The sequence below is a fragment of the Salvelinus fontinalis genome, chromosome 19, assembly GCF_029448725.1.
Source record: "Salvelinus fontinalis isolate EN_2023a chromosome 19, ASM2944872v1, whole genome shotgun sequence".
Taxonomy (NCBI): Eukaryota; Metazoa; Chordata; class Actinopteri; order Salmoniformes; family Salmonidae; genus Salvelinus; species Salvelinus fontinalis.
Window position 1 is genome coordinate 18,100,932 of NC_074683.1, and position 144,179 is coordinate 18,245,110.

The 144,179-nt window shown below is 43.3% G+C and overlaps 2 protein-coding genes across 8 annotated transcripts; both read left to right on the plus strand.

Annotated features, from left to right (window-relative positions):
* Positions 1 to 10,727: 10,727 nt before the first annotated feature.
* Positions 10,728 to 40,090, plus strand: LOC129816452 (cell division cycle protein 16 homolog). Of its 2 annotated transcripts, none has more exons than XM_055870957.1 (18): positions 10,728 to 11,068; positions 13,144 to 13,198; positions 13,293 to 13,390; positions 18,737 to 18,775; positions 19,454 to 19,594; positions 20,075 to 20,234; positions 22,459 to 22,553; positions 24,652 to 24,785; positions 25,652 to 25,731; positions 25,863 to 25,912; positions 26,215 to 26,288; positions 27,942 to 28,067; positions 28,573 to 28,725; positions 30,676 to 30,739; positions 33,876 to 33,937; positions 34,966 to 35,101; positions 35,263 to 35,371; positions 35,511 to 39,285. In XM_055870957.1, exons 1-18 carry the CDS (start codon positions 10,991 to 10,993, stop codon positions 35,513 to 35,515), a joined length of 1,659 nt encoding a protein of 552 aa, XP_055726932.1. In that variant the 5' UTR covers positions 10,728 to 10,990; the 3' UTR covers positions 35,516 to 39,285. The 2 variants fall into 2 exon arrangements, with proteins under 2 accessions (XP_055726932.1, XP_055726931.1); XM_055870956.1 differs by having other exon boundaries at positions 10,732 to 11,068; positions 39,208 to 40,090.
* An 870-nt stretch (positions 40,091 to 40,960) lies between these two features.
* upf3a (UPF3A regulator of nonsense mediated mRNA decay) lies at positions 40,961 to 87,890 on the plus strand. Of its 6 annotated transcripts, none has more exons than XM_055870961.1 (12): positions 40,961 to 41,428; positions 41,796 to 43,580; positions 50,776 to 50,882; positions 51,593 to 51,699; positions 52,905 to 52,967; positions 73,661 to 73,771; positions 73,866 to 73,921; positions 74,027 to 74,185; positions 76,616 to 76,749; positions 78,681 to 78,975; positions 79,539 to 79,631; positions 83,341 to 87,890. In XM_055870961.1, exons 2-12 carry the CDS (start codon positions 43,440 to 43,442, stop codon positions 83,512 to 83,514), a joined length of 1,440 nt encoding a protein of 479 aa, XP_055726936.1. In that variant the 5' UTR covers positions 40,961 to 41,428; positions 41,796 to 43,439; the 3' UTR covers positions 83,515 to 87,890. The 6 variants fall into 6 exon arrangements, with proteins under 6 accessions (XP_055726936.1, XP_055726933.1, XP_055726934.1 ...); XM_055870958.1 differs by lacking the exon at positions 52,905 to 52,967 and adding an exon at positions 53,034 to 53,132 and having other exon boundaries at positions 40,973 to 41,428; XM_055870959.1 differs by lacking the exon at positions 52,905 to 52,967 and adding an exon at positions 53,034 to 53,132 and having other exon boundaries at positions 40,973 to 41,428; positions 78,681 to 78,963.
* The last annotated feature ends 56,289 nt before the right edge of the window (positions 87,891 to 144,179 follow it).

Here is a 144,179-nt window from a genome sequence, read left to right on the forward strand (position 1 = left end):
CCCCCATAGAGACTGCCAGAGGTCCGGACAACAGGCCCTCCGATTTGACACACTGAACTCTATCAAAGAAGTAGTTGGTAAACCAGGCGAGGCAATCGTTTGAGAAACCAAGGCTGTCGAGTCTACCAATAAGAATGTGGTGATTGACAGAGTCGAAAGCCTTGGCCAGGTCGATGAATACAGCTGTGCAGTAATGTCTCTTTTCGATGGCGGTTATGATGTCGTTTAGGACATTGAGCGTGGCTGAGGTGCACCCGTGACCAGCTCTGAAACCAGATTGCATAGTGGAGAAGGTATGGTGGGATTCGAAATGGTCGGTAATCTGTTTTTAACTTGGCTTTCGAAGACCTTAGAAAGACAGGGTAGGATAGATGCTACGATGCTACGGAGCCCTGTACAGCTTATATTTAATATATTCTGTCAATTCATAAAGTTGGACAACTTTCGAAGAGTACCATGGCATAAGTAATTGATTGACATTGTGTATCCAAAAGATATCCAGCTAGCTATATGATTTAGATGATGGCTTTCAGAGTTCAATACAGGACTGTACCGTTAGCTAGCTAGCTAGCTAACTTGCCTAGTCCAACTAGGCTAGCTAATGTTACGTTACCTCCAATGAAAATCTTAGTGTCTCATCACTTCTCAGCTGATGTCGAAATGGATGCTCCATCAGTTCAGCCTGAAAATCCCTCTGATTATCTTTTGTTGGCTTAAGCATCATTCTTGATTGCTGCAAGCCACTGACAGCATCATAGTAAATCTCTCGTAGGAAGAACGGTGAAAGAAAATCTAACTTTCACGCTTGTTTGTTATTATCACAGCCAGACACAGAATACCGCACGGGCATGATGACAAAATTTTGTGAAAAACATTTTTTGAAATTTGCCTAAATTCTGAGAACTGTGTGTTGGTCGATCAAAGTAAACTACCTAGAGGTGCAGTATCAGCATTCGTTATGAACGCCGGACTGTGTGGGTCACTATGAGCAGCCGAATACACTGTAAGTCAAAACAACAGCCAACTTGACAGAGCTTGAAGAATAAAAAAAATCCAGGTGTGCAAAACACTAAGAGACTCAGCTGTAATCGCTGCCAAAAGGGATTCTAACATGTATTGATTCAGGGGTGTGAATACTTATGTATATGAGATATTTCTGTATTTAATTTTCAATAAATTAGCAAAAATGTCTAAAAACATGTTTTCACTTTTTCATTATGAGGTATTGTGTGTAGTAATTGATGAGAAAATAAATATATTTAATCTATTTTGTATTTAGACTGTTACACAACATTTGGAATAAGTCAAGGGGTATGAATACTTTCTGAAGACACTGTTAATCCCTGTCAATTGGTTAGGTTAATTTCTGTATTTATTACAGTCATTTAGCATTCTTATTTTCGGACTGAAAACGTTTTTTGCAGAGTTCAAACTGCTACACTTGTGAGAAATAAGTTTTGGTTTATTTCATAACCATTTTTTATGAGTTTTTTTCATTGTCATTTGTTTGGAGTGCTCCATGTGAGCAATCAGCATGTGTTTCTTTGTCCTGATAATGTTGAAGATGTGCGCATGCACGTCTGAGCACGCTTTAAAAGTAGGCCTACCTGGCTTTAGGAAAGTGCCTATTTGAGGATGTCTGATTTCCAGAGACGACCCGTCATATCAGTTTGCAAACAATATAAAAAATATATATACTGTGGCTAGCGTAAGTATTCACCCCCTTGGCATTTTTCCTATTTTGTTGCCTTACAACCTGGAATTAAACTAGATTTTTGGGGGGGTTGTATCATTTGATTTACACAACATGCCTACCACTTTGAAGATGCAAAATATTTTTTCTTGTGAAGCAAACAAGAAATAAGACTAAAAAACAACTTGAGCGTGCATAACTATTCAACCCCCCCCCCCCAAAGTCAATACTTTGTAGAGCCACCTTTTGCAGCAATTACAGCTGCAAGTCTCTTGGGGTATGTCTCTATAAGCTTGCCACATCTAGCCACTGGGATTTTTGCCCATTCTTTAAGGCAAAACTGCTCAAGCTCCTTCAAGTTGGATGGCTTCCGCTGGTGTACAGCAATCTTTAAGTCATACCACAGATTCTCAATTGGATTGAGGACTGGGCTTTGACTAGGCCATTCCAAGACATTTAAATGTTTCCCCTTAAACCACTCAAGTGTTACTTTAGCAGTATGCTTAGGGTCATTGTCCTGCTGGAAGGTGAACCTCCGTCACAGTCTCAAATCTCCGGAAGACTGAAACAGGTTTCCCTCAAGAATTTCCCTGTATTTAGCGCCATCCATCATTCCTTTAATTCTGACCAGTTTCCCAGTCCCTGCCAATTAAAAAAATCAACACAGCATGATGCTGCCACCATCATGCTTCACTGTGGGGATTGGGTTCTCGGGGTGATGAGATGTGTTAGGTTTGCGCCAGACATAGAGTATTCCTTGATGGCCAAAAAGCTCAATTTTAGTCTCATCTGACCCGAGTACCTTCTTCCACATGTTTGGGCAGTCTCCCACATGCCTTTTGGGGAACACCAAACGTGTTTGATTATTTTTTTCTTTAAGCGATGTTATTTTTTTCTGGACACTTTTCTGGCCTCTCGTAAAGCCCAGCTCCGTGGAGTGTACAGCTTAAAGTGGTCTTATGGACAGATACTCCAATCTCCACGGTGGAGCTTTACAGCTCCTTCAGGGTTATCTTTGGTCTCTTTGTTGCCTCTCTGATAAATGCCCTCCTTGCCTGGTTCGTGAGCTTTGGTGGGCGGCCCTCTCTTGGCAGGTTTGTTGTGGTGCCGTATTCTTTCCATTTTTTATAATGGATTTAATGGTGCTCTGTGGGATGTTCAAAGTTTTGGATATTTTTGTTAACCCAACCCAACTCTGTCCCTGACCTGTTTGGAGAGCTGCTTGGTCTTCATGGTGCCGCTTGCTTGGTTGTGCCCCTTGCTTAGTGGTGTTGCAGACTCTGGGGCATTTCAGAACTGGTGAAAATATACTGAGAACATGTGACAGATCATGTGACACTTAGATTGCACACAGGGGGCTTTATTTAACTAATTATGTGACTTCTGAAGGTAATTGGTTGCACCAGATCTTATTTAGGGGCTTCATAGGAAAGAGGGTGAATACATATGCATGCACCACTTTTCTGTTTTTTTTCATTTTTTTTTTTTAAACAAGTAATTTCTTTAATTTCACCAATTTGGACTATTTTGTGTATTTCCATTACATGAAATCCAAATAAAAATCTATTTAAATTACAGTTTGTAATGCAACAAAATAGGAAAAAGGGGATGAATACTTTTGCAAGGCACTGTATAATTGAGGTAATAAAGCCGCATACAAACATGGTCTCTTTTTTTTGTTTTATTGAGTAAGGCAGCTCCAAAATGCAGGTTTTTCAGCCTAGCTCAGTGCTTTCTATGGTGGTGGCAGCAGAAAATACGGAGCGTTGCACCATGATTGGCTCAGTGTTCTGTCAGTCATGGGGACACTACATCACCGCCAATTCTAAGGGTAGAGCTAGAGAATCCAAGACCCTTGGGTGCTGCCATAGACTTACATTAGAAGTGCCCATCGAAGAAGGCTCAAGGTCATTGGCCACAGATAAAATTGTCAAATCACATTATATCTACAGTAACTTTGATTGGACTCATGTCAACATATTTTCAAAATCTTAGCTAGCAGTCATCATTATGAATCAAGTCAAAAATCTTCAGTCAAATCCTTATTAATCCTTGTCATATGAAAAGAAATTATAGATAAAACGTATTGGTGCTCATCGGCCATTGGACATAAACATTATACAACAAGTTGGAAATCGGAAATACAAGAATGAGTGGTTTGGAAAGAATCAGAGGCTAACTGCAAGCATTGCAAAGCAATCATTAGCCTGCTATTTAGTGGTGTGGCTGTGTGGTCCCAAGTATAAGATTAAGGGTCTCTTTTCCTAGTTTAAAATTATAAACATTCAACATTGGCCATGCTGTCAATGAAGCACTCAAAACAACTTAACTCTGAACTGCAAAATCTGACTTTAGTGAATTCAAGACAACTGGGAACTCGGGGGAAAACGAGCTACGACTGGGAAAATACATTTTGAACTTTCATTCTACTTGGAATTATAAACCCGGAACTCAGGCCCCTTTCTACACTGCGACCTGAAGATCACTGACATCATGATTCAACCCCCCCCCCCCCCCCCCCCCGAGTTTCCAGTTGTCTTGAAAGCACCATAAATCCAGAGAATGCCAGACCTTGATGACAAAATTTGCCCAAAAGGACCGCCATGCCACCTTCCTGTTCAAGTGAGCACAACAAGGTGACTCCAAAACTGTCTTGTATGCTACTGCATATATGATGTAATATGCCAGGGAGATATGTACGGTTGTGGCCAAAAGTTTGGAGAATGACACAAATATTAATTTCCACAAAGTTTGCTGCTTCAGTGTCTTTAGATATTTTTGTCAGATGTTACTATGGAATACTGAAGTATAATTACAAGCATTTCATAAGTGTCAAAGGCTTTTGACAATTACATGAAGTTGATGCAAAGAGTCAATATTTTCAGTGTTGATCCTTCTTTTTTTTTAAGACCTCTGCAATCCGACCTGGCATGCTGTCAATTAACTTCTGGGCCACATCCTGACTGATGGCAGCCCATTCTTGCATAATCAATGCTTGGAGTTTGTCAGAATTTGTGGGTTTTTGTTTGTCCACCCGCCTCTTGAGGATTGACCACAAGTTCTCAATGGGATTAAGGTCTGGGGAGTTTCCTGGCCATGGACCCAAAATATGGATTTTTTGTTCCCCGCACCACATAGTTATCACTTTTGCCTTATGGCAAGGTGCTCCATCATGCTGGAAAAGGCATTGTTCATCACCAAACTGTTCATGGATGAGAAGAGAAGTTGCTCTCGGAGGATGTGCTGGTACCATTCTTTATTCATGGCTGTGTTCTTAGGCAACATTGTGAGTGAGCCCACTCCCTTGGCTGAGAAGCAACCCCACACATGAATGGTCTCAGGATGCTTTACTGTTGGCATGACACAGGACTGATGGTAGCGCTCACCTTGTCTTCTCCGGACAAGCTGTTTTTCCGGATTCCCCAAACAATCAGAAAAGTTCATCATAGAAAATGGCCATCCTCCAAAAGTCTTTGGCTCACTGTGCGTGCAGATGCCTGCTGCCATTCCTTATCCATCTCTGTACTAGTGGTGCCCTGATCCAGCAGCTGAATAAACTTTATGAGACGGTCCTGGCACTGGCTGGACTTTCTTGGGTGCCCTGAAGCCTTCTTCACAACAATTGAACCGCTCTCCTTGAAGTTCTTGATGATCTGATAAATGATCTGATAAAAGAGTTCCTCTGTCCCGTATCTGTGTTCTTTTGCCCATCTTAATCTTTTCTTTTTATTGGCCAGTCTGAAATGGCTTTGTCTTTGCAACTCTGCCTAGAAGGCGAGCATCCCGGGGTCGCCTCTTCACTGTTGACGTTGAGACTGGTGTTTTGCGGGTTCAATTTAATAAAGCTGCCAGGTGAGGACTTGTGAGGAGTCTGTTTCTCAAACTAGACACTCTAATGTACTTTTCTTATTGCTCTGTTGTGCACTGGGGCCTCCCACTCTTTCTATTCTGGTTAGAGACCGTTTGCGTTGTACTGTGAAGGGAGTAATATACAGCGTTGTACCAGATCTTCAGTTTCTTGGCAATTTCTCGCATGGAATAGCCTTCATTTCTCAGAACAAGAATAGATGGACAAGTTTCAGAAGAAAGTTATTTGTTTCTGGACATTTTGAGCCTGTAATCGAAACCACAAATGCTTACGCTCCAGATACTCAACTAGTCTAAAGAAGGGCAGTTTTATTGCTTTTTTAATCAGAGCAACAGTTTTCAGCTGTGCTAACATAATTGCAAAAGGGTTTTCTAATGAACAATTAGCATTTTAAAATTAGAAACTTGGATTAGCTAACACAACGTGCCATTGGAACACAGGAGTGATGGTTGCTGATAATGGGCCTCTGTATGCCAATGTAGATATTCCATAAAAAAATCTGCCGTCTCCAGCTACAGTAGTCATTTATAACATTAACAATGTCTACACTGTATTTCTGATCAATTTGATGTTATTTTAATGGACATTTTTTTTTGCTTTTCTTTCAAAAACAAGGACATTTTTAAGTGACCCCAAACTTTTGAACGGTAGTGTATATACATATATGTTGGGAGGGGGCGGCTTGCATGTTATTTTGGTATTAATACGTGTCACATATCAGTTTGCAAACAATGTAAAAAAATAAAATATATATATATATATTTGAGTTAATAAAGCCGCATACAACCATGGTCTCTTTTGTTTTCTTGAGTAAGGCAGCTACAAAATGCAGTGTTTCAGCCTAGCTCAGTGCTTCTCTGGTGGTGGAGCGGGCCAGCAGAAAGTAGGAGCGTTGCGCAGTGACTGGCTCAGTATTCTGTTACTCATGGGGACATTGCGCAGCTTCCGTCCTTGAGTAAGTGTAGACATCCCAAATTTCAGCCCTTTGGGTCCTATCATGGAGTTATATTACAAGTACCCTTCCAAGAAGGCTCAAGGTCATTGGCCACAGAAAGGACGTTAAATCACGTATATATGTACAGTAGCTTTGATTGGGCTGACCATGGGGCTCCCGAGTGGCGCAGTAGTCTAAGGCAATGCATCTCAGTGCTTGAGGCGTCACTGTGGACACCCTGGTTCGAATCCAGGCTGTAACATACCTGGCCGGTTTGGGAGTCCCATAGGGCGCACACAATTGGCCCAGCGTCGTCTGGGTTTGGCCGGTGTAGGCTGTCATTGTAGATAAGAATTTGTTTTTAACTGACTTGCCTAGTTAAATAAAAGTCTACATCTTACTTTCACAATCTCAGCTAGCAGTCATCATTGTGAATCAAGTCCACTAGTCCTTGTCATATGAAGAGAAAATATAGATTAAACTTTGGTGCAAATTGGCCATTGGACAAACAGTACACAACAAGTTGGAAATCGCAAATTCAACAATTAGTTGTTTGGAAGGAATCGGTGACTGTGGCTAACCGCAAGCACTGCAACTGGGAAGTCAGACTGGGAAAATAAGTTTTGAAAGGTCATCCAACTCGGAATTGTATATCTTTTTCTTTGCCAAAATTTGCCAACAAAGGATCGCCGCACACAACAAGTCCAAAAATGTCTTATATGCTGCTGCATAAATGATGTAATATGCCAGGGAGATATGGTCAGCCATATCAGCTATGTTTAAAAAAAAGGCAATAAATGAGGCTGAATTAACTGTTTCACTGCCAGACAAGGCTCCATTGATAGCTATTGTGAATTTTCCAATACAGATGTGGCAATTATTTATTTCAGAAGGAGCCAACTAAACTAGTGCACTCTATATGTGCTCTGGGTCATTAGACACCATTAGACATGAACCCGTCTGGGGTGTGGACACGACGGGTTATACCTGTAACTGTGTTATGGCCAACTATGTACTGTTGCTATGGTTACATGTCTTGGGTCTTTTCCAGAACATGGGTGTCCCTTTCAGAGGAGTTAGCAGGATGACATGTATGGTTATTTCTGTAAAGTGCCAAGGACTGTTACTATGGTCCTACATGCATGAACCTGGCTTAAGGCAAGTACAGGTCTATTTTTGAACTATTTCTGTGGCTCTACGGGTTCCATGCCCTAATATGAAACTAAACTTAGCGCAAGGTAATAAGATAAAGGTGGCTAAATGACAGAGGGGATGAGTCATTAAGAGGAGTTACTATGAGTGAGACGTATGGTGGAATAATGTATAAAACGTGTGTTCCAAGACTGGAAGGGAGTTGCTTCATGAATCAGCTCGGGTTTTTGTTACTGTAATAAAAGTCTTATTTGAACGTAGATGCTCCAGAATTTGTAAAATATGATTGACTGAATATTTCCATGACATAGCCAGGTGTAGCGGTGGTAAAGATTCACTCCATTGTGCTGAAAAGAAAACTCTGCTGTTGGGACAGCTTTATGTAGGCTCTAAACATTTGTGGGCATGTAACGTCCTGACCAGAGTTCTTATGTGTTTTGCTTGTTTAGTGTTGGTCAGGACGTGAGCTGGGTGGGAATTCTATGTTGTGTGTCTAGTTCGTCTGTTTCTGTGTTCAGCCTAATATGGTTCTCAATCAGAGACAGCTGTCAATCGTTGTCCCTGATTGAGAATCATATATAGGTGGCTTGTTTTGTGTCGGGTATTGTGGGTGGTTGTTTCCTGTCTCTGTGTTTGTGTTCTGCACCAGATAGGACTGTCTCGGCTTTCACTTTTGTTATTTGTTAATGTTCATCGTTTATTGTTTAATTAAACATGTTGAACACTAACTGCGCTGCATTTTGGTCCTCTCCTTCATCCCAGGAAGAAAGCCGTTACAGGGCACCGCTTGTCAATGTTATAGGGCAATTAATGTATTGTTTAATGTTGTGGTGATTTTTGGCTTTTTTTGAGTTTGCCCCACCAAGAATTACATGCTAAAATCACCACTGGGTCTATCTATTTTACTTAGGTGATGATGGAAGTTATAGGCCTACTGCTGCATTGCCCTATAGGCTGAGTTCCAGGCTCTCATTTCTTTCTACACACAATATGCCGTAATGACAAAACAAAAACACATTTTTACAAATGTTTGTTAAAAATGTATTTAAAAAGAACTGATATCCCATTTACATAAGTATTCCGACCCTTTACTCTGTAGTTTGTTGAAGCGTCTTGAACAGCGATTACAGCATTGAGTGTTCTCAGGTATGACTGTACAAGCTTGGCACACCTGTATTTGGGGAGTTTCTCCCATTCTTCTCTGTAGATCCTCTCAAGCTCTGTCAGGTTGGATGGGGAGCGTTGATGCACAGCTATTTTCAGGTCTCTCCAGTGATGTTTGATCGGGCTTAGGTCCGGTCTCTGGCTGGGCCATTCAAGGACATTGAGACTTGACCCGAAGCCACTCCTGTGTTGTCTTGGCTGTGTGCTTAGGGTTATTGTCCTGTTGGAAGATGAACTTTCGCCTCAGTCTGAGGTACTGAGTGCTCTGGAGCAGGTTTTCATCATGGATCTCTCTGTACTTCGCTCCTCTCTGTACTTCGCTTTGCCTCGATTCGGACTAGTCTCCCAGTCCCTGCCGCTGAAAAACATCCCCACAGCATGATGCTGCCATCACCATGCTTCACCGTAGGGATGGTGCCAGATTTCCTCCATACGCTTGGCATTCAGCCCAAAGAGTTCAATCTTGGTTTTATCAGGCCATAGAATCTTGTTTCTCATGGTCTGAGAGTCTTTAGGTGCCTTTTGGCAAACTCCAAGTGAGCTGTCATGTGCCTTTTACTGAGGAGTGTCTTCCGTCTGGCTACTCTACCATAAAGGCCTGATTGGTGGAGTGCTGCAGAGATGGTTGTCCTTCTGGAAGGTTCTCCCATCTCCAGAGAGGAACTCTGGAACTCTGTCAGAGTGACCATTGGGTTCTTGGTCACCTCCCTGACCAAGGCCCTTCTCCCTCGATTGCTCAGTTTGGCCAGGCGGATAGCTCTAGGAAGAGTCTTGGTGGTTCCAAACTTCTTCCATTTAAGAATGATGGCGGTCACTGTGTTCTTGGGGACCTTCAATGCTGCAGACATTGTTTGGTACCCTTCCCCAGATCTGTGCCTCGTTACAATCCTGTTTCGGAGCTCTACAGACAATTCCTTCAACCTTATGGCTTGTTTTTTTTCTCTGTCAACTGTGGGACCTTACCTAGACAGGTGTGTGCTTTTCCAAATCATGTCCAATCAATTGAATTTACCACAGGTGGACTCCAAACAAAGTTGTAGAATGATCTCAAGGATGATCAATGGAAACAGGATGTACCTGAGCTCAATTTCGAGTCTCATAGCAAAGGGTCTGAATACTTATGTAAATAAGGTATCTATTTTTTTTTTTTCTATACATTTGCAAACATTTCTCGACTTGTTTTCGCTTTGTCATTATGGGGGTCTTGTGTGTCGATTGCTGTTAATTTGTATTTTTTAAATCCATTTTAGAATAAGGCTGCAATGTAACAAAATGTGGAAAAAGCCAAGGACTCTGAATATTTTCCGAAGGCACTGTACATGGCAACCTCAATTACCTCGTACACCTGCATAACGACTTGGTACTGGTACTCCCTGTATGTAGCTATGTTTTGCTTGTTATTGTTATTCACTGTAGCCATGTTATTTTTACTCATTCTTATCTGTTATTCACTGTATTTATTCCATGTGTCACTATTTCAATGTTTGATTTGATATTTAACTCTGCATTTTTGGAAAAGTCTACAGCTGTTGTTTACAAAGTATGTCACCAATATAATTTGATCAGCGATATTAAATTATTATTTTTTAAATGGTGTGTAATAATTTAACATTTCATCGGGTTGTTCCCACATGGCCATATCTCCATGATACATTCATTTTTTAAATATATATTTTTTTATGGAAGACATGCTCCTAATACCTGTGTGTAAGCATAAAAGGGGCGGAAGTGTAGTTTGTCAACTGGAGGCAAACACAGCCTATGAATCTGTGTTGAATGGCTAGTGTGTCGTTTGTATTTCAAAGATGAATTCTCGCTGATTTGAAAGATATGGGGCATATCAACATATGTTTCAAAAACAGTTTCGCAAGCAATGATTATTTACTTTTCTAAACGTGTAAACACACCGTTTCAATTGTGGTACACGCGAAGCTAAACGCTGAAATGTTCTCTGCTGTAATAAAATAAAATATTGTGGGATTTTTTCTTCTCTAAAATGACCGGAACCGTGATTAAAGGATCGAGTTGCTTGCGGAGTTGTTTAAGTGACACTCCCGCTGCAAGAAGACCGCGTATTTTTTTTTTGGTTTCCTTGCGTAGCTAGTTTACGCGTTTCTACTAGCGATCTTATTTTCACACGATAGTTTTATTTGTCGCTGAATGAAAATGTTACGCTTTGATGTATAAAGGGAGCATTAGAACAATCACAATGAATCTCGACAGACTTCGAAAACGTGTACGACACTACATTGATCAGGTAAGAAACGTAGACTAGATGGGCTAAATTGGTAGTTGGCTAGCTTGCCGCTGTCAGATTGTCGTAATTTATTGTACCGGCTAGCTAGCTAAATGAATGGACTACTGTTCATAATGACAAGTCTACAGTTTCCAGATGTGTAACACACACTTGCGTTAACTAGCTCCTTAGATATCAACATTATGCTAACCTTAGTGCCTAGTTAGCTTCCCTGCTACCTAAGTTAATGACCTGAGTTAGTTAACGTTGTTGGCTACTACTGTAATGTTATGTACTTGGACTACGGTAGTTAGTTACTCCATTCATAGCTCTTAAACTATAGGCGGCATTCTGCCTTCTCCCCACAGTTCTCAGCCGTTAACTTCGCCCACGACTGCCTTATCTGAACTCCAATCCCGACGCTATGTGTTAACGTTTAGAAACGTCAACCTTCGCCTGCGTCTGGATTTCAAAACATATGGCCCTTATAATTCATTAGTGAGGGAGAATCATTCAATTAAGTTACACTTGTAGCAGTTTTGCACAGATCCATACAGCTATGGGTGCCGACACTACACTTCCTGAGTTACGCTTACACATGTGTTGCGAACATACTAGATGGATCATTAGCGCAGGTGGTCGCCTCTTGTTTTCCGTAAACAAGTACTGTAACATGGAGATAAAGGCCATTTGGGAAAACTAACCCTATTTAAGGTGTGTAGGACTTTGTGACATCCGATTTAAAAAGGGCTTTAAATACATTTGATTTATTGTATCAATTTAACCTTTTTAATTATCTCTCGCTGATATGAAAGATGAGGTCTTTGTGCTTACGAAACCATTCAACTTGGCATTCATCAGCTTTTCAAGCTTAATGTCAAAATGCGATTGGTACTTACCAAAGAATGGAGTTTTGCTGATCGACTGTAGTCATTACTTGCGTCATGGCTGGTATGTACTTCCAAAAAAGGTCTAAATAAAATGTTATACGCAACCCTAAAAAGGCATTGGTATTGTTTTTCACCAGGTGTGCATGCATCAAATCCACCTCTTCTGCACCACCTAAAACATATGTAATTAATGCCGGGTCAGCTGATCCAACAGCAGGGAAGATTAATTATTTTATCCAGAGAGGAAACGGTGAAACGAGAGGTTTCACTTTGATCAAAATCTGTCCCCCCAAAAAAGCACACTACGTTTCAATGGGCTTATTTTGGACCTAAGTTTGTCGCCTGCCTTCGCATCTGGGACAATGACTCCCATTGTTAGGGCAGAGATATGAGCATCTCCTCGTTAGATACAGATCTGTTCTTATCACCTACAACAGTGGATCCATGTCATATCAATCTGTTTCACCTGTACTACACAGAATGCAATAATATTTCATACAAGTGGATTAAGTAGACAATATATGGTATGTTTACAGTGATTGTATATTTAAGCAATAAGGCACGAGGGGGTGTGGTATATGACCAATATACCACGGCTAAGAACTGTTCTTAGGCACATAAGAGCCTTATTGATATTATAAACTGGTTACCAACGTAATTAGAGCAGTAAAATAAATGTTTTGTCATACCCGTGGTATACGGTCTGATATACCATATGAACTGTCAGCCAATCAGCATTCAGTGCTCAAACCACCCAGTTTATAATTCTATTTTCTATATTTTAATTCCATTCCTAATATTGCAGGAGGTGCTGAAGAGGTGGATTTGGTGCATGCATACTAAGTCAAAAACAATACTTCGATTATTTCCAGACGAGGCGTTTTTTTGGTTGCATGTAACTTTTTTTATTTCAATTTTTTTTGGGAAGTACATATCGGCGTGACGGCAGTAATGACGGTAGTTGCTTGAAAAGCTGGTGAATGGCAAGTTAAATGGCTGCTTCCTGGGCTTAAAGGAGAATCGCCATATTCGACGTCTCCTGTAAACCCAGATTGTGGTTCAGTTCTTGGGCTACTTGGAGGGTGGCTAGATAACTGCTATCATTGAGTATTGACAGCTCCTGACAGCATCCGTTTCATACTTCTAGTTAATACATTCAGAATGTTTGCGTTCATGCTGCCTTTTCCTGTCTTTCTTTGTTTGCAGCAACAGTATCAAAGCGCTTTATTTTGGGCAGATAAGATTGCATCCCTGTCTCATGGTGAGTAAATCTTCTTGATTTGATGAGATCATCTGGCTAGTTACTATAGAAGGCAAGTTAGCAGTCTATTTAACTGAAGTTGTTCCTTTCACAGAAGAACCCCAGGATATCTACTGGCTATCACAGTGCCTGTACCTCACCTCCCAGTACCACAGAGCCTCCCATGCCCTCCGCTCACGCAAACTAGATCAGGTAAGACCACCTGATTGGGTACCTGCGTATTTCTGTATGTTGACTCCGCACTCACTGTGGGGCACTCGGGCTTGCATGCAACCTGACTAATGACATGTTGATGATATTTAGGCCTATATAATGAGTCCGGCCAGTCTACACGTCGCATTCTTCTCTGTAGCTTTCAATATTTGTGCTATCCAGATTGTGCCCTTGTTCTTTAAAAAAATGCAATAATATTGTACCTGGTTAGCTCTCGAGAATCGAAGGGGTTATACAGCCATCCCTAGGGTTTTCGGGTTGAACCTATGGACCACAGCTAGCTCAATGTGGACTACAATCCCCACACTTTGTTTTTAAGTTTAGAAACTTTAATAATTCTCACTTGCCATACAATTTTGAAAACCTTTTGGAGCTTACATTAGTACAATTTTTTATATACTATTTGCAGTTTTATCACTGCGTTTTGAATAACACATGCATTCAGCCAGTGTACGGAATTTCCTTCTACTGCACTCAAATGTCGTACTTCGGCTGGAAGCATGAATTGTGATATTCAGAACACAGCCGCGTTCAACTAAAACTGTGTACAGTAAGCGTGTCTTTTTGTATTTGGAAATATTTCTCGCTTATATGAAAGTAAAGTTTTAAATTTTTCCAAAACTGCATCGCAAGCGATGCGTATTAAGGTTTAGACCAGGGTTATTCATCCGGAGGTACTGCAGGTGTTCGGCGAAAATATTAAGTCACTTTAATGTTTTTATGAATATTGCAAGCTCTCTCTCTCTCCATGGCCTCTCTTCCTCGGTGCACACTGTCACTGTGTCTGTTTCCATCTTGTACCAGCTGTGTCTAACATTTCACGTAAACCCTGTTTCTGGTCTGCATTGAAGTAGCGGGCCTTGTACGTAGCATCGAGGATGGTGGCAACACAGTAAAGAGAGAATGCCACCGAATCGCTTGTTCCCAGCCTGTGTCGGCAGTTTTGTTGAGCAGGCGTTTCAATGCCATGACAGAGGGTATCACGTCTGCTGCAGGCGCAGTTGATGAGCTTATTTCTCGTGTCAGTTGTTCGAATGGAGCTAGGTAGTCTATTCCTGTTTCAATTAGGTTCTCAAATGCCATTGGAATGGCAGCAGCGGTATGACAACCAGCATATTCATGAGCGTGCAATATGACTTCTCAGTATGAGATCTTCAACGACCCACTGTGCTGTCAGACTCAGCATGCTCATGGGGCTGACATCGCTGGTCCAAATGTCAGTCGTGAAGCTTTTTAGCAGTGACTCAATTACTGTGTAACTCCGGTAGGGCAACATCTGAAAAAAGCGCTCTTGGTAGTGTGTACCGGTGCTCGACCAGTCGGCGAAGCCAACATCACCCATGACAGAGTGGTTGATTGTCAAGGGAAATGAATTCCATTATCTTGGCGTTATTGGATTTAGCCTTTTTGAGAAAATTTCAGCGAGACAACTGTCTTTCAAATGACTGCTCGACTTGACTGCTCGATCCACACGGCAGACATTGTGGGCTAGGTTAGGAATGCTGTGTTGCACGTGTAGCGCAAAATTTTACGTGGCGTCATTACGTCATGTACCTACGTTATAGGTGTGCGCGTCAGCTTTGACATCGGTTGTGCACATCGCCGTTAAAATAGACATTGAGCCATGTTGGCATTTTTAGCTAATATATTCCGAATCCAATATACTTACTGATATTGTGCATCCCCAGTTACAGCCTTATTCTAAAATTGATTAAATTCCCCCCCCCCTCAATCTACACACACTACCCCATAAATAACAAAGCAAAAATAAGGTTTAGAATTTTTTTCAAATGTATTTAAAAATAAAAAACAGAACATTTACATTAGAATTCAGACCCTTTACTCAGTACTTTGTTGAACCACCTTTGGCAGTGATTACACCCTTGAGTCTTCTTGGGTATGACGCCACAAGCTTGGCACACTTGTATTTGGGGAGTTTCTCCCATTCTTCTCTGCAGATCCTCTCAAGCTCTTTCAGGTTGGATGAGGGCCGTCGCTGCACAGCTATTTTCTGGTCTTTCCAGAGATGTGCCATCGGGTTCAAGTCCGGACTCTGGCTGGGTCCTTCAAGGATATTGAGACTTGTTGTCTTCGCTGCGCCCAAGTCCTGAGCGCTCTGTAGCAGGTTTTCATCAAGGATCTCTCTGTACTTTAACGGCGCATTTTTTTTTCTCCCTTGATCCTGACTAGTCTCCCAGTCTCTGCCGCTGAAAAACATCCGCCCAGCATGATCCTGCCACCATGCGTCAACGTAGGTATGGTACCAGGTTTCCTCCAGACGTGACGCTTGGCATTCAGGACAGAGCCCTTTAGCTGCCTTTTGGCAAACTCCAAGCAGGCTGTTGTGCCTTTAACTGGGGAGTGACATCCGTCTGGCCACTCTACTATAAAGGCCTGATTGGCGGAGTTCTGCAGAGATGGTTGTCCTTCAGGAAGGTTCTCCCATCTCCTCAGAGTAACTCCAGAGCGCTGTCAGTGACCATCGGGTTCTTGGTCACCTCCCTGACCAAGGCCCTTCTCCCCTGATTGCTCAGTTTGGCCGGGTGGCCAGCTCTAGGACAAGTCTTGGTGGTTCCAAACTTCTTCCATTTAAGAATGATGGAGGCGACTGTGTTCTTGGGGACCTTCAATGCTGCAGAAATGTTTTGGTGCTCTTCCCCAGATCTGTGCCTCGACACGATCGTGTCTCAGAGTTCTACGGACAATTCCTTCGACCGCATGGCTTGCTTTTTGCTCTGAGATGCACTGTCAACTGTGGGACCTTATATAGACAGGTGTGTGTGTGCCTTACCAAATCATGTCCAATCTATTGAATTTACCACAGGTGGACTCCAAGTTGTAAATCTCAACGATAGGGCTGGGCGATATGGCCAAAATCTCATAACGATACATATCACAATATACACATTTCTGTAAATTCAATGAATAAATAGTTTATATAAAATGACCACATGTAAAGGCCTATTTCTTATTACATTTTGAATTTTACTCGACAAATAAAAGATATTTGGTACATTGGGTCGAGTGTTATCACCAACTCACTTAATAACCCCCGTTTCTCGACAGTGTAAATTGGGGACATGTCTTTGCAGATGTAAGTTGTAACGGCAGCTGTTATCTTTGTGGTGATTTGCCATATGGTGTGCCGCGGAAAAAAGCCTCTTGCAACGTCTGAATCGGGTTTGTTTTGAGCACTCAACTGTATTTTTTGGGGTTTCATCCGTAGACTCCATACTTTTTCACATGATTCTTGCATAGGTGGTAAGAGGTTATTGGTGTTTGAGCCTGTTGACGGGACCGGCCTGCGGCATATTTTGCGGAGATCGATTTTCTAGTCCGTGTCAGACTTTTCATACCCAAACCACGTCCATGCGACTGAAGTAACCCCTCTTTTAGGTACAGTCTCCGTGTTCTGTGTCGCATTCACACACCTCCATGTTTTTTTGTGTGCAAATTTCCTTCCACACTGCACGTGTGGAAGAACGCAATTTGACCAAAAATATTGCCGTTAACACAATAAAGTTAATCAAATTAATTAAGCAACATTTCTTTAATTAAAAAAATAAATAATAATCAGTCCCATATACTATGTTCCTACAAAAAAAGGTTTTAAATTCTCTAGTACAGCCACTATTGAAGGCTATCAAATGCTTCAAAGATTCTATGGCACGTTATTTAAGTGCCAAGCATTGGTACCATTAATGCTGGCTAGTGCTAGTTGACCACTAGAGGGCATCTTTGAAGCATTTGATATCCTTCAATAGTGGCTGTACTAGAGAATTTAAAACCTTTTTTTGTAGGAACATAGTATATGGGACTCATTTAAAAAAAAATAGATATATAGATATATATAGATATATATAGATATATATAGATATATATAGATATATAGATATATAGATATATAGATATAGATATATAGATATATAGATATATAGATATAGTTTTCGTTAGAATAGAATGGCAAATATGGCGCTGTACAATGTGACGGTCGGGAGTAGGCTACACAGTACTGGGCTATTTAGCTAAAGAATCCCTGTCATACGCGGGGGTTCAATTCCCTGACGGGTAGAAAGGAGTAGCCTGTCCTTGTAAATAAGACTTTGTTCTTAACTCACTTGCCTAGTTAAAGGTTACTCGTCAGCTGGAGAACTGCAAGGCAATCCCATTGTGCGCCACTCGGGAGCCATGACCAATATATATTGTCCTGCTAAGAACAGGGCTAATAATATATCTGTGTAAATATCCAAGTTTAAAAAAATATATCATTCTAAATTAATAATACTAATGGCTTTGTTGAATGACAAAAAAAAGAGGCTATTATGGAGATCTCGTTTTCAAATAACCTAACATGAGCGAGGGGGGTGGCATTCTTGAAAATGGGGTGAGACATTTGTTACTAATTTGTAAATAAAGCCAGTTTGTTATTTAGAATTATTTATATTTTTAGAGGGAGTGAAACCAAAAACCAACATCTCATGTGTCTCCCTGTCGAGGCTGGCACAGGTATTGGCCCAGCATCTGTAGCAACACGGCTTGCACAGCTATGCAGTGTTTTAGACCGCCGCGCCACTTAAGCGCTACAATGTGACTGGTCGGGAGTGTACTACATTAAGAGCAAAATAAAATAATAACTTTTAGTCTAACAACAGCTTTCGTAAGTAATACTAAAGTCGTGCACAATTATCAGTTTCTTTCCATATTTCCATGGCTGAGCAGCCGCACAACAAGCCTAAGATCACCATGCGCAATGCCAAGTGTCGGCCGGAGGGGTGTAAAGTTCGCTGCCATTAGACACTGGAGCAGTGGAAACGCGTTCTCTTGAGTGCTGATCATGCTTCACCATATGGCAGTCCGATGGATGATTCTGGGCTCGGCAGATGCCAGGAAAACGCAGTGCCCGACCTCACTAATGCTCGTGACTGAATGGAAGCAAATCCCTGCAGGAATGTTCCAACATCTAGTGGAAAGCCTTCTCAGACGAGTGGAGGCTGTTATAGCAGCAAAGGGGGACCAAATCCATATTAATGCCCATGATTTTGGAATGAGATGTTGGATGAGTTGGTGTCCACATACCTTTTGGTCATGTAGTGCTTGTTGATGTTGGGGCGGTGGAGGAGATTATGATTATGAAGTTTAACATTTTTGAACTGTCCCTTAAATGTTTAGACTGCCGGCATTTCCCTCATATGCCAGATTTTTGTAAATAGACGCTAACGTGTTACTGTCTATGAATGGGCAAATGCTGGTGCCATTGTTGAGGTGAAAAGTTCTGTCAGCTTGTGCTTTGGTTTTCATTTTCCCAATATGTATCTTTCATTTCAGTTGTACGGCGCGTGTCAATATCTCGCTGCTAGATGCCACGTGAGTATTACCATTAAGTTACTTCTTGTGGTGAAATCTACCTGTTCAAACTCTCCATCCTCCTATTAGTCCATGGGCCTTCTGGAAAATGTGTTCACTTTTATTTATTTATATATATATATATAAATAAATAAATAAATAAATAAATACAGTGATGGCCATGTATCGGAGGTAGCGAAATGTGGCTATCATACCAAAATATAATCCAGACATGACCGTTAATGAAAATCTTCATTAGACTTTGCCTCCCCAAAGTGTCCCTCTGGCCCGAGGACTTTATGGCCTATGTCGTGTCAATTAGACACTTTTTATTCCCTTTCTTATTTTTTAAATGGTACAAAAGCTGTAGGTTCACAACACTCCCCCTCTTGTATTTTAGCTATACCTTTCTGTGTTCTTTTGAACATGTTCTCTCTCACTATTTGTTTACATTCCACTCTGTTTTACTTGTACTTGACTCTAGTATGTAAGTATAAGTGCATTGTATTTTAGTGCTGTTATTCCCCAATGTGGTCATTTAGCAGCGTCTTCCTATCCAAATGGTCTTACAGACCTGTCAGCATATTAATTATGTGGCCTACGCAGGACTCAAACCCACAAACCTGAGTTTACCAGCAACATGCTCCTAACTGACCTGACCCATTGGAAGCACTAACCTATTGTTTTTTTGTTGTGCAGTATGCTGCCAAAGAGTTCCAGCAGGCCTTGGACATCCTGGACATGGAGGAGCCAGCCAGCAGGAAGCTGCTGGACCGGAGTGTCAAAGAGGACCACGGGATACAACAGTCGCCCAAGGACTGGGAGATGAGCCCTGCCACTGTGAGTCTCAGCTCTGACACAATAGGGACCAATTTGTTTTTGTGGCCCTGTAATGCCAGGTTTGTGTTCAAGCCTCTTAGTGTGATTTAAAAATAATAATAATAATAATAAAAAAAAAAATCCCCAGTTCCTTCACATTTATGGTGTTGTGGTTGCAGGTTAACTATAGTATTTGCATACGGTATTGTGGGTGACTGATTTGGCAACACAGTATTCAAAGACCCCTTGGCTGCATTTTCATGAATTGTTCCTTTTTGAAAGCTATACATTTTCATTTTTGTAGTAATCATCATATTATGAAAGGGGTCTGTCGTTCACCCAGTAGCCACATTCATACAAAATGTATGTGTGGGTCTTTATGTCAGCGGCCCCTGGAGGCTTCCCCCACTGATGCTGCTTCAGTGGTCCTGACCCCTGTGGTCTCGTGTCTTTCTTTAGCTCCCTCTCTCTTCCTCATTTCCCACTCACCCCCCCTCTCAGATCGACAGTTCTATTTGTCTGTTGCGGGGGAAGATCTATGATGCTATGGACAACCGGCCTCTGGCCACGTCCAGCTACAAAGAGGCCTTGAAACTGGACGTGTACTGCTTTGAAGCCTTCGACCTTCTAACGTCCCATCACATGCTGACCGCTCAGGAAGGTGAAACTTATGGGTTTTGCACGTGTGTAGCAGGAGTAATATAGATTATTTTGTACCGTTGTTTTCAATAACGATATACTGTACTTACTGATGTTTCTGTAGGGTAAATGTAGTTGTACCATGTATGCTATGTAGGCAGATCAGTGTGTACAGTGCATTCGGAAAGTATCCAGACCCATCGACTTTTTCCACATTTTGTTACTTTACAGCCTTATTCTAAAATTGATTAAATTGTTTTTTCCCCCCTCATCAATCTACACACAATACACCAAAAACTGTTTTTTATAAATTTTAGCAAAAGTATAAAATAAAAATAGATGAAATATAGTGATGCACATATGACATTTTTGGCCGATATCTGATATTTTCCTTGCCAAAAAATAAACGATACCGATAACCAATATTTAACATTTTTTCAAACTTTTAATCATTCTAGTAAAGTTAAATCGTTTACACACACACATGGATGCAGCCGGCCGTGATTGGGAGTCCCATAGGACGGCGCACAATTGGCCCAGGGTAGGCCCTCATTGTAAATAAGAATTTGTTCTTACCTGACTTGCCTGGTTAAATAAAGGTTACACACACAGCACACTGATCAAAAAGTTATTTTGCTGGCATTTACGCATGTCCCCATTACCAGTAGAACATAATCAAAATCTATTTCTTTCACTTACTTGCTGTGCTGTTTCATTGAGTCATTTCATTCTCAACCAGGATTACTATGGAACGCAGTTTTGGTCTTTGCTATGGAACACTGTTTGGCTCTTTGCGTGTCCAATAATATACTATTTGACGTGTCAAATAAGCTTGTTGAACATTCAGGACCTGAATATGACTGCACGTCACATAATAATTTAACGCGTTCATAATTCTTTTAACGTAGTGTAATCAATGTTTAGTGACTCCTATTTCATATTTCACAATGATTCATCGATACGTATGCTATGATCCTGGTAAAGTTGTCTCGCGCACCTACAGTGCTGGTCATTAAAAAAAGCTAGCTAGCTCATGGATGCAAACAGTGTTCTTCCACAAAAACATAGGAAAACAACATCTGTTTCAGTAGCTATAGTTAGCCAACTAACCTATATACAGTGGGGAGAACAAGTATTTGATACATTGCCGATTTTGCAGGTTTTCCTACTTACAAAGCATGTAGAGGTCTGTAAGTTTTTATCATAGGTACACTTCAACTATGAGAGATGGAATCTAAAACAAAAATCCAGAAAATCACGTTGTATGATTTTTAAGTAATTAATTTGCGTTTTATTGCAAGGGCTCTCGGACCATGAGAAAGAACATTCTCTGGTGTGATGAAACCAAGATTGAACTCTTTACCCTGAATGCCAAGTGTCATGTCTGGAGGAAACCTGGCACCATCCTACGGTGAAGCTTGGCGGTGGCAGCATTATGCTGTGGGGATGTTTTTCAGCGATGGACTGGGAGACTAGTCAGGATTGCGGGAAAGATGAACGGAGTAAAGTACAGAGATCTTTGATGAACACCTACTCAGGACCTCAGTATGGGGCGATGGTTCACCTTTCAACAGGACAACGACCCTAAGCACACAGCCAATACAATGCAGGAGTGGCTTTGAGACAAGTCTCTGAATGTCCTTGAATGGCCCAGTCAGAGCCTGTACTTGAACCTGATCTAACATCTCTGGAGAGACCTGAATCTAGCTGTGGATCAACGCTCCTCATCCAACCTGACAGAGCTTGTGCATCTTATTTTATTTAACCTTTATTTAACTAGGCAAGTCAGTTAAGAACAAATTCTTATTTACAATGACTGCCTAGGAACAGCGGGTTAACTGCCTAGTTCAGGGGCAGAATGACAGATTTTTACCTTGTCAGCTCGTGGATTCGGTCTAGCAACCTTTCAGTTACTAGTCCAACGCTTACTGGGCCAACCACTAGGCTACCTGCTGCCCCAAAATCTGTAGAGAAGAATGGGAGAAACTCCCCAAGTACAGGTGTGCCAAGCTTCTAGCGTCCTACACAAGAAGACTCGAGGCTGTAATCACTTTTAACAAAGCTTTAACAAAGTACAAAGTCATTATTGGGTGTTGTGTGTAGATTGAGGGGAAAAAACAGATTTGTCAATTTTTGAATAAGACTGTAACGTAACAAAATGTCAAGGGGTCTGAATACTTTCCAAATGCACTGTATTTTTTACCCAAGCCCCCCATTTGAAGACTGGTTGTTTTTGTGTGTATTAGAAAAGGACTTCCTGGACTCACTTCCTCTGAGCCAACAGTGCACTGAGGAGGAAGACGAATTACTTCACTTCCTGTTTGAGAATAAATTGAAGAAGGTACGTCCACTGTTATCCTCCATGTCAGGACATCAGTTCTGTTCAGATTCCTATGTTACTTTTCCTTTTTTACACAGTCAATGTTGATCACAATGTTGTTTCTGTACTTGAATACCCAGGTCATCATAGGGCTGTTGCATGACTCATCACTAGCAGTCATGAGTCATGACCGCAGTACAATTCCACGTGACCATTGAGTCACAGTAATCTCCTCTAATGCTCTCCGGACAAGCTTTGGTAGTACCGAACTTGCTAATTAACATCAGGCCCCGATTCTCCCTCTAACCACTCTGACATCAATGCAAAAGCAATCGGATATCACATCAAACACTTATCAAAACAGAATCTTGCTTTTAAAACTCACTTAACTGTGATGATCAATTTGAAGAAAGAAGTTCAACAGCAGGTTGAAACTGAGTGGAAAACATGGTTGTTGTGGATGTTGTTTCAAAGCCAAACACACAAATTGAAAATGCATTCTAAGGTGATTTGATTCAAAACACCCATACACATATTAGCGCTTATGCATAGGGTTATGAGGCCAAGCCAGAAAATAAACCTGAATTAAAATTATGATTAAGCCGTTATACAATACATAACCTACCACATATTAACACATGCCAAAAAAAATCATAATCAAACAGATTTTGGTACATAATTGGTCTAGCCTATACTCCAATTAAACACATTCGAGTAATCGCATTTGATTGTGGATTATTATCATTTCATTTTAATATTGACTGTTATGCTCAAATTTATGTCCATGAGTCTGGGAGAATGTATAGCCCTTGGCGATGCTGTTGGTTCATTGATTTTGCAGGTTCGGCTCAGAGTTAGCCTATAATTATACTGAATTTGTATTTGATTTTGAATAGCCTAGTAAAAGGAATACATTTTTATTTATTTTTTATAATTGGGTGACAGATGACCTTTTTAGCTATACAGAATATATCTCCACCATGCGTTTCCATCTCTCCTTGCGCTCCTTTATTCCTTTATGGAGTGCGCAGAGGGGTTGTCAACAGTTTAAATGTTTTGTTGTGAAGAAATTTTTACCGTCGACGTTCCGGAACAGATTTCACTTTCCAAATGAATCACTGGCTAGCTGCAGGAACTGGGTTGGAGAGCCCCTGGCATACAGTTTGGGCGGAATATCACCTGTCGCGCAGCGAACACATGCTCCTCAAACAGTGGTTGAGGCGTGGAGTGGAATAAGTGTGTTCATATTTTACTTCTCAGCTGCTCGTATTGTGCACATGTACCGCTATAAAACCGAAGTAGCGCCATCATTGAAAAACGGACTGGCGGGAAAGCGCACGCCTCCGTTCACTATTCAGTTGCATACAGATTACTTTGTGTTTTTTATCCTGCCCATTTAATAATGGGATGTTCTAATTTGCCATATTAGTGAAGACCAGATTAAATTAAGTGTAGTCTGATGAGTGAAAATATGATCACTTGATAGAACTGCTGTGTAGCCTGGGGCAAGCATTTTTTTTGCCATTTGTTAATTCATCAATAGCCTATAGTCGCATCATGCAGCCCATGTTTTGATTTTCTAAGACATTCTTATCATTCACAACGGAAGTTGCCAAATAACTATGGCAAGGAGCATAGCCAGATAACATACAGTAGGCAAACTCGTATTCTGTTCTTCTGAAATACATTTTCTTCGTATCATGTTTCTTTAGACCTGACTAAAATAAATAATGGATTTATTGTGATGGTGTATATTAAAATGATAAATCAGACTTTAAAAAAATTGTAGATACTCCAAAGGTACGCATCAGCCACGCATTGGTATGCGTGGAGGCCTAGAGGCTAAACTCGCTTCTGTTAACAGTAATTTACCGTGAGACGAACACTGTTTTGCATGACAATAACCGGCGGGAAAAATCTCACAACCGGCACAGTAGGTCATTCGCATATCACTTTGGATTTTGCCCTATAGTTCAGAATGAACCATATTACAATTACTCCTATTTTAGTATTGGTCATCTACAGCTGCCCTATCAGTCAACCAGTAACCATGACAGCAGAACCCTAAAATGTTCCAACCCTTTTTGTCCCTCCATACATTCCTTTTTCCTTCTCTCAGTATAACAAACCTAGTGATATGGTGGTCCCAGAGATGGTCAACGGTCTCCAGGACAACTTGGATGTGGTGGTCTCCATCGCAGAGAGGCATTATTACAACTGCGACTTCAAAATGTGCTACAAACTCACATCCATGTAAGTAATCGCTGGCCCACCTTAACCTTCTAACTAGAAATAAATAGACTGGCTCCTCTGAGATTTATTGGCAGTCTGCTGGTGTTAATCTGCAAAACTAACCAAGTACCACCCCCCCCAACAAATCTTACGGTTTTGAAATGTCTGTCTTATGTTTAGGAGATATGACATTTTTTGGGGGACACACATTTAACACATTTTTGTTGGCACAAAACTACTTCAGTTCGTTGGTATGGGTTACTTTCAGACGAGTCTGCAGGTGTTAAATCGGCCAAACCTTTTTTTTGTTCATAAGATCTTATGATATACACTTGCCCTCAACAGCCTCAATTCGTTGGGACATGGACTCTAACAAGGTGTCGAAAGTGTTCCGCAGTGATGCTGGCCCATGTTGACTCCATTGCTTCCCACAGTTGTCAAATTTGGTTGGATGTCCTTTGGGTGTTACACCATTCTTGATACACACGGGACACTGTTTAGTGTGAAAAACCCAGCAGCGTGGCAGTTCTTGACTCAAAACGGTGCACCTGGCACCTACTACACTACCCCGTTCAAAGGCACTTCAATCTTTTGTCTTGCCCGTTCACCCTCCGAATGGCACACGCACACAATCCACGTCTCAATTTTCTCAAGGCTTCCAATTCCTTCTTTAACTTGTCTCCTCCCCTTCATCTACACTGATTTGAAGTGGATTTAACAAGTGACCTAAATAAGGGATCGTGGCTTTCACCTGGTCAGTCTGTCATGGAAAGAACAGGAGTTGTTAATGGTTGGTACACTCAGTGCATGTCTGTTGGAATATTATTCTCTCAGCTCAGTTCTGTGGAAAGGGTATAAGTTGCTTACTTATGTTTTGTTTCTTCAAGGGTGATGGTGAAAGACCCTTTCCATGCCAACTGTTTACCTGTTCATATAGGAACACTGGTGGAGCTCAGCAAAGCAAATGGTAATACGGTTGATGCTCTCCTTTTTTTAAGTGTGTTTATTCAAACATACTCGTGAAAGATAAATGTACATCTAAATTGTTTGGTGAGAAAAAACATGTACCATGATCCTCTGCTCTTTATTCCCCGACAGAACTGTTCTACCTTTCACACAAGCTCGTGGACTTGTATCCCAACAACCCAGTAAGTATAACCCCTGCTTTGTATACCATTACTTTCCTCTGCTATGAGTATACCCGCCACAGGAGGCTGCTGAGGGGAAACCACGTGTTTAAGACCGTTCCACTCATCCTGCTACCAGCTATTTCCATCCTCCCTCCTCCCCAATTAAGGTGCCAACAACCTCCTGTGATACCCCTCTATAATTGCATCTTGACATTGCACATGTCCAAGCTCTGATTGAAACAGTATGTTAAAAAAATTAAATACAATTATGCATTGAATATTTGACCACTAACCAAATGGTAAGCGTTGTTTTCATTCAGGTCTCTTGGTTTGCTGTGGGATGCTACTATCTTATGGTCGGTCACAAGAATGAACACGCTCGTAGATATCTCAGGTACCATGTTCTTATTGCCAGGTCTATTCAATATTCAGCAGTCTGATGTTGATATTCCAAATATTTTTATTGATTCACTTGCTGCTGAATCAAATCTACACATTGCAAAGTACTATGTACAGTACCAGACTAAAGTTTGGACAAACCTACTCATTCAAGGGTTTTTCTTTATTTTTACTATTTTCTACATTAGAGAATAATAGTGAAGACATTCAAATATGAAATAACACATGGAATCATGCAGTAACCAAAACAGTGTTAAACAGATTCTTCAAAGTAGCCACCCTTTGCCTGGATGACAGCTTTGCGCACACTTGGCATTCTCTCAACCAGCTTCACCTGGAATGCTTTTCCAACAGTCTTGACGGAGTTCCCACAAATGCTGAGAACTTGTTATTTGCTTTTCCTTCACACTGCGGTCCTACTCATCCCTAACCATCTCAATTGGGTTGAGGTCAGGTGATTGTGGAGGCCTGGTCATCTGATGTAGCACTCCATCACTCTCCTTCTTGGTCAAATAGCCCTTACACAGCCTGGAGGTGTGTTGGGTCATTGTCCTGTTGATAAATAAATGATAGTCCCACTGAGCGCAAACCAGATGGGATGGCGTATGCTGGTTAAGTGTGCTTTGAATTCTAAATAAATCACAGACAGTGTCACCAGCAAAGCACCTTTACATCTCCTCCTCCATGCTTCACAGTGGGAACCTCACATGCAGGGATCATCTGTTCACCTACTCTGTGTCCCACAAAGACACGGCTGTTGCAACCAAAAATCTCAAATTTGGACTCATCAGACCAAAGGTCAGATTTCCACTGGTCTAATGTCCATTGCTCGTGTTTCTTGGCCCAAGCAAGTCTCTTCCTCTTATTGGTGTCCTTTAGTAGGGGATTCTTTGCAACAATTTGACCATGGAGGCCTGATTTCATGCAGTCTCCTCAGAACAGTTGATGCTGTTTGTTACTTGAACTCTGTGAAACATTTATTTGGGCTGCAATTTCTGAGGCTGGTAACTCTAATACAGAATGTCTCATGAACTTAACTGCAGCAGAGGTAACTCTGGGTCTTCTTTCCTGTGTAGGTCCTCATGAGAGCCAGTTCCATCATAGAGCTTGGTTTTTGCGACAGTTCTTGAAACATTCCGTATTGACTGACCATGTCGTAAAGTAATGATGGACTGTCATTTCTCTTTGCTTATTTGAGCTGTTCTTGCCATCATATGGACTTCATCTTGTACCAAATAGGACTATCTTCTGTATACCACCCCTACCTTGTCACAACACAACTGATGGGCACAAACTTATTAAGGGAAGAAATTCCACAAATTAACTTTTAACAAGGCACACCTGTTATTTGAAATACATTCCAGGTCACTACCTTATTAAGCTGGTTGAGAGAATGCCAAGTGTGCGACGCTGTCATCAAGGCAAAGGGTGGTTACTTGTTTGGTTACTACATGATTCCATAGTTCTAATGTCGTCACTCTTATTCTGCAATGTAGAAAATAAGAAAAACCCTGGCATGAAGTAGGTGTCAACTTTTGACTGGTACTGTATTACTTACATATTCATAATAATATTTACTCTGCATTCTTTCCGCGACTGAGTAGAATATCTCTTATTTACACTAACGTCCTAATTCTGTCTCCCGCAGCAAGGCAACAACTCTGGAGCGGACGTACGGCCCGGCATGGATCGCCTACGGTCACTCGTTTGCGGTGGAGAGTGAACACGACCAGGCCATGGCTGCTTACTTCACCGCTGCTCAACTGATGAAGGGGTATGTACTGTTATTGAACCCAGACTCCCCTTCCACACGCGCACATGGACACCCGGATACATCCACAGAACAGGATGTGTGCTCAAAGGCATCTTGCTAAAATGGCTAAACACAGGGCTGCCTTGGTCATTGAAAACAGTGAGAAATGTGCAGTGTCATAAACTGTTGCAAATAATACAAATGTTTAACCAGGCAAGTCCGTTAAGAACAAATTCATATTTACAATGACAGCTTACCACGGCCAAACCCTCCCCTAACCCAGACGACGCTGGGCAAATTGTGCGCCGCCCTATGGGACTCCCAATCATGGCCGCTTGTGGTACAGCCCGGGATCGAACCAGGGTCTGTAATGATGCCTCTAGCACTGAGATGCAGTGCCTTAGAGCGCTGCGCCACTTGGGAGCCACAAAATAAAATACCTTTATTAGCATAGATCTTGTACTTGCCAACCTTCCTTGCCCATTAGAGTTGACCCCTAACCTTTGCTCTCATCTCTCCTGTCCAGGTGCCATCTCCCTCTGTTGTACATAGGGCTGGAGTACGGCCTTACTAACAACTCTAAACTGGCCGAGCGCTTCTTCAGCCAGGCCTTGAGCATCGCACCAGAAGACCCCTTTGTCATGCACGAGGTGGCCGTGGTGGCCTTCCAGAACGGAGAGTGAGTAACACGCATACTATTATTTTTGCATGGTCTCTATGCACACTCACGGGGCCCTGCACACCGACACTCCAACACAAACAATCACTCCATTTGCTCACACTCATAATATGCACATACATTTATACTGACTCTACACACACACATCCACTCACATCCGCTCAGCATATACGCTGCTGCTACTCTGTTTATCATACAGTTGAAGTCGGAAGTTTACATACACTTAGGTTGGAGTCATTAAAACTTGTTTTTCAACCACTCCACAAATGTCTTGTTAACAAACTATAGTTTTGGCAAGTCGGTTAGGTCATCTACTTTGCATGACACAAGTAATTTATCCAACAATTGTTTACAGGCAGATTATTTCACTTATAATTCAATGTATCACAATTCCAGTGGGTCAGAAGTTTACAAACACTAAGTTGATTGTGCCTTTAAACAGCTTGGAAAATTACAGAAAATGTCATGGCTTTAGAAGCTTCTGTTAGGCTAATTGACATCATTTGAGTCAATGTATTTCAATGCCTACCTTCAAACTCACTGCCTCTTTGCTTGACATCATGGGAAAATCGAAAAAGAGATTAGCCAAGACCTCATAGAAAAAATTGTTGATCTCCACAAGTCTGGTTTGTCCTTGGGAGAAATTTCCAAACGCCTGAAGGTACCACGTTCATCTGTACAAACAATAGTACGCATGTATAAACACCATGGGACCACGCAGCCATCATACTGCTCAGGAAGGAGACGCGTGCTATCTCCTAGAGATGAATGTACTTTTGTGCGAAAAGTGCAAATCAATCACAGAACAACAGCAAAGGACCTTGTGAAGATGCTGGAGGAAGCAGATACTTTTGTATCTATATCCACAGAAAAACAAGCCCTATACTGACAACCTGAAAGGCCGCTCAGCAAGGAAAAAGCTACTGCTCCAAAACCAGCAGAAAAGCCAGACTACGGTTTGCAACTGCACATGGGGACAAAGATCGTACTTTTTGGAGAAATGTCCTCTGGTCTGATGAAACAAAAATGGAACTGTTTGGCCACAATGACCATTGTTATGTTTGGAGGAAAAAGGGGGAGGCTTGCAAGCTGAAGAACACCATCCCAACTGTGAAGCATGGGGGTGGAAGCATCATGTTATGGGGTGCTTTGCTGCAGGAGGGACTGGTGCACTTCACAAAATAGATGGCATCATGAGGTAGGAAAAGGATGTGGATATTTTCAAGCAACATCTCAAGACATCAGTCAGGAAGTTAAAGCTTGGTCGCAAATGGGTCTTCCAAATGGACAATGACCCCAAGCATACTTCCAAAGTTGTGGCAAAATGGCTTAAGGACGACAAAATCAAGGTATTGGAGTGGCCATCACAAAGCCAAGACCTAGAAAATGTGTGTGCAGAACTGAAAAAGTGTGTGCGAGCAAGGAGGCCTACAAACCTGACTCAGCTACACCAGCTCTGTCTGGAGGAATGGGCCAAAATTCACCCAACTTATTGTGGGAAGCTTGTGGAAGGCTACTTAAAATGTTTGACCCAAGTTAAACAATGTAAAGGCAATGCTACCAAATACTAATTGAGTCTATGTAAACTGCTGATCCACTGGGAATGTGATGAAAGAAATAAAAGCTGAAATAAATCATTCTGACATTTCACATTATTAAAGTAAAGTGGTGACCCCCCCCCCCCCCCCCCCCAGAAAAAAAAAAGAAAAAAAAAAAAAAAGTAAAGTGGTGATCCTACCTGACTTATTTAGTCCGGAAAAGATTATCCAACAGCTGTACCTGGCAATGTGTCCACCATAGTTGCTGGAACTGTGCCGGAAAGGACCATTTGAAAAGACAATCTGAGCTAGCACAGTACTGTTCAGGCTGACATGACGATGCGTGAAAGGTACTTGTTTATTTATTCATGTTTGGATTTTGCTGAAATGTCTTCGATTCTTCCCTTTTCAGCTGGAAAACAGCCGAGAAGTTGTTCCTGGATGCCATGAACAAGATCAAAGCCATTGGGAACGAGGTAGCTGGTCATTTCAATCGAGTGCCATGTATCATGCTCTAATCTTTAAGTTTTGGGACCTCTTAATCGTACGACCAACATTTTCCATGCATGGATTACCAACTGGGTTCACTTTGACCCCAAGAAGAAACTATTTTGGGGGGGGGGGGGGGGGGAGCAACAATCATAGCAAAATGTTAACATTACTACATGTCTTATACTGTTTTAATCAGAATTAAGTTTTCTGGAGAATCAAAATTACCAAAAGACTTTTAGCACAATTACAGTTAATTTGCATATTCTGTAAAACAAAAATATACATTTTCCCCATTTTAAGTTGTAATGTCCCATGTACAAGTATGGTGAAATGCCCAATAACAATGTAATACTAAAAACACTAGAAATAAAATTAACACGAGAGCAAGCATACCACACACACACACACACACACACACACACACACACACACACATGGTCAGTCAGTTCCGGTACCATATTTACAATGTGCAGGGATATTGGAGTGATAGTGGTAGATATGTATAAGCATAAGGTGACGAGGCATCAGGATATATGATAAACAGAGTAGCAGGTATATGCTGATTGAATGTGAGTGGGTATGCGTGTGTGTAGTCAGTATATTTGTGTGTGAGCAAATGATAGTGATTGTTTGTGTTGGAGTGTCGGTGTGCAGGGCCCCGTGAGTGTGCATAGAGAACATGCAAAAATAATATTATGCGTGTTACTCACTCTCCGTTCTGGAAGGCCACCTCGTGCATGACAAACGGGTCTTCTGGTGCGATGCTCAAGGCCTGGCTGAAGAAGCGCTCGGCCAGTTTAGAGTTGTTAGGGCTGGAGTACGGCCTTACTATGTACAACAGAGGGAGATGGCACTTGGACAGGAGAGATGAGAGCAAAGGTTAGGGGTCAATTCTAATAGGTAAGGAAGGTTGGCAAGTACAAGACCTTTATTAGCATAGATATTTTATTTTGTGGCTCCCAAGTGGCGCAGCGCTCTAAGGGACTGCTTCTCAGTGCTAGAGGCATCACTATTGTGGCATCACTCACTCCATTGTGTCCTCCTCCCAGAGCGCTAAGAACCTTGGCGTGATCCTGGACAACACCCTGTCGTTCTCAACTAACATCAAGGCGGTGGCCCGTTCCTGTAGGTTCATGCTCTACAACATCCGCAGAGTACGACCCTGCCTCACACAGGAAGCGGCGCAGGTCCTAATCCAGGCACTTGTCATCTCCCGTCTGGATTACTGCAACTCGCTGTTGGCTGGGCTCCCTGCCTGTGCCATCAAACCCCTACAACTCATCCAGAACGCCGCAGCCCGTCTGGTGTTCAACCTTCCCAAGTTCTCTCACGTCACCCCGCTCCTCCGCTCTCTCCACTGGCTTCCAGTTGAAGCTCGCATCCGCTACAAGACCATGGTGCTTGCCTACGGAGCTGTGAGGGGAACGGCACCTCAGTACCTTCAGGCTCTGATCAGGCCCTACACCCAAACAAGGGCACTGCGTTCATCCACCTCTGGCCTGCTCGCCTCCCTACCACTGAGGAAGTACAGTTCCCGCTCAGCCCAGTCAAAACTGTTCGCTGCTCTGGCACCCCAATGGTGGAACAAACTCCCTCACGACGCCAGGACAGCGGAGTCAATCACCACCTTCCGGAGACACCTGAAACCCCACCTCTTCAAGGAATACCTAGGATAAAGCAATCCTTCTGCCCCCCCCCCCCTTAAAAGATTTAGATGCACTATTGTAAAGTGGCTGTTCCACTGGATGTCATAAGGTGAATGCACCAATTTGTAAGTCGCTCTGGATAAGAGCGTCTGCTAAATGACTTAAATGTAAATGTAAATGTACAGGCCCTGGTTCGATCCTGGGCTGTACCACAAGCGGCCATGATTGGGAGTCCCATAGGGCGGCGCACAATTTGCCCAGCGTCGTCTGGGTTAGGGGAGGGTTTGGCCGTGGTAGGCCGTCATTGTAAATAAGAATTTGTTCTTAACTGACTTGCCTAGTTAAATAAAGGTTAAAATAAAACATGTTTTAAAAAATGTCTGTTTACAAAAATGGCATATAGAGGGTAACACTACCCTACGGGCAGCGTTGGCATTTCTCCTAGTTAAACATTGGGAATGGTATAGCCTACTGTAGGATGCTTCAAAAAGCATGCCAAACTCCTGTCACTTCATACCAAATGTACAGTAACCCAAATACATTAACAAGTCTCACACATAGAATATTGGAGGATATTATAGGACTTCTGGTATTTATAAAATTTCCTGTAAAATAGCTTTAAAAAAATAAAAAATTGTGACTAGAGGACTGTGTTCATATAGAGGGTAGCTGGTTTCTGGATTAGGTCTACCAAGTATTCTTAGTACTGACACTTAAATTCAAGGTAAAATTAAATTTTGTTCATGGTTATACTTATAACCATAGGCGTACATTTATTAATTAAAAAAATATATTTATTTAACTAGGCACGTCAGTTAAGAACAAATTCTTATTTTCAATGACTGCCTAGGAACAGTGGGTTAACTGCCTTGTTCAGGGGCAGAATGACAGATTTTTACCTTGTCAGCTCGGGGATTCCATCTTGCAACCTTTCGGTTACTATTCCAACACTAAACATTAGGCTACATAAGGTGCATCATCTCTGCAGGTGTTCTGTCTATCTAGTCAAAATCCCGTATACAGGTCCCCTTTCACCCTCTGGTGGTATGGATAACTTATTTGGTCTCCAGAGAATCCTGGATTCAAATAAAGATGTGTTTTAAGATTTGTGCTATGGGGTGATATCTTGTTAATATGTCTCCGGAGAAACCTAGATTCAAATAATATCTGTGACATTACTATAGACCGATTTCTATTATTATTATTTTTTTTAAATAAAAAAATGGGGGGGAACATGGGACAAAATGACCCTAAAGGTCTTGAATATTTAAAAAGTCCATATTGATACAGAAACATTATTTAGATTTGTTAATAACTTGGTCAATTTTAAGAATTGAATAAACCACCGTTGGGTTACCAGTCGATAGTATGAGGGTTAAGAACTGGCAGCCTGTATCGTTGAGTTGTAAGAGTTATGTTCAATGCAATCATTCCTTTTTTTCCAATGATTTTAAGCTTTTTTTGTATTTATCAGGTGACCGTGGACAAGTGGGAGCCTCTCCTAAACAACCTGGGTCACGTTTGTCGAAAACTGAAGTGAGTACGAATCTTCCTGGGTGTTATCCATGTGTAGATACCCACCTTTGTGATATGGATCAAGCCTGAGCTGAAATGTGGAGCTAACTGAAGCTAGCTAGCTTTAGCTAATCCTTTAATATTTATAGCTGGCTTTGTGACATACACATTTTGAGATGATGGAACTGAACAGAATGGAAGTTCTGACTGGCATCTCTCCATCTCTCCTATGATGCCATCGTTGTAATTTCCTTGTTCTCATCACACTTATGGGATGAGTAGGCAGGCATTTATCTATTGTCTTCCAGGTACCACATTAAAGGACAGGGATCCAAAATTAACCTGAGTGATATTTCAGGTGGAGAGCCTGATGTGATGATAGGACCTCTCTCTGTGACTATTTTCAGAGAGACGCACTTGCTCTCCTCAGTCCTTCTGTACAAGTAGGTCTCTAATTGAGTATTCATGCACAGATCTGTTCATGAATAATGCGTAGGAGCCACTCAGCAGATCTAGAGAGAGGCTTTGCGGTACAAGTGGAGGTTTTGAAAAGGTTTGGGTACTTTTTATGTAAAGGGCAATCTTTGGTAATCTGCACCTCGCAGTTAAGGTTTTGTTTTTATTTTAATATAGGCTTCTTAACCCGAACTGCTGTGTGTACTGACCAATTGATTTAATCCGTTTAAGTCAAACCCCTGCGAATGACATACACATGGTTCAGTATTTGATTTGTACAAAACATGATGGGGTGTTTTCTGATGTGGTGAATTTGAAAACAACTACTATTTGGACACAGGTCTGAGGGAGGAAGTTTTTTGATCTTTGAACACACCACAGGGGGCTGCTGAGGGGAGGAACGGCTCATAATAATGTCTGGAACGCTATCAAAACACATGGTTCCACCTATTCTGCTCCAGCCATTACCAGGAGCCCATCCTCCACAATTAAGGTGCCACCAACATCCCGTGGAACACACCCAGACCAGGCAGAGCTCTAGATTGGCTCTGGGAGAACTGTCTGATTGGTTGTTTTGTTCTGTCCTCCAATAGGAAGTATGACCAGGCGTTGGAGTACCACCGCCAGGCCCTGGTTCTCATCCCTCAGCACGCCTCAACCTACTCGGTCATTGGATATGTGCACAGCCTCATGGGAGACTTCGAGAGCGCCATCGACTACTTTCACACGGTACTGGTTATTCAGTTTTTGAGTGTTTTTTTGTCCCTTTATTGAAATGCTAAATCCATTGACATGGATCCATTGACATGACCATGTGATTAGTTGAATAAATATTGCTATACATTTTTTGTATGTCATTACTACAATTGAGTTCTGCTTCTTCCTGACAGGCACTCGGTCTTAAAAGAGATGACACGTTTTCTGTGACAATGCTCGGCCACTGCATTGAGATGTACATTGGAGACACGGATGCCTACATAGGTCAAACTTCCTACATGGGTAAAACTACTTTGCAACCCATGTTAGAACACATATACAAAAAAAATATATATATTATTTGTTATATTTTTAACAATGAACATCAGACTTGATACAAGGCAACTAATGATTTTTTGTTTTCTGTTTTGCTTTTTCCTAGTCTAGTTGCCGGCGTGTGCCTTGCTGGTGAATTACATGTGTTAAAGGGGCAGTGCAGCTAAAAATGTGATATTTCCACACTATAGCTGTTTTAATATCCAATTGGTGAACAGATTTTCGTGTGAATATTGTAAAATCTACATGCATTTTTCAAACCATAGATGTTTTCATAAAAGGCTGTGCCTGATGTAGTGCACATGAAATTACTTTTGTGGTGAAATACCCATGTAGTTAATGGGTTTCATCACATTTTTTTCACAAAAAATTTTGCGTTATATAGCGTATTGGCACGTGGGATCTAGCCAACAGCTCGCAGATACAGTGCGGGTATAGCCTAAATGATGAGATTATTATGAACAAAAGAGAGATTATTTTTGCCAAACGGCAGCCGAGCATCGATCATAATGTCACCAGAAGAAGACCCTCGATATTTATTGGAAAGGAGCATCAAGATCCTCACCGTGCACTTTCGCCACCCTGTGAAGTTCATCATAACTAATTGAATCTGTAGCCAAATAAACTGCATGCTTTCCTGAGTTGTAAGTGGGAGGAATGCACCATATCATCACGTGACTCCAAGTTTACTTTGATATCATGGTTATTATAAACTCAGAAAAAGAAACGTCCTCTCACTGTCAACTGCGTTTATTTTCAGCAAACTTAACGTGTAAATATTTGTATGAACATAACAAGATTCAACAACTGAGACAAACTGAACAAGTTCCACAGACATGGAATAATGTGTCCCTGAACAAAGGGGGGGTCAAAATCAAAAGTAACAGTCAGTATCTGGTGTGGCCACCAGCTGCATTAAGTACTGCAGTGCATCTCCTCGTGGACTGCACCAGACTTGCCAGTTCTTGCTGTGAATGTTATCCCACTCTTCCACCAAGGCATGACACATGGCAAGTTCCCGGACATTTCTAGGGGGAATGGCCCTAGCCCCCACCCTCCGATCCAACAGGTCCCAGACGTGCGCAATGGGATTGAGATCCGGGCTCTTCGCTGGCCATGGCAGAACACTGACATTCCTGTCTTGCAGGAAGTCACGCACAGAACGAGCAATATGGCTGGTGGCATTGTCATGCTGGAGAGTCATGTCAGGATGAGCCTGCAGGAAGGGCACCACATAAGGGAGGAGGATGTCTTCCCTGTAACGCACAGCATTGAGATTGCCTGCAATGACAACAAGCTCAGTCCGATGATGCTGTGACACACTGCCCCAGACCATGATGGACCCTCCAAATCGATCCCGCTCCAGAGTACAGGCCTCGGCGTAACGCTCATTCCTTCGACGATAAACGCGAATCCGACCATCACCCCTCGACTCGCCAGTGAAGAGCACTTTTAGCCAGTCTTGTCTGGTCCAGTGATGGTGGATTTGTGCCCATAGGTGACGTTGTTGCCGGTGAGGACCTGCCTTACAACAGGCCTACAAGCCCTCAGTCCAGCCTCTCTCAGCCTATTGCGCACAGTCTGAGCACTGATGGAGGGATTGTGCATTCCTGGTGTAACTCGGGCAGTTGATGTCGCCATCCTGTACCTGTCCCGCAGGTGTGATGTTCGGCTGTACCGATCCTGTGCAGGTGTTACACGTGGTCTGCCACTGCGAGGACGATCAGATGTCCATCCTGTCTCCCTGTAGCACTGTCTTAGGCATCTCACAGTACGGACATTGCAATTTATTGCCCTGGCCACATCTACAGTCCTCATGCCTCCTTGCAGCATGCCTAAGGCATGCTCACGCAGATGAGCACGGACCCTGGGCATTTTTCTTTTGGTGTTTTTCCGAGTCAGTAGAAAGGCCTCGTTAGTGTCCAATGTTTTCATAACTGTGACTTCTAAGCTGGTAATGTCTTAACGACCGTTCCACAGGTGCATGTTCATTAATTGTTTATGGTTCATTGAACACGCATGGGAAAGAGTGTTTAAACCCTTTACAATGAAGATCTGTGAAGTTATTTGGATTTGTACTAATTATCTTTGAAAGACGGGGTCCAGAAAAAGGGACATTTCTTTTTTGCTGAGTTTATACAGTCATTAGTAACAGCTCTGTATGGCAGACATCCATGAAGGTGCTGGAAAACGCAGAGCTAGAGGAATACAACTTTGTAACATTTACACTATATATATAAAAGTATGGACACTCCTTCAAATTTTGGATTTGGCTATTTCAGCCACACCCGTTGCTGACAGGTGTATAAAATCAAGCACACAGCCATGCTATCTCCATAGACAAACATTGTCAGTAGGATGGAGCTCAGTGACTTTCAATGCGTTACCGTCATAGGATGCCAACTCAGTTTGTCAAATTTCTGCCTTGCTAGGGCTGCCCCGGTCAACTAAGTGCTGTTATTGTGATGTGGAATTGTCTAGGAGCAACAACGGCTCAGCCGCGACGTGGTAGGCCACACAAGCTCACAGAACATGACCACCGAGCGCATGGTGTGTAAAATATTTATAAGTGTCTCCTCGGTTGCAATACTCACTACTGAGTTCCAAACTGCCTCTGGAAGCAATGTCAGCACAATAACTGTTCGTTGGGAGCTTTATGAAATGGGTTTGCATGGCTGAGCAACCGCACACAAGCCTAAGATCACCATGCGCAATTCAAAGCATCGGCTGGAGTAGCGTAAAGTGCGCCGCCATTGAACTCTGGAGCAGTGGCAACGCGTTGTCGGGTGTGATAAATCATGCTTCACCATCTAGCAGTCCAATGGACGAATCTGAGTTTGGTGGATGCCCCAATGCATAGTGCCAACTAATGTTTTGTAGGGGAGGAATAATGATTTGTGGAGGTTTTTCATGGTTCGGGCTAGGCCCCTGATTTCCAGTGCCGGGAAATCTTAACGCTACCGCATACAATGACATTATATACTATTCTGTGCTTCCAACTTTTTGGCAACAGTTTGGGGAAGGCACTTTCCTGTTTCAGCATGACAATGCCCCCGTGCACAAGGCGAGGTCCATACAGAAATGTGTTGTCGAGATCGGTGTGGAAATACTTGACTGGCCTGAACAGAGCCCTGACCTCAACCCCATTGAACACATTTGGGATGAATTGGAACGCCACTGCGAGCCAGGTCTAATCACCCAAAACCTCACTAATGCTCTTGTGGCTGAATGGAGGCAAGTCCCCGCAGCAATATTCCAACATCTAGTGGAAAAGCCTTCCCAGAAAAGTGGAGGCTGTTATAGCAGCAAAGGGGGGACCAACTCCACACTAATACACATGATTTTGGATTGAGATGTTCGACAGGCAGTTGTCTACATACTTTTGATCATACAGTGTAGCTAGAATATGGCTAACAATTCTAAATGATCAAGGCAAGCTAGCACATGATGGAAGGTTGCAGGGAGTTTTAACTTGGGATAACTGGTGATCTATATACAAATCGCCATAATACGGTCAGATATTACGACATATAGAAGAAATACTCATGTTTTCATAAATGCACACGACTTCAAAATATAGGGAAAGAACACTGGATAATGTTCGACAGGTGCTGGATTGTAGCTGCGCTGGAAACTGAAGGATTGAGAGCATTGTGTGTGTGCGCAGAGTTTCACCGATGCGATGCCACAGCTGATGACTGAGGGAGCAGGGAGTTCTTCACCGACCGACTATAAGAATGAGGTAGCGAAGACTTGAACACTGATGGTACAATTCAGCATATTAATGGTAATGTGTCTTTCAGGGACGGACATAAAGGACAAGGTCCGTGGGACGCTGAGCACGCCGGTGTTGATGAAGATGCTGAACATGTCAACAGAACCCAGTGACGCTCGAGCCACGCCCCTTCTGGAGGAGAGCGGCATCGTGGTCCTAGAGGCGTTGCCGTCCAATCAGGACAAGGCCTCGTTGGACACGCCCCTACGGCGCTCGCTGCCCCTGGAATGTGACATGTACGAGAGCGACATGATGCTTGAGACGTCGATGTCGGACACCAGCACGTAATGTCACAGATGACATGATTGTCGTCGTGACCAGTTGTGGGACCAATTCCAAACCAGTCCTTTGGCACTTATCTTTAGGTTTCTTGTCGACTTCCCCTCTTTGGAAGAGTCCCCGATTTGAAATGATTGGATTGGTGTAGCTTAAGCGGTGGGAAACAACCTGGATATAGCATAATAGAATGTAAGGCAGAGCTTTTAGCATGAGTTTGAGCTCTATTCCAATTGGTTTTCTACCGTATAGCAAAATAAAAATGTTGCGCCTGAATTAAAATTGCTCCCAGTAATCCACTATTTTCAGATTCCCAAGGGGAAGTTGACAAGGGCCCAGGGATGTGGGGTGAGTGATTTTGGTTTGGAATAGGGGCTCAGGTGGGTAGTTTGAAGAAGTGGGGAAAGCAGAGACATTTGTCCTCAGATGCTGCTGCATTCATTCCGTTCAGTCAAGCAACACCTTTTGAGCTCTAACTGACTCTGTGTCCCGTATCCCTGCCTCCTAGCAGGAACATGTGGGACGCTTACCTGTGGATTTTTACCTTGAATAAAGAAAACTGTCTGAATGCCAGAACTATTTGATGAAAATATTATTGGTAATTCTTACAATAAACCATACATTTTATCTTTTTATATTTATTTCTGTGTTCATTGTAATCCTGGCAAGCTTTGTCTCTTGGTAGTAGTAATCGAGAGCGTTGACGGGGAGATGATCTCATGTTATCAATTGTCCCTTCACTGTTAAATTCAGAAACAAAAATACTTCTGTAATAACACTCAGGTATGTCAGTCATGAAAATACAAAGCATTGAGAGGTGAGGTTTGTCAACAGACCCCAGAATTGTAATCTTCCCCTAGTGTTATTGATACGGTAATTATACAGTACAGTGTGTCAACCTATTTGCGTTATCAATATTGTGTAATTACGCAACACCTACATGGCTACATCAATTTGATGGTAGAAACTCAATCTCATTGGAAGTCAACGCACTACACATTATGCACAGCCCCCTTGAACTTCATAAATAATGGTTGATGGGAGTTCCGCAGAGACGCACAAACAACAGAAGCTCGGACAGAGACAAATGCATAATGGAATCGAATAGAAACGAAATCAATGGTTCCTGTTCCAAGTAATGATCTTGGTCGATTAAACAATGGGAAAAAAATGACTGCCCACTTCATTTCAAGCAGCCAAGCCCAATGATTGTCAGTGATAAGCGCACCATGCCCTTATTTGGTCCCTACTTAACCACTTCCTCCACATCTTGTGTGTCCTCACCATCTACGAAAGTAATGCTCAGTGTGTTTGTTTTACATCTCAAGAGCTGTCAGGATATAGTGCTCAAGCCTACTCACACAGCCATGTAATCGAGAAAAGCATGTTTTGGGTGTCTGTGTCAGTCTTTTTGGAGTACCAAGGCAAAACGTCAAACACACACACACACACACACACACTTTAAAGGTCAGATGGAAGGGAGGGGTGATGTTTAATGTATGATATTTCTCCTTGTGCTGCTTCAAATGAGGGCTGGCTACTACTCCCCTCGATCGTCTTCCTGACGACTAAAGCAAGGATTTTAGCTGCGCCCCTGACAACCACCAGAGTCCTCACTCAACTACTCCACGTATCCCTCTCTCTATTCCCTCTCACACACAGACACATAACACTCACCCACTCCACTCTACTAGCCTCTCTCTCTCTCTTTCACCCTCTCTCCTCAGTCTCTCAGCAGAACACATGCAGTGAGTGCTCTTTACCTCATGGAGTATAGCAGCAGCAAGCCGGGGTAGTGATGGGCTGCACGCCGTCTAAGTCCTCCATCACCTACACCCAGGAGAGGGTGTGTCGGGACTTGGACACCTGCTCCACCTTTGTCCCCAGTCTCAAGAGTTCCGTGTCTACCCCAGAGAGACCCTCGCCTCAGCTCTGTGTGCAGACCAGCAGCGGCAAACAGACCTTCCTCAGTGGTGAGAGAGGATTGTCACTCAATGACTTTATCTGAAGGTTTGGGGAAATAGAGTATTTGTAACGGGGGGGGCAATATACTATAAGTAGCCACCAGTCACATGTTGATGCTTCTCATGGTATCTCAAAGTACTTAAAGAGCATTGTAAGGGCATAATGCACACTATTTTGTATTGCAGCATTGTTAATTGTAATTTATTGGTGGCTTAAAATATATAGTGCTTAGGCTGATGTGTTACGGTATTAGTAGCTCAAATAAAATCCAGTTAAAAGGCTAGGACACATATGCATGTAAATTAATTGCCAGTGCAGACACCTGTGAGTGGTCACTTTGCTATGGTGATTACTGTTAATCTCCTCTATATGCAGTTCCGTACCGTGACATCTATGGGCGATCTATAAGCCAGCCTTCTAGCCCGGACGCGTGGAGCACTTTCACCACTGCAACCACCGCCAGCCCTCTCTGCCTGCCACACTCCATCCTCAAGCCAAGCTGCAGCGAGAGAGACAGCGACTCTGACGGGGATGAGACTCCCACATGCGGCTAGAGGTGACGGACAATCTGCGGAGACAGATTTGTGTCTATACTATAGAACTCTGCAAGCAAAATTAAGTGCATGGCTGGTGCACTGAGGTCCAATTCTTTAAGAAAAGTAGTTTCTGAAGAACTTTGAGAATGTTGATTTCCCTTATGAATGTCACTGAAGTTATCCTTCATTGCCAGGAATGTCTCGGGAAAGGACACAGCATTTCTTAAAACACTTTATTAAAGGCCCAATGTAGCTGTTTTTACTTCAATATCAAATAATTTCTGGGTAAAAATTAAGTCCCTTACTGTAATTAAAAACTATCAAAATGTTCTAAAAGAAACAAATAGCTTCTTAGCAAGAGCAATGTATCAAGCAATCATTTTGCTAGGACTGCCTGGGAGAGGGAAACCTGAAAACGATCTGTTATTGGCAAATAGGTTTGGAACTCTCTTATTGGTCTATTAACTAATTTACTGCCTGGTGAGGCCAGACCGTAAACTACTGGGAGGTCAAAACTCCATCCCCAACCTGGACTCAGGTAAACTTAGTATGATATGTTTCATAATGTAATTATTAATTTGTTTATATCCATCCATGTCATATGATACCTTACAATTCGTATGATATGTTACGAATTACAATTTGTTGTGTCTGATGTTAGCTAGGTGGATAATGCTAACGTTAACTAGGTGGCTAATGTTAGCTAGGTTAGAGTTTAAGGTTAGGGGTAGGGTGAGCTAACGTGCTAAGTAGTTGCTAATTAGCTGAAAGTGTTCCGTGGTGAGATTTGACCACGCAACATTTGGGTTGCTAGACGTTTGTGTTATACACTCACCCAGACCAACGACCCTACTTTCTGTTTGCCTTAAGTAACCGGTTTTATGTTACATTTGGTATCGTTACATATCATACTAATTTGTGTGTCCCAGATTTACATTTACTATGTTAGGTCTAGTCTATGAAAACAGGCTGAAATTTCAGGTGGTCTTTTCAAATAGCTCGTACACTAAAATGGACTTATCATCAATTTCACAATTTCATCCTCATAGTTTGGAAATATACATAAAACACAGGTAATCACGTTTTTGACTGCACTGGGCCTTTAACTTCTGTTGTGGCGGTTTTATAATGCTTGATACACTACTCTCTCACTAATCAGCACACCACCGACCAGCCTATCAACATAATATACGCCTATTCACAGCTCAGACCTGTAGACTGTTTAATGATCAACTATTGTAGCCGAATTAATTGCACCCAATCATTTTGTTCCTTTTGGGACAGGTCGTCCTTATTATATGAACAAGGTGTTTTCCAATAGGCCTTTTTTTAACGCAATACATACGTAAATAATTTGCGTGAATGGTTTGTGATTAACGAGAAGATAGCGCACCGCATAAAAACAGCAGCACCAGCTCTAGCAGAACTCTTCAGCTTGGAACTCTCGCGAGGAGAAAATGACTTCCACAGGATAGGGAGAAAGATGAGGTCTGAAAAGGACCAAATGACCGGAGGCAGGGAGGAAAGTGTCGTCGAAATACAACTCCGAGATATTCCGAGAGGACAGGACGCCGTCTCCGTTAACTCAAAGCAGAAAGAAGAGAAGAAGGAGGTCTTTACTAAGGTAGGCAGACCACTGATGGCGGGTTTTTAATTGCTATCGATCGCAGATATGAGGAGCAAGATAATCAGCGCCACAGACAGCGAACGCGAGGATGATGCGTAGCCATGCAACGATCTGCATTGACAGGCGCATTCAATATACTGTATGTCAACAACAGATCTGATGTCGTATGCTTGTTTGTGCACAGCGATAAAGCTATAATACTATCGTAGGTGTATGCATGTAAAGTTATTTACTGTAGCTTATGCTATGTTGATAAAAACGCAAAAGTAGGCTGTGCACCGGTGCCCAAATATTAAATTCAATGACCAGCGCCTGTAAACAAGCGCACACTTGTGTTTTGTTAACTGTATTTGGGCCTACCTGTCAAAGGCAACGGAATTTGATTATTACTAGATATCAACATGTCGTCATTATGTCGTAAAACAACCTCCGAAACGCAGTGTAGAATTCAGTAATAAAAATGGCCCAAATGCCGGCAGATGGCGATATTGAGTCGTACCTTACCGTCCAAATGCATTGTATGTAGCCGGCAATACATTAGTATAGCTCGTCGACCTGTTTGTACGTACAACATTCTCCATTCAGGCTGCATAGGCTTCGATTTCGTCCTTGACTTTATTTAATGTCGAGAAGACGAAAAAATGTGTACTTTCCCATGGGCGATCAACTTTATAAAATGGCTTGGAGTGAGATTTCGCTGGCTCCACCCCTAACCGGGGGTCCGGGATCCCCCTCCTATAAAAAAAAAAAAATGTTTTAAAGCTAATTTCCTGCAATTCTACATATTGTCACATGGCTTAGGCCCATGACCAGGTTGGAATAAATAAATAAAAGTTACAGGTCAGGTGTGTTTGGTATTCTTTTAAATTTGAGTTACTTAAAGTTACTTTGAGATTATTTGGGCATGAGATTTAGAGTTTGCTAACTGGGGGACGTTGAATTACATTTTTTTGGCTAGAAAATGCTAATATTAATGGTTGGTGGCGGTGGCTAACCATAGGAGGGATTACAGTCTCTCCTTTCCATAAGAAACCAACATGTAAATAATGAATTCATTTGGGTGAACTCTCCCTCTAAAATAGGGCAGTATTGCCTAGAGGTAAAGTGCATTCTGACCCCTTGACTTTACACATTATGTTATGTTAAAGCCTTAAAAATATAAAACAGAAACACCTTACTTATGTAAATATTCCTTTGCTATAAGACTCAATTGAGATCAGGTGCATCCTGTTTCCATTGATCATCCTTGAGATGTTTCTACAACTTAATTGGAGTCCACCTGTGGTAAATTCAATTGATTGGACATGATTTGGAAAGGCACACACCCGTCTTTATAAGGTCCCACAGTTGACAGTGCATGTCAGAGCAAAAACAAAGCCATGAGGTAGAAGGAATTGTCCATAGAGCTCCGAGACAGGATTGTGTTGAGGCACAGATGTGGGGAAGGGTACCAAAACATTTCTGCATAATTGAAGGTCACAAAGAACCCAGTGGCCTCGCATCATTCTTAAATGGAAGAAGTTTGGAACCACCAAGACTCTCATTAGAGCTGGCCGCCCGGCCAAACTGAGCCATCGGGGGAGAAGGACCTTGGTCAGGGAGGTGACCAAGAATTCGGTGGTCACTCTGACAGAGCTCTAGAGTTCCTCTGTGGACATAGGAGAACCTTCCAGAAAGACAACCATCTCTGCAGAACTCCGCCAATCAGTCCTTTATAGTAGAGTGGCCAGACGGAAGCCACTCCTCAGTAAAAGGCACAACAGCCCACTTGGAGTTTGCCAAAAGGCACCTAAAGACTCTCAGACCATGAGAAACAAGATTCTCTGGCTGATGAAACCAAGATTGAACTCTTTGGCCTGAATGCCAAGCGTCACATCTGGAGGAAATCGGGCATCATCCCTACGGTGAAGCATGGTGGTGGCAGCATCATGCTGTGGGGATGTTTTTCAGCGGCAGGGACTGGGAGACTAGTCAGGATTGAGGGAAAGATGAACAGAACAAAGTACAGAGAGATCCTTGACTCCCACTCCTTATCAATAAAATGCATCGTAGTGCATGTGTAACTGACCGTACAAAAGGGCCGCAAATCTTTTACACAGACTTTTACACATTTCTCCAAAATTGCACTTTTCTGTTTAGCAGGTACTCCGCCTGCCCTGAAATAGCTAGTCATAACAATCTCACACAGTTCGCATCACCTCAGTCACACATTTAATTAACAGAGGATGGGTCAAATTGTGTCCAGTCGGTAAATATATTTTTAATTGCACAGACGGAGACAAATCTCAGCATTTTGGATCCGGACCGGCTCGGGTCCCTGGGTTGGATCTCGGAATGTCAGATCTGGTGGACCCGTCAAGACCTCTACCACAGACACAAAGTCGAAATTGGCTCTATCGTAAAAATTGCAGGAAAAAATGCTTTTTGGTTTTAATTTAAGGTTAGGCATAAGGTTAGCATTTTGGTTAAGGTTAGGGCTAGGTTTAAAAATCACATTTTAAGAACCGAAACTGTAGAAATAGGTCGGGATTCATGTCTGTGGCTATGATAATTAGTGACAACCAGGCACAACTCCGATATAAATAGTTTTTTCACAAAGTTGCTGGGATGTCACGTGTCCTACTGATTTCAGTATAATTCTAGCAACCTAATCATTCCCAAACTTCTGTTAGATCAAATATGCCACCCGTAGAAAATAAGCCATGACATTTTTTCTGTTAACTAAATTCAACACTTTCTCTTTGACCTCCATACAAATATTCCTTGCTTGGTGAGTGAAAAAAAAAGAACGGCACCTGCTGGAGAAGACACATTTTGGATCCAGGTATCCCTCTCGCTTCGCATATTCCTCTCTGACGCAGCACTGTATCGCTTTAGGAGAAACCAAGACTGTTCTGAGGGAAGGTCTGCCAGTATTGACATACAGAAATTACTTTTCATAGCAGGTGAGGAGAACTTACTATGATAATTAATAGGATAGCAGGCTAGGATAATTAACATTGCAAGTTAGTAGAATTAGGTTAAGATTAGGAAAAGGGTTCGAATTAGCTAAAATGCTAAGCTTTTCTATGACACGACTCAAACAGGTGGTGATGGTAGGCAACATTACCACCTCTCCCTGCTTCCATCACTCAGACGTGGAACACTATTCCCTTTTAATGTTTACGTACTGCTTTACTCATCTCATATACTATATTCTATTCTACTGTATTTTAGTCAATGCCACTCTGACATTTCTCCTAATATTTATATATTTCTTATTTCCATTCTTTTACTTTTAGATTTGTGTATATTGTTATGAAATGTTAGATACTACTGCTGTTGGAGCTAGGAACACAAGCATTTCGATACATCTACAATAACATCTGCTAAATACAGTATGTGTATGTGACCACTACAATTTGATTTGATTTTGATTATAGGAGCATTACAAAAACTGTAAGACTGGCCAATAGTTTCTGCCCCAGACCATCAGGCTGCTGAAAAGCCACCACTAGACAGCTACCTACCGCCCCTCCATTGGCATTTACCCTGCCCCCACCCTTGCAATGGACAAACAAAAGTTTGGACACACCTACTCATTCAAGGGTTTTTCTTTATTAAACTAAATAGAATCATGTAGTAAACAAAAAAAGTGGTAAAAAAATCTAAATAGTCACCCTTTGCCTTGATGACAGCTTTGCACACTCTTGGCTTTCTCTCAACTAGCTTCATGAGGTTGTCACCTGGAATGCATTTCAATTAACAGGTGTGCCTTGTTAAAAGTTAATGTGTGGAATTTCTTTCCTTCTTAATGAGTTTGAGTCAATCAGTTGTGTTGAGACAAGGTAGGCGTGGTATACAGAAGATAGCCCTATATGGTAAAAGACCAAGTCCATTTGATGGCAAGAACAGCTCAAATAAGCAAAGAGAAACGACAGTCCATCATTACTTTACGACATGGTCAGTCAATACGGAACATTTCAAGAACTGAATGTTTCTTCAAGTGCAGTCGCAAAAACCATCAAGCGCTATGATGAAACTGTCTCTCATGAGGACCACCACAGGAAAGGAAGACCCAGAGCTACCTCTGCTGCAGAGGATAAGTTCAATAGAGTTACCAGCGTCAGATTGCAGCCCACATAAATGCTTTGCAGAGTTCAAGTAACAGACACATCTCAACATCAACTGTTCAGAGGAGACTGTGTGAATCAGGCCTTCATGGTCAAATTGCTGCAAAGAAACCATTACTAAAGGACACGAATAAGAAGAAGAGACATGCTTGGGCCAAGAAACACGAGCAATGGACATTTAGTCCGAGTCCAAATTTGAGATTTTTGGTTCCAATCACTGTGTCTTTGTGAGACGCAGAGTAGGTGAACGGATGATCTCTGCATGTGTGGTTCCCACCAGGAAGCATGGGGGAGGAGGTGTGGGGGTGCTTTGTTGGTGACACTGATTTATTTCGAATTCAAGGCACACTTAACCAGCATGGCTACCACAGCCTTCTGCAGCAATACACCATCCCATCTGGTTTGCGCTTAGTGGGACTATCATATGTTTTTCAACAGGACAATGACCCAACACACCTCCAGGCGGTGTAAGGGCTATTTGACCAAGGAGGAGAGTGGAGTGCTGCATCAGATGACCTGGCCTCCACAATCATCCGACCTCAACCCAATTGAGATGGTTTGGGATGAGTTGGATGCTGAGTGAAGGGAAAGCAGCCAACAAGTGCTCAGAATATGTGGAAACTCCTTCAAGACTGTAGAATCATTCCTCATGAAGCTGGTTGAGAGAATGCCAAGAATGTGCAAAGCTGTCATCAAGGCAAAGGATGGCTACTTTGAAGAATCTCAAATATTTGTTTAACACTTTTTTGGTTACTACATGATTCCATATGTGTTATTTCATAGTTGAGATGTCTTCATTATTATTCTACAATGTAGTAAATAGTGAAAATCAAGAAAAACCTTTGAATGAGTAGGTTTGAATGAGTAGGTTTGACAGGTACTGTATGTATATACCAATATTTATATTTGAAATCATTGTTTCATTCACTTCTCTTTTTGGCCTGTACTGTTGGAGCTCGTGGTTTACGAATAGCACTGTACTCTGCAAATACATCTAATCTAATATAAACATATCTATCTACAACCAGGTCTGCCCTGAGTACAGTCGTGGCCAAAAGATTTGAGAATGACACAAATATTAATTTTCACAAAGTCTGCTGCCTCAGTTTGTATGATGGCAATTTGCATATACTCCAGAACGTTATGAAGAGTGATCAGATTAATTGCAAAGTCCCTCTTTGCCATGCAAATGAACTGAATCCCCCCAAAACATTTCCACTGCATTTCAGCCCTGCCACAAAAAGACCAGCTGACATCATGTCAGTGATTCTCTTGTTAACACAGGTGTGAGTGTTGACGAGGACAAGGCTGGAGATCACTCTGTCATGCTGATTGAGTTCGAATAACAGACCGGAAGCTTCAAAAGGAGGGTGGTGCTTGGAATCATTGTTCTTCCTCTGTCAAACATGGTTACCTGCAAGGAAACACATGCCATCATCATTGCTTTGCACTAAAAGGGCTTCACAGGCAAGGATATTGCTGCCAGTAAGATTGCACCTAAATCAACCATTTATCAGATCATCAAGAACTTCAAGGAGAGCGGTTCAATTGTTGTGAAGAAGGCTTCAGGGCGCCCAAGAAAGTCCAGCAAGCACCAGGACCGTCTCCTAGTTGATTCAGCTGCAATATCGGGGCACCACCAGTACAGAGCTTGCTCAGGAATGGCAGCAGGCAGGTGTGAGTGCATCTGCACGCACAGTGAGGCGAAGACTTTTGGAGGATGGCCTGGTGTCAAGAAGGGCTGCAAAGAAGCCACTTCTCTCCAGGAAAACATCAGGGACAGACTGATATTCTGCAAAAGGTACAGGGGTTGTACTGCTGAGGACTGGGGTGAAGTCATTTTCTCTGATGAATCCCCTTTCTGATTGTTTGGGGCATCCGGAAAAAAGCTTGTCCGGAGAAGACAAGGTGAGCGCTACCATCAGTCCTGTGTCATGCCAACAGTAAAGCATCCCGAGACCATTAATGTGTGGGGTTGCTTCTCAGCTAAGGGAGTGGGCTCACTCACAATTTTGCCTAAGAACACAGCCATGAATAAAGAATGGAACCAACACATCCTCTGAGAGCAACTTCTCCCAACCATCCAGGAACAGTTTGGTGACGAACAATGTATTTTCTAGCATGATGGAGCACCTTGCCATAAGGCAAAAGTGATAACTAAGTGGCTCGGGGAACAAAACATCGATATTTTGGATCCATGGCCAGGAAACTCCCCAGACCTTAATCCCATTGAGAACTTGTGGTCAATCCTCAAGAGGCGGGTGGACAAACAAAACCCCACAACTTCTGACAAACTCCAAGCATTGATTATGCAAGAATGGGCTGCCATCAGTCAGGATGTGGCCCAGAAGTTAATTGACAGCATGCCAGGGTGGATTACAGAGATCTTGAAAAAGAAGGGTCAACACTGCAAAAATTGGCCCTTTGCATCAACTTAATGTAATTGTCAAAAGCCTTTGACACTTATGAAATGCTTGTAATTATACTTCGTATTCCATAGTAACATCTGACAAAAATATCTAAAGACACTGAAGCAGCAAACTTTGTGGAAATTAATATTTGTGTCATTCTCAAAACTTTTGGCCACGACCGTACAGTCTTGATTTACATTTATGCGACGCTGCTAACGCAGCAGGCGTAAAAGAAACGGAACCCCTGTTCTGATAGTTTTAACCTGATTGGCTGATTGTGATACACAACATCCAGGATTAGTATTTAGCCACTATCATGGTGTTTGAAAATGGTGTGTCATAAGGAAAGTGCACATATTTTCCCCGTTTTTTTCTGGTTTATCGCCATTAAGTTGAGGAAATCAAAGCCTATGCAGCCTAAATGTATATTTATTTATTTTAAGTATGAACGATCCAATAGGGATACGAATGTATTGCCGACTTGCATACAATGCATTTGGATGGTAAGATGACATAACTCAATATCGCTGTGTGCCGTCCTTTGGGCTATGATAAAGAAGACATTCCAACTTTGCTCATGACCTTGAATTTCTTTGATGTCTTGGCAATTTTTGTGTAATTTCAACCCACTATTCTGTGTTTGTGCATTTATGTCCTTCTCGGTTCCAGGTAGTAATAAGGCGACTTCCACCCAACCTGTCCAAGGACCAGCTGGAAGAACAGCTCAGTCCTCTTCCATCCTATGACTACTTCGAGTTTTTCCCTGCTGATCAAAGGTGAATATTTAGAACATTTAATGCAATGACACCATGGTTTGGGACAGAGTGCCTACCAGGGGCAGATTGGGACCCCACACCGGCCCATTTCTTTCCTCGAGGCCCCCGCATAGAGGGTGTTTTTTAATGGAAGCCTCTCCAACAAAATCCAGGTAGAATCAGGAAATCCCCAGGGCAGCTGTCTAGGTCCCTTTTTTCAACCTTTACTAACGACATATCACTGGCTTTGAGTAGCTGCTGCCTTGGCAATGGGGATCCATAATAAATATAAAATACATCGTCCCATTTTTTTCCCCTTGAGGCCCGTCATTAACCGGCGAATTTAAAAAAAAACTCAAGTTAGACGGGCCCACTAGGCTAATATGGACCAGCCCATCTGGCTTTTGCCCGAAATGCCAGATTGACAGCACAGATCAGTGTTTTTCTCAGATTCATGCTGCATCGTGTGATGCCAACACCGTGATATTGACATTCCCCGCCTATCAAACAATTGACTTCACCTAACCTCTGCTTTTGAAACCTATTCAGCTTGAGTGGATAAATTCAAAATTATCTGGCCAAAACAAAGAAAGGACGCTACACAGCCATTTAAATATTAGGGACTGGAGAATGTCATCATCATGTCTATGGAGTCACCCTATTATGCCCGCACTCTAGATAGGCTGCTCTCGTGGAATGGGTTTCTAAAATAACCTGCTCATTTCCCGCAGCCTCTATCCACACCTGTTCTCCAGAGTTTACATTAACTTCAGAAACTCAGAAGACATCCTGCTCTTCAGAGACCGCTTTGATGGCTATGTTTTCATTGATAACAAAGGTACCGTTTTTCACGTAGACCTATAATACAAACGTCATGGGGCAGTTTCCCAGACACACCAGTCTAGACCTGGACTAAAATACATTTTTTTGATGGAGATTCTCTATTGGGCTTGCTTTTTAGTACAGGACTAGGCTTTATCTGTGTCCTGGAAACCTCTCCTAAATATTCCTTGTTACCAATGTGTTAGTGCTTAGCAGTTAGTGTTTACACAATGTTATAATGTTTTTCAGCACATGAAAGTAGGTAGTGGTATAGTGCTGTAAATACACTGAACAAAAATAAACGCTGCATGCAACAATTTCAACAGCTTCCAGTGTATTCAAATTGCATTCAAATTGCCATTGATAAAATTGTGTTCGTTGTCCATAGCTTATGCCTGCCCATACCATAACCCCACCGCTACCATGGGGTACTCTGATCACAACATTGACATCAGCAAACCACTCGTCCACATGACGCCATCTGCCCGGTACAGTTGAAACCATGATATATCCGTGAAGAGCACACATCTCCAGTGTGCCAGTGGCCATCGAAGGTGAGCATTCGCCCACTGAAGTCGGTTATGACGCCGAACTGCAGTCAGGTCAAGACCCTGGTGACGACGACGAGCATTCAGATGAGCTTCCCTTAGACGGTTTCTGACAGTTTGTGCAGAAATTCTTCGGTTGTGCAAACCCACGGGTTCATCAGCTGTCTGGGTGGCTGGTGACGTTTATAGTAGAGAAATGAACATTCAATTCTCTGGCAACAGCTCTGGTGGACATTTCTTCAGTCAGCATACCAATTTCACGCTCCATCAAAACTTGAGACGTGTGACAAAACTGCACATTTTATTGTCTCAAGCACAAGGTGCACCTGTGTAATGATCATGCTGTTTAATCAGCTTCTTGATATGCCACACCTGTCAGGTGGATGTATTATCTTGGCAAAGGAGAAATGCTCACAAACAGAGATGTAAACACATTTTTGCAAAACATTTGAGAGAAATAAGCTTTTTGTCTATGGAATCTTTTTTTTTCAGCTCATAAAACATGGGACACTTTGCATGTTGCGTTGATATTTTTGTTCAGTATATAATTCAATAAATATGTTAGGCTATGTGTTATAACATCCCCAACAGTCAGTGTTCAGTGTTTTGTTGTGATGCTCCATGGGATTTTGTTTATGGTGACAAACAATGATGTCTCTCTCTCTCTCTGTAGGTGTGTGGTCTCTAATCTTTCATGAGACAAGAGGATTATCCTTCTACAGCCACAGGTGCCATGGTAATGGTTTGATCTGTGTCTCAGGTGTTGTCTAATGATTATCTGTCTCTGTCAATATTTGCTCAGGACAGGAGTACCCAGCTGTGGTAGAGTTTGCCCCCTTTCAGAAAGTCTCCAAGAAGAAGGTCAAAAAGAAAGATTCCAAAGCTGGATGCATTGAAGAAGGTAGGTGCTGGACTTGTCTCTAATCAGAAACTATCCAGACATACAGCTTGGATACCTGATTGTTTCTGCATTCATTGTCAAAACACGTTGGGACAGACAGAGACTGTCACCCAAGCGTCCTTTTAAATGTATAGTATATGTGTTTTCAGACCCCTCATTGTACTTCATGCATTGATTCAGCATCTGCTGAATAACACAAATATAAAATATAGGCCGTGGATATGGATACAATGTTTTCGCCCACGCCCCGTCCATCCGGAAATCTCTTTCTCAAAGCTGAGGATCCAGATCACGTTCTGCATGTGATATTTTACGCACAAATTCGTTTTTCTAACATAGCTGCTGCTCTCACGCTCCTCCTTCCTTTACGTTTTGCTCTTTACTCACCTTCTGAACCTGTGACATGGTAAGGTTGGACTCCGGTGCAGAGAAGAGACCAGACGAGGAATCAGTGGTTAAGGATAAACACAATTGTTAGAGGAATTTCATAATTCTTTTATGTGCTCATTAATTAAAATCACTCTGTCGGTGTCTAAGGATTTGTAAGATCCTTATTAACATAAAATAGACAGGGAACAGTCTTATTAAAAATAGATAATAGTATTTATTCTCGGAGCACGCTCCCATTTAACCATAAACAACCGTTTATATACAAAATATGACGTCATTGGTTACAGAATAAAGCTCCTCCTCTTGACCAAGATAAAAACAGGTTCGAAAGTTCATTCCAACTCACCAGCGCACACACATGACACAGAATATCATTTATTCTGCTGAAGGCTCACTATATTTATTACCACTTTACCAGACAGCGCAAGATAATGGAAGACCTAAAAAGTTACTCACTGCCTTAGCCCTGAGATGTTTAAATAAGTTGGGTCGGTTCAACCATAGTTTAACGATCCTTTTTGTTTACTTTATAACCCACAGCACAAACCTCTCTAACTAAGTTGGAATGGTGTTTATTATGTTTTAATTCCTACTACATAATCCCTTCCTTATGAATTAACATTATTAATCAGATATAATAATACAGGGTAGAGTTTAAATTAGTTATAGTTTTATCTAAATGTAGAAATTGTTTAGTCATTATTCATAAAATTCCTAACAACAATACTTTACTGAGAAACAGTAACGGAAGGATAACAGTAACACTGGGAAAACAACAAACACCAAGTCTCAAACTCACTCAGGAGACAAACACACATGGAACACAATTCAAGCTTAAGTAAAGAACAACAGAAAACACACCTCTTTTAACAGGGAAATATTAATGAGTAAATTGGACACACCCGAGTGCCGTTAATGTCTCTAGGACAGTTTCTGCCACCCTCTGGTGACAAGTGGAACCATGACGGTACCCCCCTTCTAGAAGCGGCTCCAGCCGCGGAGCCAGGGCGACCACTAGGGAGTTGGTTGAAGTCCAGAACGAGTCCCGGATCCAGGATGTCCGGGTCAGGCACCTACGCCGCTTCTCGGGGCCGTAGCCCTCCCAATCCACCAGGTACTGCAGCGTGCCTCGGACCCGATGAGCCTCAAACAGACACCGGACAGTGTAGGCCGGGCGACCATCGATAAGTCGAGGGGGCGGAGGGGCAGGTGTGGGGGGAGAGAAGGGACTGTTCCTTACCAGCTTGAGACGGGAGACATGGAAGGATGGACAGACCCTCATAGACCTGGGAAGCTGGGGACGATAGGTGACCGGGTTGAAGCGACTCAGGATCTTGAATGGTCCTATGTAGCATAGAGCGAGCGTCCATGAGTGCACCCTAATGGGAAGATCATGGGTGGACAGCCACACCCGTTGACCCGGTTGGAGGAGCCGAAGAAGCCTTCGGTGCCGGTTTTCCTGGTGTTGGGCAGATGAGCTAGGAGGATCGCTCTCTGATCCAGGTGCGGCGACATCGTCGAATGAACGCCTCGCCTGATGGCACCCCCGCTTCGGGCTCGTGTTCAGGAAATGGGGGGGGGGGAGAGAACCTAAACCGCCACGAACAACGACAGTCCAGCTCGGTACTGTGTTGTGAGCATACTCCACCCAGACGAGGAACTTGCTCCAGTTGCTGGCCTCGGTGAAGACGAAACAGTGGAGAACTTCTCCAGCTCCTGGTTGGCCCGCTCCGTTTGCCCATTCGACTGTGGGTGGAACCCCGAGGAGAGACTCACCAACGCCCCCAAACAGGGAACAGGAGGCTTTCCAATACTGTGCGACGAACTGGGGCCCTCGATCCGAGACAATGACCTGGGAAACCCTTGTAGTCGAAAAAGACATGGGTAATCATGAGATCAGCGGTCTCCTTCGCCGAGGGCAACTTGGGTAAGGCAATGAAATGGGCTGCTTTGGAGAACTGATCAATGACCACCAGAATAGTGGTGAGCCCTTGGGATGGAGGTAACCCTGTGATAGTCTACAGACAGGTGGGACCAGGGCCGGCTGGGGATGGGCAGAGGTTGGAGGACTTGCTTTGGGCACAGGTGAAACAGGCTGCAACAAAGGACCTCACATCCTTAATCATGTTGGGCCACCAGAACTTCCGCCTCAGGAACTCCAGTGTCCGATTAACCCCTAGATGCCCAGTCAATTTAGAGGAGTGTCCACCATTGTAGCACTTAGATCGGGCTGAATGCGGAACATAAAGTCTGTTAGTGGAACCCCCGCCGGGGTCAGGTTCTCATGTCTGGGCTTGTTGTGCCGTGGTCTCTATACTCCATAACACGGGAGCCACAATGCGGGAGCCGGGGATGATGGGCTCGGAGTCCCTAATTAGAGACGTCATGTTGGCGAGACAGGGCATCTGTTTTCCGATTCTTGGATCCCGGGCAATAGGCTAGAACCTCCTAGCTTGGCGAACGTTCAACCTCTTGGCTTCTTGAATGCAGACCAAGTTCTTATGGAATGTCCAGATCACGAAGGATGAGGTGCCCCCTCCAAGCAGTGTCTCCACCCCTCAAGAACCCACTTGACTGCCAAGAGCTCCCGGCTGCCTACATTGTAGTTGTGTTCTGCTGGCGAGAACCGCTTGGAAAGAAAGACACATGGGTGTATTCTCTTGTACCCCTCGTTCCACTGTGAATGCATGTCACTGCTCCGGTGTCCGAGGTGTCCACCTCTTTCACAAAGGGATGAGTAGAATCAGGATGAACGAGGATGGGTCCGGAGGTGAAACTTCCCTTGAGCTCCATGAATGCCCTGTCAGCCTCAGGGGTCCAGACAAAACAGGTCTGGGACTTGTGGGTTAGGGCTGTGAGAGGCGCTGCCACCGCTCCAAAGTTCCATTTAAAACGCCTGTAAAAATTGGCAAACCTGAGGAACCATTAGACTTGTTTGAGTGAGGCGGGATGGGACAGTCAGTGACTGCCCTCACCTTAACAGGGTCCATTTGGATGCCGGCGGTAGAAATAATGTGGCCCAGGAAAGAGAGAGATAGAACTCACACTTCTCAAGCTTGATGTATTGTTAACTCTGCAGGAGCGTCTCAGAACTAGGAAGAACTGCAGGACGTGTTCCGGAAGGGTCTTGGAGAAGATCAGGATGTCATCGAGGTAAACAAAGAAGAACCGATTCAACATATCCCTATGAGTGTCATTGACCAATACTTGGAAGACTGCCGGTGAGTTCGATAATCCGAATGGCATGACTAAATACTCAGTGGCCACTAGGGGTGTTAACTTCTTCTGGCTGCAAGCCCGACGTCGGTACACTTATGACAACAGCCTGCTCAAGTGCAGGACGCGAAATTCAAAATATATTTTTTAGAAATATTTTACTTTCACACATTAACAAGTCCAATACAGCAAATGAAAGGTACACATCTTGTGAATCCAGCCAACATGTCCAATTTTTTTAAATGTTTTACAGCGAAAACAGCACGTATATTTATGTTAGCTCACCACCAAATACAAAAAAGGACAGACATTTTTCACAGCACAGGTAGCATGCACAAAGCCAACCTAACTAACCAAGAACCAACCAAACTAACCAACAAACAACTTCATCAGATGACAGTCTTATAACATGTTATTCAATAAATCTGTTTTGTTCGAAAAATGTGCATATTTCAGGTATAAATCATAGTTTACATTGCAGCTACAATCAGAAATTGCACCGAAAGCAGCCAGAATAATTACAGACACCAACGTCAAATACCTAATTACTCATCATAAAACAACTCCAAGTCAATCACACTTCTGTGAAATCAAACTGTCCACTTAGGAAGCAACACTGATTGACAATAAATTTCACATGCTGTTGTGCAAATGGAATAGACAAAAGGTGGAAATTATAGGCAATTAGCAAGACACCCCCCAAAACAGGAGTGATTCTGCAGGTGGTGACCACAGACCACTTCTCAGTTCCTATGCTTCCTGGCTGATGTTTTGGTCACTTTTGAATGCTGGCGGTGCTCTCACTCTAGTGGTAGCATGAGACGGAGTCTACAACCCACACAAGTGGCTCAGGTAGTGCAATTCATCCAGGATGGCACATCAATGCGAACTGTGGCAAAAAGGTTTGCTGTGTCTGTCAGCGTAGTGTCCAGAGCATGGAGGCGCTACCAGGAGACAGGCCAGTACATCAGGAGACGTGGAGGAGGCCGTAGGAGGGCAACAACCCAGCAGCAGGACCGCTACCTCCGCCTTTGTGCAAGGAGGTGCACTGCCAGAGCCCTGCAAAATGACCCTGCAAAATGACCTCCAGCAGGCCACAAATGTGCAAGACGGCTGCACAGTAATGTCTTTTATCGATGGCGGTTATGACATCGTTTAGTACCTTGAGCGTGGCTGAGGTGCACCCGTGATCGGCTCGGAAACCGGATTGCACAGCGGAGAAGGTACGGTGGGATTCGAGATGGTCAGTGATCTGTTTGTTGACTTGGCTTTCGAAGACCTTAGATAGGCAGGGCAGGATGGATATAGGTCTGTAACAGTTTGGGTCCAGGGTGTCTCCCCCTTTGAAGAGGGGGATGACCGCGGCAGCTTTCCAATCCTTGGGGATCTCAGATGATACGAAGGAGAGGTTGAACAGGCTGGTAATAGGGGGTGTGACAATGGCGGCGGACAGTTTCAGAAATAGGGGGTCCAGATTGTCAAGCCCAGTTGATTTGTATGGGTCCAGGTTTTCCAGCTCTTTCAGAACATCTGCTATCTGGATATGGGTAAAGGAGAAGCTGGGGAGGCTTGGGCGAGTAGCAGCGGAGGGGGCGGGGCTGTTGGCCAAGGTTGGAGTCGCCAGGAGGAAGGCATGGCCAGCCATTGAGAAATGTTTGTTGAAGTTTTCGATTATCACGGACTTATCAGTGGTGACCGTGTTACCTAGCCTCAGTGCAGTGGGCAGCTGGGAGGAGGTGCTCTTGTTTTCCATGGAGTATCCCAGAACTTTTTGGAGTTAGAGCTACAGGATGCAAATTTCTGCTTGAAAAAACTGGCCTTTGCTTTCCTGACTGACTGCGTGTATTGGTTCCTGACTTCCCTGAACAGTTGCATATCGCGGGGGCTCTTCGATGCTATTGCAGTTCGCCACAGGATGTTTTTGTGCTGGTCGAGGGCAGTCAGGTCTGGAGTGAACCAAGGGCTATATCTGTTCTTGGTTCTGCATTTTTTGAACGGAGCATGCTTGTCTAATATGGTGAGGAAGTAACTTTTAAAGAATGACCAGGCATCCTCAACTGACGGGATGAGGTCAATATCCTTCCAGGGTACCCGGGCCAGGTCGATTAGAAAGGCCTGCTCGCAGAAGTGTTTTAGGGAGCGTTTGACAGTGATGAGGGGTGGTCGTTTGACCGCGGACCCGTGGCGGATACAGGCAATGAGGCAGTGATCGCTGAGATCTTGATTGAAGACAGCAGAGGTGTATTTGGAGGGCAAGTTGGTCAGGATAATGTCTATTAGGGTGCCCATGTTTACGGATTTAGGGTTGTACCTGGTGGGTTCCTTGATGATTTGTGTGAGATTGAGGGCATCAAGCTTAGATTGTAGGACTGCCGGGGTGTTAAGCATATCCCAGTTTAGGTCACCTAACAGAACAAACTCTGAAGCTAGATGTGGAGCGATCAATTCACAGATGGTGTCCAGGGCACAGCTGGGAGCTGAGGGGGGTCGGTAGCAGGCGGCAACAGTGAGAGACTTATTTCTGGAGAGATTCATTTTTAAAATTAGAAGTTCGAACTGTTTGGGCATAGACCTGGAAAGTATGACAGAACTTTGCAGGCTATCTCTGCAGTAGATTGCATCTCCTCCCCCTTTGGCAGTTCTATCTTGACGGAAAGTGTTATAGTTGGGTATGGAAATCTCAGAATTTTTGGTGGCCTTCCTAAGCCAGGATTCGGACACGGCAAGGACATCAGGGTTGGCAGAGTGTGCTAAAGCGGTGAGTAAGGCAAACTTAGGGAGGAGGCTTCTGATGTTGACATGCATGAGGCCAAGGCTTTTTCGATCACAGAAGTCAACAAATGAGGGTGACTGGGGACATGCAGGGCCTGGGTTTACCTCCACATCACCCGAGGAACAGAGGAGTAGTAGGATGAGGGTGCGCCAAAAGGCTATCAAAACTGGTCGCCTAGAGCGTTGGGGACAAGGAATAAAAGGAGCAGATTTATGGGCGTGGTAGAATAGATTCTGGGCATAATGTGCAGACCAGGGTATGGTGGGGCACGGGTACAGCGGAGGCAAGCCCAGGCACTGGGTGATAAGAGAGGTTGTATCTCTGGACATGCTGGTCTCAATGGGTGAGGTCACCGCATGTGTGGGGGGTGGGACAAAGGAGGTATCAGAGGTACGGAGAGTGGGACTACGGGGTCCATTGCAAGCCAAAACAATGATAACTAGCCTGAACAACAGTATGCAAGGCATATTGATATTTGAGAGAGACATACAATAAGGTATAAAGTGATTGCAGGTCTTGATTGGGAGAGCTAGCTAAAACAACAGGTGAGATAACAGCAGCTAGTCAGCTAACACAGCAACAGCAGGTAAAAATGGCGACGACTAGGCAGAGAGGGTCGGATTAACTACACACAGATCCTGAGTTAAAGCACAGAGCCGACAGATAAAACACAAATAAACAGAATGGAGTACCGTGAATTAATGGACAGTCAAGCAGGCATAAGCAATGTAGCCAAGTGATCATAGTGTCCAGGGGGCAGCCGTAGATGGAGCAGGGAGGCCTCCACTAAGCTAGCACGCGGCGTTTAAAGTTAGTAGCCCGGGGGGTGGTCTGCTCAGACGGAGGGGGTCTGCTCAGACGGAGGCCGGTTGAGGGCACAGCGGATGGGGTATTCGTCTGCAGACCAGAGGTGGTCGTGTCGACAGAGAATCCAAGCCGGATGGCGATGGCGAAAGAGAGGTTGTGAATTGTAGAATTGTGTTTGCTAACTGGTGCTAGCTTCGTGGCAGTGGCGCTAGCTGCAAACTAGCTGTGAGGATCAGAAGTATTGGCTCAGGGATTACGGCAGGAATCCGGCGTTGTTGTCGAGAGACAGTCCGATGCTGGTAAATTGGTGAGTAATATCCAGGCTAATAAGCAGACCGGGGCTGGCAAGCTAGCAGTTAGCAGACCGGGTTAGCTAGCAAGCAGTTAGCAGGGGCTAGCAGTTAGCAGACCGGGGCAGGCAAGCTAGCAGTTAGTAGACCGGGGCTAGCAAGTTAGCCTTTGGGGGACGTCGCGATGGGGGTAAGTCTGTTTTTGCCTCTTCGTGCGGTGACGTCGATAGACCAGTCGTGGATTTAGTAGGGTTCCAAGTAGCTCTAGGTAGCTAGCAGGCCTAGCAGGTTAGCAGAATGGGCATTCAGCGGGCATCGCGCCTGAGGGGCCTGTTGGAATTCTCAGGCAGATTATGTTGCTATTCCAGTCGTAGAGGATCGGCGTGGTTCTGGGGGTACTGTCGGTACGGGGCACGGATATTGTAGCCCTGGAGTGGGCCTGGGTGGTAGCACAGGAGCCCTGGCCGGGCTAGCTTCAGGCTAATTGGTGCTTGCTCCGGGATGGAAACGCTAGCCAGGAGTGATCACCCGGGATTGCGGTTAGCTAGTTGCGAAGATCCAGATGAAAATGTTCAGAGTTTGCGGTAGGAATCGGTGGATATGGAGAGAAATAGGTCCGTTATGCTCTGGTTTGAGTCACGTTGCTCGAATGGGCGAGAGCTTTCCGAGCTAAACGGTTAGCGGTTGACCGCTAGCAATGGTTTGCTAACTGTTAGCTGGCTAGCTTCAGTTGAGGGAATCCAGATCCGAAGTAAATATCGCATCCGCTACAAGACCATGGTGCTTGCCTACGGAGCTGTGAGGGGAACGGCACCTCCGTACCTTCAGGCTCTGATCAGGCCCTACACCCAAACAAGGGCACTGCGTTCATCCACCTCTGGCCTGCTCGCCTCCCTACCTCTGAGGAAGTACAGTTCCCGCTCAGCCCAGTCAAAACTGTTCGCTGCTCTGGCACCCCAATGGTGGAACAAACTCCCTCACGACGCCAGGTCAGCGGAGTCAATCACCACCTTCCGGAGACACCTGAAACCCCACCTCTTTAAGGAATACCTAGGATAGGATAAAGTAATCCTTCTAACCCCCCCCCCCCCTTAAAGAGTTAGATGCACTATTGTAAAGTGGTTGTTCCACTGGATATCATAAGGTGAATGCACCAATTTGTAAGTCGCTCTGGATAAGAGCGTCTGCTAAATGACTTAAATGAAAATGTAAATATAAATACTTTAGAAAAAAGCAGATCCATGCCACATTGGGTGAGGCGAGCTGCAGGAGAGTATTTAGAAGTTGAGGTTTAGGAAAATATTTTAAAAAGATATGCGAAGAAAAAGATGTAAAAAGATATATACATGGGACACGACAGGACAAAAGACAAAGACGTCTGACTGCTACGCCATCTTGGGTCGGGAACAATCGGGTCGGGAACAATCGTTGTTTGGATTTAGAACGGCCTTTTTCCCTCTCGATTTAGCAAGCACACTTGCCAAGTGGCGCGAATCTCTACATTTCAACAAACGGAAGAGAACGGAACACTGCAAAACTCCTGAAAAAAAATTCAATAATCTGATTAAACTATATTGAAAAAACATACTTTACGATGATATTGTCACATGTATCAAATAAAATCAAAGGCGGAGATAGTAGTCGCCTATAACGACAGCTTTTCAGAAGGCAATCCCCGGTTCCTTCTCGCGCCTTCCTGAAAACAGGAAATGGGTGACACGTCATTCCAAGAGGATTTATTCCACTTCAGACCAAGATAAACTCTCCATTTCTTTTCTCACTGCCTCTTGACATCCAGGGGAAGGTGTATGACGTGCATGTATACTAATACGTATCATGCCCATTTATAGGCAGAACCTAGAACAGAGCCTCGATTTCAGACTTTCCACTTCCTGGTCAGGAAGTTTGTGCCAAATGAGTTCTGTTTTACTCACAGATATAATTCAAACGGTTTTAGAAACTAGAGAGTGTTTTCTGTCCAATAGTAATAATAATATGCATATTGTACGAGCAAGAATTGAGTACGAGGCCGTTTGAAATGGGCACATTTTATCTGGCTACTCAATACTGCCCCTGCAGCCCAAACAGGTTAAAGACAGTTTTCCATTCATCTCCCTCCCGATTCTCACCAGAATGTAAGCGTTGAGATGTCCAGTTTGGTGAAGAATTGGGTGTTGAGGAGCCAATGAAACCTGCCTCCAGCAACTCCCGGATGTAATTGTCCATGACTGCAGCTTCAGGGATTGAGAGGGAGTAAAGACGGCCCCAGGGAGGGGTGGAGCCGGGTAGGCGTTCTACGGCACGGTCGATGAGGAGGGAGGGTGGTTACTTGCCTCTTACTGAAGGCCTCCTGGAGGTTGAAGTATTCAGGAGGGAGAGCAGAGAAATATTGGTCTTCACTGGATGCAGGGGGACGCAGTGAGGCTCTAGGTGGGGCAGTTCTTACCCCAGTCTAGTATGTGTCCTGTGGAACAGGAGAGTGGTGGGTTATGTAGCGCTAGCCAGGGGTACACTAGGATAAGGGGATTCTCGGGAGCCGTGATCAAAAGAAAACTACGAGTCTGAGTGATTCACCCCAACCTGCAGTAGAATGGGCTTGGATGATATTCCACCTGGCCGGAGCCAATGGGGCATCCGTCGAGGGCTTGAATCTGCAGAGGGATGGGACATTTCACGAAGGGGATTTGTAATTCTCTGGACGAAGTCTTGATCAATGCAATTATCTGCGGCCCGGAGTCCACGAAGACTTGAATCTGGTGCTGACGGTTGTCCCAGTGGAGGGTTGCAGGTAGTGACAGACGGTGACTGGGTAGCCGGGAGGTAACTGCACAGCTCGTCAGGGTCTCCCCTTGTACTGGCGAGCCCTGGCGTTTCCCGTCTGCTTTGGGTATGTAGCACAGAAATGGCTGAGAACTCCGCAGTAGAGGCAGCAGCTTTCGTGCATGTGTCTGTCGCCCTCCTGTGGGCCCCAGCTGCATGGGCTCCTCAATGCTGGGTTTGGGGGCTTGGGGTGCTCAGGAACCCGGGATACTGGGGTGGTGTCAAAAAAGTGCTGTCTCACACATTCTCAGAGGCGATTGTCGATCCTGATTGCCAGCGTTATCAGGGACTCGAGGTCCTCTCCCAGTTCCTGAGAGGCCAGTTGATCCTTGATGGCGTTAGACAACCCCCCTGGTGGAAAGCGGTACCAGTGCCTCCGTATTCCACCCACTCGGCGGCGAGGATGCGGAACTCAATGGCGAAGTCAGCCACTGTTCTGGCCCCTTGACGGATGTTGAACAGCCGACTGGGTGGTCGAAGACTCGTCGCAGTGAAGGCTAATATGGAGCTGCAGAATGGTGGCTGCTGTTCCCACACCGCCGTTGCCCACGTCAGGGCCTTGCCCGAGAGTAGAGAGATTATGTGGTCCCGTGTGGCTCAGTTGGTAGAGCATGGCGCTTGCAACGCCAGGGTTGTGGGTTCAATTCCCACGGGGGGACCAGGATGAATATGTATGAACTTTCCAATTTGTAAGTCGCTCTGGATAAGAGCGTCTGCTAAATGACTTAAATGTAAATGTAAATGTAATTATGTAGTCGTTCATGGCCCGATTGGTGTGGAACGAGGAGGTGAGGAACCCCTTGCATCCTCCCGGGTGGCCGTCATACCGCTCATGGGGCTGGGATCTTGGGTTCCCGGTGCAGTTTCCCTGAAGGAACTACGCCGACACCTGTAGCACTGGGTGATGAGACTTGGGCATTGGCTCCTCCTGTGTTGGGGTTGGACTGTTGTTGGAGGGAGTCGGTAAGTGCCCGGAGGGTTTCTGATATCTGGAAGAGTTGTTCTTGCTACCGCCCCAGCAGTGCTCATTGGTGGGTTACAACATTCTTGATCTGGGTGATCTCTGCTGGGTCCATGTTATTGGCTGAAGCTTGCTGTGACATGGTGAGGTTGAACCCAGGTGCAGAGAAGAGACCAGACGAGGAATCAGCGGTTAAGGATAAACATAATACTTTACTGAGAAATGGTAATGGAAGGATCACAGTAACACTGGGAAAACTCACTCAGGAGACAATGCAGACGGCACACAATTCAAGATTCAGCAAAGAACAACAGAAAACACACCTCTTTTAACAGGGAAATCTTAATGAGTAAATAGGACACACCTGAGTGTCATTAATGTCTCTAGGACAGTCTCTGCCGCCCTCTGGTGACAGGTGGAACCATGACGGAACCATGATGATGTAGCCTATGTCGCTGCCTTATATTTCTGAACAGCTGAAATAAAAATCCTGTGGCGATTTGAACAAACATTCCAAAACATATACTGTATATTATGAAGGCTACAACCCTTCTCTATCTTTCTGTTTTAACAGATATTGCAGTTGCACAAGCAGGACGTAGTCCCGAGACTTTGATGTAAAAACAATCAGTTTTGTGTGATGATGTAGGCTGATCGTTGTAGTTGCTGCCATATCGTAGTTCCTGACAAAAATACACTACTTGTCTGCCTGTCTGCCTCCTGCGCAGCTTAGACTACGTGTCTGTGTCTTGCTGCGTTCCACCTCTGGGCAGCCAAACGTGTATCCGGACTGATAAAAGAGTCTGACAGTGGGCGAGTATTACGTGTCCTGGTATTCTGTCTGGCCCTGCGGCCTTGTGAATGTTGACCTGTTTTAAGGTCTTACTCACATCGGCTGCAGAGAGCGTGAACACACAGTCGTCCGGAACAGCTGATGCTCTCATGCATGTTTCAGTGTTACTTGCCTCGAAGCGAGCATGGAAGTCATTTAGCTCGTCTGGTAGGCTCGTGTCACTGGGCAGCTCACTTGTCTGACATGCATGATGACGAGTTTCTCGCCTGATGGTTTTTCCCGCCTGAATGATCTGAATCTAGGATTACAGAGACTCTCCGGCAAACTATATTTAATGTGCGGGACAAAATTGAGGCTATGATTAAGAAGTTGGAGCTCTTTTTCTGTCTGCGTTAACCTCTACCGAGCACCTACCCCGGGTCCGGGAGCACCCCCCACCCCCCCCACACTGATTAGCATCGCTAGCATAGCGTCACAATTAAATAGTAGCATCTAAATATCATTAAATCACAAGTCCAAGACACCTAATGAAAAATACAGATCCTGTGAATAAAGCCACCATTTCAGATTTTTAAAATGTTTTACAGCGAAGACACTATGTAAATCTATTAGCTAAACACGTTAGCAAAAATCACCATTTTTCTTGTCCACCATTTTCTCTCAACACCAGTAGCTATCACCAATTCGGCTAAACTAAGATATTGATAGCCACTAACCAAGAAAAAACCTCCTCAGATGACAGTCTGATAACATATTTATGGTATAGGATAGGTTTTGTTAGAAAAATGTGCATATTTCAGGTAGATGTCATAGGTTACAATTGCACCCACCGTCACAAATGGACTAGAATAACTACATAGAGCAACGTGTTTACCTACTTACTAATCATCAAACATTTCGTAAAAATACACAGCATACACTAATCGAAAGACACAGATCCTGTGAATACAGACAATATTTCAGATTTTCTAAGTGTCTTACAGCGAAAACACAATAAATCGTTATATTAGCATACCACATATGCAAACGTTACCAGAGCATTGATTCTAGCCAAAGAGAGCGATAACGTAAACATCGCCAAAATATATTAATTTTTTCACTAACCTTCTCAGAATTCTTCAGATGACACTCCTGTAACATCACATTACAACATACATATACAGTTTGATCGAAAATGTGCATATTTAGCGGCACAAATCGTGCTTACACAATGGAAATACTGTCCAACTACTCAAGCAATCTGCCCGGCAGCATCATGATAATACAACTATTTTTATCGAAAACTATTCATAAACTTGACAAAAAAAATACAGGTTGGCCATGAAATGAAAGATGCATTAGTTATTAATGCAACCGCTAAGTTAGATTTTTAAAATTAACGTTACTAGACATACAGTGTGCGTTACAGACAGACTAGTGCCGCAATAACGGCGTCACTATTTACCGTTATTGAGTTTACATTTTTCCACATAAAAATGGAATAACATCATAAATAGCTCTTACTTTTCGACGAGCTTCCATCGGAATCTTGGCCAAGTGGTACTTTTGTCCAAAAGAATCGTTGCTTGGTTGTAAAACGTTGCATTCAACTTCTGATATAGCAGCTAACTATAGCTAACAATTGCTAACATTAGCTAACGTGTCCAAATCCTCATTACGCAATACTGAGGAAATTCCGAAAAATAGCAATATACTCGCATAATCTGATATAACTCGGTTTCAAATAGCTTCGTTATGATGTTTCTAACACCTATATCAAATTAAATTACAGACTGATATATCTAAAGTTCATTACTAAGCGTTCGAAAATGGCATCCCGGGGTCTCTCTCTGCGTAAAGTTCAACGTCGAAAAGATGGCGTACCTCACTCCTTGGTGTTTTATAACCTCTGAGAGCTACGCAGGAAGCCCATTCCACTTCTCATTGGTTACTGACATCCAGGGGAAGGCGGGTGCAGTTCGTGTTGTTCCATAGGATATACACACCCCTTTAAACTGAACTGAGATCAGAGCTTCGCTCTCAGACCTTCGCAAAACCTGTCATGGATTTCGCTGTAGAAAGAGTTCTGTTCCACTCAGAGACATAATTCAAACGGCTATAGAAACTAGAGTGTTTTCTATCCAATAATAACAATAATATGCATATTGTACAATCAAGAATTGAGTAGGAAGCCGTTTCATCTGTAGAGACAATTATGCTAATTTGAAACAGCACCCCCTATAGTCGCAAAAAGTTAACACAGGTCTTTCCATCAATGTATGATTTTTTTTGTGTGCAAATGAACTCAAGCTTACGGACAATGTCAAATGTGATATAGCGAAGTACCTGAGTGAGCTGGGTGCGATATTATGCAGGTACTTTCCCGAAACGGATGACACAAACAACTGGATTCGTTATCCCTTTTATGCCCTGCCTCCAATCCACTTACCGATATCTGAACAAGAGAGCCTCATCGAAATTGCAACAAGCGGTTCTGTGAAAATTGCATTTAAATCAGAAGCTACTGCCAGATTTCTGGATAGGGCTGCACTCTTTCTTGCCTTGGCAAATCGCGCTGTTAAAACACTGATGCCCTTGGCAACCACGTATCTATGCGAGAGTGGATTCTTGGCCGTCACTAGCATGAAAACTAAATACAGGCACAGACTGTGTGTGGAAAATGATTTAAGACAGACTCTCTCCAATACAACCCAACATTGCAGAGTTGTGTGCATCCTTTCAAGCACACCCTTCTCATTAACCTGTGGTGAGTTATTCACAATTTTGAATGAACAAAATGGTTTTATATGTAAGATGGCTAAATAAAGAGCAAAATTATTGATAATTTCTTTATTATTTGTGCCCTGGTCATATAAGAGCTCTTTGTCACTTCCCATGAGCCGGGTTGTGACAAAAACTCATTCTTATGTTTAATAAATGTATTGTATAGTGTGCGTGTGGCAGGATTACAGTGATGGCAAAACACAACATTTGAGAGTGCGCTGACCCTGGCGCTAGAGGGAGTACGCAGCTGGAGGTTGAATGTTTGAAGGGGTACTGGACAATAAAAGGTTTGTTATCCAGTGGTGCAGAGGAAAGTGAGGAGACACATTAAAGAAGGATTTGTAAGCCTTGAGACAATTGAGACATGGATTGTGTATGTGTGCCATTCAGAGGTTAAATTGGCAAGACAAAAGAGTTAAGTGCCTTTGAACAGGGTATGGTGGTAGGTTGGGTGGGTAAGGTGTTCTTAATGTTTTGTACACTCAGTGTATGCTGCTGTATAGTGGCAAGATTAAATAGCTTTATGTAACTCAGCAGCTAAGAGCACGAAATCGCTAGACTGCCTGTTTGTATCAAGCTTAATAAGTTTGTAATACTGACAACAAAGTTTGTATGAACATGTCAAGAATGTAGGCCTATTCTGTGTAAAACATGTAAATAGCTGCAAGTAGCCTACTTCCCTCCTGCAAAATGAACATGACCTCAAGCTTATGCTTACTGGGGCATGTAATGCCAAGTATGATTTTTATTTTATTTTTGTAGTTTGTTGGAAATTGCGCTTATGCTTAATACCCAGGGTTGGGTAGGTTACTTTCTAAATGTAATCCGTTACAAGTTACCTGTCCAAAAATGTAATCGGTAACCTAACTTTTGGATTACCCAAACTCAGTAACGTAATCTGATTTACATTCAGTTACTTTTAGATTACTTTCCCATCAAGAGGCAGTAGAAGAAGACAAACATGTATGTTACCAATTGAACAACATCATTGCATGATAAATCAATGTTAAAGTTTACATAGCTGGCCATATATGGATGCTAAATTGTACTTTATGGGTTGGTTGTGTAGGCTTCTTCTAATCCATCGCTTTCTACTACATATAATAATACGATTAAATTATATATTTACGATAAAAACCAAAGTCTATCAGAATTCCAGTCATTTCAACGAAGGACTTATTAACCACCCGTGCTCTGTTGTTTATGATTTTGTTGTCATGGAGGACTGATTGGGCTCATTGATTCGAGTTGAAAAATAAATGCTTCGCTCATGGAATGGCATGCTTTGAGCACTACTGAAAAGTGCTATTTACATGTGAAAAATGAATGCCATATGCGGCATTTGCTATAGGTCTATTGTTACCTTTTTGTTGGTGGTGACACTTTGATATTTTGATAGTATTCAGCTTTTTAAAGGCCAAATCCATAGTTGAAACAATAACAAAACGGGGTACCCCGTCTCTGTTTTGGTAAAAAGCTGAGGGATGGGCTTGGAGAAATGTAACCATATCTCATGATATCAAATTATTGTTTTAACCTTGTTATGAGGCTATACAGTGTTTGTTTACATTTACCATGTTTACAAACCTTGGATAAAAACAAGCTTATATGTTGGGTTATCATGGAGTGTGACAGTTGAACTAAGCTCATGATGCATTTCTAAGTTATATTCTTCAACAATCATTGGATGTGTATATATATATATATATATATATATATATATATAATTTATAAGTCCAAAAATGGATGTAGCAACTACAGATTGCCCCTATAAGTCTATTAAAAGTTTGCGAGTTTGAGCATGTGTCCATTAGGCCTACAGATTTTTTATTTTATCAGCATGAACTAGATTGAGCAATAAAAGCCCCACTTTTATTCCATAAATCAAATCAAATGTATGTATATAGCCCTTCTTACACCAGCTGATATCTCAAAGTACTGTACAGAAACCCAGCCTAAAACCTAAACAACAAGCAATGCAGGTGTAGAAGCACGGTGGCTAGGAAAAACTCCCTAGAAAGGCCAAAACCTAGGAAGAAACCTAGAGAGGAACCAGGCTATGAGGGGTGGCCAGTCCTCTTCTGGCTGTGCCGGGTGGATATTATAACAGAACATGGCCAAGATGTTCAAATGTTCATAAATGACCAGCATGGTCAACTAATAATAATCACAGTAGTTGTCGAGTGTGCAAGTCAGCACCTCAGGATATAACCCCACCCACTTTGCGAAAGCACAGCCCCCACACCACTAAAGGGATAACTTCAACCACCAACTTAGCATCCTGAGACAAGGCCGAGTATAGCCCACAAAGATCTCCGCCACGGCACAACCCAAGGGGGGGGCGCCAACCCAGACAGGAAGATCACGTCAGTGACTCAACCCACTCAAGTGACGCTCCCCTCCTAGGGACGGCATGAAAGAGCACCAGTAAGCCAGTGACTCAGCCCCTGTAATAGGGTTAGAGGCAGAGAATCCCAGTGGAGAGAGGGGAACCGGCCAGGCAGAGACAGCAAGGGCGGTTCGTTGCTCCAGAGCCTTTCCGTTCACCTTCACACTCCTGAGCCAGACTACACTCAATCATATGACCCACTGAAGAGATGAGTCTTCAGTAAAGACTTAAAGGTTGAGACCGAGTCTGCGTCTCTCACATGGGTAGGCAGACCAAAATTGAGCTCTATAGGAGAAAGCCCTGCCTCCAGCTGTTTGCTTAAAAATTCTAGGGACATTTAGGAAGCCTGCGTCTTGTGACTGTAGCGTACAAGTAGGTATGTACGGCAAGACCAAATCGGAAAGATAGGTAGGAGCAAGCCCATGTAATCCTTTGCAGGTTAGCAGTAAAACCTTGAAATCAGCCCTTGCCTTAACAGGAAGCCAGTGTAGGGAGGCTAGCACTGGAGTATTATGATCAAATTTTTGGGTTCTAGTCAGGATTCTAGCAGCCGTATTTAGCACTAACTGAAGTTTATTTAGTGCTTTATCCGGGTAGCCAGAAAGTAGAGCATTGCAGTAGTCTAACCTAGAAGTAACAAAAGCATGGATGAATTTTTCTGCATCATTTTTGGACAGAAAGTTTCAGATTTTTGTAATGTTACGTAGATGGAAAAAAGCTGTCCTTGAAACAGTCTTGATATGTTCGTCAAAAGAGAGATCAGGGTCCAGAGTAACGCCGAGGTCCTTCACAGTTTTATTTGAGACGACTTTACAACCATCAAGATTAATTGTCAGAGTCAACAGAAGATCTCTTTGTTTCTTGGGACCTAGAACAAGCATCTCTGTTTTGTCCGAGTTTAAAAGTGGAAAGTTTGCAGCCATCCACTTCCTCATGTCTGAAAAACAGGCTTCTAGCGAGGGCAATTTTAGGGCTTCACCATGTTTCATTGAAATTTACAGCTATGTGTCATCCGCATAGCTTTGAAAGTTAACATTATGTTTTCGATTGACATCCCCAAGGGGTAAAATATATAGTGAAAACAATAGTGGTCCTAAAACGGAACCTTGAGGAACACTGAAATGTACAGTTGATTTGTCAACAAACCATTCACAGAGACAAACTGATATCTTTCCGACAGATAAGATCTAAACCAGGCCAGAACTTGTCCGTGTAGACCAATCTGGGTTTCCAATCTCTCCAAAAGAATGTGGTGATTGATGGTATCAAAGGCAGCACTAAGGTCTAGGAGCACGAGGACAGATGCAGAGCCTCAGTCTGACGCCATTAAAAGGTAATTTACCACCTTCACAAGTGCAGTCTCAGTGCTATGATGGGGTATAAAACCAGACTGAAGTATTTCGTATACATTGTTTGTCTTCAGGAAGGCAGTGAGTTGCTGCGCAACAGCTTTTTCAATTTTTTTTTGAGAGGAATGGAAGATTCGATATAGGCAGATAGTTTTTTATATTTTCTGGGTCAAGGTTTGGCTTTTTCAAGAGAGGCTTTATTACTGCCACTTTCAGTGAGTTTGGTACACATCCGGTGGATAGAGAGCCGTTTATTATGTTCAACAAAGGAGGGCCAAGCACATGAAGCAGCTCTTTCAGTAGTTTAGTTGGAATAGGGTCCAGTATGCAGCTTGAAGGTTTAGAGGCCATGATTATTTTCATCATTGTGTCGAAGAGATATATTACTAAAACACTTGAGTGTCTCTCTTGATCCTAGGTCCTGGCAGAGTTGTGCAGACTCAGGACAGCTGAGCTTTGGAGGAATACGCAGATTTAAAGAGGAGTCCGTAATTTGCTTTCTAATGATCATAATCTTTTCCTCAAAGAAGTTAATGAATTTATTACTGCTGAAGTGAAAGCCATCCTCACTTGGGGAATGCTGCTTTTTAGTTAGCTTTGCGACAGTATCAAAAATACATTTTGAATTGTTCTTATTTCCTCAATTATGTTGGAAAAATAGGATGATCGAGCAGCAGTGAGGGCTCTTCGATACTGCACGGTACTGTCTTTCCAAGCTAGTCGGAAGACTTCCAGTTTGGTGTGGCGCCATTTACGTTCCAATTTTCTGGAAGCTTGCTTCAGAGCTCAGGTATTTTCTGTATACCAGGGAGCTAGTTTCTTATGACAAATGTTTTTAGTTTTTAGGGGTGCAACTGCATCTAGGGTATTGCGCAAGGTTAAATTGAGTTCCTCAGTTAGGTGGTTAACTGATTTTTGTCGTCTGACGTCCTTGGGTAGGCAGAGGGAGTCTGGAAGGGCATCAAGGAATCTTTGTGTTGTCTGAGAATTTGAGCAGATTATTTGTTGCGATTGCAAATGTAATAAAATGGTGGTCCGATAGTCCAGGAGTATGAGGAAAAACATTAAGATCTACAACATTTATTCCGTGGGACAAAACTAGGTCCAGAGTATGACTGTGACAGTGAGTAGGTCCAGAGACATGTTGGACAAAACCCACTGAATCGATGATGGCTCCGAAAGCCTTTTGGACTGGGTCTGTGGACTTTTCCATGTGAATATTAAAATCACCAAAAATTTGAATATTATCTGCTATGACTACAAGGTCTGATAGGAATTCAGGGAACTCAGTGATGAATGCTGTATATGGCCCAGGAGATTTTTTTCCGCAAACATCCTTTCTGAATTTAAAAGTAATCCTCAAAGTAATCAAATAAGAATTTGTTCTTAACTGACTTGCCTAGTTAAATAAAGGTTAAATTAATATATTTTTTTTTAAATCTCGTTTTTCAAAGTACATGTAATCTGATTACTATCTTTTTGCTGGTAATGTAACAGATTACGGTTACAGATTTTGTAATCCCTTACATGTAATCCGTTACTCCTCAACCCTGTTAATAGTCTACTGAGGGAATGCAATAGTTCAAACAGTTTTGTGTACAATATGATCAAGGAGGGGGGAGCGGCAGCACTGAGCACAGCAGCTACGTAGGCAGCAGCGGAGTTGGCACTCAGCTATGTAAAAATGCGCAGAAATATCTGTATTTTTATCTTGGGCAAATTGGGATACAGTGAAGGATAAACGTAGATAAATCCAATAACAAACTTTTCTATTTTGGGAATAAAGATACGCACCTATTACGTCAAATGACCGTATTTACCATTAGCGTGACCCAATAACGTTACCGCCTGTCATCTTGAGCTTTTACACTCGATCTTTACTCACCTTTTTATTTACCACTACATCCTTTTGTAACAAAGTGACTGATTGACGTCCTCCCTCTTCTTGACTCATCCTTACCCTTCTCCCATTTGCAGACCCGGAGTACCGGCGGTTTCTGGAGAACTACTCCTGTGATGAGGAGAAGTCCATGGCCAACCCTGAAACCCTGCTGGGAGAGATAGAGGCCAAGACAAAGAAACTCATAGGTACTAGGATCAATCAGTCAGTCAGTCTGTCTATCAACCAATAAGTCAGGCAATCAATCAATCTGACTTTACATTATATCTGATTGAATTTCAGCCAAAAGAACAACACCTCTTCTGGAGTACATCAAGAATAAGAAACTTGAGAAGCACGTAAGAGTACTGTAACAGTGGAAAATAATTGCATTTATCGTTGCCCTTTGTGGACTCCTATCCAGAGTGGATCAACTCACAATAAGGTGCAATTTTTGTCTGTAGAGGATAAGAGAGGAGAAGAGAGAGGAGCGTCGACGCAGGGAGCTGGAGAAGAAACGGCAGAGGGAGGAGGAGAAGAGGAAACGGAGGGAGGAGGAGAGACGCAAACGCAAGGAGGCGGATAAACAGAAAAAACTATCGGAGAAGGAGATCAAGATCAAGGTGGTCACTGGTTCTGTTGACACAAAGTTCAAATCAAAGAACATTTGTGACCGACCGGTTCGATTCTGTCTTATGTACCAAAATTTGATATTGTTTTTTTTACATTGGATAAAAGCAGAGAACGTAATTCTGCTATGAAAGTTGATAAACTTGTAACATCCCTTTTGAGAAAATGGCCCTCGAATGTTTTGGTACATCTAGTGGAGAGCTCTTCTTTGTCTACACCCATTCAGCGTCGTTCACACCTTCTAAACCTTTAGCCCCACCCATCTCTTTAAGGATTCACATGTGAGGCCATATACTAAACAACCAAAGATTTCAAGACTGAAGGCTGGTTTATACTATGGGTGTGTCGTAAATTTAATCTGAGGTGCCAGAGTGTGCTCAGAGTGCGCTCTGGGTGTTCGTAAACTCAGAGCGTTGCCAGATTGTCCGTTCGTAAATTCAGAGCGTTTCACTCTCACTCTAGCATAGCTGGTTAGGCTTTTTTTAATGTTATCCAGAGCGTTAGTGACTGCAACTCTGCTGTTGGCAACAATTTAAATACGTTTTTTTGCCAACGTTTGCTGACACCGGCCATATTCAACGGGTGTTGAGTGTTCACAAATCGCCAGTTATTCTGCACTCTGGCACACTCAGACGAGAGTCTTCTGAAATCGGAGTAGATGGCCAGAGCGAATTTACCAGCTACGTCTATCGAGTGACGCAGTGGTCTATGGCAGTGCAGGCTGTGCCACTAGAGATTCTGGGTTCGAGCCCAGGCTCTGTCACAGCCAGCCGCGACTGGGAGACCCATGGGGCAGCGCACAATTAGCACTACGTCGTCCGGGTTAGGGGGGGGTTTGGCCGGCAGGGATGTCCTAGTCCCATCGCGCACTAGTAACTCCTGTGGCAGGCCAGGCGCAGTGCATGCTGACACGGTCGCCAGGTGTATAGTGTTTCCTCCGACACATCGGTGTGGTTGGCTTCCGGGTTAAGTGGGCATTGTGTCAAGAAGCAGTGCTGCTTGGTTGGGTTGTGTTTCGGAGGACCCACGGCTCTCGACCTTCGCCTCTCCCAAGTCCGTACGGGAGTTGCAGCGATGAGACAAGACTGTAACTACCAATTGAATACCATGAAATTGGGGAGAAAAAAGGTAAAAATATATATATATTAAAACATTTTTTTTTTAATTGTTTGAAGATGTAATCCGGAGACAGGTGTTTTATACAACAGCCTTCTCAGTGTTCTCTTTTTGACTCCGTCTGCATATTTGCAATCAAACGCTAATTCCACTGATTTCAAAACTCGGTCCTTCAGAAAGTGGAGAGCAACACTTGTGTAGTTCTATTATGTGATATCTTTCAAAAAAGACATCTTAGAAAGGAATATATACCATACTGACCAGCTCATGTTATAGACAGAAGCATGCCACATGGCAGACCAATCTGAACTCATCTCTTGGTATGTCCAGCCCACTCATTATCTCAGCCAATCATGGCTAGTGGGAAGGTTGCTAACTTTTTCTGTGGCAAAACCGACTTGGCTCGTGATTTAACAATTTTATTTGTATTTACAGGTGGCATACATGTTTGTTATTAAGGCACATGAAAGTCCACATGTTCCAGAAGGAATTTCTGCCAAAAAACACATTTAGATCAAAATATAAAAATTATGTTCAAATGGGTCTCTAGTGGCGCTCGACATACACCTAGTTTTCTGAAACGTGTCCCATTTTGAGTTGTATATGCACATTCACCAAACTAAAGCTTTTAGGAAGCCCTTTGTGAGCTGGATTTTGTAAGTCGTAACTATTAGTCAGATAGACAGTAATCTCGGTGTCCAGAGTTAAGGCTGTGACGAGATTTTATAGTTAGTGGCTGTTTTTTTTTTTTACATTTATTATATATATTTTTAATCCCAATTATTTTTTTCTCCCCAATTTTCGTGGTATCCAATCGCTAGTAATTACTATCTTGTCTCATCGCTACAACTCCCGTACGGGCTCGGGAGAGACGAAGGTCAAAAGTCATGCGTCCTCCGAAGCACAACCCAACCAAGCCGCACTGCTTCTTAACACAGCGCTCCTCCAACCCGGAAGCCAGCCGCACCAATGTGTCGGAGGAAACACCGTGTACCTGGCCCCCTTGGTTAGCGCGCACTGCGCCCGGCCTGCCACAGGAGTTGCTGGAGCGCGATGAGACAAGAATATCCCTACCGGCCAAATCCTCCCTAACCCGGACGACGCTATGCCAATTGAGCGTCGCCCCACGGACCTCCCGGTCGCGGCCGGCTGCGACAGAGCCTGGGCCGAACCCAGAGACTCTGGTGGCGCAGCTAGCACTGCGATGCAGTGCCCTAGACCACTGCGCCACCCGGGAGGCCAGTGGCTGTTTTGTTAATAACTGTTGGTAGTTGTTGGGTAGTAAGTGTGTTTTGGGCTTGCCTCAGCTCCTGAAGAAGAGTGACCGGGACGATGATGTGGACTCTGACAGGCTCAAGGACAAAGGAGACAGTGGGGACACAGAGAGGGCCAAGTGGGACAAACCCAGTGGACACATGAAGTCAAAGGAAACCAAGGACCAGTAAGGAGCTTTTAACGCGCTATTCGTGTTATTTTTGTTTTATATCAGTCTCCGATGCTTTGTTTTTCTCAGTTATGAGAAACCCAAATTGGAGTTAGCTAGTGGTGAAGGACGAGATTTCTTCTATGCCTTTCTGTGAGTTTTCTATCCTTATCAACTGTGGATGCCACATTCGGCCTTGACCAACCTGGAGCCTTTACAGCTTTATGTGACAAAAACCAATGTTTCTAGCCAAGGTCTGGTCATAAGCTGATACCACACCCCTCCAGTGTCATAACTAGGGCTGTTGCGGTGACCTTATTACCGCCACACTGGCAGTCATGAGTCGTGACCGCAGTGATACTGCCCAGTGATCGTTGAGTCACGGTAATCTCCTCTTATGCACTCAGGTCATGTGTTGGTAGTACCCTAATGAACATCAGGTCGCTAATGGCCTGGTACTCAGGGGTCTATTGTCCCTCTAACCGATCTGACATCAATGCAATTGAAAATCACATAACACTTATCGTCAAAACAATATTGTGTTTTTAAAACTCACCTCACTGTGATGATACATTTAAAGAAAGAAGTTCAACAGCAGGTTGAAACTGAGTGGAAAACATGGTCGGTCATTGTGGATGTTTCAAAGCCTAACACAAAATGGACAACGCCTTCTAAGGTGACGATTAATTAAAAACAGCCACATGCATATTAGAGCTTACGCATATGCATAGACTTACGAGGCCAAGCTGGGGGGGGGGGGGGGGAACGGGATTTAAAACAATGATTGTGCTGTTATACAATACATAGCCTACTGCATATTACGCATGGCAGAAAAACATAAAAACTAACTGATTTAAGATGTCTTTGGGACATAATTGGTCTAGCCTATAGGCCTACTCCAAATTAAACACATTTGAGTAATTGCCTTTGTGTGGACTGTATTATTATGCAAACTGGATGTACTGGGTTAAACTTATGCTACACTCCAAAATGTATATCCACGAGTCTAGGAGAGAATGTATATCCACGAGTCTAGGAGAGAATGTATACCCCTAGGCGATGTTGTTGGTTCATTGATTGTGCAGGGTTGGCTTACAGTTGTGGTAAATGTGTATAGTGAAATATGTTTTGTTGTGAAAACATGTTACTATCATTGTTACCGACAGATTTCATTTGGTTTCCACCAAATTAAGCATTGGGTGGCTGCAGGAATAGAGTTGGCGCCCATGGCATCCAGACAATCGCCCGCTGTGTCGCGAGAGAATGATCCTCAAACAGTGGTTGATATGTGGAGGGAAATAAGTGTTATTGTATTTATTTCTCAGCTGCTCATATTAAGCACAGCTCCTCTACAAAACCCAAGTAACCAAGTAGCCTTTACGGCGTAACTGAAAAACGGACCACGGGAAAAAGAGCGGCCTCCAATCGCTATTCGAGTGCGGATGACGTGTTTCCCCCCCTGTCCCTGCCCAATGGGCCATTCTAAATTGAGACTAATTTGACATATTAGTAAAGACAAGATTAAATTGAGAATAGTCTGATGGGTGAAAATATGATCACTTGATGAGAGAACAGCTGTGCAACCTGATGCAAGGAACAGAGGGCAAGCTTTTTTCCCCGACTTTCTCAAATCATCAATAGCATGTAGTCGCATCATGCACCCCATTATATGTTTTGATTTCTAAGACATTTTAAGGTAAGTATCATTCACAACTAAAGTTGCCAACTAACTATAAATGTAATGTATATGACCTGTTTCAAATGACCACTTTTACGCTCAACATAGCCACTTTACATGCACACTTTCTCTGGGAATGGGAAAAATCTCTTTTCCATTTCATTCAGCTAAGTTCAGTCTTTTGCATGACAATAACCAGCTGACAAAATGTAATGAACGCTACAGCCCTAGTCATAACCAGTCTAACTGTGCTTCCCTTTCCTGCCACTAGGGGTCAGATGGAGAGCGATAAGGAGCAGAGAGAGCACGGCCGCAGGCAGAGAGACAAAGACCACAGAGGAAGAGACGAGGAGAGGAAACGACAGCGCCACCACTACGAGTTCGACAAGTCCATGCGGTGCAAGGAGGATACCAAGTGGGGTAAAGGCTACTGCCAGGACCGGGCAAAGAAAGATGGCCAATACCACAGCTCCTACTCCTACTGCCCCGACACGTGCGACAAGGTGGTCAGAGAGGACATTGGCGGTAGCAGGAAGGATCGCGTCCGGAACAAGGTGAGCGACAAGGTGAGCAAGAGAGGTAGGTTGTTATTTTGTGGTTGATTTTATTTAAAGAACAATGATAATATAAGTAGGTTACACCTTATTATTTTGTAATTATTCCTGAAAGTACAATGTAACAAGTATTGGTGCAAGGTTTGAGTCCTTTGGAATTCTTTGTGGATTTCAACCTGTCGTTATACCGATTTGAAATATTTTCAAGTAAACACAGGTTGTTTTACGTTGTGATATATTCTGTTTTTTTACAATACAACCCCACCACACACATTTCCAGCTGATTGTCACACTGCTTGTACACCCTAGTCTGTGTTTCATCAGCTGTGCAAACAGACAGTGCTATACTGTTACAGTACAGTGGAGACATTTATATTTCAATATAACTTTATTGTCCACGAGATGAAAGATTTACAAGCTTAAGATAATCAAAGGTACAGTCATCATACATTGTGTTAAAAACAGTGAGAATTGCAGTACATGTGCACTACACATATTAACACACATACATACAAAATCACATGTATAAATACCTTGACTTATGCCATATTTGTATGTAACCCCCATTGATCCAGGCCTGTGTCTCTCAGTCTGTGTTAGCCTATCAGGACAGAAGGACGTCCCAGTCAGAGGGGCCACACCAGATAGGAGGGGCTCTGCCAAACAAGGTATAGTCAGCTAGTCTTTCCACCACCAGCCAAGGTACAGCTACAGCCAGCCTTTCTACATGGGGGATGAGGAGGGGCACACAAGGTAGTGGGAGGGTGCACTAAAGTACAGATGTACAGCTACTATTCTACCCTTTGTTCCTTTCTACATAGGTGGCATATCTGGTTTCAAATAGTATTTGCTGCCTTTCAAATACCTTGGGTGTTTGGGTGAGCCTGCCTGGAGTGCCAGATGAGCAGGGTTTGCCCTTTTGGGAGTAATCTATTGCACCAGGCAAGCTCAATTAAGAGCAGATAAAGAAGAAAAAAATATTTTTGAAAATCTGCTAGTACACCTACTTTTTCTATAGTGAGTGAGGTTACTAGCCAATGGACTGCTAGTCTTACTAGTAGCCTTTCTATAGTTAGATCGCACCACAAAAAAAGAGTGTGTTTTGCGTCCCTTTGACATTTTAAGTCGAAATTTAGCACCAATTTTAACTTTCAAAATATTATAATACACTGCTCAAAAAAATAAAGGGAACACTTAAACAACACAATGTAACTCCAAGTCAATCACACTTCTGTGAAATCAAACTGTCCACTTAGGAAGCAACACTGATTGACAATAAATTTCACATGCTGTTGTGCAAATGGAATAGACAAAAGGTGGAAATTATAGGCAATTAGCAAGACACCCCCCAAAACAGGAGTGATTCTGCAGGTGGTGACCACACCACTTCTCAGTTCCTATGCTTCCTGGCTGATGTTTTGGTCACTTTTGAATGCTGGCGGTGCTCTCACTCTAGTGGTAGCATGAGACGGAGTCTACAACCCACACAAGTGGCTCAGGTAGTGCAATTCATCCAGGATGGCACATCAATGCGAACTGTGGCAAAAAGGTTTGCTGTGTCTGTCAGCGTAGTGTCCAGAGCATGCAGGCGCTACCAGGAGACAGGCCAGTACATCAGGAGACGTGGAGGAGGCCGTAGGAGGGCAACAACCCAGCAGCAGGACCACTACCTCCGCCTTTGTGCAAGGAGGTGCACTGCCAGAGCCCTGCAAAAGGACCTCCAGCAGGCCACAAATGAGCATGTGTCAGCATATGGTCTCACAAGGGGTCTGGGGATCTCATCTCGGTACCTAATGGCAGTCAGGCTACCTCTTGCGAGCACATGGAGGGCTGTGCGGCCCCACAAAGAAATGCCACCCCACACCATGACTGACCCATCGCCAAACCGGTCATGCTGGAGGATGTTGCAGGCAGCAGAACGTTTTCCACGGCGTCTCCAGACTCTGTCACGTCTGTCACATGTGCTCAAGTGCTCAGTGTGAACTTGCTTTCATCTGTGAAGAGCACAGGGCGCCAGTGGCGAATTTGCCAATCTTGGTGTTCTCTGGCAAATGCCAAACGTCCTGCACGGTTTTGGGCTGTAAGCACAACCCCCACCTGTGGACGTCGAGCCCTCATACCACCCTCATGGAGTCTGTTTCTGACCGTTTGAGCAGACACATGCTCATTTGTGGCCTGCTGGAGGTCATTTTGCAGGGCGCTGGCAGTGCACCTCCTTGCACAAAGGCGGAGGTAGTGGTCCTGCTGCTGGGTTGTTGCTCTCCTACGGCCTCCTCCACGTCTCCTGATGTACTGGCCTGTCTCCTGGTAGCGCCTGCATGCTCTGGACACTACGCTGACAGACACAGCAAACCTTTTTGCCACAGTTCGCATTGATGTGCCATCCTGGATGAATTGCACTACCTGAGCCACTTGTGTGGGTTGTAGACTCCGTCTCATGCTACCACTAGAGTGAGAGCACCGCCAGCATTCAAAAGTGACCAAAACATCAGCCAGGAAGCATAGGAACTGAGAAGTGGTCTGTGGTCACCACCTGCAGAATCACTCCTGTTTTGTGGGGTGTCTTGCTAATTGCCTATAATTTCCACCTTTTGTCTATTCCATTTGCACAACAGCATGTGAAATTTATTGTCAATCAGTGTTGCTTCCTAAGTGGACAGTTTGATTTCACAGAAGTGTGATTGACTTGGAGTTACATTGTGTTGTTTAAGTGTTCCCTTAATTCTTTTGAGCAGTGTGTTCACATCCCATGTAATTTTACACATTTTGTTGTGTTACAGCCTGAATTTGAAATGGATTACACAAAATACCCCATAATGTCAAAGTGTAATTGTGTTTTTCAATTTTTTTTCTCTCAAATCAATGAAAAATGGAAAGATAATGTCTTGAGTCAATACGTATTCAACCCCTTTGTTGTGGCAAGCCTAAATAAGTTCAAATTTTAAAATGTGCTTAACGAGTCACATAATACGTTGTACTCTGTGTGCAATAGTAGTGTTCAACATCATTTTTTTACGACTACCTCATCTCTGTGCGCCACACATGCAATAATCTGCAAAGATCATTCAATTGAGAAGTGAAATTCAAACACAGATTCAACCACAAAGACCAGGGAGGTTTTCCAATGCCTTGCAAAGTAGAGCACCTATTGGTCGATGGGTAAAACATTTCAAACAAAGACACTGAATATGCCTTTGAGCATGGTGAAGTTATTAATTACACTTTGGATGGTGTATCAATACACCCAGTCACTACAAAGATACAGCCATCCTTCCTAACCACTCAGGGATTTTACCATGAGGCCAATGGTGACATTAAAACTGTTACCAAGTTGAATGGCTGTGATAGGAGAAACATTTGGATGGATCAACAACATTGTAGTTACTCCACAATAGTAACCTAATTGACAGAATGAAAATACTGTACAGAACCAAAAAACATCCTGTTTGCAATAAGGTACTGAAGTACTGCAAGAAATGTGGCAAAGCTATTTACTTCCTGTCCTGAATACAAAGTGTTATGTTTGGGGCAAATACAATACACCACATTACTCAGTACCACTCTCCATATTTACGAGCATAGTGTTGGCTGCATCATGTTATGGGTATGCATGTAATCGTTAAGGACTGGGGAGTTTTTCAGGATAAAAGAAACGGAATGGAGCTAAGCGCAGACTAAATCCTATAGAAAAACATGGTTCAGTCTACTTTCCATGAGACACTGGGAGATGAATTCCGCCTTTCAGCAGGACAATAACCTAAAACACAAAGCCAAATCTACACTGGAGTTGCTTATCAAGAGGACAGTGAGTGGCCGAGTTAGAGTTTTGACTTAAATCTACTTGACAATCTATGGCAAGACCTGGAAATTGTTGTCTAGCAATGATCAACAACCAATTTGACAGCTTGAAGAATTTTGAAAATAATAATAGGCAAATGTTGCACAATCCAGGTGTAGAAAGCTCTTAGAGACTTACCCAAAGGTGCTTGTACAAAGTATTGCATCAGAGGTGTGAATACTTATATAAATGAGATATTTCTGTATTTCATTTTCAATAAATGTGCTAAATAAAAAATATCCAAACATTCTTACAACCCCAAAGCAATTGAATGTGGCGCAGTAACCACTGACTCACTGTATTTTTCTGTTATCAAGACACCTTGTCTCTATTCTCAGCACTTACGCTCTGAGACGCTTTGTGGATATAGCCTCTGGAATTCAAAGCAAGCGCAATGTAGCTTTTTAGTCCAGGACTTGTCAATCTGTGTCCAGTAAAATATAGTATAGTTTAGCATCCATTTTGTGTTACAGTGAGTGTGTGCTGTTATTGTGACCTAGATCTCTCTCCTGTCTTTCTGCCTCTTTCTCTCCATACAGGACCGGCCTGCCATGCAGCTCTACCAGCCAGGCGCTCACAATCGCAAGCGCGTGAGCTCTGCAATGAGAGGTTATGAGCTTCCCATGAACCAGTCGCCAGAACACGCGGTGGCGGACCGCTGCTACGAGGCCGTGGCCATGGAAACGGGCTCGGAAATATGCGGCGAGGAGTAGTCCAGTCTGTCTGCTCTGATAAGCCTATCACAATATTTACGCCTATGAATCATGAAGCCTTTATGTGGTGGTTTTGATTTGATATAAATGCTTCAAAATTCACAAAAAAAGTGACGTTAGCTGATGAAGATGATCTCATAGAACAAAACGTATAAGATCTCCTAAGCCTGTTTTTACCACAGAACTTATTTTTTCCGTTTATCAAAAAAAAAAACATTAACTTCCCCATAGGCTTTGACCAACGAGCCATAGCGGAATTTGTGCCTACAAAAAGACGGCATTACTATTGCTCTCTATTGGGCTGCCAGACTGTAGGCTTGCGTGTTATTAAAAGGCATGCATGCGCAAGGCTTTGGGGTTGATGGAGCTGCACTCGCCATTGAAATCATTTAAACCTAACGAAGTTTCTGTGTCAAACCTTTGCGCAAATAATTTCAAAAGAATTTGAAGATTGGGTCACCCATGATTGGGGCAGGAGAGTAGCAAATATCAAACATTCCCAATACATAATGGAAACCTTTTCATCTTGTTCTCCTTTGTGGTATTCTGTACATCACAGAGAATTTTCTCTGGACTCGATTAGAATGTGTTTTGTCAAGCATGACGGGACCACATATCTACAACACAAAATCCATTTGTACGTGTGTATAGTGCGTATGTCATCATGGGTGTGCGTGCATGTGTCTGTGCCTATGTTTGTGTTGCTTTACAGTCCCCGCTGTTCCATAAGGTGTATTTTTTTATCTCTTTTTTAAAATCTGATTCTGCTGCCTACATCAGTTACCTGATGTGGAATAAAGTTCCATGTAGTCATGGCTCTATGTATAAGGGCACAAGGGAAGACCCAAATGCAGACATAGGAGGCAGATGGTAGAGCTCCGATATTTATTATGACAAAGGGAGTAGGCAAAGTTCATAAACCAGGTCAGAGACCCAACAGTATCCGACGATAGGCAGTCTCGAGGTCAGGCCAGGCAGGGGTCAGAAACCAGGTCCGAGTCCAAAACAGTACAAGGGGATAGGCAGGCTGGTAGTCAGAACAGGCAGAGTGGTCAGGCAGGCGGGTTCGGAGTCAGGACAGGCAAGGGTCGAAACCAGGAGGACTAGAAGCAGACAGAGACTGGGAAAAATAACAGCAAGGAAAAATGTTTTTGAATTGGTTAACAAGACGAACTGGCACAGAGAGACAGGAAACAGGGATATATACACACCGGGGATAATAAGCGACACCTGGAGGGGGTGGAGACAATCAGAAGGACAGGTGAACCAGATCAGGGTGTGACACTGTGTAGTACTGTGCGCCTCCCATAGTCTGTTCTGGACTTGGGGACTGTGAAGAGACCTCTGGTGGCAATACCACTCACAAATACAAGTAGTGATGAAGTCATCCTCTTCTCCACTCTGAGCCTGGAGAGATTGACATGCAAATTATTAATTTTTGCTCTCTGTGTACGTCCAAGGGCCAGCCGTGCTGCCCTGTTCTGAGCCAATTGCAATTTTCCTAAGTCCCTCTTTGTGGCACCTTACCACACGACTGAACAGTAGTCCAGGTGCGACAAAACTAGAGACTGTAGGACCTGCCTTGTTGATAGTGCTGTTAAGAAGGTAGAGCAGCGCTTTATTATGGACAGACTTCTCCCCATCTTAGCAACTGTTGTATCAATATGTATTGACCATGACAGTTTACAATCCAGGGTTACTCCAAGCAGTTTAGTCACCCTAACTTGCTCAATTTCCACATTATTTATTACACGATTTAGTTGAGGTTTAGGGCTTGGTGAATGAGTCATCCGCATACGTAGACACACTGGCTTTACTCAAAGCCATGTCTACGTAGAGAGATTGAAAGAATTACCTCCATTCATGATGTTTATTTGACCCTTAATGTCTCATGACAACAATACACACATCTAAAAGTAAAGTAATGTAATTAAGAAATATATAAATATTAGATTGAGCAATGTCGGCGTGGCATTGACTAAAATACAGTAGAATAGAATACAGTTAATACATATGAGATGAGTGAAACAGTATGTAAACATTATTAAAGTGACTAGTGTTCCATTATTATAGTGGCCAGTGATTCCATGTCTATGTAAATTGGGTAGCAGCCTCAAAGGTGCAGGGTTGAGTAACCGGGTGGAAGCTGGCTAGTGATGGCTATTTAACAGTCTGATGGCCTTGGGATAGAATCTGTTTTTCAGTCTCCCTGTCCCAGCTGCTTTGATCCACCTGTACTGACCTCGCCTTCTGGATGGTAGCGGGGTGAACAGGCCGTGGCTCAGGTGGTTGATGTCCTTGATGATCTTTTTGGCCTTCCTGTGACATCGAGGTGTTGTAGGTGTCTTGGAGGGCAGGTAGTTTGCCCCTGGTGATGCTTTGGGCAGACCGCATCACCCTCTGGAGAGCCCTGCGATTGCTGGCGGGGCAGTTGCCGTACCAGGCGTGGATACAGCCCGACAGGGTGCTCTCAATTGTGCTTCTGTAAATGTTTGTGAGGGTTTTAAGGGCCAAGACACATTTCTTCAGCCTCCTGAGGTTATAGAGGCTCTGTTGCGCCTTCTTCACCACACTGTCTGTTTGGGTGGACCATTTCAGTTTGTCCGTGATGTGTACGCCGAGGACTTGAAAGTTTCCACCTTCTCCACTGCTGTCCCATCGATGTGGATAGGGTCGTGCTCCCTCTGCTGTTTCCTGAATTCCACGATCAGCTCTATTGTTTTAATGACGTTCAGTGAGAGGTTATTTTCCTGGCACCACTCTCCCAGGGCCCTCACCTCCTCCCTGTAGGCTGTCTCGTCATTGTTGGTAATCAAGCCTACTAATCTTATGTCTGATGCAAACTTGATGATTGAGTTGGAGGCGTGCGTGGCTACACAGTCATGGGTGAACAGGGAGTACAGGAGTGGGCTGAGCACGCACCCTTGTGGGGCCCTTGTGTTGAGGATCAGCGAAGTAGAGGTGTTGTTTCCTACCTTCACCACCTGGGGGGCGGCCCGTCAGGAAGTCCAGGACCTAATTGCACAGGACGGGGCTCAAGCCCAGGGCCCCGAGCTTAATGATGAGCTTAGAGGGTACTATGGTGTTGAATGCTGAGATATAGTCAATGAACAGCATTCTTACATAGGTATTCTTATTGTCATGATGGGACAGAGCAGTGCGATGGCGATTGCATCGTCTGTGGATCTATTGGGGCGGTAAGCAAATTGAAATGGTTCTAGGGTGTCAGGTAAGGTAGAGGTGATGTGATCCTTAACTAGCCTCTCAAAGCACTTCATGATGACAGAAGTGAGTGCTACAGGGCGATAGTCATTTAGTTCAGTTACCTTTGCTTTCTTGGCTACAGGAACAATGGTGGACATCTTGAAGCAAGTGGGGACAGCAGAGTGGGATAGGGAGAGATTGAGTATGTCCGTAAACACTCCAGCCAGCTGGTCTGCGCATGATCTAAGGACGCGGCTAGCGATGCTGTCTGGGCCGGAAGCCTTGCAAGAATTAAGACATGTCATTGTTTTTATGAGAAGTGTTCCTGAGGCAGCACATTATATGCCTGTTTCCCGGACACAGATTAAGCTTTGTCCTGGACAAAAAAGCCTGGTCAATAGAGAAGCTTTATAGTCCAGGGTTAAGATGAAACTGTGTCCGGGAAACCGCCCCTATGTGTCTGTCTACTACCTGCCTGTGAAGGAATACCTCCTCATCCACAGAGATCATATTTGATATGCCTTTTTTTGTGATTCCATTTGACTGGTGTTTTTAAAAGAACGTCTATAGATTTTATCACAAAGAAAATACACAAAGTAGTGACAATTGTATTTAAGAAATTCTAAATGTATTTTCAGTGTTGGATGTAGAATCTGTAAACCAAATAATTTGTGTGTGTGTGCGCGTTTCAGCATTTAAGTGTGATAGGAGAGGAGAATGTTTGGGTTGTCAACAATATTCTTTGTCAATTCTCTTGTATAATGTGATTTATGACAATTCTTACGTAATCCTGTTTCTAGATGTCATAGACTGTAGCTATTTGTGGGTGGAAACATAAGGTGACGCGAGCCATCTATTATTAAAGCAGTATTTCGCACTTGAGCCAAGAAGAACATAACTTTGATATTCATCATAATTTACCACAATGAAAAGAAGGCAAAATAACGTTGAAGGTGCTGAGTTTGATGCTGTTGAAAGTCTCAACGTTTTCTACACTGTTTGCGCGTTTTCTACCAAATTGTAAACTGTTGGATTCAGCTGATGCCTGAACTGAGATTTGGAAGGAAGTGAAATCAGATTCTTGTTCGCTGTAAAAGACACCTTCCTTCTGTGTTTTTGTTTGTTTTCATTATGATATTTGAAAAAAGAGTTAAATAAAACAATCCAATAAAGATGTCTGTTTGAAAAAAAGGATGACCACTACTTTATGGCTAGCAGTACACCTATTACGTCCACTTGTCTTGAAATTTCCATTACACTTTCAATGAATATCCTCTTCATAATAGGTACATTGTAATGCATCATGGGCTATGCATACTACTGGCATTATAATGCACAATTTAGGTGCAAAGCTGCTCTGTTAATAAAGCATTTTGAGCAGGCAGCAGGCTGAGGAAGCAACGTGTTATAATCCATATTCTGAAATGAAATATTGTTACAAAGTTGTATTCACATTTTATTACTCGAAATGAGGCATCGTTGCCATACAGTGAGCTCCAAAAGTATTGGGACCGTGACACATTTTTGGGATTTGAAATGATACAATGACCGAGGTTAAAGTGCATACTGTCAGATTTTACTTTAAGGTACACTACATGGCCAAAAGTATGTGGACAACCCGTCAAATTTGTGGATTCGGCTATTTCAGCCACACCCATTGCTGACAAGTGTATAAAATTGAGCACACAGCCATGCAATCTCCATAGACAAACATTGGCAGTAGAATGGCCCATACTGAAGAGCTCAGTGACTTTCAAAGTGGCATCGCCATAGGCTGCCACCTTTCCAACAAGTCAGTTAATCAAATTTCTGCGCTGCTAGAGCTGCCACGTTCAACTGTAAGTGCTGCTATTGTGAAGTGGAAACACCTATGAGCAACAAAGGCTCAACCGTGAAGTGGTAGGATACAAGCTCATAGAACAGGACTGCTGAGTGCTGAAGCGTGTAAAAAATTGTCTGTCCTAGGTTGCAACACACTACAGAGTTCCAAACTGCCTCTAGAAGCAAGGCTTCTTGAAATAGGTTTCCATGGCCGAGGAGCACCATACGCAATGCCAAGCATCAGCTGGAGGTGTGTAGAACTTGCCGCCATTAGACTCTGGAGTAGTGGAAACGCGTTCTCTGGAGTGATGAATCACGCTTCACCATCTGGTAGTCCGACGTACTAATCTGGGTTTGGCGGATGCCAGGAGGACACTACCTGCCCCAATGCATAGTGCCAACTGTGAGAGAAGGAGGATTAATGGTCTGGGGCTGTTTTTAATGGTTCGGACTATGCCCCTTAGTTCCAGTGAAGGGAAATCTTAACGCAACAGCATACAATGACATTCTAGATGATTCTGTGCTTCCAACTTTGTGGCCACATTTTGGGGAAGGCCTTTTTTGTTTCAACATGACAATGCGCCCATGCGTCATTCCTAACTCAGTTGCCAGAGAGGACGGACACCTCTAAGGGATTTCACCATTAGGCCAATGGTGACTTTAAAACCTTTGCGTGTTTCATGGCTGTGAAAAGAGAAAACTGAAGAGAGATCAACAACATTGTAGTTACTCCACAATACTAACCTAACTGACGGAGTGAAAAGAAGGAAGCCTGTATGGAATACAAATATTCCAAAACATGCATCCTGTTTGCAACAAGGCACTAAAGTAATACTGCAAAAATTGTGGCAAAGCAATTCACTTTTTGTCCTGAATACAAAGTGTTATGTTTGGGGCAAATCCAATACAACACATTACTGAGTACCACTCTCCATATTTTCAATCATAGTGGACGCTGCATCATGTTATAGGTATGCTTGTAATCGTTAAGGACTAGGGAGTTTTTAGGATAAAGAAATAAACAGCTAAGCACAGGCAAAATCCTAGAGGAAAACCTGGTTCAGTCTGCTTTCCACCAGACACAGTTGTCCAAAAAGTTATACTTTTGACTCATCTGTTCATAGACGATTCTTCCAAGAAGAAGAATTGATGATCTTCCAGGTGCTTTTTGTCAAACTTGAGTCAAGTTTTTGGACCAGATGGGTCCTATTATGTTTGCCGAAAACCAAACACTGCATTCCACAGTAAGAACCTTACACCAACGGTCAAGCATGGTGATAGTAGTGTGATGGTTTGGAGATGCTTTGCTGCCTCAGGACCTGGACGACTTGCCTTAATAGAAGGAACCATGAATTGTGCTCCTTATCAGCGAATTCTACAGGAGAATGTCAGGCCATCCATCTGTGAGCTGAAGCTGAAGCGCAGCTAGGTCATGCAGCAAGATGGTTAAATGGTTAAAAAGCAACAAATTTGAAGTTTTGTCAAAGTCCAGACCTAATCCCAATTGTGATGTGGAAGGACTTGAAACGAGCAGTTCGTGCTTGAAAACCCACAAATGTTGCTGAGTTAAAGCAGTTCTGTTAGCAAAGGTGGGTCTAAATTCCTCCACAGCGATGTTAGAGACTGATCAACAACTACGGGATGCATTTGGTTGCAGTCATTGCAGCTAAAGGTGGCACAACCAGTTATTGAGTGTAAGGGGGTAATTACTACCTTTTTGTTATTCGTAAACTCAGGTTCCCTTTATCTAATATTAGGTATTGGTTGAAGATTTATCAACATTTAGTATCAAAAATGTGATTTGCAAAAATAGAGAAAATCAGAAAAGAGGCAAATACTTTTTCTCTGCACTGTATGTATATGAGGTTCCTGTAATACATTTTCCATAAATATGCTAAGAATTGTAAAAACATGTTTTCACTTTGTCATTATAGGGTATTGTGTGTAGATGGGTGAGAGAACATCTATTTAAAACATTTTAAATTCGGGCTGTAACACAACAAAATGGAAACTCCGATTTTTTTCCCTTGCATATCTAATGTCCTTATTTTAAACAATGTCGAAATTGACTACAATTGTAAATAGGATAATTTTGGTCATAAAGTTGGTCTCATCCAAAACAACATTTTGTAAGTGAGTTCGTCATGACTTACTGGAGGATTGGGTATGGATTACTTACATTAGGGTGTCCAATCAACAGTGGTGTAAAGTACTTAAGTAGAAATACTTTAACCTACTACTTAAGTTGTTTTTGGGAGTATCTGTACTTAGGGCTGGGTGGTATACCATATTTTACGATAAACCGGTGTTGATGCACAGACCGGTTTGGGTTTTATGTTTATCTTCTATAATGGTATTTGAATGTTTGGTTTGTTAAATGTGGTAGGCCATGTTTAACTTCCATTTTGATAGTTTACTTTGCTACCGGAGTCATCTCTGCCGGATCTCTCTCTCCATGCCGCTTTCCACACAGACCTAGCCCTGTCACTTGGGTTCAGTCTGCATGATCAATGCAGACACCTATGTTGTTTTCACTTTGCTTCTAATATAAATCCTCTAGCGTTCTATAATAACACAAAATCGTTAGTTTGTGTTTCTTACATCTGCAAACAGTTAGTTTGTTATTTCTTAGCAAGATGGGCCTAAATATTGTTAGCTGGCTAGCTAGCTAGCTACACTATACAGTGCATTCGGGAATTTATTCAGACCCCTTGACTTTTTTGACATTTTGTTACATTGCAGCCTTATACTGATGTTGACTAAATTGTTTTTTCCCTTCATCAATCTACACAAAATATCCCATATTGACAAAGCAAAAACAGGTTTTTATATATCTTTTCAAATTGATTCAAAATATTCAGACTCTTTACTCAGTACTTTGCTGAAGCACCTTTGGCAGCAATTACAGCCTCAAGTCTTCTTGGGTATGACACTACAAGCTTGGCACTTCTGTATTTGGGGAGTTTCTCCCATTCTTCTCTGCAGATCCTCTTAAGTTCTGTCAGGTTGGATGGGGAGCGTCACTGAACAGCTATTTTCAGGTCTCTCCAGAGATGTTCAATCAGGTTCAAGTATGGGCTCTGGCTGGGCCACTCAAGGACATTCAGAGACTTGTCCCGAAGCCACTCCTATGTTGTCTTGGCTGTGTGCTTAGAGGCGTAGTCCTGTTGGAAGGTGAACCTTCACCCCAGAGGTCCTGAGCGCTCTGGAGCAGGTTTTCATCAAGGATCTCTCTGTACTTTGCTTTGTTCATCTTTCCCTCGATCCTGACTAGTCTCCCAGTCCTTTTCACTGAAAAACATCCCCACAACATGATCCTGCCACCACCATGCTTCACCGTAGGGATGGTGCTAGGTTTCCTCCAGACTTGACGCTTGGTATTCAGGCCAAAGAGTTCAATCTTGGTTTCATCAGACCAGACAATCTTGTTTCTCATGGTCTGAGTGTCCTTTAGGTGCCTTTTGGAAAACTCCAAACCGGGCTGTCATGTCCTTTTACTGACGAGTGGCTTCCGTCTGGCCACTCTACAATAAAGGCCCAAATGGTTGAGTGCTGCAGAGATGGGTGTTCTTCTGGAAGATACTCCCATCTCCAGAGAGGAACTCTGGAGCTCTATCAGAGTGACCATCGGGTTCTTGGTCACCTCGCTGACCAAGATCTACTCCCCTGATCGCTCAGTTTGGCCGGGCGGCCAGCTTCAGGAAGAGTCTTGGTGGTTCCAAACTTCTTACATTTTAAGAATTATGGAGGCCACTGTGTTCTTGGGGACCTTCATTGTTGAAGAAATGTTTTGGTACCCTTCTCCAGATCTATGCCTTGACACACTCCTGTCTCGGAGCTCTACGGACAGTTCCTTCAACCTCATGGCTTGGTTTTTGCTCTGACATGCACTGTCAACTGTGGGACCTTATATAGACAGGTGTGTGCCTTTCCAAATCATGTCCAATCAATTGAATTTACCACAGTTGGACTCCAAACAAGTTGTAGAAACATCTCAAGGATGATCAATGGAAACAGGATGCACCTGAGCTCAACTTCGAGTCTCATAACAAAGGGTCTGAAATTATGTAAATAAAATATGTTTTTTCTGCCTTTATTTTTAATACATGTGCAAACATTTCTAAAAGTGTGTTTTCGCTGTGTCATTATGGGTATTGTGTGTAGATTGATGAGGAATTGTTTTTATTTAATCATTTTTAGAATAAGGCTGTAACGTAAAAAAAAAAATAGAAAAAGAGAAGGGTTCTGAATACTTTGCGAATGCACTGTATATTACTGTCACGCCCTGGCCTTAGTATTCTTTGTTTTCTTTATTATTTTAGTTAGGTCAGGGTGTGACATGGGGAATGTTTGTGTTTTGTTGGTTTTGGGTGTTTCTATGGTAAAGGGGTTGTTGGTGTAGTATATGGGTTTGTGTTGAGTACATGTGTCTAGCGTTGTCTATGTATGTTTAGTTGTCTAGGAGAGTCTATGGTTACCTGAATGAGTTCCCAATTAGAGACAGCTGATTTCGGTTGTCTCTGATTGGGAGCCTTATTTAGGGTAGCCATAGGCTTTCATTTGTTGTGAGTAGTTGTCTATGTCAGAACGTTTGTAGCCTGTTGTATGTGCACGACGTTTATTAGCTTCACGATCGTTTGTTGTTTTGTTAGTTTGTATTAAGTGTTTCGTGTTTATTTTTCGTCATCTTTTAAAATAAAAGAAGATGGCTTACTTTCCAAATGCTGCGTTTTGGTCCATCAATCCGCCACACGATCGTGACAGAACTACTCACCATTACAGGACCAAGCGGCATGGAAAGCGGCAACAGGACCCACCTACACAGGATTCGTGGACATGGGAGGAGATACTGGATGGTAAGGGGCCGTGGGCACAACCGGGAGAATATCGCCTTCCTCGTGAAGAGCTGGAGGCAGCTAAAGCCGAGAGGAGGCGATATGAGGAGGCAGCACGGAGACAAGGCTGGAAACCCGTGAGTACAACCCAAAAATTTCTTGGGGGGGGGCCTTAAAGGGAGTGTGGCGAAGTCAGGTAGGAAACCTGCGCCTACTCCCTGTACTTACCGTGGAGAGCGAGAGTACGGGCAGACACCGTGTTACGCAGTAGAGCGCACGGTGTCTCCTGTACGCGTGCATAGCCCGGTTCGGTACATTTCAGCTCCACGTATCGGCCGGGCTAGACTGAGCGTTGAGCCGTATGTCATGAAGCCGGCCCAACGCATCTGGTCACCAGTGCGTCTCCTCGGGCCGGCGTACATGGCACCAGCCTTACGCATGGTGTCCCCGGTTCGCCTACATAGGCCGGTGCGGGTTATTCCACCTCCCCGCACTGGTCAGGCGACGGGGAGCATACAACCAGGTAAGGTTGGGCAGGCTCGGCGTTCAAGGGAGCCAGTACGCCTGCACGGTCCGGTATTTCCGGCGCCACCTCCCCGCCCCAACCCAGTACCACCAGTGCCTCCTCCACGCACTAGCTATATGGTGCGTGTCTCCAGCCCTTTACCACCAGTGTTTAAACCACGCACCAAGCCTCCTGTGTGTCCCCAGAGTCCTGTGCGTCCTGTTGCTGCTCCCCGCACTAGCCCTGAGATGCGTGTCCCCAGCCCGGTGCTACCAGTCCCGGCACCACGCACCAGGCCTACAGTGCGCCTCAGCCGGCAGGAGTCTGCCGTCTGCACAGCGATGACTGAACAGATCCGTCAGCCAGCCATGAGCAGCCAGATCCGTCAGCCAGCCATGAGCAGCCAGATCCGTCAGCCAGCCATGAGCAGCCAGATCCGTCAGCCAGCCATGAGCAGCCAGATCCGTCAGCCAGCCATGAGCAGCCAGATCCGTCAGCCAGCCATGAGCAGCCAGATCCGTCAGCCAGCCATGAGCAGCCAGATCCGTCAGCCAGCCATGAGCAGCCAGATCCGCCAGCCAGCCATGAGCAGCCAGATCCGTCAGCCAGCCATGAGCAGCCAGATCCGTCAGCCAGCCATGAGCAGCCAGATCCGTCAGCCAGCCATGAGCAGCCAGATCCGTCAGCCAGCCATGAGCAGCCAGATCCGTCAGCTAGCCATGAGCAGCCAGATCCGTCAGCCAGCCATGAGCAGCCAGATCCGTCAGCCAGCCATGAGCAGCCATGAGCAGCCAGATCCGTCAGCCAGCCATGAGCAGCCAGATCTGTCAGCCAGCCATGGGCCGTCCCTCAGTCCGGAGCTGCCGTCCCTCAGTCCGGAGCTGCCGTTCCTCAGTCCGGAGCTGCCGTCCCTCAGTCCGGAGCTGCCGTCCCTCAGTCCGGAGCTGCCGTTCCTCAGTCCGGAGCTGCCATTCCTCAGTCCGGAGCTGCCATTCCTCAGTCCGGAGCTGCCCCTTACCCTGGTGCTGCCCCTTACCCTGGTGCTGCCCCTTACCCTGGTACTGCCCCTGACCCTGGTACTGCCCCTTACCCTGGTACTGCCCCTTACCCTGGTACTGCCCTTTAGTCCGGAGCTGCCCCTTAGTCCGGAACTGCCCCTTAATGCAATGGGGTTAATGTGGAGGGGGGTCATTTGGAGGAAGCTAAGGAGGCGGTTAGGGACTGTGGTGACGTGGGGACCACAACCAGAGCCGGAGCCGCCACCGTGGATGGAAGCCCACCCAGACCCTCCCCTAGACTGTGTAATGGTGCGCCCGGAGTTCGCACCTTAAGGGGGGGGTTATGTCACGCCCTGGCCTTAGTATTCTTTGTTTTCTTTATTATTTTAGTTAGGTCAGGGTGTGACATGGGGAATGTTTGTGTTTTGTTGGTTTTGGGTGTTTCTATGGTAAAGGGGTTGTTGGTGTAGTATATGGGTTTGTGTTGAGTACATGTGTCTAGCGTTGTCTATGTATGTTTAGTTGTCTAGGAGAGTCTATGGTTACCTGAATGAGTTCCCAATTAGAGATAGCTGATTTCGGTTGTCTCTGATTGGGAGCCTTATTTAGGGTAGCCATAGGCTTTCATTTGTTGTGAGTAGTTGTCTATGTCAGAACGTTTGTAGCCTGTTGTATGTGCACGACGTTTATTAGCTTCACGATCGTTTGTTGTTTTGTTAGTTTGTATTAAGTGTTTCGTGTTTATTTTTCGTCATCTTTTAAAATAAAAGAAGATGGCTTACTTTCCAAATGCTGCGTTTTGGTCCATCAATCCGCCACACGATCGTGACAATTACTTTTATTTCCTCTAAACTTGAGCCCTCCCAAAGTAAAATTGTGAGGAAAATAGTATTGTTTTATACTTCTTATTGTTTAGCTGTGAAGCCCACATTCTGAGTGAGATGTGATATCGCTGGAATGATCCCATAAATATTTGCTTTGCAGTTTGGAGTCATTTGTGCCATGTCTTGCTATGTCCGAAATGCTCCTCAAGATTGCGTCACTAAACCACACTTCCCCCATGCCTCTCCAATTTTCTTTGAAGTGATACAGACTTCGATATTTTGTTACACTATTTAAAAATCTCCAAGAACTGGGAATGCACACTAAAGCAATTTTATGACAATAAAGGGAATAAAGAGTTATGTTGTCAAGTTTGGGATTGGTATAGTGTTGGATGCAGATTCTTATGTCATATAGGTTCTCAGCAACATGAAAGTCTTTAAATCTTCGCAGACATGTTTTTTGTCTGTCAGCATTGGGGCGAACAGCAGCACAGTCAAAGTGTAGACAGAATAAATCGCTCTCTCCTGCTATTATTTTTGACATGTAAAGGGTATCTGCATTATTTTTTCGTTTTGGATCACCTAAGTATTTCTCTAGTTGGGTAATAAGGGAAATCATTTTCATGGCTATTTTCCTGTCAGTCTGAGACGAGGCCGTCGGTGGTATCAAGCTGACTTTGATTATCTAGACACAAATCTTGGTAATAAGAGGAGACTGAGGAATGGGTGACTTTTACAGTTGTGTAGCACGTATAAGGTATATATTGTCACGCATTCTGAATGCATTGAGAAGCCATATATTTGCAATGTCATTGTCCCGCACTGGCTAAACAATGTGATCGCCTTTATAAATTCAATAAAACGTGGTACCTCATCAAATCCTTGTGAAATATACTTAATTTATGTGCTTGCTAATATCAAGAACACTCTAGAAATCTCACAAAGTATTATTAGTGTAGTTGCTGAAAGCAAGAACATTCTAGAAATCCAGCATACTCTTGTTCGTGTGCTTGCTGAAATCAAGAGCACTCTTGAAATCTCACATACGTCTTATTTTTTCTATCTACCTCAAACAATAAACGCAAAACTAAATGTTAATATGTGCAGACGGCGTCAATCTTACATTTGAAATTGAATGCTAACTCGTCACCCGCCCACAATTAATTTGAAAGCTGTCACATAATCGGTCAATAAGATTGCTCCGCCCATGCATGGGTGCATTCTTTCAGCAAGCCGGGGACAGAGTTAGCACTCAATTTCAAATGTATGACCCCGGAGGCGAATGCCGAACGCCCCACTCGGAACCCATGGTGACACGGCTGTTAAGGGTGGAGTGGAATACAAAACAACAATGAAACACACGTGGCATAGACTAACAGTGACGGGTGAAACTTCTGGTCACTGATTAATAGTTAGACACGTCAGCATTTAGTAGACGAAAAACTCATATGATCATAATCAACAAGTCCCACCTGAAATAACTTTTCCTTGTGTGCATGAAGGGTGTACATGTGAGCATGTTTTTGATAAACCAGAGTAAGTTACAGTATAGTGCTCACATGTGCACGTGCATGTGTGTGTGTGTGTGTATCTGTGTGTGTATACATATATGACATGATATTTCCAGTCTTGGGAACAATTTGGACTCTACTCAATCAGATCCGCTTTATCCTACATCTGCATGGCAGTTGTTTTTGCCGTGTCGGATGTTGAACTGCTTTAGAGCTGTCAAATCCACAAGTGGCTCCCGGCACTATACCTAAAGCGGACATTGCCATTGGCTGCAGAGTCACATTAATAGAAATCCCATGCAGCCACACTGCAATTTGAGATGTAAAATACCCCACTGGGCACACCACATAATTTCAACGTGGACATTTTGGTAATATTTGGTTGCGACGTTGATCAATGAGATTTCAACATTTATTCACCCACTCAAAATGACAGCCAGAGGTATGTTGAATTCCCGATGTGTTATCACTGTGATTTCAACCATCTAAAGGCCCGACCAAATTCCAATGGAAAAACAATGTCTGATTTGTTTGGTTTAGTTGCCATCTACATTTGTTATCATTGCGCTTTCAACCATTTAAAAGCGCAAACAAAGTTCAAATGGTAATACAATGCCATATGTTTTATTTATAACGTGTCATCACTATGCTTCGTATAATAGCAACCACATTACCTGGATTGTTGAGATAACATTAAAAGTACATAGTGCAAGTAATCAATGCTGTTCACAGATCATTATAGCAATTGTGAAGATCTCCACGGACCTGCGACATTTGCATGCTATCTTGAACATGCATGCTTTCTATGATTACATAATAATACATTTAAAGTTACAGTGGGACAACCTCAAAATGTGGCCATGAATGTTTTACTCATTTTAAGGTTGAATAAATACTGTTACATTCGTTTGTAAATTTGTTTGTAAGATTGCCTTAACTTTAGGCTATTTACTGTGTTGCAAAAGTTATATTGAATTGTGTGTGGTTGTCAACGCCATGTAAAAATAAAAATAAACTCAATCTCAAGTGGCAATATTTGAAGGAGATGTATCTTTTGTGCTACTGATTTTGGCTTTAATTCTAGTTTGTCTCCAAATGAACCATTTAAATGTTGGTATCACGTCTTCATCTCGACCAAGAATCAGAGTTGAAGAATAGGACTAAAACAAATCAACATGTATTTCAATTGCATTTCAAGTTTGATTTGATTATTTAACTTGAATTTTGGGTTGAGAATGGAATTAAAGCCAGACCAAATCGCACAGATGGAGCTATCCAAGTAGAAGATGCATCTCCCTCAAAGGAACTCAATTCAATATCCAGTTTGGCTATAAATGAATAATTGATATGTTGGATTCACGTCTCCATCTCAGCCCAAAATCTAAGTTGAAGAATAGGACTTAATCTAATCAAACTTTAAATGCACTTTAAATAAAGTTTGATTTGATTTAGTCATATTCTTTAACTTAGATTGTCTGTTGATGGAGAGATCGACTTGATTCAGGCAGCTTGTGCCCAGTGGGACACCTCAATTATTTTTAAATTTGAGCGTAATTATTTCTATATATGTCGTTATCAATAAAATGTCACAATATGGTGCAGAGTGTTTGATTTGGCTGCTGGGGGGCAAGGAAACTCCCAGCTCCACTAAAACCATTGACAACTATGTGCCGTTTTCAAGGGATTATTAAATAAATGTTAACTATTTGTTTTTAATATCATCACCTCTTGAAGAGCAGAGTCACACCTACACATTTCAGATTATTTCAGAATCCACATTAGCTCTATCATCAGAGTTATACAGCAAGTAACTGCATACTTTTCATGATCAGTAAACATCAATTGATCATGTCATTTCAGATACGTGAAGTAGCCTATCCATTTGGCATTAAGCTAGCTAGCTAAGCATCATTTCATCATGTCATTAAGCTAGCTAGCTAAGCATCATTTCATCATGTCATTAAGCTAGCTAGCTAAGCATCATTTCATCATGTCATTTAGCTTGCTTCATCAGAGATTAGGCTTTTGGAAAGAGCTTGACATTGGAAAATCGATCTGTCTGCTTATTGATAAGTAATATTTCCTATCATTTCGGCAAGGCCAAACAAGAGGAAATTAATAGTTTTATAATTTTTCAGTTGGCAAACCAAAGCAAGAAACAAAAATGCCTATTTTTCGTTTCGCCAATTTTAAAGCCCCAAATTATAAATTGCTAAATGCTTTGATTTTCCACTTCTCCGATTATTTCAAAATGTGATTTTCTATTTCCAAGTAAGAATTAATACATTTTATTCTTCAAATCCGAAATACCCCCCCAAAAAGTTGCTTTCTTTATAAGTTGGAAGAGGTCATATTGTAAAAAACAAAAAAGCACTATTTTTCAAAGAATATAGTAATGTGAGAAAAAAATATATATTTCTCATTACTGGTGATGTGGATGGGGCTAAATCTGTAGTCCTGTGTCATTGGTAATAGGCATATCCTGTCCAACCTAGCCTTCAAAATAAGATTTGAGTGTTAGTTTGTTGAGTTCGTGTTGTTCCAAAAGGCAGTGATACCAAAGGATTAGGATATATGTTTGGACAATGAGAAAGATAATCCTTCCTATTTAATTTATTTCCTATGTCTAATAACATATGTGGGACTTTTCGTTTGAACAGACCCTCTGCGATTTCTTAAAATGTGTCTTGTTCCGCAGTCCAAAACATATGAAACCTCTTAGTGTGTTTGTAAATTCACTCTGGAGTGCCAGAGTGCGCTCAGACCGCGCCCTGGGCGTTCATAAATTCAGAGTGTTGTCAGATTGCCCATTTTTATACAACGGGTGGGTCTAATCCTGAATGCTGATTGGTTAAAAACGCATTCCAGCCGGTGTCTATTCTACAAGTTACCGCCGGCTAAATCTATGACGTTAAAATGCCCATTTACTCTGTTCCATCTTACTGCCCAATCCACTGTCTCATCAGTCCAGCCAGGAAATGTATAAACTTGATCTCCACTATAAAAAGCATCTAGACATTCTCACATTTCTTTTAGACTAACATTTAGTTTTCAACGGCGGTGATTTGTATAAACCAGCTGTCCCATAGTAATGACGTGTCGGGGGTCGTAACAAGACAGACAGGCGGCGTTTCTCAGCCAGTCAAAATCATGAATCAGTTGCATCATTTTTATGGATATATAAAAAGAATTGTCAGTAGAAAAAAGGTAAAACGAAACAAAGTGCAGCTTGTTTGCAGTCTATCCAGCTTCAGTTTGAAGTGATTGTGTTAGCTGTGTTGTTGGCTAGCTCCTCTGAACAACAGTGTCCTGACGAGAGAGCACATTTTCTATGCCAGGAAGAAATTGCGCATCATTAGCTCATTGTTATGGATGTATGAGGAAGATGGCGACTGGCAAGTTTGGCATGGTGGCAGCACTTTTACCTTATGTGTTTGTTGTAAACATCACTGTAAATATTTGCATCTGCAATCTATATGGAAGAACGGTAAATTCTCCGCAACTTCTCAGTCATGCAAACACTTTTGATGGCATCCAGCACTTCGGATTTGGAAGGAATGTTATATACCAAACTTTCATTACACCTTGGCACAAACCCAAACGATCATCGAAGGCCAGTCTGAAATCTCAAATTAATGGTGGAGATCTTATAATAACTCTATGGCTTCTCTTATCGGGTGATATCCATCATTGCCCTGGTCCTCAGTTCACCTCAAACACCAAACGGCCTATGCAACCATGTACCTCCTGTGAATGTTGGGTTAAGAGTAACCGCAAAGCTCTGGTGTGTTTGGAATGCCCGCAGGGGATCCATCTAAAATGCAGCGATCCTAGCTTTGGTCATGGGGTCAATGAAACTTACCTTTGCTGTCGGTGTGCTGTACCCACGGGGTGTGTGAGCATTGAAGGTGGAGTGGGACAAGAGGACTTACCTAGGACGGAGAGCGCACCAGATTACGGGGGTCCACAGCGGCGCGGAGGCCACCAGAGGCAAGAGACCGTGAACACAGTGGTGAGGATGACGGAGCAGCACCTGGGGAGGGGTGCTCCATGGCGGCAGAGATGCCACTGGAGGCGTTGCAGCGGGAGGAGGGTAGTGCAGAGGGAGGCGAGTTACAAGTGGATTGGGAATTCAGTGAGGCCTTTGGGAAGTAAGGTTTACATTTTGTAAATTGAAAATTCCGAAGTCTACTACTGAAGATTGATGAGATACGCCTGTTGGTTCACAAATCAAAGGTGGGTGTCTTATGTTTTACAGAGACTTTTTGGATTCATCTGTTTTTGACTCAGAAATTGAAATCAAATCAAATCACGTGCGCCGAATACAACAGGTGTAGACCTTACAGTGAAATGCTTACTTACAGGCTCTAACCAATAGTGCAAAAAAGGTATTAGGTAAACAATAGGTTAGTAAAGAAATAAAAACAGTAAAAGACAGTGAAATACAGTAGCGAGGCTATATACAGTAGCGAGGCTATAAAAGTAGTGAGGCTACATACAGAACCTGTTAGTCAGGCTGATTGAGGTAGTATGTACATGTAGATATGGTTAAAGTGACTATGCATATATGATGAACAGAGAGTAGCAGTAGCATAAAAGAGAGGTTGGGGGGGGGGCACACAATGCAAATAGTCCGGGAAGGCATTTGATTACTTGTTCAGGAGTTTTATGGCTTGGGGGTAAAAACTGTTGAGAAGCCTTTTTGTCCTAGACATGGCACTCCGGTACTGCTAGCCATGAGGTAGTAGAGAGAACAGTCCATGACTGCGGTGGCTGGGGTCTTTGACAATTTTTTGGGCTTTCCTCTAATACCGCCTGGTGTAGAGGTCCTGGATGGCAGGCAGCTTAGCCCCAGTGATGTACTGGGCCGTACATGCGGTCGGAGGCCAAGCAATTGCCGTACCAGGCAGTGATGCAACCAGTCAGGATGCTCTTGATGTTGCAGCTGTAGAACCTTTTGAGGATCACAGGACCCATGCCAAATATTTTTATAGTTTCCTGAGGGGGAATAGGCTTTGTCGTGCCCACTTCAAGACTGTCTTCATGACTGATCACGCACCCCTGGGGGATGTGTTGCTACCTACCCTCACCAACCTGGGGGCGACCCGTCAGGAAGTCCAGGATCCAGTTGCAGAGGGAGGTGTTAAGCCCCAGGATCCTTAGCTTAGTGATGTGCTTTGAGGGTACTATGATGTTGAACGCTGAGCTGTAGTCAATGAATAGCATTCTCACATAAGTTTTCCTTATGTCCAGGTGGGAAAGGGCAGTGTGGAGTGCAATAGAGATTGCATCATCTGTGGATCTCTTTGGGCGGTATGCAAATTGGAGTGGGTCTAGGGTTTCTGGGATATTGGTGTTGATGTGAGCCATTACCAGCCTTTCAAAGCACTTCATGGCTACGGACATGAGTACTACGGGTCTGTAGTCATTTAGACAGTTTGCCTTTGTGTTCTTATTGCATAGGACCACTATGGTGGTCTGCTTGAAACATGTTGGTATTACAGACTCAATCAGTGAAGACACCTGCGAGTTGGTCAGCACATGCCCGGAGCACACGTCCTGGTAATCCGTCTGGCCCCACAGCTTAATGTATGTTGACCTGTTTAAAGGTCTTGCTCGCGTCGGCTACGGAGAGCATGATCACACAGTCGTCCGGAACAGCTGATGCTCTCATGGTTGCCTCAGTGTTGCTTGCCTCGAAGCGAGCATAGAAGTGATTTAGCTCGTCTGCTAGTCTCGTGTCACTGGGCAGCTCGCGGCTGTGCTTCCCTTTGTAGTCTGTAATAGTTTTCAAGCCCTGCCACATAAGAGGAGCGTCGGAGCCGGTGTAGTATGATTCAATCTTAGCCCTGTATTGACGCTTTGCCTGTTTGATGGTTCGTCGCAGGGCATAGCAGGATTTCTTGTAAGCTTCCGGGTTAGAGTCCCGCACCTTGAAAGCGGCAGCTCTACCCTTTATCTCAGTGGAAATGTTGCCTGTAATCCATGGCTGCTGGTTGGGGTATGTACGTACAGTCACTATGGGGACGACGTCCTCGATGCACTTATTGATAAAGCCAGTGACTGATGTGATGTACTCCTCAATGCCATCGGAAGAATCCCAGAACATGTTCCAGTCTGTGATAGCAAAACAGTCCTGTAATTTATCATCTGCTTCATCTGACCACTTTTTATATGACCAAGTCACTGGTGCTTCCTGCTTTCATTTTTGCTTGTAAGCAGGAATCAGGAGGATAGAGTTGTGGTCGGATTTATCAAATGGAGGGCGAGGGAGAGCTTTGTACGTGTCTCTGTGTGTGTACAGGTGATCTAGAATTTTTTTCCCTCTGGTTGCACATGTAACATGGTGGTAGATCTGATTTAAGTTTCCCTGCATTAATTTCCCTGCAATTACTCTGTTGTCAGGAAGGATCAGAACGATGGAGGGATATGTGCATTTGTAAGATCGGACATTGCTTATAACGTCAGATCAGATTTAAGCGATGATCTGGAGATTGTCTGCCTGGATATCTGCCTTCCCAAAACCAAGCCGATTTTGTTGGGGGTGTGTTACAGGCCGCACAATCAGAATGCATTCTATGAAGGTCTTGAAATTGTGTTGTCAAACTGTAATGATTCCCTGGTGAAGGAAATCATTTTGTTAGGAGATTTCAATACAGATGTCTGCAAAAAGGATAGCCCAACCCACAATGTATTTATGCACTTCTGTAGATCAGTCACTCAAATTATAAAAGATCCCACCAGGGTATGTGGAAGAGTGCAAAGTACGATTTACTTAATATTGGTGTCTGATAAATCAAAAATATCACAGTGGAGTAATAGTCTATGGAATCAGTGATAATTGTATTACATTTTGCACAAGGAGGGTTTTCAAAGATATATTTAAGTGTCAGAAAAATGTTAGAATCTGAGGATGCAAAAAAATACTGTGTTGAAATGTTTAGGTAGCAGTGGGTAAAATTGACTGGTCACCTGTGCTGGATGGTGTTGGGGTAGACAGTGCCTGGGAAGCCTTTAAATGTAGATTCCTTGATGTGGTAAATGTGATGGCTCCCATCGGGTCAGAGTAAAGCAGAGATCTAGCCCTTGGTTTAATCATGAAATTCTAGAATCTATCCAAGCAAGGAATAAGGCCTTTTATAAAATTAAAAATCTCTCAAGCGCAGCCTGATTTTGTCCTATACAAGTGTCACAGAAATGAAGCACAGAGCAGGATGGTTGAAGCTAAGAGGGGTTACTTTGCTGATAAAATCATTGAGAATAAAAATGACCCTAAAAAGCTTTGGAAATCATTTAAGGAACTCGGCTGTAGTAGTACTACTCTGATCTTTTATCAGGCTGTAGTAGTACTACCAACAAAAAAACTAAACAGTATTGGACTTAACATCAGGGGGAGATGGTATATGACAAAGCAGAGCCAATGAATTCAACTTTTTTTATTTTCTTCTGTTGCCAGCAAGCTGGTTAGTAAGCTGCCCACCAGTTTTGATTTGTATGGAAACGACCAAGTCAATAAGTATTATGCCGAGTTAGGGGTTCAACCAAACTCTTTTTCTTTTGCAAAGGTAGCAACAGCCAAAATAGCCAGTATGCTAGCAGAGCTTAAATGCCCAAAAGCCACAGGCCTGGATAATATTCCTGCCAGGTTTCTTAGCGATTATGCTGAGGAAATTGCTCTTTGTATTACGCATATTGTTAATCTCTCTCTTGAACAAGGCATCTTTCCCAGGGACATGAAACAAGCTAAAGTTATACTTCTGTATAAGAAGGGGATTAAGCCTGACCCTGGAAAGTATAGGCCTGTAGCTATCATCAGTATGACATTAAAGATCCTGGAGAGAGATGGACATAAGCAAATTTATGAATATGTCAACAAACAACGTCTAATGTTTGATTTTCGGTTGGATTTTAGAAAAACATACTCGGCTGATTCATGTCTACTTTACTTGACTGACTTCATCAGGAAAAAGGTTGATGAAGGAAATCTCTGTGGAATGGTACTGCTTGACCTACAGAAGGCCTTTGATACAGTTAACCACTGTCTCCTACTCTCCAAACTGGAGGCACTGGGGTTAAGCGGTATCCCTCTAAGCAGGGTAAAGTCCTATTTGTCATGAAGGGAGCAAGTAGTAGAGGTTAATGGTTCACTGTCTCATGCAAAACCAATGTGTTGTGGCATCCCGCAGGGCAGCGTGCTTGGACCTCTACTGTTTTTACTGTATATAAACGATATGCTTGTTCTTGCCCTCTTTTCCTTTATGCGGATGACTCTACACTTCTGGTGTCTTACAAAAGTAAAATTATGTTGGAGAGCATACTTAGCACAGAGCTTACTAACATTAGCAAATGGCTTGGAGATAATAAGTTATCTCTGCACTTAGGTAAAACTGATGCAGTTATGTTTTTTATCTTTATTTAACTAGGCAAGTCAGTTAAGAACAAATTCTTATTTTCAATAATGGCCTAGGAACAGTGGGTTAACTGCCTGTTGTCAGCTCGGGGATTTGAACTTGCAACCTTTCAGTTACTAGTCCAACGCTCTAACCACTAGGCTACCCAGACCTAAATTGTGTAGGTCCTCTGAAATCAGAGTTGAGTTAGGGAGGGAGGTGCTGATTACTCAAACCTCTGTTAGCTACCTGGGATGCATTCTTGATGGAAACTTGGGAGGTGTGAGCATGGCCACTAAAGTGCTAGGGAAAGTTAATGCCAGGGCTATGTTTTTGGCTAGAAAGTCCCAAGCTGCTTGATTAGGACTCAATGAGAGTGCTAGCCATTGCCCTCATTCAATACCAATTTGACTATGCTAGTACTTCCTGGTTTGGGGGCTTATCCTGTCTAGGAACGGGGTTCCGCTAGAAAGAGAGAGAGAAATCGAGCGAGAGAGAGAATTAGAGGGTGCATACCTAAATTCATACAGGACACTAGATAAGACAGGAGAAATACTCCAGATATAACAGACTGACCCTAGCCCCCCGACACAAACAATTGCAGCATAAGTACTGGAGGCTGAGACAGGAAGGGTCGGTAGACACCAATGATACCCCCGGACAGTGCCAACCAGGCAGGATATAACCCCACCCACTTTGCCAAAGCCAAAGCACAGCCCCCACATCACTAGAGGGATATCTTCAAACCACCAACTTACTACCCTGAGACAAGGCCGAGTATAGTCCACGAAGATCTCCCCCATGGTACGAACCCGAGGGTGGCGCCAACCCGGGCAGGAAGATCACGTCAGAGACACCCCTCCTAGGGACGGCATGGAAGAGCACCAGTAAGCCAGTGACTCAGCCCCCATAATAGGGTTAGAGGCAGAGAATCCCAGTATAGAGAGGGGAACCGGCCAGGCAGAGACAGCAAGGGCGGTTCATCGCTCCAGTGCCTTTCCGTTCAGCTTCACACCCCTGGGCCAGAGTACACTCAATCATAGGACTTACTGAAGAGATGAGTCTTCAATAAAAACTTAAAGGTTGAGACCGAGTCTGCGTCTTTCACATGGATAGGCAGACCATTCCATAAAAATGTAGCTCTATAGGAGAAAGCCCTGCCTCCAGCTGTTTGCTTAGAAATTCTAGGGACAATAAGGAGGCCTGCGTCTTGTGACTGTAGCGTACGTGTAGGTATGTACGGCAGGACCAAATCGGAAAGATAGGTAGGAGCAAGCCCACGTAATGCTTTGTAGGTTAACAGTAAAACCTTGAAATCAGCACTGGAGTAATATGATCAAATTTTTTGGTTCTAGTCAAGATTCTAGCAGCAGTGTTAAGCACTAACTGAAGTTAATTTAGTTCTTTATCCGGGTAGCTGGAAAGTAGAGCATTGCAGTAGTCTAATCTAGAAGTGACAAAAGCATGGATACATTTTTCTGCATCATTTTTGTAAAGAACATTTCAGATTTTTGCAAAGTTACGTAGAGCAAAAAAGCTGTCCTTGAAACAGTTTTGATATGTTCGTCAAAAGAGAAATCAGGGTCCAGAGTAACGCCGAGGTCCTTCAAAGTTTTTGAAACGACTGTACACCCATAAAGATTAATTGTCAGATCCAACAGAAGATCTCTTTGTTTCTTGGGACCTAGAACTAGCATCTTTGTTTGAACTAGCATTACTCCTGAACCTGTATAAGCACACATTAGCAACACCTGATCTGGTGAGGTGATTGTGTGCATTCCTAACAAGGGGAAAGTAATCAGTTAGATATCTGTTCACATAACCATAAATACTCCTGTAAACCAAATCCAGTCTAATCTGGGACACCCTAGCCTCAACAGGCAGCCAGTTGAGTTCCTGAAAGCACCTCTTGCCAATGCGAGTCCGTGGACTCACCTTCAATACTACCCTGATCAGCTCATTCTGGGCTATCTGGAGTTTCCCCTTCAGAAGCTTTGTTAAGAACAAATTCTTATTTTCAATGACAGCCTAGGAACAATGGGTTAACTGCCTTGTTCAGGGGCAGAACGACAGATTTTCACCTTGTCAGCTCAGGGATTCGATCTTGCAACCTTCCGGTTACTAGTCCAACACTCTAACCACTAGGCGCCTTAGCGTAATATATGGAAAATATAACACGGCTAAGGGCTGTTCCTATGAACAACGCAACGTGGAGTGCCTGGATACAGCCCTTAGCCATGGTATATTGGCCATATACCACAAACCCCCGAGGTGCCTTATTGCGATTGTAAACTGGTTACCAATGTAATTAGAGCAGTAAAAATAAATGTTTTGTCATACCCATGGTATACAACCTGATATACCACAGCTGTCAGCCAATCAGCATTCAGGGCTCGAACCAACCAGTTTATAATAATTGATAGGCAATAGCGTAAAGCTATGGCTGTAGCAGCTAGCCCTCAAGGAGGCAATGCAAAGTTAACAGCCACTGCAAAAAAACGTTGCCATAAGAACATCAGTAGAATCCAATAGACTCCATTACATATACATATAGAACACTGAAAACAATTTAGTCTTGACAAGCTTTCGTGCATTGTACATATGCTAAACATATTTGAAATAGCGAAATAAGCTTTTTTGCTTCCTGTTTAACAACGATAAATAGCCAAAATAGTGGGGTATCACTGTGAAGCTAATATTGGATTGCATTAGGACTGCTTATGTATGAATTTTTCACAATGCAACTCTTCTCATTGGAAATAAAACAACCAGAACACCCGTGCATATTATTAAATGAGACTGATGTTCAAGATGGCTTGGTTTTATATCCACCTTATGCATTGATAACTGACATTGATTGGTGATATGAGGCAATACAGCTACATTATAAATCCTAGACTACTTCATCCTAATATAAGCTGAATGTATTGGATGCAAAACAAATACTGGCATATTATAAAGGGGAACATGTCCAATTTAATTATATGCATGCATTTCAAACAGAAATATATATTACATTCAATGAATACACCATTGTAATATTAGTAATGCCTTCCGTTCTCCTTGCAGGGGATTAGACAGATGAACTACAGCTCCCAGACGCCCAAGTCTCAAAACATGAACCGCGGGAAAACATCAACTCTTGTCATTTCTTACAAATATTAACCCTTTTAGTGGTTTTCCTGTATCCGTGCAGTAATCCTTAGAACACACTCCATTGTACAAAATAAGTCAAGTATCAAGTAATATTAGGATGTACATGGTGCAACAAAATTATTACTTGTAGGTTGCTTCTAGACAATGCAACAACAATAAGAAATAATGCAATACATTAGGAATACAAACAAAGTAAATGGCTCAGTAGAATATAATAAACATTTTAGCATTGAAATATACAGCTGTGTATCGTCCGCATAGCAGTGAAAGCTGACATTATGTTTCTGAATGACATCACGAAGAGGTAAGAGACGCACATTTGTGGCCTTCTGGAGATCATTTGGCAGGGCTCTGGCAGTGCTCCTCCTTGCACAAAGGCGGAGGTAGCGGTCCTGCTGCTGGGTTGTTGCCCTCCTACGGCCTCCTCCATGTCTCCTGATGTACTGGCCTGTCTCCTGGTAGCGCCTCCATGCTCTGGACACTACGCTGACAGACATAGCAAACCTTCTTGCCACAGCTCGCATTGATGTGCCATCCTGGATGAGCTGCACTACCTGAGCCACTTGTGTGGTTTGTAGACTCCGTCTCATGCTACCACTAGAGTGAGAGCACAGCCAGCATTCAAAAATGACCAAAACATCAGCCAGGAAGCATAGGAACTGAGAAGTGGTCTGTGGTCACCACCTGCAGAATCACTCCTTTATTGGGGGTGTCTTGCTAATTGCCTATAATTTCCACCTTTTGTCTATTCCATTTGCACAACAGCATGTGAAATTTATTGTCAATCAGTGTTGCTTCCTAAGTGGACAGTTTGATTTCACAGAAGTGTGATTGACTTGGAGTTACATTGTGTTGTTTAAGTGTTCCCTTTATTTTTTTGAGCAGTGTATATTGAAAACAATAGTTGTACTTAAAGTTCAACTTGAGGAACACTGAAAGTTACAGTTGATTTGTCAGAAGACAAACCATCCACAGAGACAAACTGATATCTTTCTGACAGATAAGACCTAAACAAGGGCAGAACTTGTCCTTGTAGACCAATTTGGGTTTCCAATCTCCAAAAGAATGTGGTGATCGATGGTATCAAAAGCAGCACTAAGGTCTAGGAGCACGAGGACAGATGCAGAGACTTGGTCTGACACCATTAAAAGGTAATTAACCACCTTCACGATTTCAGTCTCAGTGCTATGATGGGGTCTAAAACCAGACTGAAGCGTTTCGTATACATTGTTTGTCTTCAGGAAGAAAGGAAACATTTTTGAGAGGAATGGGAGATTCGAAATAGGCCAATAGTTTTTTGCATTTTCTGGGTGAAGGTTTGGCTTGTTCAAGAGAGGCTTTATTACTGCCACTTTTAGTGAGTTTGGTACACATCCGGTGAATAGAGAGCTGTATATTTTATTCAATATAGGAGGGCCAAGCACAGGAAGTAGCTCTTTCAGTAGTTTATTTGGAATAGCGTCCTGTATACAGCTTGAAGGTTTAGAGGCCAAGACAAATTTCATCAATGTGTCAAGAGATATAGTATTAAAGAACTTGAGTGTCTCCCTTGATCCTAGGTCCTGGCAGTGATGTGCAGATTCAGGACAACTGAGTTTAGGAGAAATACGCAGATTTAAAGAGGAGTCCGTAATTTGCTTTCTAATGGTCATGATGTTTTCCTCAAAGAAGTTCATGAATTTATTACTGCTGAAGTGAAAGCCATCCTCTCTTGCGGAATGCTGCTTTTTAGTTAGCTTTGCGACAGTATCAAAAATACATTTTGGATTGTTCTATTAGGATGATTAGGATGAAAAATAGGATGATCGAGCAGCAGTGAGGGCTCTTCGATACTGCACGGTACTGTCTTTCCAAGCTAGTCGGAAGACTTCCAGTTTGGTGTAGCACCATTTCCGTTCCAATTTTATGGAAGCTTGCTTCAGGGTTCAGATTTTTTCTGTATAGCAGGGAGCTAGTTTCTTATGACAAATGTTTTTAGTTTTTATGGGTGCGACTGCATCTAGGGTATTGCGCAAGGTTAAATTGAGTTCCTCAGTTAGGTGGTTAACTGATTTTTGTTCTCTGACGTCCTTGGGTAGGTGGAGGGAGTGTAGAAGAGCATCTAGGAATCTTTGTGTTGTCTGAGAATTTTTAGCACAGCTTTTAATTATCCTTGGTTGGGGTCTGAGCACGTTATTTGTTGCGATTGCAAACGTAATAAAATGGCGGTCCGATAGTCAAGGATTTTGAGGAAAAACATTAAGATCCACAATATTCATTCCACAGGACAAAACTAGGTCCAGAGTATGACTGTGGCAGTGAGTAGGTCCAGAGATGTTGGACAAAACCCGCTGAATCAATGATGGCTCCGAAAGCCTTTTGGAGTGGGTCTGTGGACTTTTCCATGTGAATATTAAAGTCACCAAAAATTTGAATATTATTTGCCATGACTACAAGGTCCGATAGGAATTCAGGGAACTCAGTGAGGAATGCTGTATACGGCCCAGGAGGCCTGTAAACAGTAGCTATAAAAAGTGTTTGAGTAGGCTGCATAGATTTCATAGAAGCTCAAAAGACAAACGCAATCATTTTTTTTGTAAATTGAAATTTGCTATCGTAAATGTTAGCAACACCTTCGTCTTTGCGGGATGCGTGGGGGATATGGTCACTAGTGAACCAGGAGGAGTGTCGGTAAGAGTGTCCACGATTGAGTCTTTAAAGGTAGAGATGGAGATAAATCTGTCCGGTTAGAATGTTTTTTGCAGCTCGTTCCAGTCACTAGCTGTAGCGAACTGAAAAGAGGAGTGACCTAGGGATGTGTGTGCTTTGGGGACCTTTAATAACAGAATGTGACTGGCAGGACGGGTGTTTTATGTGGAGGATGAGAGTTGCAGTAGGTATCTCAGATAGCGGGGAGTGAGGCCTAAGATGGTTTTATAAATAAGCATCAATCAGTGGGACTTGCGTCGGGTATACAGAAATTGCCAGTTTACAGCGGAGTATAGAGTGCAGTGATATATCATATAAGGAGCATTGGTGGCAAATCTGATGGCCGTGTGGTGACAAATTAAATCTCTGAAATGAGAAGCATCAAGTCAGAATCAGCATTAAGTGCATAGAGGGTGAGGGCTCAGAAGCCAACCGCTCATACGAGTTCCAGCTAGCTGTTTTTTTCATGTTCCTTCGTTTCGACAGATTTCTGACCAGCTACAGGTAGGATGACTTCATTAGCTGAAGATTGACCCTTTCCGCACCCCAGATTGCAGACAATTTACCCTGCATCCCTAAGCCGAATGGGGCTGCACATCACACACACAAATCTGTCACGTCCCAGAGGAAGACAAGCTGCGAGGTCCTACACACCCCTCTCATCGTACCGCTGACCAGCAGTGCTCCAGGTCATATCTGTGGTCAAGGCCTGACCACACCCTCTCTAGTTGGGAACTGCAGAGTGACTACGAGGAGCTGCTCTGGAAGCTGCTCTACCACCGTTACTCTCCTGACTGGCACCGATCTAGGCCCTCCAGGCTAGAGCCATCGTCTCCTCCACGGGAGCGCCACCACTACCCTGAGTAACACTACTCCAGGCACTCCCAGCCTGAGCATTTGTCACCTCCAGGGGACCATTGGGACCCCCGCTACGTTCTGAAGTGGCCCAGCTATTTACAAAATCGACATCGTTCCAAGACCCCACCCCCGGTTAGAGCCTACTTTGTATCTGCCATAGTGTCGGGCGTGCCACCTTCCCCCCGAGGTGGTCCAGCTGCTCTGCCGACCGACGTCCCTCTAGGCCTCCCTGGCCAGAGGCACAGGAGCGTCGAGTCCGTTTCTGCTCCATAAAGCGGCCTAGCTCCCCAGCAGATGAAGACAACTCCAGAGTGCATAGTCTACCACACCATGGTCACCACACCATGGTCTGCACACCCTCAGCCAGAGTCCCGACTAACCATAGTTAAGGAGACTCTCGCTCCAATCGTGTAGCCACAGCCAGTCACACCCATGGGGCCCGGTTTGGTTGCCATTGTGGAGTTGTTCTCTCCTCCCAGTGGGGATCCCCTGCTAGTCAAGGTATATGCTTGGGTGCCCGAGTTTCGACTGTCTGCTGCCCTGGAACCTTCATCCACAAAGTCTCCACCTGCAAATCCTGCTCCTGACCTGGAGCCCAATTCTTTGCGTGCTCCTATGATGGAGCCACAGCCTGTACTCAAGTGCAGCCAGGACATTGGGCCCTCCCAAGCCCCACATGCCAGCAACAAGCTAGTTCCAATCCTGAGGGTCCTTCCCGGTACACTCTTAGAAAAAAAGGTGCTATCTAGAACCTAAAAGGGTTCTTCGGCTGTCTCCATAGTAGAACCGTTTTGGTTCTTGGTAGAAACCTTTTGGTTCCAGGTAGAACCATTTTGTGTTCCATGTACAACCCTTTACACAGAGGGTTCTAAATGCAACCCAAAATAGTTATATCTGGAACCAAAACGGGTTCTCCTTTGGGGACAGCCAAACAACCCTTTTGAAACCTTTTTTCTAAGAGTGTAGGGCCAGACTTCCCTTCCTTCCTGGTAGGGTCAGAGTTCCCTTCCTTCCTGGTAGGGTCAGAGTTCCCTTTCTTCCTGGTAGGGTCAGAGTTCCCTTTCTTCCTGGTAGGGTCATAGTTCCCCTCCCTCCTGGTAAGATCAGAGTTCCCTTCCTTCGCGCTAGCATCAGAGTTCTCTGCCTCCATCGAGGTGTTTATGTTTCTTCCCAGTAGGCCAAGTGTTTCCTTAAGTAAGTCTAGAGTTCCCTGCCTTCCCAGTAGGTTCAGTCTATCTGGCCCCCTCAGTAGGTCAAGCTTATCCCGGCCCTTCGGTAGGTTAGATGTATCCTACTCAGTTTCCAGATACTTCTACTGTATGTAACTTTGTATTTACTTAGTATTTTCAAACTTCATACAGATATTACACTGTTGATGTGTATGGAGTACAAAATTACTATTTCGTTTTTATTTTCCGTACAATAGTGTTCCTGTACCAGAATGTGTATACTGTAATAGGTTATAGCTAAGAGAGGAGGAAGTGTGGCTTATTAGAACATGATGCTGATGAGGAACCCCCTAATGGGTCTGCTTTGAAAGTAACCTATCTTATAACATAACCCTCAGAAATATTTTAACATTGAAGACTCATATGTTGTGATAACGTACAGGAACTCACGTCCTTTTGTTCACCCAACCTAGAATACCTCACAATCAAATGCAGACCGTATTACCTCTCAAGAGAATTCTCTTCGATTATAGTCACAGCCATGTACTATATTCCCCCAAGGAACTACACTGGAACCGCATATCCTGAGGCCATATTTATTGTAGCAGGAGACTTTAACAAAGTAAATCTTAGGAAAACGCTACCACAATTCTATCAACACATTGCCTGTAGTACTCAAGCTTCAAAAGCTCTCAACCATTGTTACTCTCCCTTACGGGTGTTGCTGCTACCACCTCTTATGACCGAAAATAACTTCTGCACATCAGAAAAGCGATTACTCACCATGGACTGGAAGAAACTTTTTCCTTTAACAAGTCTGACGAGAAGGACATCCTTCTTTCACTGAAACAGGCCCAGATCCACGCCTTTGCGTGAAGAAAAGACGCTGGAAAAGGGGACGCAGATCGGGGATCCTTCTGAGAAGCCGGAGGCGAGCGAGTAAACTCCCAATGCCTTCCATTCTGCTTGCTAATGTGCAATTGTTAGAAAATAAAATAGTTGACTACTATTCAGATTATCCTACCAATGGGACATTAAAAACTGTAACATCTTATGTTTCACTGAGACATGGATGAACATAGAAACAGACAATATAGAGCTGGCGGGATTTTCCATGCACCAGCAGGACAGAGACGCTACCTCTGGTAAGACGAGAGGTGGGGTGTGTGTCTTTTTGTCAATAACAGCTGGTGCGCGATGACTAATTTTAAAGATGTCTCGAGGTATTGCTCGCCTGAGGTAGAGTACCTTATGATAAGTTGTCGACCACACTATCTAGCAAGAGAGTTCTCATCTGTATTATTCGTAGCCATCTATTTACCACCACAAAGCGAAGCTGGCACTAAGACAGCTCTCAACCAACTCTATAAGGCCATAAGCAAAGAAGAAAATGCTCACCCAGAAGAGGCACTACCTAGTGGCCGGGGACTTTAATGCAGGCAAACTTAAATCAGTTTTACAAAATTTTTAGCAGCATGTCATATGTGTAACCAGGAAAATAAATCCTTGACCACCTTTACTCCACACACAGAGATGCATAGAAAGCTCTCCCCCACACTCCATTTGGCAAATCTGACCACAATTCTATCCCCCTGATTCCTGCTTACGTACATATCCCAACCAGAAGCCATAGATTACAGGCAACCGCATCGAGCTAAAGGCTAGAGCTGCTGTGTTCAAGGGGTAGGAAACTAATCTGTACGCTTATAAGAAATCCTGCTATGCCCTCAGATGAACCATCAAACAAGCAAAGAATCAATACAGGATTAAGAATGAATCCTGCTACACCGGCTCTGATGCTCGTCGGATGTGGCAGGGCTTGAAAACTATTATGGACTACAAAGGGAAACCCAGACGCGAGCTGCCCAGTGACGCGAGCCTACCAGACGAGCTAAATGCCTTTTATACTTGCTTCGAGGCAAGCAACAAGCATGCACAAGAGCACCAGCTGTTCTGGATGACTGTGTGATAACGCTCTCTGTTGCCGATGTGAACAAAACCTTTAAACAGGTCAACATTCTCAAAGCCGCTGGGCCAGACGGATTACCAGGACGTGTACTCAAAGCATGCGTGGACAAACTGTCAAGTGTCTTCACTGACATTTTCAACCTCTCCCTGACCGAGTCTGTAATACCTATATGTTTCAAGGAGACCACCATAGTCCCTGTGCCCAAGGAAGCGAAGGTAACCTGTCTAAATCATTACCACCCCGTGGCACTCACATCTGTAGCCATGAAGTGCTTTGAAAGGCTGGTTATGGCTCACATCAACAGCATCCTCCCGGACACCTTAGACCCACTCCAATTCACATACCGCCCCAACAGATCCACAGATGACGCACCTCAATCGCAATCCACACTTCCCTTTCTCACCTGGACAAAAGGAACACCTATGTGAGAATGCTGTTCATGGACTACAGCTCAGTGTTCAACACCATAGTGCCCACAAAGCTCATCATTAAGCTAAGGACTCTGGAACTAAACACCTTCCTCTGCAACTGGATCCTGGACTTCCTGATGGGCTGCCCCCAGGTGGTAAGAGTAGGCAACAATACATCTGCCACGCTGATCCATAACACTGGGGCCCCTCCAGCGTCGCCCTCCAGTCCGGAGCTTCCAAAGGCGCCCTTCAGTCCGGAGCTTCCAGAGGCGCCCTTCAGTCCAGAGCTTCCAGAGGCGCCCTTCAGTCCGGAGCTTCCAGAGGCGCCCTTCAGTCCGGAGCCTCCAGAGGCACCCTCCAGTCCGGAGCTCCCGACAAGGGTCCCCAGTCCAGTCCCCACAACAAGGGTCCCCAGTCCGGGGCCTGCTACGAGGGTCCCCGCTCTAGAGGCGCCACCTATGTGGGCCAAGCCAGAGGTGGAGCCGGGTCTACGGTGAAATGCCCACCCAGACCCTCCCCTAAAGGTTCAGGTTTTGCGGCCGGAGTCCGCACCTTTGGGGGGGGGGGGGGGGGGGGGGGGGGATACTGTCGTAGAGAGCTTTTTATGTCTCTATTTTGGTTTGGTCAGGGTGTGATTTGGGTGGGCATTCTATGTTCATCTTCTATGTTTTGTGTTTCTTTGTTGTTTGGTCGGGTGTGGTTCTCAATCAGAGGCAGCTGTTTATCATTGTCTCTGATTGAGAACCATATTTAGGTAGCTTTTTCCCACATGGTTTTTGTGGGTAGTTGTTTTCTGTTTTCTGTCTGCACCAGACAGAACTGTTTCGTGTTGTTCTATTTTTGGTTATTTTGTCTCAGTGTTCAGTTTAAAAAAAGAAAGCATGAACACTTACCACGCTGCGCTTTGGTCCACTCCCTCTTCTTCAGACGGCCGTGACAATAGTGAACAATTGATTTTCCATTTTATTGTTTGCTCAGAATATAATTGTAGTAAGGTTGTGTATATATTATCAGAACAGGCATTGAAGGATAAACAAAACAAAACATGGACCCATTTGGTGATTTTTTTTGTTTTACAATGTCATCCACATCTCACTTGATGTAAATATAACAATATCGCTGCTGGCTCAGTCGGTCCACGGTCTACATCACTCAACCCGGGGAATCCTTGGTCCTGTAAGTCATGAAACACATAGGTACGTTGTTGAATGTCATTATGTCTGTCACTTATTCAATCCATACATTACCATTTTGATGTTCTCAGTTTGGACCAGAGAACAGAATTAGGCAAGAATTAAGGCACACACCTGTCTATATAAGGTCCACACAGTTGACAGTGCATGTCAGAGCAAAAACCAAGCCATGAAGAAGTTTGGAACCACCAAGACTTCCTAGAGCTGGACGCCCGGTCAAACTGAGCAATTGGGGGAGAAGGGCCTTGGTCAGAGAGGTGACCAAGAACCTGATTGTCACTCTGACAGAGCTCCAGAGTTCCTCTGGAGATGGGAAATCCTTCCAGAAAGACAAACATCTCTGCAGCACTCCACCAATCAGGCCTTTATGGTAGATTTGTCAGACAGAAGCCACTCCTCAGTAAAAGGCACATTAAGGCACGCTTGGAGTTTGCCAAGATTCTCTGGTCTGATGAAACCAAGATTGAACTCTTTCACCTGAATGTCATGCATCAACGTCTGAAGGAAACCTGGCACCATCCCTGCGGTGAAGCATGGTGGTGGCAGCATCATGCTGTGGGGATATTTTTCAGCGGCAGGGACTGGGAGACTAGTCAGGATCGAGCGAAAGATGAAAGGAGCAAAGTACAGAGATCCTTGATGAAAACCTGCTTCGTAGCTCTCAGGACCTCAGACTGGGGCGAAGGTTCACCTTCCAACAGGACTAAGACCCTAAGCACACAGCCAAGACAACGCAGGAGTGGCTTCAGGACACGTCTCTGAAAGTTCTTGAGTGGCCCAGCCAGATCCCGGACTTGAACCCGATAGAACATCTCTGGAGAGACCTGGAAATCGCTGTGAAGCGATGCTCCCTATCCAACCTGACAGAGCTTGAGAGGATCTACAGAGAAGAAGGGGAGAAACTCCCCAAATACATGTGTGCCAAGCTTGTCGCGTCATACCCAAGAAGACTCGAAGCTATAACCGCTGCCAAAGGTGCTTCAACAAAGTACTGAGTAAAGGGTCTATATTTGTATTTTTTCTTTCTATTTTTGTACATTTGTAAAATATTCAAAAAAACTTTTTTTGATGTGTCATTATGGGGTATTGTAGGTAGATTGACGAGGGGAAAAAACTATTTAATCCATTTTAGAATAAGGCTGTAACATAACAAAATGTGGAAAGAGTATAGGGGTTTAAATACTTTCCAAATGCACTGTATACGTGATGTACAGAGATGAGTTTGTCATTCAAAAATAATGTTAAACACTATTATTGCAAACAGATTGAGTCCATGCAACATATTATGTGAGTTGTTAAGCACCTTTTTTTTAGGCTTGCCATAACAAAGGGGTTGAATACTTTTTGACTCAAGACATTTCAGCTTTTCATTTGTCATTAATTTGTAAAAATTATTAAAAACATAATTCCACTTTGACCTTATGGGGTATTTTGTGTAGGCCAGTGACATAACATGTCAATAGAATCCATTTTAAATTCAGGCTGTAAAACAACAAAATGTTGAAAAGTCAAGGGGTGTGAATACTTTCTGAGGGCACTGTATATGGCACTCTTGAAAAGAGGATTCACATGTTAATGCACAGAATCTCAGAATGCAAAGCACCAACAACCAGACGCAAAGCAATTGCATTTATTGTGGTGGGAAAAGTATTGGTCCTATATGAGTTCAATTCAAGATGAAGAAACCAGAGGTGAAGTGGCTAAATGAGTGTTGCCTAAAAACATGGGGTATCAAAAGATCTTGTAATCATTATCTTCCACTATCCCTGCTTCACTCACGCAATCATCCTTAAATGTCTTAGATTTACATTTACATTTAAGTCATTTAGCAGACGCTCTTATCCAGAGCGACTTACAAATTGGAAAGTTCATACATATTCATCCTGGTCCCCCCGTGGGAATTGAACCCTGGTCCCCCCGTGGGAATTGAACCCACAACCCTGGCGTTGCAAGCGCCATGCTCTACCAACTGAGCCACACCAGCGTAAATACAAAGGACTTTGTAATGAAAACCATTCAACTCAATCAATTTTAGCTGAGATCAAAGGCCAATGTAATTTAAGGAAAATGGCAAAGAAAAATGCAGAGCAATCTTCTGTAATGTGATCTTGCTTGTTGAGCACTCACCATACTGTACACGTTGGATAAATACGCAGGAACTTTCTTCAAATGCAGCTTTGACAAGCAGAATGGTATCCCACCTGCAAGTCATCACGATACTTGTGTTAAGTGCTTTGATATTAAAATGACTGATTTTAAAACAATTTGCTGCTTGTAGATAGCAGGATATCTGCAACCACTTCTGTTGATATGCAGGCATAAGCTGAATGAGTTTATGAACAACATGGGATGCAAGCATTTACATGTCAGCTGCTATCGCCTTTCTTGGCAGCCACCAAAAGATACCCCAACTTAAACATGGAGACTAATATTATTGACAAACAAATGTTATATTGGTATATAAATGCATCACATTATTCATTACAATACAATCGTTTATGTAAAGTAACACTGCTTACTTGAGCTTCTTTTGTTGCTGAGTGTTGGGGCATTTAGTGCGCCCTAGTTTTTACCCACTTGAGGGCAATGTTGGCTAAGAAAACAGCAATATGTGGCTATTTCCCAGTGACGCCAGACCAATGCATACATCTATATAGTGCTATTTTTCTCAGTGCTATATTTATTTTTTTTTACCTCAAAAGTTCTTAAAGTATTTTATGTGTTGTTAAGAATAGAAAAGTTGAGATTGTCTGTCTACTCTTTCTTTGTCCAATTTAAAGACATGTATATTCTAAAAGTTGACTATGTAATATGTCATAGGTATTATATCGTGTTATTGTCCAGAGTTGATTTAAAAAAAAACAGCAGTTCAAATGAATGTGTTATGATCATCAATTTCTACAATCATTTGTAAAGTACACTATCACCGCTATTCATTCGGTTGTGCTTTTAGACAATCAATTTGATTGCTGTCTAATCAGTCTCTAAAATGGAATAAAAAGGCACTTCAATAATTTCTGATCAGACCACTACTTCACCCCACAAGTCAGATAATAGCAAGATCCTCAACCACCATTAGATTGGTTTCAAATTGGGTCGAGTTTCATTGATGTTTCAAAGATAGAAGAAGAACATAACTGGTGTTTTTTTTATACCAGTTTGAAATAACAAGGGAGACCTTCTGCTGTTTGTCGTCTTGTGTGTGTCTCTCTCAGGTTGGACAGAGGAGGAATATTCAGGGGTTTCCCAGTGGAAACAACTGTGTTGACAGTGTGACAGAGGCCTGTTTTCACAACATGGTTGGCTCCTGTCTGTCTAACAAAGAGGATGCATGCAACAATTACACAATGCACCCCAATAAAGATGAAATAAGGAAACAAAAAGTCTGAAATACGCATCAAATTATTTCACATTATCACTGAGTGAATAATTAGGTATACATGCCATGTATCAGAACTTACTTTCTGTGGAAACTCCGAGCCCTTCTCAATTGACTCACCCACTCACGAAGCAACCCCTATAGAATAGCATATGCATGAACAATATAATTGAGAGAAGCTAGGATCAAAAATAGATGAAATGGAGACAATTTAGTGTTCATTCTGATATCTCATTAGCTTGCATTGTATTTGGAAAACCGTATCATGGTCAAACTAGAGATTTCCTGTGTTTCCTCTCCCATATGATGAGTGTGGTGGTGTCAGTCAGAGCTACAGTAGGGGAGGGGACTTTCCTACTATTTCCGTGCTGAAATGGTTGGTGACAGGGCTTTCATCCGACCCACTGAGGGCCCTTTGTTGTTATTTTGGGATATCTCACAGGGGCAATCTCAGCTCGCAGCAGACAGACTACTTCTCATCTCCAAACACCCATATGCATCCCACTAGACAATACGCTGCGACATGTTCACTGTCACGTCAATCAAACCAGCTTGCGGGTTTTGGTTGAGAGGAATGTGTGTGTCTTTTTTGACTTATTTCTTCATGTGCTGCTTTCAATATAATCACTTATCTTACCACTGATTGTTCTGCGCATTGACGGATCGCTGTCCCTTCCAGTGTAGAATGGTGAATGAAAATAGTTTCCTCTTAGTAGAGAAAATGGTTCAGATTTCCAGAACTTTAAAAATTGACCACATTAAACATATTGGATGTTTTAATAGCCTAACGTTTTTTCAAATGACAAAAGTTATTCATTTAGTCTAACTTCACACTTCACAATTATATACTATATATATTGTATATAAATATTTTTGTCTTGATATTGAACCAAAAAAATACAAGTCCTCCCACAATACTGGAAGAAAATCACAACAACATATACAGTTGTAAGTGAAAGTTTACACACCCCTTGCAGTCTTCACATTTTGCTGCCCTAAAATAAAATCTAAAAAAGGTATTAAATTAGATTTTTTCCTTACCGATGTACACACCCTACTCCAAATGACAAATAAATCCAAAATGAGGATGTACTGACACTTGGTGGAAGCACCTTTGGCAGCCATTACAGCTGTGAATAATTTTGAACAAGATTCTACCAACCTTGCACCTTGTAGGGCAACATATATCCATTGTTTCTGTCAAAATTGCTCATGCTCAGTCATTTTTGGGGGGGTATCATTGATGGGCAGCAATATTCAAACAGGTGACATCAATACGGGATCATACTGTAGCTTTCACCTGGATTCACCTGGTCAGTCTATGTCATGGAAAGAGTATAATTTGTACACTCAGTGTATATGACTTGTTTTTACGCTGGCTGTAGGGCTTTTTAAGTTTTTATATTCGTTGTCAGTGTTCCCATGACAACAAATATAATCCGATCTCTATCAATGATGGTGGATTTTACTCTGTAGCCTATACAGAGAAATACAACAATAGGCAACAATATTCCGCTTTTCAAATCACATAAATGAACAGCATTCTTTTGTTTACTAAGTCTGACAGGAAGTGATTTTCATTTTCAAACGGTTCACGAGAACATTCTTAACCCGGTGCCACAAAACAAATAGACACAACTTAGCCTATGTGGTTCGTGTTGATTAGATACTTATGTTGGCCACGAAGTGCACCGGGAATCTGTTTTGGTTGTCTCAGTTCTGAGTGAAGGGTGCTACTGTAGTGTGACCCTCAGGCACTGATAACAGAATACTGCTGTTTAAAACAGACGAGGCGGTAGCTCTCTCTCGCTGTGAAACGCTGACCCCCGCTCTTAACCCCCCCCTAAGCTTCCCAGTTCCCAGTCTACACTCCACCAAACAATAGCAATAAATTCCCCCCACATCAGACGTGGAGCCAGAGAACAACTTCTAAATGATATGCATCTCCTGCTGGTCCCACGGCAACCGGCTTGACTTTACTTTTGCATTGTCTTTGATCCCGCCAAAGCTTTGATTCATTTTCTCTTTCACCCTTTTAGCTAAACATATCATGTGAATTTGGAGCTTTGTTCCTGACAGGCTCCGTCTTAACTCGCTCTCTCCACAGGCGCCAATCGCTTCCCAGAGGACATATGCAGTGGAGGAGGAGAGGAATTCTGCGGGATTCAAAGACTTTGCCTATGCTCTCCGGTTTCTTTCTTTCTTTGACTCTTCCCTTTCCCTCCCCACGTTGGCCTGCTCTGTCTGTGAGAATCTGCTTGCTCTCATACTGAACCCACAGCCCGGCCCAGGAGGACCATGGTCTGCAGGCTTTTGTTCCAGCCCAGCTTTTAATTGGATTGAACCTGATCGAGGTCTTATTGGATGATTATGATTGTGTGTTAGACCTGGGCAGGAACAAAAAGCCTGCTATTTTAAGGCTACTGTTTTAGAATCACAGTCCAGTGTGAAAAGTAGGAGGAACCAGGGCTGAGGAATCTCAGCCATCTTATGAGTAATAGGAATATGAATTCCAGAATGCGAGTGTTTTCAATACCATGTAGTGGTTTCTGTTACTTACAGCAGCACAGATCTACATACACTACCAACTAGAATGAGATACACAGAAGTCAAATGCCACACGCGTGAAAACAACTTGCACATGTCCAGACCACATTGACATGACTAGGTCACTGTGAAATAGACCTCATGCCCCCATCCTACAACGAGAGAGAGAGAGAGAGTTACCTATTATCCCTGTCTTCCTTTCGTCTCCCCCTCCAAATACTGGAGACAGCTTATAGGTACTGTCTGGCTGAGGTGAGATGTTCACAGAACTGTCTGATTGGCCAGGGAGATAGACGGGTCACACAGCCTCCTGCATGTCTCAGAGTTTGCCGTAATTAGTGGCTGTGGAAACTGGGGGGGAAATGGGTGATTTGATCACCAGTGCCTTTGGAACCGTTTTTTTTCCATCACTGTGTTGATGGTTTAATTGAGAATGAACAGAAAATTATGAAATTAATAATGGCCTTTTGAATAGGATGATGATTCTTTATGTCGATGTATGATAACGATCATAAAACATACACATGAGGATAAAAAAGTGATTTTCAGCTTTGAGAACAAATGTAGATAGTATCTGCATGTGCAGACATGCACAATGTCTGTTTTTGCTGTCTCAGTATTTTGTCTGACGAGATAAAAAAAATCCCACTATCAGCTTGTTTTTATCATACTCTATCAGAATCCCAAAGATATATTTAGAATGCATTTCCAGATATTGCAGAGGCACATACTCCGTTTTTTACTGACAAAAATGTGTTTATATATAGAAACCAGACAAAGTTTAAATCAAGCTGATAAATCAGCATAGCCCCAAGAAACTGGGAAAGTGTGAATGGTCAATTTTGTACAACAGCGAACCAATCAGTTGGTTAAACAGCGCAGCTATACGAATCCAACAGACCGTGGCTTCCTTCAAAGGAAAAGACAAGGAGCAACTTGGAGACGCAAATGAAAGTAATGAACAGTTAAATGCCTACTAAGAAAACATAGCTAAAATACTTTCAATGCACACCAAAACAAACAAACTGCTACAATCTGGTGTTAAAAAAGTAGATTCGCTCGAAAATACAGTAGAGGATATCGTGTCAGACAAGCACAACCAAGGCGTGCGCATGAACGAACAAGACAACAAAATGGGCCTTTTGGAAACAAAGTTGCAAACTTCAGAAGAATTGGACCACCAAGAAAACAGAATGAGATGTAAGAATCAAAGAATAGCGGCCTCACCATAAGACGAGCAAAAAGGACTTTTCCAGTTACGTGATCAAACTGATATAAGAGGAACTTGGCGTGGGTACATCACCAGAAGATCTGGAGCGATGCCATAGGATTGGCGTGAAACAGAAGAACGCGAAATACCCACGCATGGTAATCTTCAAACTATGAAATTATCAGACCAAAGTCAACATTCTGTTGGGGGGGAAAGGAGATCAAAATCCAAGGCCAGACTATTCGATTAGTCAAAGAATTGTCTTCTAAGCTGAGAAAAAGACTTAAGGAATGCTTTCCAATCAGACAGTCACTGGAGGAGAAGGGGATCAGGGGTCAGCTCCACTTCCCCGAGTGTTGTTGATATAGAAGGGAATGCAAAGGATAGAATTCACAAGTGCCGATGAAGCCCTAATCAAGCTGCGTGAAACCTTTGCAGTCGAAGGCCTACAAACAAATTGTGCGTAATGGAGACCTCCGGGCAGAGAAGAGTCCCTTGCACTGAGAAGAGGACACAGTAGAAAAAAGCCATGAGCGCACTGTAGGCCACATACAGGCATGCCTAAGACGATCGTAAATTGAGACAATATTATTTTCCCCTCCCGGCAATATTCTTCTCTATCAATTAACGATAGAAGGGCTACATGATCACATAAAAGACCATTTGAAGGGGGAAATATAGCATGTATGTCAATGACTGTTCTATGGATGTGCGTGTGAGTGTATGTGTGGGTGTCTATATGAATGGGAGTGTGAGGGAGGGTGAATATGAAAATGTGTAGGAGGGTGGTAGAGAATGGATGAGTGAATGCATAGGGTATATGTTGTTGGCGAATGAATGAGAATGGATGAGTAAGCCAATGTATGGAAGTGTTTCTGAGCGGAAGGGAGAGTGGGAAAAGATGGGAGCTGGGCTTGGACGGGTAAGGGTGAGCAAGGATGGGAGGTTGGGACAAGCTTGACTTGGGGGGGGGGGGGGGGGGCGTGGAGAGGGATAAGCTTGGCTTAGGAGAGAGGGAAGGAAGGATCTATCTACACTACAATGTACTTTTTTCATTGTTGTGACTTACAAACCTGTAAAATAACTAAGATCACTGGTGGTTATTGGTGATAGTGGAGATGGGCTCTATAGGAGGGATCGGCTGGGAGGGCATCGGACACTTCCCTGAAGTGTGTGGCTTCGGTCTTTCAGTGGACCCACTCTCTCCAAGTAGAGCCCTACCAGCCACTATACTTTAATTTAATTCACAAGGTATTACAAACTGACCACAGTACTTAAATGGTAGTCTTTCACCAATGTAGACTGCACAAAAATATAAACACAACATGCAACAATTTCAAAGTTTCAGTTAATTTAAGGAAATAAATTCATTAGGCCCTAATCTATGGATTTCATATAACTGGGAATAAAGATAGGCATCTGTTGGCATCTGAAGTTTAAAAAAGTAGAGGTGTGGATCAGAAAACCAGTCAGTATCTGGTGTGACCACCTTTTGCTTCATGCAGAACAACAGATCTCCTTCGCATAGAGTTGATCAGGCTGTTGATTGTGGCCTGATAAAATGCAATTATGTTTGTTGTCAGCAGCTTATGCCTGCCCATACATACAGTGGTTTCTCCTTTATAAGCTGTGTCATACTGCAGCACACCTTGAGGGCTGCTGTAGCATGTTATTTAATTGTCAGACATTTTTTTCTGTTAATGTTTGACAACCAGAGGGCATCAATGAGAAGCATTTGATAGTCTTCCATATTGGCATTACCAGAGAATTTAAAAACTTTTTTGTAATAACATCGTATATGGGATTGATTTGAAGAAATTTGGCTTAATTAATTTGATCAATATTATGGTGTTTCTATTCCGAGAAAAATGAAAACAAATCCTCAGGGTTTCCGTTAGGATGGAATGGAACATATGGAGCTGTACAACGTGATGGTCGGGAGTAGGCTACGGCATAAGAGGATTGGAGGATTCTAAATTGTTTGCCTTCATTAGATAACTTTGTTCCAATATTTCTGTAAATCAGTGATATTTATTCCCATAGTATTTCGTTATGGATCCGTAACTACAGTTGAGTCGGAAGTTTACATACACCATAGTAAAATACAATTAACTTCTTATGGCTGCAGGGGCAGTATTGAGTAGCTTGGATGAAAGGTGCACAGAGGTGCCCAGAGTAAACGGCCTGCTCCTCAGTCATAGTTGCTAATAAATGCATATTATTGTTAGTATTGGATAGAAAACACTCTGAAGTTTCTAAAACTGTTTGAATTATGTCTGTGAGTATAACAGAACTCATATGGCAGGCAAAAACCTGACAAGTTCCACTTCCTGTTTGGATTTTTGGCTGGTAGATTTTCAAACAAGCTCCCATTGAAATTACAGCGAGATATGGATGAATTTTCACTTCCTACGGCTTCCACTATATGTCAACAGTCAATAGAACTTTGTCTGATGACTCTAATGTGAAGGGGGGCCGAAGGAGACAGGAATGATTCACCAATGCCATGAGGTGACCACGCGCGTTCACGTGAGAGGCAGCTCCGTTCCATCGCTCAACTGAAGTCAATGTAATTCTCCGGTTGGAACGTTATTCAAGATGTATGTTAAACTCTGTTTTCCACAATCCCTGACATTTAATACTAGTAAAAATTCCCTGTTTTAGGTCAGTTAGGATCAGCACTTTGTTTTAAGAATGTGAAATATCAGAATAATAGTAGAGAGAATGATTTAATTCAGCTTTTATTTCTTTCATCACATTCCCAGTGGGTCAGAAGTGTACATACACTCAATTAGTATTTGGTAGCATTGCCTTTAAATTGTTTAACTTGGGTCAAACGTTTCGGGTAGCCTTCCACAAGCTTCCCACAATAAGTTGGGTGAATTTTGGCCCATTCCTCCTGACAGAGCTGGTGTAACTGAGTCAGGTTTGTGGGCCTCTTCGCTCGCACACGCTTTTTCAGTTCTGCCCACAAATTTTCTATAGGATTGAGGTCAGGGCTTTGTGATGGCCACTCCAATACCTTGCCTTTGTTGTCCTTAAGCCATTTTGCCACAACTTGGAAATATGCTTGGGGTCATTGCCCATTTGGACGACCAAGCTTTAAATCCTCTTGACGCTAGGGGTCATATTTTTAAAAAATAACCTTCCCAAGGTAAACAGACTATTTCTCAGGTCCAGATCATAGAATATGCATATAATTTACAGATTAGGATAGAAAACACTCCAAAATTTCCAAAACTGTCAAAATATTGTCTGTGCGTATAACAAAACTGATTCTGCCTGCAAGCTAATATAAGGCTAACTGTTCTAGCATTGGATTAACAACAAGCTAAGCTGTGTTTTGGTATATTTCACTTGTGATTGCATGATTATAAATATTTTTAGTAATATTTTTGAATCTGATACGTTTGGGAATTCTTCTGCCTTTCAGGACCGGAACGAGGCTGTAGTTTTCTGAACATAACGCACAACCCAAATGGTGTTTTTTTGTTATAAAAGTAATATTTATCGAACAAAAATAACATTTATTGTGTAACTGGGAGTCTCGTGAGTGCAAACATCTGAAGATTATCAAAGGTAAGCTAATCATTTTATTGCTTTTCTGACTTTCGTGACCAAGCTAACCAAGCTAATATAAGGCTAACTGTTCTAGCATTGATTGAAACACTCACAAAAGTTTCGATTGCTTTTGCTGCAAAGCATATTTTCAAAATCTGACACGATAGGTGGATTAACACCAAGCTAAGCTGTGTTTTGGTATATTTCACTTGTGATTGCATGATTATAAATATTTTTTGTAATATTTTAGAATCTGATACGTTTGGGAATTTTTTTCTGCCTTTCAGGACCGGAATGAGGCTATAGTTTTCTGAACATAACGCGCAACCCAAATGGCGTTTTTTTTGTTATAAAAGTAATATTTATCGAACAAAAAGAACATTTATTGTGTAACTGGGAGTCTTGTGAGTGCAAACATCCGGAGATTATCAAAGGTAAGCGATTCATTTTATTGCTTGTCTGACTTTCGTGACCATGCTAATTTGGGGCTAACTGTTCTAGCATTGATTGATACACTTACTAAAGCTTGGATTTCTTTCGCTGTTAGAGCCGATTTGGACATATTTGTATAAAAGACTGAACATACTGAGCTCCATCTACATTTGTGTAAATATATTAAATATTAATGTATATGATGAAAATATTAGGTACGTACCTTTATGATTTATATTTACCTGATTGAGATATATTCATTTGTTGTTAGTGTAACTCAGTTTGCCCCCCCCCCCCCCCCTCTTGCCCATTCATTGTACTGTGTTAAGTGTTTTAGTATAAAGGCAGGAAGTTGGGCCTTCGGGGGAAGGAGTCCTTGCTAGACGCGGGAGTGGTATAGTTTTTTGACCAGACAGACATACAGACATACAGACAGGTCATATTATGTATTTTCCATATCAAGTAATCTATGCTTTAAGTTGATTGGAGAATATTTTTTTGTTAGATATAAGAAGAATAAACATGTTTGTTGCACCATATCCCTGGATCTCATTGAATGTTTGGCCGTTTGGAAACCTTGAGTGTGGACTGTATGCGTACGAAACAACCCCGCTTCAGGCTTGGGCAGTGGCCATGGTAAAGAGGAAAGGAAGCCACTACATTCGCTGTAAAGCATATTTTCAATTGTTTAGGAAAATGATCCCGAAAAAGGGATCCGTTGCTCAAAGAAGTTAACTTCCTGACTGATGTCTTGAGATGTTGTTTCAATATATCCACATAATTTTCCTTCTCATAATGGCATCTATTTTGTGAAGTGCATCAGTCCCTCCTGCACCAAAGCACCCCCACAACATGATGATGCCACCCCCGTGCTTCACGGTTGGGTTGGTGTTCTTCAGCTTGCAAGCCTCCCCCTTTTCTCCTCCAAACATAACGATGGTCATTATAGCCAAACAGTTCTATTTTTGTTTCATCAGACCAGAGGACATTTCTCCAAAAAGTACGATCTTTGTCCCCATGTGCAGTTGCAAACCGTAGTCTGTCTTTTTCATGGCGGTTTTGGAGCAGTGCCTTCTTCTTTGCTGAGCAGCCTTTCAGGTTATGTCAATATAGGACTCGTTTTTTCTGTGGATATAGATACTTTTGTACCTGTTATCTCCAGCATCTTCACAAGGTCCTTTGCTGTTGTACTGGGATTGATTTGCACTTTTCGCACCAAAGTACGTTCATCTCTAGGAGACAGAAAGCGTCTCATTCCTGAGTGGTGTGATGGCTGCGTGATCCCATGGTGTTTATACATGCGTACTATTGTTTGTACAGATGAACGTGGTACCTTCAGGCGTTTGGAAATTGCTCCCAAGAATGAACCAGACTTGTGAGGTCAAAAAAGAAAATCTGAAGTCTTGGCTGATTTCTTTTAATTTTCCCATGATGTCAAGCAAAGAGGCACTGATTTTGAAGGTAGGCCTTGAAATATATCGACAGGTACACCTCCAATTGACTTAAATTATGTCAATTAACCTGTCAAAAACTTCTAAAGTCATGATATCATTTTCTGGAATTTTCCTAGCTGTTTAAAGGCACAGTCAACTTAGTGTATGTAAATTTCTGACCCACTAGAATTGTGATTCAGTGAACTAGAAGTGAAATAATCTGTCTGTAAAGAATTGTTGGAAAAATAACTTATGTCATGCACAAAGTAGATGCCCTTACCGACTTTCCACAAATTTCTTGTTAACAAACTATAGTTTTGGCGTGGTTGAAAAATGAGTTTTAATGACTCCAACCTAAGTGAATGCAAACTTCCGACTTCAACTGTAAATCTGATCAAATACACCACTGATCAAATACACCACTGATCAAATACACCACTGCAGTTGACGTAGCCCACGTCGGCTCATGTAGCCTCGCAAGCCAATCGCAAAATGTGATAACAGAACTGAAGCAAACCGTACAATCTGGCCAAGATGATATAACAATTTATTTGGGTAACATCGCACAGTGTGACATGTGATAATCGTATAATATTGAATCTGGTGTACAGTCTGCAAAGGCCTTTAGCATCACTGAGATAGAGTAGTCCTGTAGCATGAGGTCAAAAAGAAAGATGGAGACATGCTCACCTCTATTGAGCCTTGCTGTGCCTCTACCTCTTTTTCTTTCCTCCCTTTTTTGCTTCTCTTTTCTGGTGCTGTCACGTTCTGACCTTAGTTCCTTTGTTTTGTCTTTTGTTTTAGTATGGTCAGGGCATGAGTTGGGTGGGTTGTCTATGTTAGTTTTTCTATGATTTTCTATTTCTGTGTTTGGCCTGATATGGTTCTCAATCAGAGGCAGCTGTCAATCATTGTCCCTGATTGGGAACCATATTTAGGTAGCCTGTTTTCTGTTGGTTGTTTTCAGTCTTTGTGTGTCTGCACCAGACAGAACTGTTTCGGTTTTCACTTTGTTGTTTTGTAATTTGAAGTGTTCAGTTTTGGATTATTATTAAATAAGATGAACACTAACGACGCTGCGCTTTGGTCCTCACCTTCTTCCATCGACGACAGCCGTTACAGGTGCCCACTCCTGAAAGAGAGGTTTCAATAGACTCGACTGAACAAGGCAGACCTGTCCAGTATATTACCCTCCAGCAGTACCTAATACGACTGTTATATATTCTGCTACATTAGCTTGTAACACTGTTCACTCCATTAAACTAACTCTGACAATAACAAAGAGGCTGAAGTCTACATCGTCCCATATTACAGTGCACTCCATTAGGCCCCATTAACTTCCATTAGTGGACATGCCTGATCTGTGGGTGTTCTTCTACCAGCGCAGTTTGTCCTGCTCATTGATGGCCATGAGAGTGTGTTAAGGAGCTCTTTATACACAGCCTTCACAGTGGGAGAGAGAAGGATGGAGGGAGAAAGGGGGAGAAGGAAAAATAGAAAGAGAAGGCAGAGAGAGCGGGGAATGAGACATCGGGGCATGACAGACATGATGATTGAAAGACCACCCACATCCACACACACCCTCCTTATAACAGTCTGACTGTAGGTGTAGCCTATGTAACGGGACAAGGGAAGCTTGCCGGCACTGCAAGAGTGTGTGTGTAGTGTAATCCTTAAAATATTGTACATCCTCCCATAAACCAAACGATACCCCAAAATGTATTTTTTAAATTTTAAATTTAGTTTATTTGGCCATATCTAAGTTATGATAATGTCCCTATCTAATAATAAAAAATAAACAAACTATTATTTTGAGTAACTCATCGTACTAATAGAATATGGTAAACCAGTACCAGTAATAGTCCAATATGCCTATCCCTCAAATATATTTCCTTTCCCTTTGTTTCAAAACAAAACTTTAATCAGTTCAATAATCAATATTGTTTCAGTGTTCTTTTTTATAAATCTTTGTTCAATTTTTCAACCTTTACCTTATTTCAACCTTTTCAGATAAAAACTCAAGTTTCACTTTTCAAACTAAAACATAATAATAACCCTTATTTAAATCAGGTCAGTACCATAAGAAACATCCATCAAGTGGCCATTCTTTTACCAGAACACAGTAGGATCTGTCAAAAATAAGAACTCTTCCTTCAATAGAACTTGAAATAATAACTTCTGTACAGTCTTATGACAACGCCCCCCTCAGGACACCAGGTGCTTGTGGATTGGTCACTGTGGCAGGATAGATTTGTCTAATTTAGCTCCTGAGCTGCATCTCCCCCCTCCTGTCCGCCGCTCGCGACCCACAGGTCCTCCATTCTCTCCCTTCTTGACCGGTGAAGCTCCGTTTCCCCTCAACCGTACCTCATTCTTTCTCTCGTCTACAGCTTTGACTGGCGACGCAGATCCACATCCCTCTCTGTCGGTTCCTGGCAAAGTGCATGCACATAAGCTAGCTTCTCTCGCTCTATGCAACTCCAGCTAGCAAGCAGTTGGAAACCTTGACCAGCTAGTCAGCTTCCACTCGGTGGTGATGGCCAACTTGTGACACTTTTTGCACCACTGTGCTGAACTGCTTCACAGACTAACTTGTACTCAACATAATAAGGAGCAAATTATATATCGGTTGAGCTGGCAAATTTACATTTTACTCTGCCATTCTCTTCTCTGAAAACTTTTTCACGCTCTTTCTCACAAGCATCTAATGCTCATTTTTCTGTTCATGTGCCTGCCCTCGCCTCTCACCATATGATTTGTCTTCATCAAAGTCTCTTGGGGCATATAATTGAACGTTTAAATGGTCAATTTCCAAATTAATTTAATACACAGTGTCCTTGGGGGGGAGGGGGGGGGGGGGGGGGGGGGGGGGGCTAGACTAGTCTCGGGAATAGGGAAATATTGTCCAATATTTAACATCCCTCACATTCCCCCCTGCTAAACCATTACATTGCGTGACCCTTCCACAGCCGCTTGGGTTCTGTAACAGAGTAATAAACACATTAGTACATACACACATCACAAGTACATTTCACAGCTTTCAGAACATATTCCTACCGATACCTCACAGAAAGTTGAACCCTTATACATCTGCAATGGAATTGTAACTAACTTCTGTGTTCTATTTATGTGCTGTTCTATAAACCAATTTCTATGTTCATGCAAGTGGCTGATTGAGCAAATCCTCACTATCAGTAGCTGCAATTTGGCCGTACGCCCAGACCTTGATTTGCAAATGAACAAAAGATATCTCCGTTTCAAAGGTCTCAGCTTAGAGAGATGAAGCCTTGTGAGGTACTAGTCTGTCACATGTTATGAACCAGTATTGGTCGGTCACACGAATGACACAAAATGGTAATGATTAATTAATTATGCTAAATCATGCACATATAACTTGTCTGTGTATAGCTGTATATCAGACAACTGCTGGGACTGCCCAGGCAGAGCTCCTGATTGACATGTGTGCTGTGGTGCATTAAGTTTGTTGGAACCTCTCCAGCGCGCTGACAAATAAACAATGTTTCATTTAAGATTGAATTTGAGGGTCCCCGTGTAAGAGTTTCCACGACACGTCTCTGAGAGCGTCTAAACCCCTGAGTATCATCACTATTGATATCAGATTCATCAGCGTCTTCTGACAACATCGTCTACCTACACCACCTAGAAACAACATCTGGTGCTACGTCCTCCGCTTCAGCTACTTAACCCTAACCCTAACCCTTGTTTTGGTGTTGGGTGCAAGTGTGGCACGAGGAATGTAAACTAGATCAGCAGATTCTGTGCTCCCTGCAGGCTTTCTACGCTTGTCCCTACGTGTAGTGTGTCCCCTGGTTGGTGATTGAAAGGTACAGTGTTTCAGTTGATCTCTGTGCACTTCTTTTGTGGGACCCCCTGACTCTGGCCTAAGAATAAACACAGACATGTCTGGCTGATTCTGTGAGACTACCAGGTAGAGGATGGGCTCCCACATGTCTTTCTTCCCCCACTAGGTTTGTGATTTCTCATGAGGCTTGATGGGTGCCACGTGACACTTGCGATCATAAGTCTTCTTACATCTTCTTGAGGCCTCTTGTGCAGTGGATTTTGCATAACTCTGGAGCTACTTTCAGTCTCTCATGGTGGTCTAGGACCCAGTCATCCAGGTTGTCTACGTCACAGTGCTCCAGATCCTTCCCTCTGAGCATATCCAGAGGCAGCCATGCGTCTCTTCCGAAGAGAAGGTAGAATGGTGAATAGCCCGTCAAGGAATGGACATTGCTATTGTACACCATCACCAGCTGAGGTAAGTATTCTTTCCAGCCCTTCTTTCTTTCAGGTGGCAAGAACCACAACATCTCATGCATCGTCCAATTGAATCCTTCGCACTGAGCGTTGCCCTGTGGATGGTTCGGCTCTTTGTAACACATAAGCCAGTGTTTCAGAAGGATTTTGGTGGTAGTCTTTGCAGTTTGGTCCTCCATAGGCACAGGAACAGTGAATCTCGTGAACATGTCATTTAGTACTAGGACGTTCTCATGTCCTTCTGAAGATGTCTCCAGCAGAGCGTAGTCCATACCCAACACTTCTAAGGGTGCAGTCACATTATTGTTGGTCATGGGGGCACGAATCTTATGGAACACGTCCTTGGCCAGCGCACATCTCTTGCATTGCTTTACCCAACACTGGAAGTCTTTACTAATTTAGGGCCAATAGTAGCTCCTCATCATCTCCAGAGTGCTCCTCTCTCCAAAATGTCCTCCATGATCATGCTGCGATTCAAACACATCCATCCGCAGGGGTGCTGGCATGACCAACTGCCACACTTCCTCTCCGTCTCTGGGGTCCCAAATACAGCGGAACAGCACAGCGTTGAGTATGTTCAAGTGGTCCCACTGGTAAGCCAACTTCTTCAGCAACGTCTCCATCTCACGTACCTGATCGCTATCCGGATTGACATTTCTTCTTCACGTTGGAGAACACAGGGCGAATTGTGGGGTCATCACTCTCGAGTTTCCGGATTTCTTCCCAGCTGGTACCTGTGATGCTTCCTCTCACTGTAGCCTGCACACCAACTTGCACCTCTCTCTTTTCCTCCATCAGCCTTTTTCTTAGCTGGCCACAGACACACATACACTTCATCTGCTCCCATCTGTCAGGATTTGGCCAGGATTGTTCAGGTTTTGGTCACTAGATGCCCCCATTGCGCCTTTTTTGAACCTTTTGTTTTTTCCTTGTTCTAATTATTATTTGCACCTGTGTGTCATTTCCTTGTTGGTATTTAAACCCTGTGTGTTCCTCAGTTCTTTGCTCAGTGTTTGTATGTTAGCACCCAGCCCCAGCCCCAGCCTTGCTGTGAACATATATTTCTCTTGTTGGATTTTCCAGAGGTTCTCTGGTTTTGTTCTTGTTTATTTTTTATTAGACTTTTGAGGTTTGTTTGTTCCCCCTGCTGTTCTTACCACTTTGTGGATTTTCTTTGTATTTTGGAGGATATCCATTTTTTCTCTTGGCTTTATTTTTAACGTTGTGGATTTATATTTTTTGCCTGAAGATCTTTTTCCTTTATTAAACCACCATCTCTAGTACTGCTGTGTCTGCCTCATCTTCTGGGTTCTGCCGACTATTAGTGACTGTTTCTCACACCGGGTCGTGACAGAAACACTGAGCCTGAAAATGAACCCAGAGGCAGCCAGTACCCAGGAATTTTTTTCCATGCTGTCCCACCACGAGGGGACTGTCCAACGCCACGAAGCTGCTCTGGTTCAGCAAGAGGCCTTAATGGCTAGACATTCTTAACTTCTGTCGGAGATGCTGACTTCCATGAAGCAGATTTCTGATCGACTTTCCCCGGCAACCGCTTCTGCTCCAGTACATCAGATTCAAGTGCCCGTGGCAGTTAACCCCCTGGCTGAACCTCGTCTGTCGCCTCCCCAACGGTTCTCAGGTGATCCGAGTGTTTGTAAGGGGTTTTTCACCCAATGTTCTCTCTCCTTCGAGCTGCAACCATCGTCGTTTCCCACCGACCGGTCCAAGATAGCATATATCATCACCCTGCTGTCGGAAAAAGCCCTAGTCTGGGCTACTGCTGTGTGGGATGCCCAAAGTCCCTGCTGTGCCAGCTACTCTACCTTTGCTGAAGAATTCAAGTGAGTGTTTCAAGGTCCTACCAACGGCCCTGACTCAGCCAAACAGCTCCTGACTCTCCGCCAAGGTCGGCGCAGCGTGACGGACTATGCCATCCAGTTCCGCACTGTGGCAGCAGCAAGTGGCTGGAACGATGAGGCGCTCACAGTGTGCTTTTTGAAGGTTCTTTCCGACACCATCCAAGATGAACTGGCCACTCGGGAACCACCGGACAACCTCGAGTCCCTGATCAAGTTGGCCTTGCGCATAGACCAGCGTCTGAGAGAGAGAGAACTCAACCGTAGACCTCTCACCCTAGCTCCTATCGGTCCCAGCTCCGAGTCTCCACCTTTATCCTCGCTGGCTCCACCGGAACCCATGCAGATTGGACGCATCTCCCAGACTGAGTGAGACCACCGGATGAGGGAACGATGCTGTCTATATTGTGGCAAACCGGGCCATTTCCGCTCCACGTGTCCCGGGCTCCAGGGAAACGCACTCTCCCGTGCAGGCCTGGGAGGACTGTAACGGGAAACATAACCTCCTACCATCCATCCAACTCCCGCCTGCTCATTCCAGTCACCCTTTCCTGGGACAACCACGAGCTTCCCCTTCAAGCCTTGGTAGACTCTGGAGCCGCAGGTAACTTCATGGATGGTGGCTGGGCAAAGGAGAATGGCGTTCCCTCTGAACCTCTAAGTGACCCCATAAGGGTTACTACGTTGGATGGAAGCCCTTTGGGATCTGGACTTGTCACTCGTGTCACTACCCCCTTGTGACTTTCAGTTTCCCAACACCAGGAAGTGATGAACTTTCATCTTATCTCCTGTTCCGAGTTCCCTCTCGTCCTTAGATACCCCTGGCTTCACAGCCATAACCCTCACATCGACTGGTCTGTGGGCACTATCAAGCAGTGGGGTCCTACGTGCCAAGCCACTTGTATCTTCCCGAGTTCTCCGAGTTCCCCTCCCGAGTCTCTAGAATCCATCGACCTGTCCCGAGTTCCCGAGTGTTACCATGACCTCAAACCGGTATTTAGCAAACAGAGGGCCACCAAACTACCACCCCATAGACCTTACGATTGCCCCATCGACCTGTTTCCGGGCACCTTCCCCCCCAGGGGTCGGATCTTTTCTCTATCTCCTCCCGAACGAGCTGCTATGGATACCTACATCAAGGACGCTCTGGCAGCAGGCCTCATGCGTCCTTCCACCTCTCCGGCGGGAGCAGGGTTTTTCTTTGTGGCCAAAAAAGACGGTGGATTACGTCCTTGCATCGACTACCGGGGACTCAATGCCATAACCGTCCGTAACCGCTACCCGCTACCCCTTATGGCCACAGCCTTTGAGCTGCTCCAGGAAGCAGTTGTCTTCACTAAGCTTGACCTGCGGAACGCATACCATCTTGTGCGGATCAAACCCGGTGACGAGTGGAAGACCGCTTTCAACACGCCTACTGGTCACTACGAATACTTGGTGATGCCCTTCGGCCTGACCAACGCCCCGGCTGTGTTCCAAGCGCTCATAAACGATGTGCTTAGGGATATGCTTAACATCTTCGTGTTTGTTTACTTGGATGACATCCTCATCTTTTCGAGCTCCCTTCAAGAACACACTAAGCATGTCAGACAAGTGCTCAAACGCCTCCTAGACAGCCATTTGTACGTTAAGCCGGAAAAGTGTGAATTCCATTCCTCTCGAGTACAATTCCTGGGATTTGTAGTGGAACCCGGTCGAGTCCAGATGGACCCCAGGAAGGTAGGGGCGGTAGCGGATTGGCCCACCCCCAAGTCCGTTAAGGAAATTCAGCGTTTCCTGGGCTTCAATAACTTTTACCGCAAGTTCATCAAGAACTTCAGCTTGGTGGCAGCCCCTCTCTCAGCTTTAACCAAGGGTGGCAACGCAAGGTTTCTGTGGGGTAAAGAAGCTGAGACGGCCTTCCAAGGACTCAAGCAGCGCATCCTCTCTGCTCCCATCCTGACACTACCGACGGCGGAAGAACCTTTTGTGGTGGAGGTAGACGCATCAGAGGTTGGTGTTGGAGCTGTCCTGTCTCAGAGGGGTGAAGACAAGAGGCTTCACCCTTGCGCCTTCTTCTCTCACCGGCTTACCCCGGCCGAGAGGAACTACGATGTGGGGGATCGTGAACTCCTAGCGGTTAAGATGGCATTGAAGGAATGGAGACATTGGCTCGAGGGGGCTTCTCAACCGTTTCAAGTGCTTACGGACCACAAAAATCTGGAGTATATCCAGCAGGCGAAGCGGTTGAACTCCAGACAAGCTCGATGGTCTCTTTTCTTCAATCGATTCCAGTTTATCCTCACCTATAGACCCGGGTCGAAGAATCTCAAACCGGACGCCTTGTCACGAGTCTACGCTCTTGCCATTCGCGAAGATACGGACATGCCTGTCCTTCCTGCCGCTAAGATCGTGGCTCCGATCTCGTGGCAAGTTGAGGATACCGTGAAACGAGCTCAAGCCATCGAACCGGGTCCTGAAGGAGGTCCTGCCAATCGGTTGTTTGTTCCCAAGGCGGCGAGGTCCCAGGTCCTTCTGTGGGGGCACTCCTCTCGCCTCACCTGTCACCCGGGCGTAGGTCGTACCTTGGAGTTCATCCAGCGTAAGTTCTGGTGGCCCACCATAAAAGAAGACGTTGCCACTTTCGTCAAGGCCTGTCCCGTGTGCTGCCAGGGCAAATCTTCTCACCTCCGCCCTCAAGGACTCCTTCACCCTTTATCTATTCCCCACCGACCCTGGTCCCATATCTCGTTGGACTTTATTACTGGCCTTCCTCCGTCCCATGGTAATACTACTATCCTAGTCATCATCGACATGTTTTCTAAGGCGGCCAGGTTCGTCCCCTTGACTAAATTACCTTCTGCCAAGGAAACGGCTGAGTTGGTGATTAACCATGTGTTCCGAGTCTTCGGCATTCCGCAAGATATGGTTTCCGACAGAGGTCCCCAGTTCGCCTCAAGGTTTTGGAAGGCCTTCTGCCAACTCAAAGGGGCCACTGCCAGTCTTTCTTCAGGGTAGCATCCGGAGTCCAACGGCCAAACCGAGAAGATGAATCAAGAGCTGGAAACCACCCTCAGACGTATGGTCTCCAACAACCTGTCCACATGGTCATCCTTCATTGTTTGGGCCGAGTACGCGCACAACACCTTGTGCTCCTCCTCCACTGGTATGTCAGTTTGGCTATGCTCCGCTATTGGTCCCGGACCAGGAGGCAGAAGTCAGAGTGCCTTCAGCCTTGAGGTTCATCAGACGCTGTCGGCTTACGTGGAAGAAGGCCCGTCTCAATCTTCTGCGTTCCTCACAGCAGTACCAACGACAAGCCAACAGACGTCGCTGTCCCGGGCCTACCCTGTACCCCGGCCAGAGAGTATGGCTCTCAACTAAGAACTTACCGCTACGGGTGGAGTCTCGCAAGCTGTCCCAGAAATTCATCGGTCCCTTTAACCTTTTACGGGGGCAGCCCGACACCGGTACACTTATGACAACATCCAGCTCAAAGTGCAGGGCGCGAAATTCAAAATCATTTTTTTTTAAATATTTAACTTTCACACATTAACAAGTCCAAGACACCAGATGAAAGGTGCACATCTTGTGAATCAAGCCAACATGTCCGATTTTTAAAATGTTTTACAGGGAAGACAAAATATGTAAATCTATTAGCTAACCACGTTAGCAAAAGACACAACTTTTCTAACTCCATCAGTTTCGTACTCCATCAGGTGCTATCACAAATTCGACCAAATAAAGATATAAATAGCCACTAACCAAGAAACAAATTCATCAGATGACAGTCTGATAACATATTTATTGTATAGCATATATTTTGTTCGAAAAATGTGCATATTTCATGTATAAACCATAGTTTACATTTCAGCTACAATCTGAAATTGCACCGAAAGCAGCCATAATATTTACAGACACCAACGTCAAATAGCTAATTACTCATCATAAAACATTTCTGAAAAATACATAGTCTGCAGCAATTGAAAGACAGGCATCTTGTGATTCCAAACAATATTTCCGATTTATTAAATGTTTTACAGCGAAAACAAAATGTATCGCTATATTAGCGTAGCTACAATAGACAGACACAATTGGGCGCCCACGGCCAGTTCACATGCACGACAGATATATGAAATAACATCATAAAATGGGTCTTACTTTTGCTGATCTTTCATCAGAATGTTGAAGAACGTGTCCTCTGTCCAGATGAGTCGTTGTTTCGATTCAAAATGGCAAATTTTCCTCTTCAATTAGCATTGGCACTAGCCGAGTGGCATAAATTTCTCCAACGTAAACACAGTCAGAGGACGGAACACGGCAAAACTCCCGAATAAAGTTTCAATAATCTGATTAAACTATATTGAAAAAACATACATTACGATGATATGGTCACATGTATCAAAAAGAATTCGAGCCGGAGACGTTAGCCGTTCGTTACCAAAGCAAAACAGAAGTCAATCCCATTTCCTTCAGAGTACCGTAAGTGGACGGTCACGTCAAAGAAATAGTTTTTTTTCCACCACAGAACAAGATGAGCACAAAAATGTATTCTCTGACATCCTCTTTACACCAATAGGAAGGCGTATAGAGTGTCAGCAGACTCCTAAGTGTCAAGACCATGTATAGGCATCAAGTTGAAAAGAGCATCGATTTCTGACATTTCACTTCCTGGTCAGGAAAAGTGCTGCAGAAGGTCTTCTGTTTCACTCAGAGAAATAATTCCAACTCTTTTAGAAACTAGAAAGTGTTTTCTATCCAAAAAGAATAATAATATTCATATTGTACGAGCAAGATTTGAGTAGGAGGCCGTTTGAAATGGGCACGATTTCACTGGCTACTCAACACTTTGCCTTGCAGCCATAAGATGTTTTAAGGTTGCCAGGAGAGTGAATCCCGTTACTTTTCGCCTGCACTTACCCAGATCCCTTAAGATTAATCCCACGTTTCACATTTCTTTATTAAAACCTGTTGTTTTTTCTCCCCTTATCCCGGCAGGCAGACCTCACCCTCCGCCCCGTGTCATCGATGGCCAGTCGGCTTATACCGTCCATCGGATACTGGATTCCCGCCGGGGGCAGCGGTCCTGGCAGTATCTGGTGGACTGGGAAGGCTACGGTCCCGAGGAGCGCTCCTGGGTTCCTGCCAAAGATATACTGGACCCTGACCTCATTCGTCAGTTCAGGGCCCTCCACCCTGAGAAGGCTGGTAGGAACGTCAGGAGCCGTTCCTAGGAGGGGGATTCTGTCAGGATTTGGCCAGGATTGTTCAGGTTTTGGTCACTAGATGCCCCCATTGCGCCTTTTTTGAACCTTTTGTTTTTTCCTTGTTCTAATTATTATTTGCACCTGTGTGTCATTTCCTTGTTGGTATTTAAACCCTGTGTGTTCCTCAGTTCTTTGCTCAGTGTTTGTATGTTAGCACCCAGCCCCAGCCCCAGCCTTGCTGTGAACATATATTTCTCTTGTTGGATTTTCCAGAGGTTCTCTGGTTTTGTTCTTGTTTATTTTTGATTAGTCTTTTGAGGTTTGTTTGTCCCCCCTGCTGTTCTTACCACTTTGTGGATTTTCTTTGTATTTTGGAGGATATCTATTTTTTCTCTTGGCTTTATTTTTAACGTTGTGGATTTATATTTTTTGCCTGAAGATCTTTTTCCTTTATTAAACCACCATCTCTAGTACTGCTGTGTCTGCCTCATCTTCTGGGTTCTGCCGACTATTAGTGACTGTTTCTCACACCGGGTCCTGACACCATCACCAACAAATCTATCTTTGTGTCCTCTCTTTCAGGCTCAGCTTGAGTCGGAATATGGGACAAGACAGGATTTGTATTGTGTCTCCCTGAATTGTATTTCACCTCAAATTTTAACTCTGCAAGTTGTGCGACACGTCTTTGTTCGATGGCTCCTAGGTTTGCAGTCTCCAACTATCTCAGCGGGTTGTGATCCGTGACAACCGTGAACTTTGAGATTTTTTTGTTGTGAATGCCCATGTAAGAGCTAGAAGCTCTAAATGCGCTGTAATTTCTGAAGTTATTTTCAGACTTGTGTAAGCCTCTGCTCGCAAAGGCCACCACTCGTTCGAGTAGACTATAATTAAAACATTCGAGACTGCCCATCCCTGCAAGTTAACCTGTTGAGGCTGGGGGCGCTGTTGTCACTATTTATGGTAATCGTGTAATTTTTGAAACGGCTTCCTACAAAATTCTTGATCGTACAATATGCATATTATTATTATTATTGGATAGAAAACAGTCTATAGTTTCTATAGGAGTTGAAATTTTGTCTCTAAGTGGAGCAGAACCCATTCTACAGCAATTTCCCTGACATGGAGTCAGATTTCAGAAATTTTGGCCACTGTTCTGGAGTCAGTTTTAAAGCCAATGTTATTCCTATGAGTATACGGACACTGCTTACGTCTTCCCCTGGATGCCTTTACGTGATGACGATTTGAATGGGGTCGATTGCGCGTTCACAGGCACTATAAATTAAAAAACCCTGTAGCTAGTAAGTCTTTTGCAGCTGCGTCATGCGCGTGGAGGACACCGACCCGCACCTGTTCCAAGCATTAGTGTTGGGAGTAATCTTTCTCCGGTCATGTTAAGACTCGTTATAGGAGTTAAAAACATCATAAGGTAGTTAATTTAAAGCGTTTTATAGCAATTTATATCCGTTTAGTGCGATTTTGGGACATTTATTTCTGAAACGCTGTGAATCGCTGGGCACGCTTCCAGTTCATGCTGAACGCAGTTGGCATTTCCACATGGCAAGAGGACAGCTTTCCACCAAAAGACGATTAGACCCAAGAAAGGATCCTTTGCCCAAGATACTGATGGAAGAACATCTCAAAGTAGGAAATTTTTATTATGATAAATCGTGTTTCTGTCGAAAAATATTAGTGGCTTAGGACGCCATGTTTTTTGACGTAGCTTCGCTTGGCGCAAACTGTATTGAAAAGTAAGGATAATTTAAAAAATGTAATTCCGCGATTGTATTAAGAATTAAATTGTCTATCAATCGCTGTCCACCCTATATTTTTTAGTCACGTTTATGAGTATTTATGTATACGAGTAGATCACTGTCTAATATGGCGCACGGACATTTTCTCACCAGCTGGGCAACTTTCCCCATTGTCTAACCATGATTTTGGTGGCTAAATATGCACATTTTCGAACAAACTGTATATGCATGTTGTAATGTGATGTTACAGGAGTGTCATCTGAAGAATTCTGAGAAGGTTAGTGAAAAAAATAATATATTTTGGCGATGTTTATGTTATCGCTCACTTTGGCTAGAATTAATGCTGGGGTAATGTTTGCACATGTGCTATGCTAATATAACGATTTATTGTGTTTTCGCTGTAAGACACTTAGAAAATCTGAAATATTGTCTGTATTCACAGGATCTGTGTCTTTCGATTAGTGTATGCTGTGTATTTTTACGAAATGTTTGATGATTAGTAAGTAGGTAAACACGTTGCTCTATGTAGTTATTCTAGTCCATTTGTGACGGTGGGTGCAATTGTAACCTATGCCATCTACCTGAAATATGCACATTTTTCTAACAAAACCTATCCTATCCCATACCATAAATATGTTATCAGACTGTCATCTGATGAGTTTTTTTCTTGGTTAGGGGCTATAAATATCTTAGTTTAGCCGAATTGGTGATAGCTACTGGTGTTGGTGGACAAATAAAAGATGGTGGATTATGCTAATGTTTTTTTAGGTAATAGATTTACATCTTTACATATTGTGTCTTCCCTGTAAAACATTTAAAAAATCGGACATGTTGGCTGGATTCACAAGATCTGTGTCTTTCATTAGCTGTATTGGACTTTAATGTGTGAAAGTTAAATATTTAAAAAAAATATTTTTTTTGAATTTCGCGGCTCTGCCTTTTCAGTGGGGGTGGGGGGGGGAGTGCCTTTAGCGGCACCCTCATCCTAGACAGGTTAAAAGGCTGTACAATTTAAATTCGGCATATCAGCAATTCATAAACTTTACAGTGGGAAAGTTAATACGTTGATCTGATTTCACATTTATCTTCAGCGATTCTAAGGTAAAATAGATCTAAAACAAGTGTAATTTATTTTTTACAAATCCCTTGTCTAAACGGATTACTCAGTTACATATCTCTTATCAAGTTGTAATTTACAGTGCATGGAAAATTGTGTTATTTCTATTGAATAAAAATTAAAGTAGATGCTTTTCCACTTGGAACTCGTAGATTCACTTGGTTCGCTAGACCTTATTTATGGTTTCCTTGGATGTAAAGGTGGTGTAATTGTTAGTAAATTAAGTCATGGTCAGGGTATGGTGTATCTGTACACACACCTCCGCCACACCTTCATTTATTTGATCTCCACCCCAAACGAATAGCGGATGAATAGCATACTATTCTCACGCTTAAGTTTAATACGCATTGAAATGGTACCAAGAATATGCATATCCTT

Excerpts from the sequence above, each read along its gene's own strand:
- LOC129816452 (XM_055870956.1), top strand. The coding sequence starts at position 10,991 with ATGTATAAAGGGAGCATTAGAACAATCACAATGAATCTCGACAGACTT. Across the intron at positions 19,595-20,074 it reads GGGAGATGAGCCCTGCCACT|ATCGACAGTTCTATTTGTCT; the intron begins GTGAGTCTCAGC and ends CCCCCCTCTCAG. Across the intron at positions 28,726-30,675 it reads GTGGCCTTCCAGAACGGAGA|CTGGAAAACAGCCGAGAAGT; the intron begins GTGAGTAACACG and ends TTCCCTTTTCAG.
- upf3a (XM_055870958.1), top strand. The coding sequence starts at position 43,440 with ATGAGGTCTGAAAAGGACCAAATGACCGGAGGCAGGGAGGAAAGTGTC. Across the intron at positions 43,581-50,775 it reads AGAAGGAGGTCTTTACTAAG|GTAGTAATAAGGCGACTTCC; the intron begins GTAGGCAGACCA and ends TCTCGGTTCCAG. Across the intron at positions 73,922-74,026 it reads ATAAGAAACTTGAGAAGCAC|AGGATAAGAGAGGAGAAGAG; the intron begins GTAAGAGTACTG and ends TTTTGTCTGTAG.